This window comes from Schistocerca serialis, chromosome 5, assembly GCF_023864345.2.
Source record: "Schistocerca serialis cubense isolate TAMUIC-IGC-003099 chromosome 5, iqSchSeri2.2, whole genome shotgun sequence".
Taxonomy (NCBI): Eukaryota; Metazoa; Arthropoda; class Insecta; order Orthoptera; family Acrididae; genus Schistocerca; species Schistocerca serialis.
Genome location: NC_064642.1, coordinates 526064349 through 526208527, shown reverse-complemented (window position 1 = coordinate 526208527; position 144179 = coordinate 526064349).

Genomic DNA, 144179 nt, shown 5'->3' with positions numbered 1-144179 from the left:
ATGGAGACTGCAGTGATGTAGAAGATGTTCCAGTGGGTCACGTCATTGAATATGAATGTCAGTCTGACTCAAAAGTCGAAGGTGATGGTCCTAAACCTCAACCATTGAAGAAGAGAACAACATTAGGACTCTGATGGAGGATTCATCTTCTGATGATGATGTTCCACTGGGAAGATACTGCATCTATTTCATTAGTCTTCCCAGCCTCCTGTCTCAAGATCAAGGGCTGTGCAGCATAACATCATAGGGCTCCCACCTGGACACAAAAGTAATTTTCAGGATGTTCTGCATGAACACACGTAGCCTCTAAATTTATGAAGCTTATTTTTCTCTGAAAGTATGTCAGACAGAATAGTAAAGCATACTAATGAAAAAAATCAGAAAAATTAGATCTAATTACCAAGGGGAAACAACTATTCATCATATAGATGTAACTGAATTGAAAGCCTAACATCACTTAGAGCTCCCTGCCTTCCAAATTACTAACAATCATAACATAACAATACATATGTCTTATTACTCTATTCAGTTTCTTGCATCCCCTTAACCATCTCAGAGACTAACTGTTAAGCAGTCCAGTTTTACCTCTATCGAAGATAGACAGTGGCAACACAAAACGGAGTGAACATAAATACTGTGCCCATGGCTGTGACACTCATAGTGATGATCATATGCTGCTGTCACTCATGAAACTGTTGTACGTATGAGAGCATTTGCTCTACTGAAATCTGACCTTCTTGCATGTCTGTTAACCATTTTAAGGACAGGATTAGATTAGGATCCAATATTTCAGTTAGGTAAGACAAATTTCTTACCAGAAATATCCCTTGTGGCTTCTCTGGCCAATAATATTGCAATTGCATAAGGCTCAGTTTGGTTTCCCCTGTAACAGAGGCACAGAGGTGAAAGATTGGCCCTGTTGTACTACAGTCTGTCCCATTATTAATTATTCCACTACTGTGCAGTTTCAACCAATTAGTTCCCATGAGCCTGCCCTGCTCATAGAAGTTTGCTGTTACTGTAGAATGTAGTTTATTCATCTCATAACATACAGTTACAAATCAAAGATTTTTGTACTGGAGACATGTCAAATTATTTTAAAAAATAAGGTTATAGTAATTAATATATTTATACAGACATTTCTGAATTTTTAGACATGGGCAATTTAACAAGAACATACATAACACTAATGGTCATTTTGCAGCTTTCAGTACAATTTGAACAATATATTAACAATTTGTTACACAATACATAATGTTTGTTGTTTCCTTTCTTTTCAAATTTCCAAACTATCCTGCATGAATTCTTCGATTGAATCATATCTTTTTTCCATTAGTGTATTAAAAAACAATATTTTTAGTGGGTTGAACTCCATATTTAACAGATTTGTTTTATTTAATTTATTATAATTTTTAATCCCATGTACAGTGGTGTTTGAGTGCAAAGTTTAAAATTATGAGTGGGAAGTTGAAACTGTGTCTGTGGCGAGTACTGTAATTGTGGTTGAAATGAAAATTGTCAGGTGAGTTTTGATTTTTATATAAAAAAATAAAAAATTCATAGATGTACAGAGAAGGAATGGTTAGTATTCTTAATTTTTTAAACAATGGGTAACATGATGTTCTTTTTTGGATTAAACACATGTTTCTTGTGATTATCTTTTGAAGTGTACGTAATCTCTGACTATTCATAGAGTTTCCTCAGAAAATGATTCTATATCAAATTACATTTTCAAAGTATCTGTGGTATCCATAAGGGTGGAACCATATAAGACATTCATCACTTAAGCTAGGCTGTTTAGTTTGTTCGCTAAGAAGTCTGTATGTGCCTTCCAATTTAAATTTTTGCTAAGATTTAGACCTAAGAAGTTTACATAACTTGCTTCAGTCATTTCCTGATCACTGTGCACTATTTCCAGAGGTCATGTGGATGATGTTTTAGCACTGAACTGCACTAATTGTGTTTTTATGATATTGAGTTTTAATCAATTTTTCTGAAACCATAATTCTAGGTTTCTCATTATATTTTCCACAGTATCATGAATTTGTTCTAAATTCTCATTTTCAATTAAAGTCAAGGTGTTATCTGTGAATAAAATGGAGTGAACATCAATGCTTAAAGGCACATCATTTATGTACAGCAGAAAAATATAAGGCCCTAAAATTGAACCCTGCAATACCCCTGTACAAATCTTTTTCCAGTCTGAGAACTATTTTTTTCCATTTGAATTTACAATAACTCTCTGTTTTCTTTCAGACAAATAAGATTTGAACCAATGTAATGCCCTGTCCATGGCCCCTTATCTCTCTAACTTGTATGGAAGTGGTAAGTGATTGAGTGAGTCAAAAGCTTTGGTCAAATCATGAAAAAGACCTACAACCTTTTTACCCTTGTCTAAAGCAAGACTTAGCTTTTCAGTGAATTCCCTGTGAGCGTTTATTGTATTTTCCCCTTTTTTAAATCCAAATTGATTTTTAACTATAATATTGTTTTTTATAAGAAAGTTTTCAAGATGTTTTGCAACAACCCTTTCTATCACTTTAGCAAAAATTGGTTGTAAGGAAATAGGGCAGTAATTTCCCATATCATTTGGTGAGCTTTTCTTGAACAATTGTCTTATTTCACCGTATTTTAACAAATCTGGGAAATGTCCTTCCTCAAATGACTGATTAATAATTTTGGCCAGTGGATGAGAAACGATGCCATAAACAGTCTTGGCTACAGTGGTTGGAATTTCATCCCACCCAACTGTTTTCTTGTTTTTTAAAGACACTACTGCATCTTCTACATCTTTTTGGATAATTCGTTTGAATGTTTTATGGCTTGCATTTTGTTTGATTTTTACAAAGTTGACATCTACGTTGTCCTGGTGGGCTGTGACATGTACTTCTGATTTTGCCACATTTATGAAAAAATCATTGAAACAGTTTGACATTTGAAAAGGATCTATAATTATATCATTTTTATTTTTATTTGGATGATTCCTTGGCACTTGTTCTTTACTCCCAATTCAGATTTGATGACACCACACATTGCCTTTGATTTATTTTCATGTTTACTAATATACATGTTGTAAGCCTTTTTTCTTTTCTTGAATGTATTCTTATTCCCTGTTTATATACCACAACAATTTAGGAAGGTTTTGAATTTTTTTTCAATTGCCACACTGCTATCTAGAGACCAGTTTATAAGTCTTAGTTTGTTAGAAAATATATCTACATTTTTTTGCTAAAGTTCCTTTTGAAACATGTTTTCACATATTTTGGTTTCCCTATTTTGGGAAGCTCTAAGAGCAATGAGCTGAATGTTCTGACATGCCTAAATCTACACAGAAGTTATTTCCATCCCCAGGTCGATAATTCATCAGAATATTGTCAATATATTTGTCATAATATTGTCAATACATGTTTCAGAGTGGCTATTTCTTCTAGAAATAGCCACTCTAGAATTATAGGCATATTTCTGAATTCAGTCACAAAAATTTACAGTGTCATTATTATTATTTAATACATTTATATTAAAGTCTGCTGCAGCTATAATTTTTTCTTCCTATCTTTCTGAAGTCTTTCTAATAAACATTTAAATTTGGATAAAAAGAATTTTTTGTTACAGCTCTTCCAGGAATTCTGTACAGAGATACAATTACAATATTTAAATCAATTAGTTCCACAGCATAACTTTCAAAATTACCTTCTTCATTCAAACAATTGAATCCAATTCTTTCTTTAAAATTTATTGAGTCAGTTAGAAGCATGCAGCAGCCTCCACGAGATCTGTTACCTCTACAAAAACTGCTGGCAACTGTAAAATGTTCAATTTTGTTTAGAATCCCTATACTGTCTTTTGTCAGTCAACATTCTCTAAAACATTGCCATTTTTAAATTTGAACATTCTGAAAGTAAAACTTAAAGTTCATCAATTTTGGAATAACATGGGTTACAAAAATCTGAGGCTATACCACTACTACTTTGGCACTGTTCACAGAATAAACTCAGTACAGACCATGTTGCTGAAAATAGGGTTTTGGCTCCAGGATGTCCCTTGGGCAACCCTTATTTTTGATCCTACCAAATTACAACTGAATTTTGCACCTGGGTTGGGCAGTTGTAACCCTCTCCCCTTGACAGTGTTGGAGTTTGGTTCCTGACAACAACGCATGACCATCACTCTCATCTGAGATCCACAACACTTCTTTTGTTGTAACTTTGACAAACTTCTAAAAGGTTTACCAACTAAATGTTCATGGGTGTAAGATGAAACACCTATACATGGGCATAAGGTGTAACATCTGGACTGGGCTCATTAACTGTTAACTGGAAACTGAAGCAGTGCAAACACTCATCCTACACCCATTTTAATCTCAACTGTTGGTATGTGTACTGTGGAAGTACTCTTTAGTTTCAAAAAAAATTGGAGGTGTGTTTTGCTGCGGGGATGTACTTATTGTGAGGGTACTATTTATTATGGCACTGTTTGATTTAACAATTTTTATGTGCTAACTACGCATATTTTGTTTAACTGCGGGATGATAAATTATGAGACACAGACTATAGACAGAAAAAGTTGTTGCTCAACAAAGTGCAACTACTGTAATTTATGTGACACATCTAAATCTGTTTAATTTCAGTAACAACCTGAAATGTCAAAGTGGTTTTATTACACATAAGTTATTTTAGTTTGTAGGGTTATTTACTCATTGAAATTTGATTATGTTCTAGTACATTGTTGCATGCAGTTTTGTTTAATATTTTTTTCATTCTTTTCCATTAAGTTTGTAGCAAAGTAATAAGATACAGCAGTCAAATTTCAGCTTTGTTTAAATGAAGAATTAGTTTGGTTGGTGATTCTTGTTCTAGACACCAGCCATCTGTTTAACATTCTGAGCATTGTTTACATCACATCTTGAACTCATTTGATTGGAGAACGATTTGAAGTGGAATGATCATATAAAATTAATTGTTGGTAAGGCTGGTACCAGGTTGAGATTCATTGGGAGAGTCCTTAGAAAATGTAGTCCATCAACAAAGGAGGTGGCTTACAAAACACTCATTCGACCTATACTTGAGTATTGCTCATCAGTGTGGGATCCGTACCAGATCGGGTTGACAGAGGAGATAGAGAAGATCCAAAGAAGAGCAGCGTGTTTTGTCACAGGGTTATTTGGTAAGTGTGTTAGCATTACGGAGATGTTTAGCAAACTCAAGTGGCAGACTCTGCAAGAGAGGCGCTTTGCATCGCGGTGTAACTTGCTGTCCAGGTTTCGAGAGGGTGCGTTTCTGGATTAGGTATCGAATGTTTTGCTTCCCCCTACTTATACCTCCTGAGGAGATCACGGATGTAAAATTAGAGAGATTCGAGCACACACAGAGGCTTTCCAGCAGCCGTTCTTCCCGTGAACCATACGCGACTGGAACAGGAAAGGGAGGTAATGACAGTGGCACGTAAAGTGCCCTCTACCACACACCGTTGGTTGGCTTGCAGAGTATAAATGTAGATGTAGATGTAGACAAGTGGGACATTTCTTTGCTTTGGAATTCACTCTTGTCCAAGAAGGTAATTTTTCAACATTTACTTCTGGTTTAATGAAAAAACTGTTTACCACATCATAAACTGTGACAGATTCCAGAATAATCTTCATGAGAATATGACACAATGCCCAGTTCTCTTCACCCGTTAATTTGTCAACTTGTTGTTTTTCTTCAGTCAAGATGTTTCTTCTTGTCCACATTTTTCAACTGAAGTATGCATCTCCGCATTAATATAGTATAACATTACAAGCCATCTGCTTGAATTCCTTCACAATTTTGAACTTGTAACTATGTGACATTTGAACTCCAGTTCCGTCCAACATTTTGGCCACCACACCTACAATAGCCTTTCCTTGCCCTCCCAATCTCCACAATATCCTTGCCAAACCCTACGCTCCTTCGGCCTGCCCTATCATTCCTACGCCAATGACCATCCTCGCAGTAAGACTTGCCCTAGGAATCACTCTATCACCACTGTAACTGACAAAGCAGGTTTCGAGAGGGTGCGTTTCTGGATGAGGTATCGAATATATTGCTTCCCCCTACTTATACCTACCGAGGAGATCATGAATGTAAAATTAGAGAGATTAGAGCACGCACGGAGGCTTTCAGACAGTCGTTCTTCCCGCGAACCATACGCGACTGGAACAGGAAAGGGAGGTAATGACAGTGGCACGTAAGGTGCCCTCCGCCACACACCGTTGGGTGGCTTGCGGAGTATAAATGTAGATGTAGATGTAGGTGTAGAAACTTTGTCTCATGTGTGTACAGTTGCTATAGCTTAGGCTATTCTGACCTCAAATGAGAAAAGTTGTTGACATTAAATGAAAAGTTGCATTCTTGAGAATACTACTATCTGTTTGTTTGTGTCAGGTTTTGTTCCAGAATTTAGTTTTGATTGTATTTAGTGTGTGTAACAAAGGGGTTGGGTTTTGATACAACTGGTCCTTGGTATTCAGATGTATGTAAATAACAGGTGACTCAATGGGTAACTGTTTTGTTTCTTCACAACGTCATGGCTACTAGCTGGCAGAAGATTGGGGAGCAGTGCCAAATAACCTGAGCTGCAACACTGCAGTGAGCTTGGGATGCACTTAACAAGACAGCAAAGGTGTTGTACACAAAAATGTGAGACTGCAAATGATCAAATAAATAAGCCATTACAAAATGAAAAAAATTGACTTGGGGCAAGTAAAACTCTCGCTCTGTGGGTTCCACATAAACTTCATTATGTAGGCTATACAGACAGTTCTTTTATCCTTGTAACTGAGAATCTTGATGATTTTTGTGAGTTATCAATAATGTTACTAGCAATACATCAATACTGGAAACTCCAAAACTTCTGAGAATTTATTTATTTTTTATTTATTTATTTTTTAGGTTGCTAGACAATTATTTGTGTGTGTGTGTCTGTGTGTGTGTGTGTGTGTGTGTGTGTGTGTGTGTGGGATACAAGTGACATAAATTTCAAGCTGACACATCTATCCATTATTGGGAAAAAATGGTCCTAAGATGTAGATGGACAGACAGTCAGAGAGCAAATTACTTTTTTTCATGTGATGTAAATACAGGTTAACAGTTTTCAGATTTTTCCCTTTAGTTGTAGTTGCTTCTTGCCAAATTTCATGATTACATGTCAGTTGTAAACACCCTATAGGTTTTGATGAGTGAGTTTGCAAGTATAGAAATATATGAAATTAATTGCCATGTCTTCTGTTGAATTGACTTATAAGCTTTATTTTTTTGCGCTTCCAAGTGTCCATAGGCTTATGGCATAAGGATCAACTTTATATGGCTGCCCGTCCCTGACAAAAAGGGTTTTCAACAGTCTGACAGATGGACAACAAAGTGATCCTGTTAAGGGTTCCATTTTTACTGACTAATGTACAGTATCCCAAAAAGACAATACACGTATAGAACTCTAAAAAACTGATTGTGGTACTTTCACAACAGAAGTTTAATTTTTCATTTTCATTTATTTATTGTGTTTGCCAGACAAATTGTACTCATGCATAAACACAAAAACATTGGTTTCCATAAGCATAAGTTTACTAGGACCTATGAGATTGTTTATGTTTTTATTTACAGGTATGTACTGACTTTCTTGGTATGCAAAGGAATACAAATGGTTAAGTATGATTAGGAGGACTTTTAGGTTAGAAGATTCTGCTGCATAAGTAAGCTGATAGGGCTGATAGGTTGTTCTTAAATTTTTGCATTTAAAGAGATTGGAAAATGAATTTTTGTACACATGTCACAGGGCTTGGTGCTACTTGTGATACCATCCACTACATGTATGGTGAGGGTATTTATACATTACCCCCCATGAAATTGAGACTAGAAACTTTAAATCATACATGGTCATGCACACACATTCTCTTTGTAACATGAGAGAGGCATAGCCAAACCAGCATGAGTATTTTGACAGCCTAAGGGGGCATGTGAACTGAGACAGGTAGCCCAGAGTAGCCGCACATCTGGCCATTGGCCTGAAATATCAAGGTGTAGCCACTATGGTTGAACTGAGTGACCAGAATAAACAGCAAATAAACGTAAATCAAAAAATCTGAACCCAGCTAGTGACAGAGAAGCCAGTAACATGGTTACAAAGAAAAACTTAAGATGAGTGCATGGGTGAAAATGTGCCGCTGATCTGAAGAGCAGTTTTTAAATTATTTCATTTTAAATGTTTTATGTATAAAATGAGCTTCATAAGTCGTCTCAATAATGCCTCAAGTGATTTTCACAAACAAAATGTCTGCAGATAGGTCTCATTGAACACACTATCAGTCGATCACGGTAGATTTTCCGTAAGCACTACTTATTGGAGATTATTGGTTGAAATGTGCATTATGCATGGAAAAATTTGAATGAATGAAACATTAAAAGTAGTGGTAGCATTACAAAGTAGACATAGGAAGGAAAGTATGAATGTACTTTATTAATCATTTATATAGGTACCAGAAAAATGCAAAGTAGTGTTTACCTGCGCAGAATCATTATTTATGAATGAATTATTTCAGTTAGAGTAAAACTAAGAACAACACTAGAAAAATGAGGAAATTTATATGTAAGATTATGTCTGATACATGTACATAACATTAAATTTATATTTTTTAAATAGGTTGTCGAAGTTAGAAGTGTGTGCACTTGACGTACATCAAGATGAGGGCTTATACATCAGCAGTCATCTTGGTGTGAAGCTCTCTTGTTGGCATTAGTTCGTAAGTAGAGTTTGAGATCTAGAACAGGTATTATGTATGCGTGTTAGTAGGATGCCTCTTGAATGTGTCGAAATTATTCAGTGTGTGGACTCAAGGATTTGAGATATTCTTATGAGTTGCTAGTGAAAATTCTGAAATATTTTGAACTTGCTCTCATACAGATATTAATTAATTCAATATTAAACTATTTTTAACTTTGTAAATGAGAAAGTGATCAAATAAACTTAGTTTTATTAAAATTTAAAACACTATGAGTAGTGAACATTATTTGCCGCAAATTCCTGCCTGCATTTATTTGAACTTTGTGACTCGATATTTTAGGATTAATGTAACAGAGTCATTGCTTTTCCTGTAGCATAGCCAAAATTTAAAAATCCAATCACGTATCTGGAGGCTCTGTAAAGGGGGCTTTCTAATTTACGATTTGTTATTTGTGCAGCTGCATGTGGGAGCTCACGAGCTAAAAGTTTATTGAACAATATTTTGTGGAATCAACAAGAAAACCACAGCTTTAATCTCATTTATAATCCATTTAATTGCCCAGGTAGCTCTTAAGTGGTTGTTTAGACTTAAAGAAACTTCTAGCCAGTACGCCAATCAGAAGGGCAGTAGGAATGAACAAGCTTTTGTATGAAGTTGTACATAGCCTCAAAGAAACACACAAATAGAGATGCTTTAAACAGAAAGGTAGCAGTGAAACAAACACTGGGTCATGTCCTTGTGCAATGGCAATCAGTGCAGCGTGCTAATGCGGAATGTAAATTATCTGTGTATGATAGGTTTTTGTGTTAGACAACAAGGTTTGGGCCACTGGGCGTAGTGCCTGTGGAGCTAAAAGAAGTAGTTCTGAAAGTAGTGCATTATCATGTACTGTCAAGACATTGGGGTTGTAGAATAAAGAATACAAGGGTAGTGAAGTGCCACTGGAGGAAGTCTAGGAAAACAGATGTGTAGCAGTACTTGAGAGGTTGTAGACAACGTGCACAGAGGACATACAGAGATGTAAGTGAACATATTTGTAAAGATTATCAGAAGTGATGCAACATTTTCCAATGATTATGTTGAACATCCTTGGATAGTTTAACTGGAGCCCAGCAGGAAACTGATATATGTTGACTGTTACTGATCATTTTTCTTGGTATGAGTAAATAATTCCAAACCCTAATCAACAGGCTTAGTGATAGTGCAAGCACTGGTCAACAGGTATGTGCTCAAATTTGGAGTGCCTGAAGTGATAATCGTGGATCAGGGAACATATTTAATGTCAGACTTGTTAAAGCAGCTGTGTAACTTGCTAATCGTTAAAAGTTAAGAACTAGTCTGCTGCTCCCTTAGGCTAATATACAGACAGTGTATAACATTACTAGGAGGATGCTGAGTTGATGTTTGAACTCTTGGTTGAGCACTTATCTATCATTTGTTGTGGTCACGTACAATTCATATCTCCATTCCAGAAAAGGGCTGTTGCCATGTGAGGTAGTGTACAGGGGCACGTAACACGCTTTTTTACAAGATAAGACCAAAGGATGTCAAGGACAGGGAGTCTATCAAGAATTTTCTTAAAATGTCAAGGGAAATGCAGATGTCAGTGAAATATTAAGCACATTTAGGGAGCAAACACCAGACCCCTGGAATGCCAAGAGCAGTTAGAAAACAGTGAGAGAAGATTACTACAATATAGAGACAGCTGATGGGTAATGTTATCAACTTCTTACATCCCAAAGGGTAGGTCCGAAAAGTTTGTAACTAGATGTCAAGGGACAGTGATGATGACTGAAACAACATCACTGGTTACTATCAAACTCCAGTTATTGGCCATTCAATGATTGTTCATGTTGAGTGCCTGAAGTCACTTCGTGGCACTCCAGATGTGTTGATGCAAATGTTGTCTTTAGATGAGGATAAAGCTGTGTGTAGAAGGAAGAAGGGGAATCACAAAAACCTAGAACAACCTGAGCATGAGATTCCATATGGATTAAGACCAAAAAAGTAGAAGAGAATGGTTTACATTTGGGTTAGCATGTATATTGTTGAAAAGTTAATTTAAGTTTATATAGAGTGTTATTTAGGGATTAATATGGATGAATAAGTGACTAACGAATAGAGCAGAAATAGGGGGTATGACTTGTGCATTGTTATACTTCTGTGCTCATTTTGTGATGAAGCAAGCTGGGGTCTTTTTAGTTCCTCTCTTATTTTGCCATCTACCTCTTTAAATTCATTTTATCATTTTCGACTAATTACCATTAACATACACGAGTATAATCAGCATTTTCATAAAAGAGAAAGGTTGGCCCTCAGTTTTAAGGAATATAACAACAGATCTAATTTTATGTTTAGTTTTATGTATGCAATTGATTTTCTAATTTATTTTGGCTATTCCTAGTTAACTTTTCTTATAGGGTAAAGTCAGTAATTGTTTCATGAGTTATATTCTATTGCTGACTTACAAACAAATATAAATTTTGTACTAATTATAAACATTTGGAGGAACAACCACTATCATTCTTTAAGTATTTATTTGGCTCAATTCGAAAACATGTTAGCAAAGCCAGCCCTTATTTAATTCCAAAGTAATTACCAGTTTTGTTGAAAGTATTGTTTCTATAACTATATTTGTAAATTTCATCAGTTAAACAAGTAATTCAGCCTAACCCTTGTAGTAGAAGAAACTGTTAAAAAGATGGAATTTTCCTATGTATTCAGTTAATTGAATGAATTATGTTTTAATTGTAATTTTTATAACTTAAACATTGGACAACTTATAGTTTCGGTCCCTATTATTGTGATAATATATAAAGGCCCAATTTTTGGCCCAAGACAGTCAGTCCATGGCTGATTTTCAGACAAGGAAACTTTATTACTTAGGTCAACAACAATGCATCAACTTAACCATGAATTAAGTGCAGCACAAATAGGCCGTGTGTTAAAACAAAGATTCAATATGTACTGTATTATTCTGCAAGAACTGTGAACTGTGTGGTTAGGTTTTTGCTGCTCATAGATATTCAACAGTAAACTATTTTAGCAGTATGCTGATGTTTGCCTGCAACCTATTAATGAGGCTTATCAAAATTTAGCAACAGTTAACTGACCATATTCACTTCATAATATTGGGGAGTTGTAAACAGAAAATGTAAAGAACTGTGAAATGCAACTGTGCAACTGTCAGCTACATCGATTACAGTAGTCAGTGTTGAACTTCCAACTTCCATTTTTTCAGCCAGTATAACAACACAGTACATAAACACCAAAGACTATCAATGAAGAACTAAAGTAGACAAACGTCACAATTTGTACATGAGTTAGGTGTTTCAGACTTGTGTTTTCTTTTGTATTTCTATGAGATGGTAGACTGGAGGGAAAAGATGGGAATTTTCTATTCCCAGGTCGCTGCTAGCTGAGGCAGAAATGAGGGGAGTCCTCATCTTAGCAGTGATCCATCTTCTCATCAGGGGTAGAATGGCTATGCTCAGGTACTACCAGTTGAAAATGGGGTATTTTTCATGAGACAGAAGGCTGTGGTACTCAGAAGCCATTGTCAGGTATTGGTGCAGTGACATAAAAGAGAATGGTTGGACGCAGGGAGAAGAATATTAAAAACAGTTTTTGGGAATGTAGGTGCTGGTGGCATCTGGAAACTGTATGGACAGTAAAGAGAGAGAGAATGCTATGAGGAAGAGGAATAAAGCCACATGGAATATCACACTTCACAGTACACCAGTTTGGAACTAGAGGTGTTGAATAACACATCCACACTACAGAGATTAACAATGGAGGTAACACAGTTGATGAAGACAATTGTAAACACTGTAAACGAGGACCTGGAAGCTATAGAGGCCTGGGTGGATACTTTATATAAGGCCTTGATATAGTCTTTAGCTGATAGCTTGAGGGATGCTCAGGCAGTAGTAGCAGAGTAGCTGGAAGCAGTTTTACATGCTACACCATGGGCAACTGAGGCCAGCTCTGTTAAAACCAGATTTCTTGTTAGGGCTCCAGAAAGTGCATAAGGAACTGCAGCCAGAATTATAACTTATCACCAAACCAGGTGAATCAAACCTACCACTTTATTACCACACAGAAACAGGTCAGAATAAAATGGATCTAATGGGATAGTATGTATTAGTTCAGTTTCCAGTTAACAATTAGTACAAGTGCTTCACCATACACTCATACCCATTAAGATGGGGAACCTTGGAGAAGTTTGTGCATGTTAAAACAAAGACATATTGTTGATCTCAAAGGGTAGTGGCAGTCATGCAGTGATGTCACTCCCCATCACTGTCGAAGGGAAGGGTTACAGTCTGCCCAACCCAGGTGCTTCATACAGGCATCAACATATGCAACATTCAGTTGTATTTCAGTAAGACAGAAGGTCAGGATTGCTCAAGTGACATCCTGGAGTCACAACCCTATTTTCAGCACGTTTGTCCACACTGGGTTTAGTCTGTAAACAATACCAAAATTTTAGCATCAAACTGCTATAAGCATGGCAGGCTCATGGGAACTAACTGGTTAAAACTGCAGGGGAGTGGAATAATTAACAATGTGACTGAATGAGGAATAACAGGGACAATCTTCCACCTGTCAGCCTCTGTTATAGGGGAAACCAAATTGAGTGTTATGCAGCCACAGTTATATTGGTCAGAGAAGCCATTAGAAATTTCAGTTACCCAATTGGAACATTGAATTCATATCCCATGGCCACACCCATTTTCTGAATTGTCTGAAATCTGTGCCAATACATGCACCTTGTAAACAGTCATAACTATGACGTTTGTCTTGTTGTTAGGTGGTCTGCTGCTGGCTATTACTTTGACCAAAACCTAAACAACATCATCATGCTTTCACTATACAAAGAATGATCAATTAGATTTCAGGTGTGAAGCCACAGAAACCCTGTTTTTTTCACCTGACATTTTGGCTGCATACTCAGAAAATGGTTGAATGGTATACACTCAAAAAATCATATGAAGAAGTTGATAAGCTGATGAATTATAAATGTTTAGCATGAAGCACAATAAGCAGATGCCATTTCTGTTCTTAGTAGCATGATGTGAGCAAAATGGAACCTGCAACCTCTACTTCCAGATGTAGTGGGAAAGTGTGTGGAAGTTTTATTCTCTGTTCACCCCACTGATCACTGAAAGCAGCAAACATGAAATAGTAGGAAATGTATAGCAAAGCAGATGATCTCAGGACATGGTTTCATCTACTCTGTTTTAACCTTGGCGTGCTCTGCTTAGAGAATGTTCTCCCTGGTTCTGGCTGAGCAATGTGGCACAGTCATTAACACACTGGACTCAAATTTTGGAGAATGATGGTTCAAACCCATGTCCACCTATCCTGATTTAGGTTTTCCATAATTTACCTAAATTGCTTCAGTCAAATACCCCTGGGATGGTTCCTCTGAAAGGGCACAGCTGACTTCCTTTCCCAACCTTCCCTAATCCAATGGGACCAATGACCTTGATGTTTGGTCCCCTCCTGAATCAACCAACCAACCTTGGTACTGGGGTCCATCATGTATCAATTTTCTAGATTAACCCTTTTCATCATTTTGACCACCATTGTGGACTAACTGAAAACTTATTGCTTAAAAAGCCTAATTCACTTCCTCAAATATAAATCACCTTAATAATCTGACAGCATTTTAACCAGAGTGTCAACTACCAAGTTATCTTTTCACTTTGGTATTAATTTAAATTGTCCAACTACCAAATGAATTTCTCAGATACTGTGTGAGTATAAATTTTATAAGATGGAATTACAGTTTTATGATCAAAAAGACATATTATAGAAACCTATAACTAGTTTCATAGCTTTACAGCTCTTCAGCATGTCACAAATAATAAAACAATACTGAAAATTTGTTTTGTTTCTGATTTGTGTTGTTGAGAAATGTGAAATAATCATTTAAATGCAGTGCATCCAGTTTCCCCCTCTTCCCCTTGCTCCTGCTCTGACAGCATGGCCAGATGTTGGGGAAAATGAGCAGTGGAGCTGAGTGCTACAGCACTCGTGCCAGGCATGGCCTGTAAGCCAAAATTTTGGCCCCACCTGAATTAGAGTATGCACAGCATAATAGCAACTTCCAAAAATTCTCAAAAATGTTTGTTCATTTGCACTGAAATTCCAGGTTGTCTATTCCTTGGCAGTAAAATTGACTCTCAAAAGCTGGTTTATTATGAGATAAGTTATCCACAACACTTGTACAAATAACTTACAAATATTTTCAAAAATAGATCTGTAGTTTTGTAAACATTCAAAAATTCTCAAAAATATCCTGTTTCTTGCTTAATTATACACTAAAATCAGAGAATAGTGCTGTATCATGGTACTCACAAATGTCCAGAATTTCACAGTATAAAAGAGTATTGATGCAATCAGTGAAAGATTAAGTGGAAGCAATGCAAATAATATAATATATGAAACTAGAATTTCAAATCAGCACACAAACCTGTCACACGTGATCTCACACACAAGCAAATTCTGAATTCAGCTTTTACATATAAACAAGATTATTGCATGGATTCTTTACAGAGATGATTTTGTGACAATTTCTACACTGGTGTGTCGGCTTTTACATATTTAAAAAAAAAAAAAAAAAAAAAAAAAAAAAAAAAAAAAAAAAAAAAAAAGTTGCATGGATTCTTTCCAGAGATGATTTTGTGACAATTTCTGCACTGGTGTGTCAAACATGACCATTGCAGCACAGGTTGATCTCAGCTGAAATTGCAAGTATGTGCAGCACCGACAAAACACATCTTCCACCTGGAACAGCTAACAAAGTCTTCAATCATGTAGCTGGTCTGATATAATCTATGCTCGTATTTTGTTCATTAGGCTGCAACACAGAACTGCTTGGATTGCCTTTTGGAAGTCATGGAACAAGGCATCAATGTGGGTACTGGTACCTACAGCTTTATCAGTTCTTTATGCAGATGATACTGCTTTTATAATTGCAGTAAAGGAATTGTTGTTTGTTGTTGTGGTCTTCAGTCCAGAGACTGGTTTGATGCAGCTCTCCATGCTACTCTATCCTGTGCAAGCTTCTTCATCTCCCCGTACCTACTGCAAACTACGTCCTTCTGAATCTGTTTAGTGTATTCATCTCTTGATCTCCCTCTGTGACTTTTACCCTCTGTGCTGCCTCCAATACTAAACTGATGATCCCTTGATGCCTCAGAATATGCCCTACCAACTGATCCCTTCTTCTAGTCATGTTGTGCCACAAATTTCTCTTCTCCCCAAATTTTATTCAATACCTCCTCATTAGTTATGTGATCTACCCATCTAATCTTCAGCATTCTTCTGTAGCACCACATTTCGAAAGCTTCTATTCTCTTTTTGTCTAAACTATTTATCGTCCAGGTTTCACTTCCATACATGGCTACATTCCATACAAATACTTTCAGAAATGACTTCCTAACACTTAAATCTATACTTGATGTTAAAAAATTTCTCTTCTTCAGAAATGCTTTCCTTGCCATTGCCAGCCTACATTTTATATCCTCTCTACTTCGACCATCATCAGTTATTTTGCTGCCCAAATAGCAAAACTCATCTACTACTTTAACTCTCTCATTTCCTAATCTAATACCCTCAGCATCGCGCGATTTAATTTGACTACATTACATCATCCTCGTTTTGCTTTTGTTGATGTTCATCTTATATCCTCCTTTCAAGACGCTGTCCATTCCGTTCAGCTGCTCTTCCAGGTCCTTTGCTGTCTCTGACAGAATTACAATGCTCCTTTCAAGATGCTGTCCATTCCGTTCAGCTGCCCTTCCAGGTCCTTTGCTGTCTCTGACAGAATTACAATGTTATCGGCAAACCTCAAAGTTTTTATTTCTTCTCCATGGATTTTAATTCCTACTCCAAATTTTTCTTTTGTTTCCTTTACTGCTTGCTCAATATACAGATTGAATAACATTGGGGATAGGCTACAACCCTGTCTCACTCCCTTCCCAACCCCTGCTTCCCATTCATGCCCCTCGACTCTTATAACTGCCATCTGGTTTCTGTACAAATTGTAAATAGACTTCTGCTCCCTGTATTTTACCCCTGCCACCTACAGAATTTGAGAGAGAGTATTCCAGTCAACACTGTAAAAAGCTTTCTCTAAGTCTACAAATGCTAGAAGCGTAGGTTTGTCTTTCCTTAATCTATTTTCTAAGATAAGTCGTAGGGTCAGTATTGCCTCATGTGTTCCAAAATTTCTACGGAATCCAAACTGATCTTCCCTGAGGTCAGCTTCTACCAGTTTTTCCATTCGTCTGTAAAGAATTCGTGTTAGTGTTTTGCAGCTGTGGCTTATTAAACTGATAGTTCGGTAATTTTCACATCTGCCAACACCTGCTTTCTTTGGGATTGGAATTATTATATTCTTCTTGAAGTCTGAGGATATTCCACCTGTCTCATACATCTTGCTCACCAGATGGTAGAGTTTTGTCAGGGCTGGCTCTCCCAAGGCTATCAGTAGTTCTAATGGAATGTTGTCTACTCCCGGGGCCTTGTTTCGACATAGGTCTTTCAGTACTCTGTCAAACTCTTCACACAGTATCATATCTTCCATTTCATCTTCATCTACATCTTCTTCCATTTTCATGTTATTGTCCTCAAGAACATTGCTCTTGATTAGACCCTCTATATACTCCTTCCGTCTTTCTGCTTTCCCTTCTTTGCTTAGAACTGGGTTTCCATCTGAGCTCTTGATATTCATACAAGTGGTTCTCGTTTCTCCAAAGGTCTCTTTAATTTTCCTGTAGGCAGTATCTATCTCACCCCTAGTGATATACACCTCTACATCTTTACATTTTTCCTCTAGCTACCCCTGCTTAGCCATTTTCCACTTCCTGTCGATCTCATTTTTGAGACGTTTGTATTCCTTTTTGCTTGCTTCATTTACTGCATAGCCTTCATTATTTCATGTCTCAAAGCTACCCATTCTTCTTCTACTGTATTTCTTTCCCCCATTCTTGTCAATAGTTCCATAATGCTCTCCCTGAAACTCTTTACAATCTCTGGATCTGTCAGTTTATCCAGGTCCCATCTCCTGAAATTTTCAAATGTCTGCTTGTGTCTGTGTCTGTGTATGTGCGGATGGATATGTGTGTGTGCGAGTGTATACCTGTCCTTTTCTCCCCCTAAGGTAAGTCTTTCTGCTCCCTCTCCCTTAAAACCCACATCCTTTCGTCTTTCCCTCTCCTTCCCTCTTTCCTGATGAAGCAACCGTTTGTTGCGAAAGCTTGAATTTTGTGTGTATGTTTGTGTTTGTTTGTGTGTCTATCGACCTGCGAGCACTTTTGTTTGGTAAGTCACATCGTCTTTGTTTTTGTTGTTAACTACAAATAAAAGAAAATCAACACAAATGCACCTTATGAAAACTGATTCACCTAAATGACACATGAAAAGATGAGAATCAACAGCTATGAGTGTTTAGGAGATATGTCTTTGAAGTCATTGCCTTCACAGGCATATGATGTTCTTTTACCTTTTTTTTTTTTTTTAATGTAACAAAGAAATGGCTAAAAATAAAGTTTTATATGCACTATAAGAGTTTTATACATGCTGTGAAGATTACCTCATTTACTGACTCTCATATTTGTGAGATCATTGAAGTCCTGTAGTTCTGATCAGTAAATATTTTAATCAAAATATTGCAGTTGATATTCTTTCTACTAATTTCTATGTATTTTCTATGTGCTTGTTTTACGCATTCTGTTTCACATATTTCTGTATGATGACAATTGTTACACAGTAAAATGTTTAAAGATGGAATAAAATGATTTGATTTCCGGGTCTCACAGTCAAACAGGCTGAGCTGGGTTTCACATACCACTGTTTTAGGAAACCATGTTGATTGCTGCAGAGGAGATTCAGAGTATCCAGTAATGTCATAATACGCAAGCATAAAACATGTTCCAAAATTGTACAACAGGCTAACATCATGGATGTAGGCCTATTGTTATGTGCATCTGTCTAATGACCCTTCTTGCAAATAGGAATGACTTGCACTTTTTCCAATCATCAGAAATGCTTTGCTCCTCCAGCAACCTATGGAACACTGTTGCTAGAAGAGCAGCAGTCTTCCATGTGTTATATCTTAAATCATATTGATACAACATCAGGGCCAGTGTCCTTTCCTCTGCTGAGCAATTTCAATTGCCTTTTTGTACTATGGTCACCTAATCTGCTACCTGTCACTTTGACATTTGTTTGATGATTTAAAGGAGGCACTACTGAATGATCATCCTCAGTGAAACAATTTTGGAAAAAGACATTTAGTGATTTGGCCTTCTATCTGCCATTCTCCATTTTGATGCCATTATGGACACAGAATGTCTGAATAGATAGCTTTTTAGCATGTTCTGAGTTAACATAACATCAAAACTTTCTTAGGATTTTCTGTAAAATCAAGAGAATTTTACTTCTGAATTCACTGAACACTTCACCCATTGCTTTTCGTAGAGTAAATTTGGTTTTATTCAATTTTTTGTTTTTCCATCAGGCTCTGGTTCCTTTTAAAATTGCTTGAAGCACTCTTTGATATCATAGTAACTTTCTGACATGACTCATGAATAATTGTAGATCTTACCCATACCTCACAATTTTGCTCAGCACATACCTGTTTTAGGCATACTGTACAGTACTCTTGAACTCCAACAATTGATGCCCATCTTCTCCAATGCTGGAGATGAATTTTTCATGTTGGCTACTCAGGTAAAGTGAATTACGTTTCTTGTCACTCTTCCTAAACAGAAATATCTTCCTATCTTTCTTTATGTTCTTATTTGCACCTATTTTCAGTGATGCTGTAACAGCCATATGATAACTGGTTTCCTGTTCTATGCTGAGTCAAAAAAGTTGGTGCCTCCTGAAGACAAGGAGATCTAATATGTTATTCTCACAAGTGGCTTTACCATTAGCTGCTCAAGATAATTTTTAGATAAGACATTCAAAACAATTTCACAATTCCCTGTCCCTACTACCCATCATAATCACTCAAGTCTCTCAGTCTATAGCTGGTAATTTGATATCACCTAATAATATAATATGAGCAGGATATTAACACATAATCTTTTCCAACTTTTACCTCAAATGTTCCACCATGCATTCCTGCGGTAGTGGGTATATAAAAGCATCTGATGACTGAGGCTGATCCACCTTTAACACATGTATTCACGTCATTAGATATTAGTGAATTTTATACGTCTATAAACACACATTTTCCGCCATTGGTGTTTAACCTATCTCTCTGCTCTACTTTCCAATAGGAAGTCAGAATTTTGCTGATATTAACATCTGGCTTCAGCCAGCTATATATCTGCAGTGCCATTTGGGCACTGTATGTGTTTATAAGCAAGACTAGTTTTACAACCTCTCCGAAGATGCTACCCAAATTAATGGGGAATGTTGAATCTTGCCTACTCATCACTTACAGAGTGCATAAAGGATGTTGTGTTCTTGGAATGCTATACACAACAATTCAAACAAATAACATTATAGTAGTTTTCTTTCAAATAAGTAGACTGACAATATTTAACTTTGAGAGTTACAAGTAGCAGTCGCAAATGAGGGGCAACCCGCAATATAATTTAGAGTCCTTGGCTACGTGCAATGTTCCTGGAAGTTGACACGGATCACTAATATTTCTCAGCAAATCCTGTCCATTATTGTCTGTATATGGAGCCAATCTGAGCAACTGAGGCTGGTAGGAGCAGTGCTTATATTCACTTCTTGCAGAGGGCACTCCTGGTGCGGCTCCCTTATTGGACCTGTGAAGAGATTCCTGTATCCTAAAAAATCAACATGTCTACACCACACATGCTCTGCTACTCTCAAAGCCACATATATGTTCCAATACCCTAGAAGCCACCCCTGTGTGTGGGGCATGTGTAGCCTATTAAGGGGTGTGAAAGGGGTTACACAACTCACCACCCAATAGCAGGTTGACAAATCTACGTCCTAGCTCATCACAGAATTGTCTGAGCCTCTGGATTCACACTTCCACTTAGCTCCAAAACAAAGGACTGCAATCAGCTCTAGGAATGATGCTGTAAAACACTAGTTCATCTTCTACCCCACAAATGAGACTAGGTGTCTGCATTGAAACAGCCAGCTGCCCGTAGGAACTGTGGAAAGCCTCTGACCCATACAGCCTCATTCGTACTGATATAAGTCATATTCACCCAACAGTGTTCAGTTCCCGGCAACAGAGCCTCCTCCACATATTACCTATCTGGCAAGCAACCACAGTGGACACTGGCTTTCCTTCCTGGCCTGCCTGATTTTTCCCCAAGCGCTGGAGTTCCCAACGATAAGCAGTCCCACCCTCTGTGCTTGTCCAGACCTCTCAAAAAGATCAGTCATAATCCCATCAGACAAGGCATCCTGTGATGGTATACATGTATTTTCAGCAGCACGTTTATGAGATGTAAGCAGCAGCTGAGTGTCCAGTACTCCATTTTTCTTCTTCTCAGAGATTCACTATCCTCCCACTGTTCACTATTAGCCATCAGATAATTCTGGACTGGGCAGGGTGAATGACAGCAAAACATTCATCTCAGATGCTCTAATGGCACAGCAGCTCTAGGCAGCAGCATGATGCCTGCTGACTGTAGCCAACAGCACATAAAGCAAAGGCACAAAGTTTATGAAAAGACTTAGAGTAAGTTAGTATAAACTGTAAAAGAATAAGAACAGAAAATTCCACTTGTTCTTGTACCACTTATTTAAGGAAGATTTAAAAATTCTTTATTCACTGTGTAATTTCCTAATTAGTGATGATGATAGTATAGTTAGCTTAACTGGAAATATTTTATTTAAAGAAATAGTTATGATTTACTGTACATGCAAATCACACGAAGGTGAAATTTTCAATGAATTGAAAGTTGTCTGATTCTAAATTGGTATAGTTCATTTGAAAGCCCTCTTTATCCTCTTTTCAACAGTCATTTAACTTTCTCCAAAAACAAAAATATTTTAAGTTAGTTGTATTCAAAATTTGCTTCTTCTAGAATGTTCTGGCCTTGAAATACAATTATTTCTAAGATTCAGTTGTATATTGCTGATTTTACTATTTCCAAAAATGCTTAATTTCACTAAAATAACTTGGTAGTCTCTAAATTATTCCAATTCAAAAATTTAAATTTCTTGATAAATGCTAATGAACTTTGGGAATTTCCTTTCACAGTGAACTGCTCTCTGATAAAACAGTACTGATAACTGTGCCAGTTTTTTAATTTTAAAGCTATTGTTTAAACAAATGCATCACAACCTGTTGTGTCTTTGTATGAATATATGAAGATGGTGATCTTGCAGCGCTTGAAGAATGAAATTACAAGGACTTCAGACCATTAGCTGCTTACAAGCATTGATAAATATCAAGGGGGATGCTTAAAAATGTGTGCCCCAACCAGGACTCAAACCTGGGATCTCCTGCTCATATGGCAAACACTCTATTCGACTGAGCCATCAAGGACACAGAGACAATGCAACTGCAGGGACTTATCTCTGGCATGCTCCCCATGAGACCCACATTTCCAGTTTACTGTCCACACACTACATTTGTAGTGCCCCTGCCCACTATACTCATTACCCATGGCAGTCAATCTACTGATTCCCGTAAGTGTTTGAGCAATGTGAGTGCATCCACACTGAAGAAGATCATTGGCCAATAAGCCTTATTTATATGAAGATGGTATCAGTTCTTTTGGACATGTCCAAAAGAACTGGCGCTTCAGTCTGGAGCCACGCGACCACTACAGTCGCAGGTTCGAATCCTGCTTCAGGCATGGATGTGTGTGATGTCCTTAGGTTAGTTAGGTTTAAGTAGTTCTAAGGGATTGATGACCTCAGATGCTAAGTCCCATAGTGCTCAGAGCCATTTGGACCATTTAATAATTAGTGTGTCACAATACGGTTAGGAAAAACGTGTCAGTGTAGTCAAATATGTTGTTAGAGTGTCTGAGGACAAAGGCTTTGCTGAAGTCATTTTTTGTGACTTAAAGTCCTTTCTTGTTCCTTATAATGATAAATGACCTGCAATCATTTATTAAATACAGTACTGTGCTATATGCCGATAATACTACTTTTCTTCAAAGTAGTAATGATTTTAGTAGTCTTAAAACTTGTGTTACAAAGACAATTGGTCAAGCATCCTATTGATTTCAAGCAAATGGATTTCTGCTGATTGAAAACAAAACAAGGAAGATCATTTTTAGTCTAAAAGAAAAGCTTCCATCAGATGAACCAGCTTATGTTAAATTTTTGGCTATATATTTAGATGATAAATTATCTTAGGGTCAACATGTACAGTATATTAGTGGTAAGTTGTCAAGAACAATTCATTTGTGAAGGCAATTTAGGGATTGTGTACCTGAAATATATGTCAGAACATCATATTTTTCATTTTTCCAAAGCATAATATTATATGTTATTATCTTATGGGATTACTCTAGCTGCATGCAAGACATCTTAATGAATCAGAAGAAAGTTATTAGGGTAATTACTGTTTCTTCATATAAGAGGCATTGTAAACTTTTGTTTTGTGAACAAACAACCTTGGTAGTAGTAAACTTATACATACACTATGTTTTAATTCATATGAAGAAGAAATTACCAGAAGTGCAATGCAGAGAAAATAGACATTGTTACAGCACAAAGAGCAATAGATGTATTTATATTCCATACCACAGACTGTCAAAATCACTTAACAGATATGAACTTAAGGGGCACAAATTATTCAGTAAGCTTCCATGAACTGTACCTGATTTGCCAGAACAAGGATTCAAACAAACACTGCATGACTGGTTAGTAGCCAATGAATTCTACGATATAAAGGAATTTACCAACTGTAACATAAAACTGTAATGTTAATCACTAGGCTGTTGTTTCTATTAAATTATCAACTGTATTACTATGTGTGTGACATTTTCTATTGCTATAATGGCCTAATGACAATAACATTATTATTATCATTATTATTTCTTTCCTTTCTCAGACTTTATGTCTGGTTAAAAATGGAAAGTGACGCGGACCTTGATCAAGCGTGACTTCCTTTTAACTGTACTGTATATGTTACATTGCATTTAGGAACTTTCGGGTAATTGAACATGTATCAATAATTACAGATTTCTGTAGTTGTATATATACATTTGGATGTAGCTGTATTGCATTGATGTACTGGTGGATATTGTGTGGTATGACTCCTGTAGTTCACAGTATAATTGGTATAATGTCAACTTTATCCTGATGCCACATGTCCTTCACTTCCTCAGCCAGTTGGATGTATTTTTTAATTTTTTCTCCTGTTTTCTTCTGTATATTTGTTGTATTGGGTATGGATATTTCAATTAGTTGTGTTAATTTCTTCTTTTTATTGGTGAGTATGATGTCAGGTTTGTTATGTGGTGTTGTTTTATCTGTTATAATGGTTCTGTTCTAGTATAATTTGTATCCATCATTCTCCAGTACATTTTGTGGTGCATACTTGTATGTGGGAACATGTTGTTTTATTAGTTTATGTTGTATGGTAAGTTGTTCATGTATTATTTTTGCTACATTGTCATGTCTTCTGGGGTATTCTGTATTTGCTAGTATTGTACATCCGCTTGTGATGTGATCTACTGTTTCTATTTGTTGTTTGCAATGTCTGCATGTATCTGTTGTGGTATTGGGATCTCTAATAACGTACTTGCTGTAATATCTGGTGTTTATTGTTTGATCCTGTATTGCAATCATGAATCCTTCCATCTCACTGTATATATTGCCTTTTCTTAGCCATGTGTTGGATGCGTCTTGATCGATGTGTGGCTGTGTTAGATGATACGGGTGCTTGCCATGTAGTGTTTTCTTTTTCCAATTTACTTTCTTTGTATCTGCTGATGTTATGTAATCTAAAGGGTTGTAGAAGTGGTTATGAAATTGCAATGGTGTAGCCGATGTATTTATATGAGTGATTGCTTTGTGTATTTTGCTAGTTTCTGCTCGTTCTATAAAGAATTTTCTTACATTGTCTACCTGTCCATAATATAGGTTTTTTATGTCGATAAATCCCCTTCCTCCTTCCTTTCTGCTTAATGTGAATCTTTCTCTTGCTGAATGTATGTGATGTATTCTATATTTGTGGCATTGTGATCGTGTAAGTGTATTGAGTTTTTCTAGGTCTGTGTTACTCCATTTCACTACTCCAAATGAGTTGGTCAATATTGGTATAGCATAAGTATTTATAGCTTTTGTCTTGTTTCTTGCTGTCAATTCTGTTTTCAGTATTTTTGTTAGTCTTTGTCTATATTTTTCTTTCAGTTCTTCTTTAATGTTTGTATTATCTATTCCTATTTTTTGTCTTTATCCTAGATGTTTATAGGCATCTGTTTTTTCCATCGCTTCTATGCAGTCTCTGTGGTTATCCAATATGTAATCTTCTTGTTTAGTGTGTTTTCCCTTGACTATGCTATTTTTCTTACATTCGTCTGTTCCAAAAGCCATATTTATATCATTACTGAATACTTCTGTTATCTTTAGTAATTGATTGAGTTGTTGATTTGTTGCTGCCAGTAGTTTTAGATCATCGATGTATAGCAAATGTGTAATTTTGTGTTGGTATGTTCCAGTAATATTGTATCCATAATTTGTATTATTTAGCATGTTGGATAGTGGGTTCAGAGCAAGGCAGAACCAGAAAGGACTTAATGAGTCTCCTTGATATATTCCACGCTTAATCTGTATTGGCTGTGATGTGATATTGTTTGAATTTGTTTGGATATTAAGTGTGGTTTTCCAATTTTTCATTACTACTTTAGGAACTGTAACAATTTAGGATCTACTTTGTATATTTCCAATATTTGTAGTAACCATGAGTGGGGCACACTATCAAAAGCTTTTTGGTAATCAATGTATGCATAGTGTAGTGACCTTTGTTTAGTTTTAGCTTGATATGTCACCTCTGCATCTATTATCAGTTGCTCTTTACATCCTTGTGCTCCTTTGCAACAGCCTTTTTGTTCTTCATTTATACTTTTGTTCTGTGTTGTATGTGTCATTAATTTCTGTGTAATGACTGAAATTAATATTTTGTATATTGTTGGTAGGCATGTTATGGGGCGATATTTAGCTGGGTTTGCTGTGTCTGCTTGATCTTTAGGTTTCAGATAAGTTATTCCATGTGTAAGTGTATCAGGGAATGTGTATGGGTCTGCAATGTAACTGTTAAATAATTTAGTTAGATGTGAATGTGTTGGGGTGAATTTCTTTAGCCAGAAATTTGCTATTTTATCTTTTCCAGGGTCTTTCCAATTGTGAGTAGAATTAATTGCTTGGGTGACTTCATGTTGCAAAATTATCACTTCAGGCGTTTGTGGTATCATCTTGTACGTATCTGTTTCTGCTTGTATCCACCGTGCATGCCTGTTATGTTGTACCGGGTTTGACCATGTGTTGCTCCAGAAGTGTTCCATGTCTTCTATGTTTGGTGGATTGTCTATTTAAATGTGTGTGTTATCTATTGTCTGGTAAAATTTCTTTTGGCTTGTGTTGAATGTTTGGTTTTGTTTCCTTCTATTTTCACTTTTTTGTATCTTCTAAGTCGTTTGGCCAATGCTTGTAATTTCTGCTTCTTTTCATCTAGTTGCTCTATCACTTCTTGTTGTGAGATTTTACCTAACCTTTTTCGTTTTTTTTCTGACATTTCATTTCTTATAAATTGTGTTAGCTGTTCGATGTCTTTTCTCAGTTTTTCTATTCTGATCTGTAGCCTGTGTTGCCATGCTGGTTTTGTGGGTTTCTTCTGTGTGTTGGTTGGTTCTGATCTCTGCCTAGTGTGTATATTTAGTGTAGTGAGTGCTCCTATATAAACCAGTAGTTGTAACTCTTCCATAGTTGTGTTTTCATTTATTTTGTTGTGTATGATTGCGTTGATAGTTTTTATTGTTGTTTCAACTTGTGGGTTATTTGGCAGTCTATGCAAGAATGGTCTAATGTCTGTATTTGTGTCTTTGTATTCTACATATGTCAGCTGAAATTTTTCTTCTATATCTAACATGTGTGTCATTTCGTGTTCTATTTGTGCTTGTTCTGGTGGCTGTCTTAAGATTTCGTTTTCCTCTGACTGTTTCATTGATGCGTGTTGTCCTTTGTTGTTTGCTCTGGGATGTTTGAGTCCATTACTGTATTTTCTTCTTCTTCTGATTGCACATTATTTTGTTCCAGTATTTGTTGTACTTGTTGTTTGATGTTTTCTAATTCTGACTGGGGTATCCTGTTATTTTTTATTATTACACGGATCTGATCAGCTGGTCGATGTTCTGTTAAAAATTTTAATTCTGGGTATCTGGTAATAAATGTTGTGTATACTTGTGATCTGTATCCAGTTGTGTTGGTTCCTAGGTTTGTTGCTTGGTAATAACAGAACATGAGGTGTCGATTAACTTCATCTGACCATCTCATCCTCTGTCTTTGTTTTCCTTCTAGGGTGGTTGCAGGAAGCATATCCTGCAAAACACCTCTATTTGGATTTGAATCATTTTCCAGTTGGCTAGTAGTGTCGTTACCATTGTGGGCGGGCATAGGGTTCAAGTGTCGTCCCCGACAATGATGGCGCTTGTCCGAGGCTTCTTTAGTTCTGTCCTGAACCAACTAATCACACTAAAAGGGGGGTTAGCCCTATTAGTGGTTTGTTCTTTTCATCGCCTTTTACAACTGGCAGAACATACCGGAGGCCTATTCTTTTCCCGGGCCTCCACGGGAATTATTATTATTATTATTATTGCAACACACATCACACACTGATATAATTATCAGATATCTCCGACAAAGACTTTCCTGGAATTTCTTTAGTAGTAGATAACATTGCAGAATCAGAATGATTGCATTGCATTGCAGAATCACCTTGGCTAGCACAGTTCCTGAATAGATGACATTTACCATTGCATTTGAAGCACATTATCCTGTTATGTAGTCTTTCAAAATATGTCCACTTTTACCACAGGAAAAACACTTGTTCATATTGTGTTGACTTGAATTTTCCCTTTTTGTATAATAACCATTCTATTTTTGCCTCATTGCTGTATTGATATTCTTCCCTTGGAGCATGGAAATAGTGCAGTTGCTACATTTGTTTCATGTTTTTTTTTTTACATTTGTAACTCTTTAATTTAGACATTTTTCTATAATTTAAGCCATATTTTGCCTTCATGTGGTGTATGCTGAGGAGTAACACAAATCTGATCAAATTATTTTGGCAATGTGTAAAGTAAATATGCACACAAACTATCTTCTCTTATTGATTTGTTTAGCATAGATACCTTTGAACTTTACCAAATTTTGCTATGTGGCCTGGTGCACCACCTGAGCACTCACACTCAGTAGCATAAAACTTACATTGCAACAGTCAAACTTTTCTGTAGATTGACTACAATAGATTTGGTGCACCTTCCCAATACATCCTTTGCAGTTTCACATGCAGCAACTCAGAGAAACGGTTTCATATCCAATGACAGCGGATGATGCTGTATTATACAGATAAGTTGCAGCATTAGAACATTGCAGCGAAATGCAGGAAGATCTGCGGCGGATAGGTACTAGGTGCAGGGAGTGGCAACTGACCCTTAACATAGACAAATGTAATGTATTGCGAATACATAGAAAGAAGGATTCTTTATTGTATGATTATATGATAGCGGAACAAACAGTGGTAGTAGTTACTTCTGTAAAACATCTGGGAGTATGCATGCGGAACGATTTGAAGTGGAATGATCATATAAAATTAATTATTGGTAAGGTGGGTGCCAGGTTGAGATTCATTCGGAGAGTCCTTAGAAAATGTAGTCCATCAACAAAGGAGGAGGCTTACAAAACACTCATTCGACCTATACTTGAGTATTGCTCATTAGTGTGGGATCCGTACCAGATCGGGTTGACAGAGGAGATAGAGAAGATCCAAAGAAGAGCAGCGTGTTTTGTCACAGGGTTATTTGGTAAGTGTGTTAGCATTACGGAGATGTTTAGCAAACTCAAGTGGCAGACTCTGCAAGAGAGGCGCTTTGCATCGCGGTGTAACTTGCTGTCCAGGTTTCGAGAGGGTGCGTTTCTGGATTAGGTATCGAATGTTTTGCTTCCCCCTACTTATACCTCCTGAGGAGATCACGGATGTAAAATTAGAGAGATTCGAGCACACACAGAGGCTTTCCAGCAGCCGTTCTTCCCGTGAACCATACGCGACTGGAACAGGAAAGGGAGGTAATGACAGTGGCACGTAAAGTGCCCTCTGCCACACACCGTTGGTTGGCTTGCAGAGTATAAATGTAGATGTAGATGTAGACAAGTGGGACATTTCTTTGCTTTGGAATTCACTCTTGTCCAAGAAGGTAATTTTTCAACATTTACTTCTGGTTTAATGAAAAAACTGTTTACCACATCATAAACTGTGACAGATTCCAGAATAATCTTCATGAGAATATGACACAATGCCCAGTTCTCTTCACCCGTTAATTTGTCAACTTGTTGTTTTTCTTCAGTCAAGATGTTTCTTCTTGTCCACATTTTTCAACTGAAGTATGCATCTCCGCATTAATATAGTATAACATTACAAGCCATCTGCTTGAATTCCTTCACAATTTTGAACTTGTAACTATGTGACATTTGAACTCCAGTTCCGTCCAACATTTTGGCCACCACACCTACAATAGCCTTTCCTTGCCCTCCCAATCTCCACAATATCCTTGCCAAACCCTACGCTCCTTCGGCCTGCCCTATCATTCCTACGCCAATGACCATCCTCGCAGTAAGACTTGCCCTAGGAATCACTCTATCACCACTGTAACTGACAAAGCACAAACTATACAATGAAGAGACACCTGTGAAACAACATGTCATGTACGAGCTGTTATGTAAATGCCATTCGGCCTTTTACATTGGCATAACTACCATCAAGTTATCAGTGAGGATGGACAGATGTAGGCAGAGGGTATATACTAGCAACACACAATATTCTGTTGCAAAATATGCTCTACAATATGACAATCAAGACCTCGGTGTTTTACCACATGTGTCATCTGAATCCTTCCCCCAGACACCAGTTTCTCAGAACTCCACAGGTGGGAATTAGCATCACAGGAAGTCCTTGGTTCTTGCCACACACCTGGACTCAACTTACATTAATATCTTTGATCTCAGTGTTTCTTCTCAGTTACTATATCTATCTTCACTGCCTTTTAATTTCTATATCTTCTATTGTCTGATCTGCATAGTTTTTCCCTGCCCCTCACCTCTACCACTTATGCTTAGCTTTCCCCTCCTATTAACTTCTGCACATTGTTTTATCAGTAATCTCTGTCCTGTGTATTACCATATCTTCCACCTTTAAGCTCTCTGATTTTCAAATCTCATCCAGTGGAGTTCCTATCAGTCTTTCCTTCTCATACCATCCAGTAAGTCTCCATTGATCTTAGGTTACGTTCAACTTTTCCCCACCAATCATTTTCCTCCACCCCTCTTTCTTCCCCTTCAACACTTTAGCCATAAGAAGCAGTCATTGGCTCCAAAAGCTTGCAAATTTCCATATCTTTATACATGCATTCTCCTGTCACCTCTTAATGAGTAGACTTTTTAATCTCTCAAGTTATGTATTTGGCTTTTATGTATTTTCTTCATAGTTTAATTCTTAAATCCCATCTACATTTTTCTAGTTAAGTGATGTATCCTTGCGGTTTTATAACTGAATTTCTTTTGAATAGCCAGCTATGCAGCTCAGTATGGCATCAGTCTCCACCGGTGACATGTCAGGAGGGTAGCAAGTCCGATATTTAGGTTTCTCTATGGGCTTTCTTAAGCTTCTTGTGCTGGGACAGATTAGATGTGTTATTTTGCTTGCAGAGGCAGGAGGAAGTATAGCAGTGGTGGTGGAGAAATTGGCAAATTTCATAGACATCTTAGGTACTGCTTGTTTCACCCACAGGCTCTGCTGCTGAGGCACCTTCCAATTTACCAAATGTGGTCGATCCATCCTTCACAAGGTGAATCAGAGGTGGTAACATGTTTGCATTGCTTGAGACACAAAGTCAGTGCGGAGGCTGGCTGTCCTGTCACAACCATTCACCATGTGTGTGAACAGGTGGCCACTCCTTCAGCCTAGTCCAAGCAGGATCATGGGGAAAGGGGCTTGATAGTTATTGAGAGCTCCAATGTTAGCTACATTATAGAGCGACTTAGGGAAATAGTATCTAGAGCTGCAAATAGGTCCAATGTGTGCTCATTATGTCTACTGTGGAACCGCATACAAGATTCGAAGGAGGTCCTGCCTGTGGCTGTTGGGGTACAGGGTGCCTGTGGCTGTTGGGGTACAGGGTGCAGTGTCTAAAAGTTGTGGCCCATGTTGGCACAAATGATGCCTTTTGCTTGTGTTCTGAGGCCATTCTCAGTTCCTATGGGTGGCTGGCAGAAGCAGTGAAGACTGCTGGCCTTGCTTGTGAGATGCAAGCATATCTTACAGTTTGCAGCACCACACCCAATGTGACAAGAGTGCTTTGGTTTGGAGTTGAATGGAGCATCTCAGTCAAAGCCTCCATAAACCCTGTAATGGAATTATGGCTCTGCATTATGAGGAGGAGACTTGTAGGACTCTCCTTGATAAGTCAGGAGTGCATTACACAAAGCAAGCAGGCAGCAGAGTAGTTGCAGAGTGCACATGGTTTTTTTTCTTTTTTCTTTTTTTTCTCCTGATGAACCTCACCAGCTGATATGCAGAGATCAATATCAGAAAGTGTATATAGTAAAATAATTTGACTGTGAGAATTTTAACAGTATATTGTTGAAGTATTCATAACAGAGTTCCTACATTTACTACCCTCCAGGAAAATTATCACACTCAAATAATTCTTGGAACAGAGAGATGGATGCAACCCAAATCAAAAAGCTCTGAAATATTTAGCAACCCATGATACATGTATCAAAAAGATGGATTAATCAGGAGGCAAGTGCCAGAGTACTCACTGCAGTCAAAAAAACTATTGTGTCCATCAAGGTCAAAACTGAGTCTGACTGAGTTATCTGGATACAAGCAACCAGACTAGGTGAACTCAACTTAATCATTCCGTGTTTCTACTGACCACCTGATTCCACCTATACTTAGTTGTATGCAATGAATGGACCCTATTTACTTCCAATATAATGGACAAACAGGAATTATGGGCAAACTTTAAACAGATTGTAAATTGCAATCAAGAGAAGTACAAGCTGAGTGTTAAGGACGAAAAAGACCCACCATGGTTTAATAAAAAAAATCAGAAAATGCTGAAGAAGTAGAGGTTGTTGCACTCTCAGACCAGAAAAGCATTTGCAAATGATGGCAGGCAAAAGTTAGTAGAAATTCATGTGTCTGTAAAAAGACTGATTTGTGAAGCATACAAAAACTTCCACTGTCATACCTTAGCAAAAGATCTTTCTGAGAAACCAGAACAATTTTGGTACTACATAAAATCAATAAGTGGGGCAAGGGATTCTATCCATTCAGTTATTGACCAGTCTGGTGTCACAATAGAAGACATCAAAATGAAAGATGAAGTTTTAAATTTTTGGTTTTAGAAATTGTTCATGCTGAAGGATCATCTGAATTTACCATCCTTTGGCCATCACACAGACTCCCTTATGGAGGACATAGCAATAGGCATCTGAGGCATAGAGATGAAACTCAAAAGGATGAAAACAAATACATCATTACATCTGGATGGAATCCTGATTTGGTTTTACAGAGAGTGCTCTATGGTATTGACCTCTTACTTAAATTGCATTTAACATGACCCTGTCACACAATGGAAAGTCCCAAGTGACCGAGAAGTGCAGGTGACTCCTGTATATAATAAGGGTAAACAAATTGACCTACAACCTTACAGACCAGTATCCTTACTGCTTTACTGCACAATTTGTGCTCGTGTTCATTTTCTGAGTTCAAATATAATAAATTTTCTTGAGTAGGAAAAGCTTCTGCTCATAAAGCAACACAGATTTAGAGAACAGTGTTTGTACGAATGATAGCTTGCCCTTTTCTCACACAATATTCTGTAAATCATGGATGAAGAACAACTACCAGATTCCATACTCCTAGATATTCGGAAAGCATTTGATGTGGTGCTCCACTGCAGACTGTTTTGGAAGGTCTGAGGAAGCAGAATAGGTTCCCAGATACGTGGGTGGCTCAAAGACTTCTTAAATAATGCAACCCAATGCATTGTCCTCAATGGAATGTCTTCATCAGGGGCAAGGCTGTCATCATGAGCGTCCAGACAAGTGTGTCAGGACCACTTTAGTTCCCTATATACTTAAATGAACTGACAGACAAAGTGAGCAGCAAGCTGCAGCTGTTTGCTGATGATGTTATGGTGTCATTGTTGAGTGGCTGTATGAGGATACAAGATAACTTTAACAAAATTTCTAGTTGGTGTAATGAATGAAAGATAGTTCTAAATGCAGAAAAATATAAGTTAATATGGATGAGTAGGAAAAACAATCCTGTATTGCTTGAATAGAGCACTAGTAGTTGCTTGACACAGTCACGTCTATTGAATAGCTAGGAATAATGTTGCAAACTAATATGAAATGGAACAAGTACATTAGGAGAATAGCACGGAAGGTGAACAGTCAACTTTGCTTTATTGGGAGAATTTTAAGAAAGTGTGGTGCACCTATAAAGGAGACTGTGTATACTGCACTAGTGCAGCCCAGCTTTGAGCACTGCTTAAGTGTTTGGGTTCATCACCAGGTTAGCTTAAATGAAAATACTGAAACAGTTCAGTTTCATCGCACTAGATTTCTTACTTATATGTTCAGTCAGCATGTAGTAATTGCAGAGATTCTTCATAAACTCCAATAAGAATCCATGGGGGGAAGCTGAAGTTCTATTTGCAAAATCCTATCGAGAAAATTTAGAGCACTAGCATTAGAAACAGACTGCAGAATGATTCTGTAGCTGCCCACACACATTTCATGTATCAACCATGAAGATAAGAGAAGAGAAATTAGGGCTCTTACGAAGGCATATAGACGTTCATTTTCCCCTCATTCTATTCGCAAGTGAAACAGAGAAGGAAATTATTATTAATGGTATAAGCTAACGTCTGCCCTGCTTGTGGAGTATGTAGCTGTAGAAGTAGAGGCAGATGGTAAATAAAAGAAAAGCTAACTGAAAAGTACTAAAGAAGGACACAAATATTATTTTTCTTAAAAAAAAGAAAAAAAATGTGTCATACTGAATAGTGACACCACAAGATTTGCTGATCCCCTTCACACTTTTCTGACAGTACTACATAGATATTACAGGTAATGTATTAATCAGTAATAAAGGAGGTAGCCAAAATAACAATCAGAGTGAAGTAAATTCTCATCTTCCTACAATCTGCATCTATGAGACTAATCCAAACGAAATAATTCACACCATTCAACTTTAAAAATGTTCACAGCAATGAATTTTAAACGTTATAGTAGCCCTCATAAACTATTTTAACACATCCATTTTGACAAGTGCATGACCCTTATCTATAAGGAAGGAGAGAAATTCAGAAAACTAGAGACCAGTTAACTTTTTATCATGCTTAGCTAAACCTCAAAAATTCTGAAGCAAAACCACAGTATTCACTAACGGAAAGGAGGACATATGGAGAAATAATAGCATGACTTGTGATTTATAAAAAATTGCGGACAAAAACCTGAATATGTCATCTACAGTTTTTAGAGTTGGGCAAGGGAAGCTTTCGAGTTATTACATGACAAAATTCTAATGGGAAATTTTTAAATGTGCTTCATTAGGGGCACTAAAACAGAACACTTAATAGTTTTCATATCAGAAACAGGAAGAGGAAATAAAAATATGGGCTTAATGATGACACCAAATCATATTTCTCATGTGAAGAAAGGATAAACTAATGCACTCTTCCAAGGGCACATTCTTCAGATGCATTCTTTTCCATTTGTGTATAAATGATCCAAATCTGGGCACTGAGTTGCAAATAAAGTGTATCTGATGTAACAATTAAAAATTTTTTGCAGCACCCAGACTAAAAACAGTTTCCTGCTTTTTACAACTAGTTTCCTTATCATTCAACTATCCTCATATGCCTCTCAGTCTCATGCAGATTCTTATAAAGGGGAAAAATACTTTTCTTTCTATTAATTCATTGAAGTATGCATTCAGACCTGACCCAATTTTCAGTGCCATGTAGATACCTCATTTACAGATGACATCAGCATCATTATCACAAAATATCACCTAGTTAAGTATGGTGGCTGTAAATAAAGCAATAGATCTGTTACATAACTTTCTAAAGAAAAATAAATTATTAATTATCAAAATACGAAAAAAATCCATAAAATTTTGCTTAAAATATGAAGCTTGCTACACTAGAAACAACACCAGACTCACAACCTTATAGGTGACACAAAATTTCAGCCACTTAGCTTTGAATTTATTTTAATTGTCAGACATAGTTGAAAAAAAGATGCAACATCAAATAAAATACCATAGGGTACAAATTAAATTTACTTTCCCATAAAAGAATCTTCCACATAGTCTGGAGTGCTTACTGTATTCAGTGTCATGTATGAAATTGTATTGTGACATAACTAGTCCAATCTTCTTAACTCAAGTGCACAAAAGAGCTGTGCAACGCACTCAAATTTAAATAATCACTGAGTGTTCTTTCCAAATTATATGACCTCCTCATTCCGATATATAGGAATTAATTACATGATGTGTTCCTCAAGGTTCCATTTATGGTCCATTGGTCTTCCTTGTGTACATTAATGACCATTCATCTGTCACATTGCCAGAAGGTAAGTTTGTTTTGTTTGTAGATCATACAAATATTACACTAAATAGCAAGTCAATTACAGATTTAGAAATGGCTTAAATCAAATTTTCACTGGCATTAATGAATAGTTTAAAGCTAATTCACTGTCATTAAACTTTGAAAGGATACACTATATACACTTCATAACATGTCAAAGATTTCCTTCCAGCACATGTACAGGGCTATTACAAATGATTGAAGCGATTTCATAAATTCACTGTAGCTCCATTCATTGACATATGGTCATGACACACTACAGATACGTAGAAAAACTCATAAAGTTTTGTTCGGCTGAAGCCACACTTCAGGTTTCTGCTGCCAGAGTGCTCGAGAGCGCAGTGAGACAAAATGGCGACAGGAGCCGGGAAAGCGTACGTCATGCTTGAAATGCACTCACATCAGTCAGTCATAACAGTGCAATGACACTTCAGGACGAAGTTAACAAAGATCCACCAACTGCTAACTCCATTCAGCGATGGTATGCGCAGTTTAAAGCTTCTGGATGCCTCTGTAAGGGGAAATCAACGGGTCGGCCTGCAGTGAGCGAAGAAACGGATGAATGCGTGCTGGCAAGTTTCATGCATAACCCGCGGAAGTCGATGAATAAAGCAAGCAGGGAGCTAAACGTACCACAGCCGACGGTTTGGAAAATCTTACGGAAAAGGCTAAAGCAGAAGCCTTGCTGTTTACAATTGCTACAAGCCCTGACACCCGATGACAAAGTCAAACGCTTTGAATTTTCAGCACGGTTGCAACAGCTCATGGAAGAGGATGCGTTCAGTGCGAAACATGTTTTCAGTGATGAAGCAATATTTTTTCTTAATGGTGAAGTAAACAGACACAATATGCGAATCTGGGTGGTAGAGAATCCTCACGCATTCGTGCAGCAAATTCGCAATTCACCAAAAGTTTTTTGTGCAATCTCATGGTTTAAAGTTTACGGCCCCTTTTTCTTCTGCGAAGAAAACGTTACAGGACACGTGTATTTGGACATGCTGGAAAATTGGCTCATGCCACAACTGGAGACCGACAGCGCCGACTTGATCTTTCAACAGGATGGTGCTCCACCGCACTTCCATCATGACGTTCGGCGTGTCTTAAACAGGAGACTGGAAAACCGATGAATCGTTCGTGGTGGAGATCATGATCAGCAATTCATGTCATGGCCTTCATGCTCTCCCGACTTAACCCCATGTGATTTCTTTCTGTGGGGTTATGTGAAAGATTTAGTGTTTAAACCTCCTCTACCAAGAAACATGCCAGAACTGCGAGCTCGCATCAACGATGCTTTCGAACTCATTGATGGGGACATGCTGCGCCGAGTGTGGGAGGAACTTGATTATCAGCTTGATGTCTGCCGAATCACTAAAGGGGCACATATCGAACATTTGTGAATGCTTAAAAAAACTTTTTGAGTTTTTGTATGTGTGTGCAAAGCATTGTGAAAATATCTCAAATAATAAAGTTATTGTAGAGCTGTGAAATCGCTTCAATCATTTGTAATAACCCTGTATAACATATGAAAAGATGTAGATAGCAGAGGTTGACAGTGTTAAATTCAGTTGGGAAGGGCATACCACAGAAATGCTGAAGCACTCAAACAAGTTTTTATTTGCAATGCAACTGATGTCCGATGTAGGAAACATAATTACAAAAAATCCTTACATACTTTGCTTACTTTCATTCTATTATGACATACAGGACCATATTCTGGAGCAACTCAACAAAAGTTTTTAGAGCATAAAACCATTTACCAAGACTCATTCGAGGTGTAAATTCAAGAAAACCATGTAGAAACCTGTTGAAGAAACTGGATATTCTTACCACTGAAACTCAATATATTGATTCCTTAATGAAATTTGTTGCAAATAATATGTCTCTATTTTGAGCCAATAGCCCAATATATAGTATCAATACTAAGAACAAGAACAATCTACACAAAGACCTAAAATCACTTAGCTTGGTCCAAAAAGGTGTCCAATATTCAGGCATGAACATTTTCAATAAATTGCCAGCAACCATTAAAAACTTGTTTTCTGGTAATGCATAGTTGAAACAGTGGCTGAAAGACTTTTTGATTGGCAACTCCTTCTACATTGTATGTGAGTATCTTAATAGGGACTGTTAGACCAGTTGAAGTGAAAATGTATGTTTGAAAAGAATTGGTCACAACAGTCAAGTTGGATACTTTGTGTATGATAAATTTATTAAAAGTGGATAACTATATTTCAATCTGGCAGAGTATTAATTTTGTATATTAGCAGTTCCAGTTTACTGTAATGTATTCATATATCTTGATGATCTCCTTGCAAATTATCAGGGAAATGAGTACTGCATTCAGATGGCTCGTGTTTTTACACTATACTTCCTGACATTTTCCACACCAAAGAGAATCATCTCATTTTTGGATCTGTGGAACGAAAACTGTATCTAATCTAATGTAACATAACTAATAATAGAGAAGCAGCTTATAAAAACTTGCTGGAAGCTTAAAACGGTGTTTTAGACTGGGAGACAAATCCTGAATGTTTTCCATTTTTGGGCTAATGCTCTATGATCTGAACTATCCAGGTACAACTCACAAGCTACACTCACAGCTTTACTACTGTCAGTACATGTTTCCTGCCTTCCAAGCTTCACAGTCCTTCACGTACCTGACAGGACCAGCACTATTTTCTCCCAAGAGTGCAGGTCACACCGGGTATGCAGGAGAGGTTGTGTCAAGTCTGGAAGGTAGGAGATAGCTGCTGATAAAAATAAAGTTGTGAGGGTGGATCATGAATTATATGTGGATAGTTGAGCCGGTGAAACAGAAAATTTCCAGTTTCAAGTTTCTGTCTGGCACAGTTTTCATCTGCTAGGAATTTCAAATAAGCACACACTCCACTGCAGATTGAAAATTCATTCTGGCAACTTACAGATACATAAACTACATACTGCATTAATAGAATGCTAACAATTTTTGTGTATTATTGTTTGTGATTATGAGAGGTAAATTTAACCTAATATGTTAGAAAGAAACCCACTACTTTAAAAATGTGCTGCTTCCTTAGTTTTAGTAATTAACTGCTGTTTATATTTTACTGGTAGCATATACATATACAGTACTGGCCATTAAATCTGTACACCAAGAAGAAATGCAGATGATAAAAAGGTATTCATTGTACAAATATATTATACTAGGATTGACATGTGATTACATTTTCACGCAATTTGCGTGCATAGATCCTGAGAAGTCAGTGCTCAGAACAACCACCTCTGGCCGTAATAACAGCCTTCATATGCCTGGGCATTGAGTCAAACAGAGCTTGGATGGCGTGTACAGGTACAGCTGCCCCCAGCTTCAACACGATACCACAGTTCATCAAGATTAGTGACTGGTGTATTGTGACAAGCCAGTTTCTCGGCCACCATTGACCAGACATTTTCAGTTGGTGAGAGATCTGGAGAATGTGCTGGCCAGGGCAGCAGTCGAACATTTTCTGTACCCAGAAAGGCCCGTACAGGACCTGCAACATGTCGTCGTGCATTATCCTGCTGAAGTGTAGGGTTTTGCAGGGATCAAATGAAGGGTAGAGCCACGGGTTGTAACACATCTGAAATGTAACTTCCACTGTTCAAAGTACCGTCAACGCGAACAAGAGGTGACCGAGACGTGTAACCAATGGCATCCCATACCATCACGCTGGGGGATACGCCAGTATGGCGATGACGAATACACACTTCCAATGTGCGTTCACCGCGATGTCGCCAAACACGGATGCTACCATCATGATACTGTAAACAGAACCTGGATTCATCCGAAAAAATGACGTTATGCCATTACTGCACTCAGGTTCATCGTTGAGTACACCATCCCAGGCGCGCCTATCTGTGATGCAGCGTCAAGGGTAACCGCAGCCATGGCCTACAAGCTGATAGTCCATGCTGCTGCAGACTTCGTCGAACTGTTCGTGCAGATGGTTGTTGTCTTCGAAACATCCCCATCTGTTGATTCAGGGATCGAGACGTAGCTGCACGATACATTACAGCCATGCAGATAAGATACCTGTCATCTTGACTGCTAGTGATACGAGGCTATTGGGATTCAGCACGGCGTTCCGTATCACCCTCCTGAACCCACCGATTCCATATTCTGCTAATAGTCATTGGATCTCAACCAACGCGAGTAGCAATGTCGCGATACGATAAACCGCAATCGCGATAGGCTACAATCTGACCTTTATCAAAGTCGGAAACGTGATGGTACGCATTTCTTCTCCTTACACGAGGCATCACAACAACGTTACACCAGGCAACGCTGGTCAACTGCTGTTTGTGTATGAGAAATTGGTTGGAAACTTTCCTCATGTCAGCATGTTGTAGGTGTCGCCACTGGTGCCAACCTTGTGTGAATGTTCTGAAAAGCTAATCATTGGCATATCACAGCATCCTCTTTCTGTCGGTTAAATTTCACGTCTGAGGCACGTCATCTTCGTGGTGTAGCAATTTTAATGGCCAGAAGTGTAGTATACCTGATTACATTGCTACTTTAAAAATAAAATATTACCTATGTCTGTAAAAGCAAAGACCTGTTACAAAACACTATCATACGTCATTCTGTTTTGTAGTGAACACTATTGCTTGCCATGTAGCTAATATGAAATTTCAGTCCTTTAATTTAGGTATACAGTTAATTTGTAGGAGTGGTCAATGATGTAGGTTTCCAGTTTTAGCATTTCATGTCTAGTGAGTATGAACATCACATTAAAATCTCTACTACAAATTGTTGCTTCAGCTGCCAGAGACTGTGGTCATGTGTGTGATATATATATATATGCTTGTGTCTGTATATGTGCAGATGGATATGTGTGTGTGTGTGTGTGTGTGTGTGTGTGTGTGTGTGTGTGTGTGTGTGTGTGCGAGTGTATACCTGTCCCTTGTTCCCCCTAAGGTAAGTCTTTCTGCTCCCGGGATTGGAAGGACTCCTTACCCTCTCCCTTAAAACCCACATCCTTTCGTCTTTCCCTCTCCTTCCATCTTTCCTGATGAGGCAACAGTTTGTTGCGAAAGCTTGAATTTTGTGTGTATGTTTGTGTGTCTATCGACGTGCCAGCGCTTTCATTTGGTAAGTCACATCATCTTTGTTTTTAGATATATTTTGTTTTTCCCCACGTGGAATGTTTTTGCTGACAGTTTTTTTATTGTGCCTTTCTATGAGTCAGCATCTCCACTATATGGTGAGTAGCAACTATCCTTTTCATAATATGGTTACATTCCATCCATAAATTTGTTATTCAATGATTTCTACATTGTCACTGTTTAGTAAAATCTTATACATCTCTATCTATATTCTGCAAACCACTGTGAAATGTGTGTCAGTGGGTACTTGCCACTGTACTATGTATTAGGATTTCTTCCCACACCATTCTCACATGGAGCTTTGGAAAAATGATTGCTTAATGCCTCTATGCATGCAGCATTTAGTGTCATCTTGTCTTTTTGGTTCCTATGGGAGCAATGAATAGCAGGTAGTAGTATATACCTAGATTCATCACTTTGCACTGGGTCTGGAATCTTTGAAAGTAGGCTTTCACAGCTTGCTTGGTGTCTACCTTCAAAGGTCGGCCACTTCAGATTTTTCAGCATTTCTATTAGACTCTCCCATACGTCAGTCAAATCTGTGACCATTTGTACTGCTCTTCTTTTATATGTTCAGTATCCACTGTTAAAGTTATTTGTGGGGTCCACACACTTTAACAATATTACAGATGGGAAGCATGAGTGTCTTTTTAGCAATTGCTTTTATAGACTGATTGCACTTTCCCAAAGCTATACCAATGAACTGAAAATTACCACTTGCCTTACCTATAATTGAGCCTATGTTATCATTCAATTTCATTTTCCAACAACCTGTAACAGCCAGCAATGTGTATGTGTTGTCTGATACAAACTGTGACTCAAGTTCATCATAGTCATGGGATACCATGTTTCTGCACTTTGTGAAGTGCACAGTTTTATATTTCTGAATGTTTGAAGGTAGTTGCCTAACTTTGCACCATTTTATATTTTATCAAATTTATATCAATATTGGTGCAGTACTTCATTATAGATAATTGCAACTTATTCAAGGAGTCTCAATTTTCAATTAATAATATCTCTCAATGCATCAATATACAAAATGAACAGCAATGGTCATAATACACTATCATTGCTCGCTGTCTAAAGTTACTTCTATGTATATCATTGTTTCTGCATCCAGGGACATAGTGTGTCCTCTTTAAGAAGAAATTCACATACAAGTCACAAATTTAATTTGATATTTATATCATTGTACTTTTGATAATAATAATTGGTGTGGTCCTGAGTTAAATGACTTATCAATGAAAGAATCAGTTTTTGGAAATGTAATGTAATTGGATAAGTAAAAATCTACTCACCAAGCAGCAGGAAAACATACATATAAAGGTACTGATATCTGCAAGCTTCCAGAACCAGTGGCTCCTTCATCTGCCAGAAGCTCTGAAAGCTTGCAATCTGCGATACCTTAATGTGTATATCCTCCTGTCACTGCTCAGTGAGTAGATTTTTTATTTATCCAATTAAATCATGAGTAAAATGATTCGTGGATATGAAGAAATATTTAATGTACTCGATTGCTGTTATAGCCATGAGCAACCGGCGAGCAGTGCACGGCAGAGAATGGAGACATGAAGCCAGCAGGCAGGGGAGATGCTGGAGGTGTCACTAACAACGAACAGAGAGGAAAGACAAACAAGTAAGAGATGACACACACTACGACCAAACAGGACACAATATAAGGCAAGCAAACAAGAACTGAGGTGATTATCATGGTGAGACAACAACAACACAGGAACATTACAAACAATGACAGTATGTGTCTCAACACACAGAACTGGGACGCAGTATGGCTGAGATGCACACGTGAACTATGGCAAGTACCAGACAGCCAGGGTGGCGCCGAATGGCTGCCTAGATACATGAGGGCGGAAAATGCGATTGGTCACAGACTTCACATGATATGGAGAGTGGTGCACTCATACAGCGAGGCTCATGGCGCACCCATAGTGGGTATCCAGGCCCATACTCTCAGGTGCAAATTCAACTTCCGCCCCATCCGACACCAGAATTACCTTAATCAGTAGCTTTCAAGATGTTATGCACTAAAAGCGTAAGATGGTTTTTACATGAGCGGTATTTTTGGGATCCGTGCTGACAGGCTGAGAGTAGAATAGAATTGCTTTATTGTCACATAAGATGTTAAAAGAAAGTTTGCACATGCAGACACACACACACACCCACACACACACACACACACACACACACACACACACACACACGCACACAGATAGAAAGAGAGAGAGAGAGAGCTGGAGAGAGAAATTACAACGCAAAAAATTTTAATATTTGCTGCTTGTTTTAATCATTTATAAAATCTTCCACTTTGTAAAAACATTTGCTTTTTAAGCATTTTTCAGTGTTTGCTTCTGTATTTCTAGCTTGCAGTTCTTGAAGATCTAATTTTATTGCTAAGCTTCAATGCCATGCAATATGGGGTGTTTACAAACAAGCGAGGCTGTGGCAAGACAACATGTAGTGTGATGTATGCCTTGTTTCATAAGCATAGGTAAAATAATTTCCTTTGAACAATTGTGGATTTCTTTCACTGAAAGGAGAGTATAAGGGACTGTCAGGCTTTTGAATAAAAGTTTGCGTGACTGCCTATTGTTTGTTTCCATTACACCTTTGATGATTTTTTACGTAGCTTGAACTTTTTGAGGTTTGTTTTTCAACACTCCAAGAAATATGCCATATCTAAAAGGTGCTATAAAATATGCATGACACACAATTTTCATTACAGCTAAGTTGGTTACTTTATTCAGAACTTTCATTGATTAAAAAATACTGTCCAATTGTTTCACTGTTCAGGCTGTTCCACTATGTATGAGCACAGAAATAATTCTGTGATTCCACAGTGGATGGGTGTCTATGATATTGGATTGTATTCTGTGGATCACTTCTGCTAAATTCTTGTAGATGTACTTTACCTGTGCAGTCCTCAAACTACTGGGCACAGTTTCTGCTCAAGGGCTTTATGATATATAATAATTAAAAGAGCCTCTAGCTTGGCTGCAAATTTTATAATTTGGAAGGTTGCAGTCTACTCAGTCAATATCAAAAACTTCCTTTCACTTTTTTTGTTTCATGTCAGTCTTCCTACCATTCTTATTGACCTTCTAATTGTACTACTTGATGGTTGAAAATATTTACATCAAAGATTTATTGTAGCTAGGAGAATAAGAATCCTTAAATGTAGGAGATGGAGTGTGGGAACACGTTTCGACACAGTTGTATTTTTATCTTTTTCATGTGATAAGAAAGTATGCAAAAAGCTGACAGCTGATCATTGCAGCAGTGACAAGAAGCAACCAATGCCAGATACGTAAGACAGACAGATGAGAGCCATGAATTTTAAAATGCCACTGACAGTTACTTAATCTTTGTACAAAAGAATCTGTGTAAGGTTTTTATATATCAGAGTTTTGGTATCTCACTCTCTCCATCTGCAAGGCGTCATTAGGGTAAGGTGTACCTGATACAACTACATCAACTGTAATTATTTTTTAAAACTGAACTTGATGAGTATAATGCTGTATAAAATACCACTGCAAGAGGAAAAAAGAGTCATGGATTTGGAAAACTAGTTTTCTGTGTAATGAGAAATTTTATTATACTTAACAGGTTACAATTTAAAAATTTTTGTCATTCTTACTTGGAGAAGAAATTCATTTATGTTTAAAACATTAACCCTGCTGCAATCAGTCATTAGTGAATTAACTTGAATAGAAGTGATGACTTACACTTATAGTTTCAAGTGATGTAAGGACAGACAAGAAGAACTGTTCTAAGATTTTTTGATCAAAAATCACTGTGGCCACTGTGATGAAAGCCTGGTCTACTGGACTTTCCTTTTGACTTTAGTAACACTTCAGCAAAAACTAAACTGACTGAACACCACCTCAAGACAAGAGGTAAGCTGAGGATCCTACTGCCCCACTCTTTTTCCACTGTGATCTATCAATGTTCACCACAATGCAGTGAATGGTGTTGGAATGTCTCATGTACAACAGACTAATCACTACTTTGTTATTTTGAGGCCATTACAAATATCTTCATCACAAAAAATTGGCACATTAACAAATTAGTTGCTACAACATTGACTATCAGTACAGATATTTCTCTCACTCACTTTACACAGTTAAACATATGACCTCTGGACCACAAATTATTATTTTAGTTCATTACTATAGACACTGTGTAAGGATTATCAAATAATCTTACAATGTATTTACATTAAATATACCCTGTTAGTCCTATTTGATATTGTTAGAAGGAATGAACAAGTAATTATTTAATATTGTTAGAAGGAATGCACAAGTAATTATAAGAAGTTTCCTTTGTGAGCTAACTGTACTTTGCCAATATTGTGCCAATGAACTAAAGTCTGTCACCTACCTCACCAAAAATTGTATTTTTATAAGCCAAGTGATTCAAACTGTGAATCATTGATATTGTAATCATAGGACACTATGTTTTTTAGTTAAATGAAATGCATTTTTTTACATTTATGTACAAGCTGCCAGTCTCTGGAGCACTTGGAAATCTTATCAAGTTCTGACTGAACATTTGTGCAGCTTTTTTCAGATAGCTCTTCATTACAGCTTAGTGCATCATCTATAAGAAATTTGAGGTTGATGTTAAAATTGCATGCCAAGTCCTAAATATTCAGCATGAACAGCAAGAGTCTCAACACACTTTCTTGATATGTCCCTGAACTTCCTTCAACATCTTTCGATGACTCTCCATCTGAGATAATATGCTGCATCATCCCTATCAAGAAATAAACTGACTCACAAATTTTATTTGATTCCTCACATAATCTTACTTTTGCTAATAAATGCTCTTGAGGTACAAAATCAGTCTGTTGGAAGTCAAATGGTATTGCATGCACCTGATTTCCTTCATTCATGGCTTTCAGTATATCATGAGAGAGAAGTGAAAGTAGGGTTTCGCATGATCAACATTTTCAGGATCTGTGCTGGTTAGCATGGTGGAGTATTACTTCTGCATATATGGCAATGAAGTTACTTTAACTATGAGCTGTACATTGTTTAAATTGCATTTTAATGAGCAGCCTTTTAGGCAAGTACATTTTTTAGTAAAGGTCTTCAAGTTCTTCCAGAAAACCAAATTTTATTTTCATGATATTTCATCAACTAACAAATTTTTATATTAATAGTTTCATCAACTAACATATTTTTATATTAATAGTTAAGAAGGATATAAGATACAAAACTTGATTTTTGAAATACTTGTATTCTAAAATTTGAATAATCAATCCAAAAATCTTGGAACAGGTTAATGATAGTATCCAAATTACAAAATTTAGAGAGAAGTACAAGATGTTCTTTACGCAGAAGGAAATCAAAGCTTTAAAATGAGGTATGTCAATTCAAAAAACAAACAATTATTAGTGATGTTGATTATCAAATATCCTGGCTGTTTTGAATCTCAAATTATGAATATTTCCTTAAATAAAATGTTTATAAACGCAAGACTTGCACTATAATCATCAACCATGTTTCAGGTGCATCCTGAGCAATAAATGTGAAAATACAGTGTATAATACAATATTTTAGCATTACATACATTATTGCACATATTTTATGAGAGGAAGATTAGCTTATTTCAGTCTTAAAATGGAAAAACCATAGTTAACATAGAATGATCAAATCACAGATGCTATAAAAAAATATACAGATTTCTATATTTGTTACTTACTAAACTTTCAATAGCATTATCATAACAACTCTATCTTTTAGTAATCAGTACAATCAGTGTTAGTGCCTGATAGCAGGCATCAGCGTGAAGAAGTACAATTAATATAGAGAAACAGTACATAATATGAAAAAACAAAAGAAATCAATAGTTTTTGTCACAGGGTATGAAGGTGAATATATGCTTCAAACTGTTTCCTGAGTTAGTCTCTCTTATCAGGGGTTTGCCAAGAGCTACAATCTTGCTAGTGTATTATAAATTGTTTAGTAACTGTTTCTTGAGCACAGAAAATGTGTGTCACAATACAGTTATCTCTTGTGTGGCATTTTCTATCTTTGTGGCAGTGTATGTACTTATTTAAATAGTTCACGGTTATCATCTTGTGACACTCTTCCTCACATAAGGTATAAATTAAAATTTCATTTCAGACATTTCATTGTACTCTGAATGTAGAACGGTTAACTTGAAATGACAGAACATCTAGCGTTTTGATCAGGAAATGATACAATATTGTGCCATTTCTTAGGTTAACGTATTGAAGATGTCAATGAGTGTTGGTCAAGTCGTCACACCAATCTGTTCATTGCAGAAGTCCAGTATTTGTATCTTTTCCAAATTTTTGGTTAATTGCACAAAATTAAAATTTTTATTCTTTGAAACAAATTAATTTTCTTCATTTATTCATGTCAAACAGATTTAAACTTCTTATATCCACCACTCACCACAAAAACTCAACAATTCCCATTACTTCTCAGGAGGTCACAGCTGTTGTCACGAATATAAGCTCCCAACTATGCATTGAATTTCAAATATTATTATGATCAATACTCTATGTAATTTAAAATTAATAGAAATTGTACAAATGAATGTAATGTGACAAAGTGGTCAACAGAAAACAAAGACATGTTATGCATAAATAGTTTCATAAAATAAAGAGATTTCCAATGATAAATTCTGGAAGATGTATATCTTTGACAATTAGTAATACAATATGTAACTTTTCATTTAAAATATATTTGCTACAATAGGGGAGACTCCAAAACTAAAGCCTTATCATTTTATACAAAATACACTATTCCAGTCCACCTTGGAGACTAATAAATAAAGATTGTTTACATTGTTTTGTTCTGAGTAATCAATCTTCTGACTGATTTGATGTGACCCACCATCAATTCCTCTCTTATGCCAACCAATTCATCTCAGAGTATCTCTCACCCTAAATTTTCAATAATTTGTTGAATGTATTCTAATCTTTATCTTCCCCTATAGTTTTTACCATCCAATGCCCCATGTAGTACCATCGAAGTTATTACCTGATACACGTCTACATCAGTACTCCATACGCCACCTAACATGTACCATATGTCTTAATATCATTTTTGCACACATATCCTATCATTTTGTTTCTTCTTGTAGCCAGTGTTTCCCATATGTTCCTTTCATTGCCCAATCTATGGAGAACTTCCTCATTTCCTGATTTTACCAAACCTGCCCAATTTTCAAGGTCCTCATCTCAGTCACTTTGATTGTTTTCTTTTCTAATTTTCTCACAGGCCAAGACCCACTACCATATAATGTTGTGCTCCAAATGTATATTCTCAGATGCTTCTTCCGCAGATTAATGTCAATGATTGATACTTGCAGACTTTTCTTGGCTTGGCTAGGAATGACCTCCTTACTTGTGCTAATCTGCTGTTTATGCCTTCCTTGCTTTATGCATTATGTGTTATTTTGCTTTCAAGGTAGCAAAATTCATCCATTTTGTGGTCCTCAGTTTTGATGTTAAATTCATTTCTAATCTTATTTCATTTTTCGTCAATTTACTCTCAATCCATGTTCTGTATTCACTAGACTGTTCATTCCATTAACTTCACTTTCTCTGATTATAGGAATGTCTTCAGCAAATCTTTTCATTCATGTCCTTTTAATGCTAAATTTTAATCCGATTCTTGAAACTTCCTTTTATATACACCACTGCTTCTTCAACATGTAAATGGAATAGTAGGGGCAAAATATTACAACCTTGATTTTCAACATATTTAATCTGAGCACTTCATTCTCGGTCTTCTATTCTTACTGTTTCCTCTTGTGTTTCCTATTTTTTTTAGTATGTTCTATGTTATCTATTGTCTCTCTCTGTACCTTGCTCCTATTTTCCTCAGTATTTTAAACCTCTTTTACCAATTTGCATTGTCAAATGCTTTTTCCAGTCATGGAAGGATGCTTCCAAGATGTTTTAAAGCAGGCAGTAGGACAGCCAATATCTGAGAAAAGCTCAAAGTGAGATTCCAATATTTTCAAAATTATTTGAAAAAGTTATTGCAGTCCAGATCCAAAATTTCATGGCAAAAATCTAATATCATCACATTAAATCAGCTTGGCTTCTAAAGAGGCATGAGTACAATATGTGCCATCAATAAAATTGTACAGAAAAATTGCTTCTCTCTGGGCTAATCCCAAAAAGTGACCAGAATTTTCTGTAAACTTCCAAAAGTTTTAGACTTTGTAAACCACTCTCTTCTGCTACATAACTTAGGAAAGTGCAGAAGAGATCGTAGTGCTCTGAAATGGTTAAAACTATATTTAACAAATAGAAAGCAAAGGGTAGGTGTAATGTCAAGTACAGGAAATAGTTTCTCAGAATGGAAAATTATTTTACAGGGTTCCATCTTAGGTCAGTAACTGATTTACCTCTAAACATAACATCCCATTCAGTTTTATTTGCAGACAACAGATCTCTACTCACTGAAAGTGAGACCATGGAATAAATTTTTAAAAGATTCACTGACATCACAAATAGTTTAGAACAATGGACGTAAATGCGTGAAAACTAAACATAAGAAAAAAACTTACACAACTTAAAACTGAACAATCAGAATCGAGTGACTTCCAGATTGCCCATAAAAATCAGAAATGTAGGGAAGCAGAATATGTCTAACTGCTGAGGATATTTTTAGAGAAAACTAACCAGATTTTCTCATGAAAGCTCCTTGGCGAACAAGCTAAAGTCCTGCATTTGCAATGACAATATTGTCCCACAAAAGTGACACTGACATTGGTACGTTGTTTACCATAGCTATTTTGAAGCTTTTGTAGGATATGAAATAATCTGTTTGGTGATGCAAGCAGTGTAAATAGAATGTTATTACTTGAGAACAACTACAGAATCTGCCAAAAAAATGTATACACACTTTAAGGAACAAAAAGTATTGCTTATGTGCTTATTTTACATTTAATAATTGATCGCACATGTTGTACAACATTCAGTTTAGCATATGGTTACTTTAAACCTTCAAAATATTCACATTTGGTAGCTATAGACATAACTGAACAATGAGCTTATGGCGTAGCTACGTCAGTCAATGTTACAATGGAGATTGCTGCACATGTCACTGTAATCTCCTGGTGAATTTCCTCCAGCATACACAACTTATATTAATAGACGTTGTCTATCACAGTTCACCACAAATAAAAGTGCATAGGTTTTAGATCTGGCGACTGTGGAGGGAACTCTATGGGCCCTCTTCATCCAATCTAATGCCCTGGAAAATTATCATCCAGGAAAGCTCGTACAGCTAGGTGGTAGTGTGGTGGCCCTTCTGTCCTGTTGGTCGAAGACCTCTTCATCAGCTCCATTAAGCATACGTTTGCCCGGCAAAATTGATGTGTGTAACAATTCCAGGTACACTTCTACATTGACAGTAGCATCAAAGAAAAAGGGTCCTACTAAGCCCCTGGATGATAGTCCACATCATACATAAACCCCTGGTAGATTGACCACTTTATCCACATAAACATGTGGATTTTCTGGGGCCCAGACGACACTGTTATGTCGATTCATGGTTCCATTAAGTTTAAATTGTGCCTCATCACTCCAAAGTACCTTCATCACAAATTTTTCCTCATCAGCTACCATTTGTTAATACCATTCACAAAATTACATTTAGCGATCAGGATCGTCATCATTAATTGCGTGCAGTAACTGTGGAATGTAAACTTTCCAATTTGCAGCTTTCAGAACTCTTTGTACACTTGTACTGTTAACCCTTACTTCATGTGCACATTGTGTACCAGACTTCTGTGGAGAATTAACACGTGTTTCCAATGTGAATATCTCAAATTGTTCTGTGCAGTTCGAACTTGCCAATGATGTGTTTAATTGTTAGGTGGTTGGTGGTTCTGTTTCAAACTCCCACCTCTACTGATGTTGCATTTCTAAGGCATTATCAAACTTGAAAAACCACTTCACGATACATTTCCATTGCTTGAATGTCAAGCATGCTCTAGCCATCTTGTTTTCTCAATACCAACATGAAAGTACTAACATCTGTTGAGCCAAAGACCACACTACAACACACTCGTAACTCAAACTGAATGACAATATCAGTATCTCAGTATAGCCTGACAAAGAATGTGTACATTTTTCTGGACCACTTTGTATCATTAGATATGTGTAACACTAAGCCTACAGAGAGTCATGCCAACCTTTGTTCAAGGATACAAAAATTTTAATTGTTTCATGTATTTACATTTATGAATTATTTATAGAGAACCATTTTCAACAAATGTATGACACAGGAAGGAAAAGTAATTTCATGTTGTCACCCCATAGGCTAAAACTCTGTTCTCAGACTCCTCATTACAAGACTATAAAAATTTATAATAAATTAAAAATGAAAAACTCCCACAATATGGAAACTCAGTTATCTGAAGATAAAAATACTCACCATCCTAGAGCAAAAATGTTGCTATTAGGCTTTTCATCTTGAATAACACATTTTGTGGATTATTTATAAATAAGTTATACACTATAATAAGAATGTTTCATATATGAATCACTGAGTGTAAAGATACTTAACTCACATAATACAAGGCACCATGCAAGTTATCAATTTTTTTAGAAGATTATGTTGCTTTGTTTATTAAAATGGAGCTGGAAGCTTAAGATATGTGCATGAAAGTGACTAAATGTTGAAACTGGCCAATTGTACAGACAATAGAAATAATAAAACCTACTTGGACCCTGTTTTCATTCTCAAAACACCTTGAGGTTGTGGACCACTCAAAAATAAAATATTATTTATTTAATTTGTGTCTTGTAGTTGATAATAATGGTCTGGCTGATATATTAAAAAATCTTTTCTACTACATAACAATTTTAGCCACCGGATGACGTGACAATACAAGCAATAAGTTTCATATGTATAAATTTGATAATGGAGAGTGAAGGCTGAGTTGAGCAACATATAGCTGATAAGTGAGGTGGCTGTATAATGTAAGTGGAATGTATGCTGTGTATCTGCTTCCAGGTAATCCATGTTGTTGAGTATGCCGCACAGCCAAGAGCTAGCAAGCAGTACACTAACACAGCAGGATTCTGATTGTATCTGACACAGATTATATGTCCATCAAAGAGGCCTAGAAGAAACTGCAAAAAAATGATGAGTCCAAAAAAGTCTTTACCAACTGTTTAACACAAAAATCAGTAATTTTATTAACATATTGTTATTATAAGAAATACTCATGACTACACCCTTTTCACAAATAAATGACATGCCACATAAAATACCATGAAGAATGCTATCTAAAGAGCTTATATGACAAACTGTTACATCAAAAGAGGAATTAATTATAAACAAAAAGGCATCATAGTATGATACTTGTTTGCCAAAACAGGAAGTCTGCTACAGTTATACATCAAAAGCATAGTTTTTGCACAAGTAGTATATATTGTTGTCTTTTATTGATGTATTGGTAAGAAATTGTGGTAATATGATGCTGTCAGTGAGTCATTTGACTAAATTAGTAACACAGGGCAGGAAGAATTGAGTTGTGAGCTTGTCTATAATCCAGCAATTCTAATTCATAGTGTAAAATTATTATACAAAAGACAAAATTTTTGCTATATAGAAAATTAATCTGTGTAATATTATAATACCGAACTAATCATCTGACTGCACTGCTACACTAAAATCATTTTTAATTATTATGAATATTAGACCTGTCAGCTAGGCTGTTCATTCCATTCTGCAGGTCCTATAATTCTTCTTCACTTTCACTGATAATAGCAACTACTGACTGTACTAAAACTAAAGTTGAGTCAAATCAACCCTGTACCGGGATACATCGTTGTCGACATGGACCATTTATAATTTCTTAGTTTCTGTTTCATTTTTGTGCTTTAACTTGTTCATGCTACGATAGATCATTATTACTGAATTTATACAGGACACAATGCAATTGCACAAGCCAGTCCCTAGAACAGTAGCTGAGCTACTAAAAGTGTTAAATGGTTGTGTGCCTGTCCAGTGATAGTCACACCAGAGACATCACTCATCATGCAGTAGTCAGCAGTAGGATGTTAAGTTGCAACACAAGTAACAAATAACATTGTCAGGCATTCTAAAATAATTTAATCCTGTTTCTTCCAAGTGTCAACTCATGATATAGACAACAAAATGTTTTCGGAAACTAGTAACTTTTACAACAGGTTTTTGTGTTGCCTCAATTGAAATCTCATTTTGTGTATCTGCTTAAATTCTTAAGGGGAATTACCAGCATTCTGGTTTAACAGATTAAAAGATACTCAAAAGATTTAATTTAAAATTATTTGTTCACTGTCTTGTAATACATTGCACCAGCCACAATGCAGCTCCACTGTGAATGCTGTTCTCAAACATGGGATGAGTGGGCTGACATTTGTAAGCAGCTGGAAATCATGCTGACTACTGTTAATTGATTGGCAGCTGCTGCAAATTGGTATGCTGGAAGAACGCCTGATAGTTGTGTGCATATGATACCTTTACTAGGGGTACGTCAAGTATTGTACTCTCCTGTGGATTCTGTCTTCTCTGCAGGAAGTACAGGATATGTCATTATCCACCCATCTGACTCAGAGTGGTGTGTCAAGTGCAAATCTAAGCATCCTGTACAGGATGGACGGGGACCATGGAGGTGTTAAACTGATCCTCCTAACCAACAAGTTTGAGGTGCTGTCTCTCACTGAAACTGAAACTCAGCCAGTGGGATCGCTTCACCTGTGTTGGAGACACCTGTTTTGTCCAGTGTCAGGAGGAGGCAAACACAAAAGGGAAGGGGTCTATTAATCATTGGCAGTTCAAACATAATGCGAATGATGGGACCCCTTAGGGAAATGGCAGCAAGGGGCAGGAAAGGACACCTGGTGCACTCAGTGAGCATGGCTAGGGGCCTCATTGAACATGTTGAATAGGCTATTTCAGCACCCGCTGAGGAAACAGAGCGCAACCAACTGCAGATTTTGGTGCACATTGGAACAAATGATGGTTGTTGTCTGGGATCTGAGGTCATTCTTGGGTCATTCCAGCGCCTGTCAGAGAAGATTGTGAAGACCAGCCTTATGTTTGGAGTTTCAACGAAGCTCATAATTTGCAGAATTGTCCCCAGAGCTGGCCGTGGTCCTTTGGTTTTGAGAGAAGTGAAAGAACTGAACCAGTGACCCTGAAGGTTATGTGACAAGCTAGGCTGTGATTTCCTCGACTTGAGTCATAGGGTTGAGAACTTTAGGGTCCTATTGAATAGGTCAGGTGTGCACTAAACATCAGAGGCTGCTACTCAGGTAACTGACTGCGTGAGGGGTGCACACAAGGGTTTTGTATGTTAGGCAACTCTCCATCCAGTCCAGCTAATAACAGCTGTAGGAAACCCAGAAGTATCAGTATAAGACTGAGAGGAATCCTAAAGGTAAACGGTAAAAGCATTTGCAACAAAGAACCAGAGTTTGAAGCACTCATGAAAAGCAGTGAAGCTCACATAATTCTAGGTACAAAAATCTGGTGGGAACCTGAAATTGACAGTAGTGCGATGTTTGAAGAAAATTTAAGTGTGCATCAAAATAATAGGCAAATGGGAAACGGAGGTGGTAATTTGTCAATAGTAGACAAGAAATTCAAATCCAACGAAATAAAAATTGAAGCTGCATGCGAGATTGTTTGTGCAAGAGTCAATATCAGGGGTGGACATAAAGTGACAATAGGATCCTTCTATCACCCACAAGACTCATCTCCTGATGTAACCAAAAACTTCAGAGAAAACCTCATTTCACTTGTATGTAAGTCCCTCAGTCATACTGTAATCATCAGTGGAGATTTTAATCATCTAACAATTAATTGTGAAAATTACAGTTTTGTTAGTGGTGGGCATGATAAGACATTCTGTGAAACTTTACTAAATGCCTTCTCTGAAAACTACCTAGACCACAAAGTTAGGGACCCCACTCAGGGTGGAATAATCTAATGGCAACGAATAGACCTCATCTATTTGAGGATTTCCACATTGTTACTGGTATCAGTGACCATAACATGGCTGTGGGCAGAAAGATATACATGTTCAGTACACTAGATAAAAAAATCAGTAGCATCATATTTCAGTGAGAAACTTGAAATATAGCGGAGATGCTGAGTCACAATTAGGTACAACAAAAAGACAGTGACAAATAATAGCTTTCAGCCAGTAAGGTCTTTGTCAGGATTAGACAGCAAACACACACATATACACATGCAAATGCAGCTCACACAAACACATGACAGCAGTCTCAGTCAACTGAGGCCACACACATTGTTACATTCTATCCTGGATTTTTTGTTGGTTGAGGAAGTTGAAACTTTCGGCACAGGTCAGGAGCAAGTAGAGGCACTCTGGCCCAAGTTTAAAACAATAGTTGAACTTGCACTGGAGACATACGTACCCAATAAAACAGTTCATAATGGTAGAGAACCTCCATGGTATACAATTACTGTAAAGAAACTTCTATAAAAACAGAAATTATTGCATAATAGGTGCAAAACAAAGATAGAGAGATGCTGGATGAAACATGTTTGGCTGTCAAGAGAGCAATACATGGTGCCTTCAATGACTACTGTAGGAGAACATTGTTGAGTGATCTTCCACAGAACACAAAGAAATTCTGATCGTATGTAAAGGCCGTTAGTGATACCAAAGTTAGTGTCCACTCTGTAGCATATGAGACAGGAAATGAAACTGAGGGTAGCAAAGCCAAAGCTGGAATGCTTAACTCAGTTTTCAAATCTTCCTTTACAAAGGAAAATCCAGGAGAATTGACCCAATTTAATCCTCGTAGCATTGAAAAGATGAATGAAATAAGTATTAATGTCAGTGGTGTTGAAAAACAGCTGAAATTGCTAAAATTGAACAATGCTCCCAGCCCTAATGGAATCCCTGTCAGATTCTATACTGAATCTGAGTTGGCCCCTCTTCTAATTATAATCTACTGCAGCTTCTACGAACAAAAAACTGTGCCCAGTTCTTGAAAAAAGGCACAGGTCACATCTGTCTGCAAGAAGGATAGCAGAAGTGATTCACAAACCCATATCCATTATCCTTGATATTGATTTGTTGTTAAATCCTAGAACATATTCTGAGCTCAAACATAATGAGGTATCTTGAACAGAATGACTGCCTCAGTGCCAACCAGCATGGCTTTCTAAAACATCGATCATGTGAAACCAAACTCACATTTTTCTCACGTGACATACTGAAAGTTTCGGATCAAGGCAACCTGGTTGATGCAGAGTTTCTTGATTTCTGAAAAGCATTTCAGTTGAAAGCACACCTACAGTTATTGTCAAAAGTATGAACATATGGGGTATCAAGTAAAATTTGTGACTGGACTCAGGACTTTTTGGTAGGGAGGTCACAGTATGTTATCTTGGATGCAGAGTCATCATCATATGTAGAGGTAACTTCAAGTATGCTCCAGGGACGTGCGTTGGGACCCTTGCTGTTCATGTGGTATATTAATGACCTTGCAGACAATATTAATAGTAAAATCACGCCTCTTGCACCTAATGCAGTTATCTATAATGAAGCACTACCTGAGAGTCAGATCTAAATAACCTATAATGTAGCACTACCTGAGAGTCAGATCTAAATAAGATTTCAAAGTGTTGCAGAGATTGGCAACTTGCTCTGCAAGTTCAAAAATGTAAAATTTTGCACTTGATAAAGCAAAAAAATGTAATATCCTATGACTATAATATCAGTGAGTCACAGTTGGAATTGACCAACTCCTACACATACCCGGGTGTAACATTTTGTAGGGATATGAAATGGTATACTCACATAGGTTCAGTCATGGTTAAAGCAGGTGGTAGGCTTCAGTTTCGTGGTAGAGCACTGGGGAAGTGCAATGAGTCTACAAAAGAGATTGCTTACAAATCACGCATGTGACCCATTCTAGAATATTGCTCAAGTATGTGGAACCTGTACCAGATAGGACTAACAGGGGATATTGAATGTATGCAGAGAAAGGCAGTGTGAATGGTCCCAGGTTTGTTTAATCAAGGAGAGAGTGTCACAGAGATTCTGAAGGAACTGAATTGGCAGGTTCTTGATGACAGATGTAAACTATCCCAAGACAGCCTATTAATGTAGTTGCAAGAAGTGGCTTTAAATGACTACTGTCAGGAAATACTACAATCCCCTACATATTGCTCACATAGGGATTGTCATGATAAGAGCAGAATAATTACCTTACACACAGAGGCATTCAAACAATCATTCTTCCAGCACTTCATTCATGAATGGAACAGGAAGAAACACTAAGAACTGGCACAATGGGACATACCCTTTGCCATGCACCTCACTGTGGTTTGCAGAGTATAGATGCAGATGTAGATGCAGAAGGAAATTGTACCCTAATGGCATCTCTTTTGTGCCCCTGTATATTGTAACATGAGATTTTTCTGGAATAACATGTTCTGCTATCATCCTCTTAAGACAATGAAAATGTATTTTACTAGCTGTTAAGTAGTGGATTGCATACTGTGTGCACATTTTGTGGTTTTATGTGCAAATATGAAGAGAGAAATGTGAGCACAGTGAATTAACAAGATGCAACAATGAGCGAGGGGTTTTACTTGGAATGGAGAAGTTGTTTACATTTTCCTGTGAAGGCTTCAGGATGCTGTGGACTCGAGAGAAGTAGTAGTATGAGTGATAATGGTTTTCTATGGAACAAAAGAAGCTTTTTCAAATAAAATTGGACTTACTATCTCCTTTATATGTCATGCAATGAAGTATCATGTACAGACAGACATTGTAATAATCGTTATATTCACTCTATATTGTAATGAGTTGTGAGAATAGTTAAATACAGAAGAGTTCTTAAAACTGCAGTTACATTATTTTGTAGAGAGTTGCCAGACTGTATGAGTTCTCTTACAGCCCTTGACTATTTGCAGATGAAGACAAAATTCAGCAGCCAAAATCAGTGGCATTGCTTAGCAGGCCCACAGTATCAAGAAAATACATGAAGGCAACTGTCCAGATTGAATAAGATAACTTTTATTAGTATCATGGTGACACATCCATGTATGATGTTGTTTGGAGTATTTACATTGCAAGAACCCTTTTTAAAAACACTTCACTTAGTGACAAAAAGGATGCTTTACACAGTGACAGTGATAATGAAGAAATGGGAGGACATAATTCAAACAGCAGTGATATACAGCTCAATGAATTACAGCTTATTTAATCTTTGCTGGTTGTGGATAGAGATGCTTTACCAGAAGAAGAAATTTATGTCCACAACATTCTTGGTCAAAGAAATTTTATTGAAATGTCTTGTGAAAGATTGCATGTTTTCCTGCTGGATCTGAAGTTAAAGAAGCAAGTGATCCAGATGTCAGTCTGCAGATGCAACTAAAAGTGTGTGTAGTTATTAAGTGAATCCATAACTCTGTTCCAGGGTACCTTCACAGAATAGTACAGCCAACTAAACTTAGCACAGCAAATAAATCCACTTTAAAGAAGGAAACTAGAAGTGTCACTGTCAGGAAAACTAATTTAAACATCCCTGACTAGCAAAAGCTGTACCTTGATTACACTGATATTCGTGGATCTTCGAAATAACTTGACAGCTCATTTGAGATTTTCAAGTGGTTTTCTTTTTTGGCAAATAACTTAGTATAGAAAATTATCTTGAGTCATATCTTCACAGGCTATTTCAAAGAATTACAAGCAATTTTTTGAATATAACATAAAATTATCTACACAAGTTCCTTTGAATTTATATTTTTCCACCAGTGATCAGTTATTGTAACATCAGACTTTATTGGGAGAAGCAAATTGGTGTGGAAATAATGAAGAATACTTTGATGCTGAATGTGTTTGAAAAGAAAAAAGGAGCTAATCCGCATTTTACTGGTAATACAAAACAAGTCCCAGAGAAAAGGCATTACACATGAGATAATAACATCCAGTACTTATAAAGTGAGAAGGAAATTTCATCCGTTGATGAAAAGATATTTATTACTAAGGCTAGACATTACCCAAAGCAGCATATCTTACAGATGTGTTAAAAATGGGGCTATAAGTATTTGTCCTCTCTGGTGTTCTGCTTTGCCTACAATTTTGAAATATGTACAGGATCTGAAAATCAATAGAAAAAAAATTGACCTGATCATAAACCAGGCTATGGAGCAAGTGGAGATGCAGTTGATATTCTGTAAAGGGGCATCTTTCAGAAGTTGGTTTTGATAAGTTCTATACAAACATGTCTCTGGTTTTAAATGTGGCTGAACAGCCTAGGCACTGTTAGGAGAGACAAAACATCTCAGTGCAAACTTCCATATGATAATACAGTGAAAAAAGACAAAAGAGCGTTTTCTGTTGAGTACTGCACTACATACGAAAATACCAAAGTCAACAATTTGTTGTGGAGAGATAATTATGTCTCTGTTCTATCCATATTCACAGAATCTGAATGAAAAAGGAATCATTGAAAGGTTCAAATGGAAAGTGAAGACAAAAAAAATCTGAAACACTCAGCAATAATACATGAATACAATCCTTTACTTGACAGCTTATTGGTAACTTCATTCTGTTTCCATGAATTCTGGTTTACTTGACACAACTGTTGTCAACTCCTGCTGTCACACTACCAAAGAATCAGTGAAACTGTCGAGTTCAGAACTGAACTAGTAACTACTCTGTATACTATTGGACAGTCTTCAGTTCCAAAATTAAAGAGATGTTCCTCTAAAGTGCAGAATAAATACACCACAAACAGACATAAGCTCCAACTCCACCAACAAAAATGTACTGGTTGAATCATTTTCATACAGGGAAACCCAGATAAGTATGATTCCATTTTCTGATGTGTTCAAAGCAGAGCATCAGAGTGTGCACTAAATGCAGCAATACACTTTGCTTAAAGAAAGGCACAAACGGATTTGTAATTTCACACTATTTAGGTAGTCAGTCTTCCCATGCTCCAAATGTTAATCATGAAGAAGCCTTGCAATAGGAAATATTTTTATCTTTGTAAATCATTTTAATCATTTGTTGCACAAAACCTCTACCATGCACTTCATAATGGTTTGCACAGTGTGCCTGTGGACGTATTTATGAATACTAGAAAAATAAGTATTATCAAAACTGTTAAATCTTGAAGTTAATTTTCTTAAATTTATTCATGTCTAGAAATTGATTTTCTGTGTGACAGATTTAGTATACTTCTGTTTGTGGTATCACTACTTCTGAATAACTTTTTAAAGTCTCTATGAAATCATTTCCTAATGTAATATAGAACTGTGGAAAAGGCTCCAGAGTAATGAGAATTGGTTAACAGAATTAAGATTGTCTATACTTCTTTTTCATATTGGTTGATGTGAATCAGAATGTTGTGCTATAATAGTTGTGCTTACCAGTGTACAATTACATAGAAAGAACAACTGATTTTAAACTTCAAAGCTGCTCTGGCAGTAGCATAAACAGAATCAGAACAGCTAAGAACTGCAGTGGGCAGTAGTAAGACTGATAATTGGGTAGACCCCAGTACTGTAATCAGACCTGCACATCAGCTAGATGATCGAGAGACGCAGCAGGTCTGCTCACTTCCATTAAGATATCTCCTACATGTGGAAGCAACAACCACAGTAGTTTGACCCAAAAAATAGTTGCAAGGCCAGTAAGCAGCCAAGGATTATATGTGAAAATCAGCTTGGATGGAGAGAAGATAGAAAATGTCTACCACTTTCAGGAACTGGTAGTACTGGTACACAAGTCTTTCATGGAAATCACTAACAGAATTCAGTTTTACCAACAAGTTATGACTCTCCAGCCAATGATTCAAGAATACCCCTTTACAGGCTTTTTTACCAACATATATATATACCAGAGCCACTTCCTCGTCCCCTCAAACCCAGAATCCAACACAGAAGAACCACAAAAGTGCCCCACTTGTGACAGGATACTTTCCGGGACTGGACCAGACTCTGAATGTGGCTCTCCAGCAGGGATACGACTTCCTCAAATCCTGCCCTGAAATGAGATCCATCCTTCATGAAATCCTCCCCACTCCGCCAAGAGTGTCTTTCCGCCGTCCACCTAACCTTCGTAACCTGTTAGTTCATTCCTATGAAATCCCCAAACCACCTTCCCTACCCTCTGGCTCCTATCCTTGTAACCGCCCCCGATGCAAAACCTGTCCCATGCACCCTCCCACCACCACCTACTCCAGTCCTGTAACCCGGAAGGTGTACACGATCAAAGGCAGAGCCACGTGTGAAAGCACCCACGTGATTTACCAACTGACCTGCCTACACTGTGATGCATTCTATGTGGGAATGACCAGCAACAAACTGTCCATTCGCATGAATGGACACAGGCAGACAGTGTTTGTTGGTAATGAGGATCACCCTGTGGCTAAACATGCCTTGGTGCACAGCCAGCACATCTTGGCACAGTGTTACACCGTCCGGGTTATCTGGATACTTCACACCAACACCAACCTATCCGAACTCCGGAGATGGGAACTTGCCCTTCAGTATATCCTCTCTTCTCGTCATCCGCCAGGCCTCAATCTCCGCTAATTTCAAGTTGCCGCCACTTATACCTCACCTGTCTTTCAACAACTTCTTTGCCTCTACACTTCTGCCTAGGGATATGTGCGTGTGTGCGAGTGTATACCTGTCCTTTTTTCCCCCTAAGGTAAGTCTTTCCGCTCCCGGGATTGGAAAGACTCCTTACCCTCTCCCTTAAAACCCACTTCCTTTCGTCTTCCCCTCTCCTTCCCTCTTTCCTGATGAGGCAACAGTTTGTTGCAAAAGCTTGAATTTTGTGTGTATGTTTGTGTTTGTTTGTGTGTCTATCGACCTGCCAGCGCTTTCGTTCGGTAAGTCACCTCATCTTTGTTTTTTATATATATATATATATATATATATATATATATATATATATATATATATATATATATATATATATATATATATATATATATATATATATATATATATATATATATATATATATATATATCTTTCCGCTCCCGGGATTGGAATGACTCCTTACCCTCTCTCTTAAAACCCACATCCTTTCGTCTTTCCCTCTCCTTCCCTCTTTCCTGATGAAGCAACCATTGGTTGCGAAAGCTAGAATTTTGTGTGTATGTATGTGTCTGTTTGTGTGTCTATCGACGTGCCAGCGCTTTCGATTGGTAAGTCACATCATCTTTGTTTTTTTACAAAGATGATGTGACTTTGTGACTTACCATACGGAAGTGCTGGCAGGTTGATAGAAACACAAACAGACACATACATACACACAAAATTCAAGCTTTTGCAACAAACTGTTGCCTCATCAGGAAAGAGGGAAGGAGAGGGAAAGACGAAAGGAAGTGGGTTTTAAGGGAGAGGGTAAGGAGTCATTCCAATCCCGGGAGTGGAAAGACTTACCTTAGGGGGAAAAAAGGACGGGTATACACTCGCACACACACACATATCCATCCACACATATACAGACACAAGCAGACATATTTATATATATGCCTTTGAAACCTGTACCATCAGCAACAGAGAAACAGAGTTAAGGCTGCAGCAATGAAAGTCTTGAGGTCAAAGCTCTTTAAAAAAGTGAAAAAGATTAGATCTAGCATGAAAGTATCCATCAAAACCACAGGCGACATAACCGATGAGCAAAAAGATAAGTGCATCAAGGCTGAAATGTTTTAAACATGTGAAACGGATGGATCAAACTAGAACAGTGAGACAATGACTTGGAAAGGAACTTTAAGAGAAAATATGACCTAGAGGCCAACCCAGAAAATGGTGGATCAGTCACGTGAAACAGTGTGTAGTAGGAAGGGAAGTGGGATGCCACCAAGTTGAAAGGGAAGAAGAGTTCATCAACAGACAAAGATGTAAAGCCCTTTCATGCACATTTGGCACATACGGATCATTAATAGATGATGATTATCTCCAACTCTTCAGTGCTATGTGGACAAAAGTGTGCAGACAGCCCAAGGAGCTCAGGACCTCTCTGACGGGATAGGTAAAAGATTTCAAGTTAAGGCTACTAGTAGCGGAAGGATTAAAAACACCAAGAAGGTCCTTCTGCTAGAGAGAAGTCATGGGAGGGGAATGTCTGAACTAGTTCAGAACTCTCTGTTTAGTGAATACCAGATAACTAGTATTTTTAAGCCAAGTGTAGGGTTCAGTGATGTTATGTGTGATTTAGGCTCTCTGAGGAGAGATCTTGGTAAAGACGATGATGTAGTGAATGTTGGAGGTGAAGGGAACAATCTACCATAACCACAATGGCTCAACAAAATAAATGAGAATGATACCAAGCACACTGTTCTGAGGCCACTCACACAAATGTGAAGAATGTTTACTCCTGGAGTAATATAACAAGTCCTGGATGAACTGTCCTGTCGAAAATGTAAAGAACCATGTAAAGGCTGAGCTTTAAGACTCAGTAAATCATACTTGGGTGTGACTGATGCTTTGCCCCTCAAATTATCACTCCTCACACAGCATACTCTACATCTGAATGTTTCCTATAGGAGATTACATAGAAGTTTGGTAAATACGAAGGTTGGGATTATCATGTCACTGCAGGAATTGAAAAATGTGAAGATATTTCTTCAGAAGTGCTATTCCAAATAGAAAATCATTTGGAAGCCATAGAAATTGAACAGATGAACGGAACATAAGCTCCTCTCCTGGAGCAGCTGTCCTCCCTCCCTCAACTCTTTCCTGAGTACGCACTCATGGATGCACAGAGGCATCTAGATGGATACAAATTGGTATCACATTACTGTAGGCATGTTATGAGGAAATTAGGACTGGCTGTACATACAAATGTGGAATTAAGTCTCAGGCCATGGACTTCAATAAGTATTGCATTGAACACCTATTAAAATGCTCTGTTTCGGTAATAGATTTGTAAACACACAAGATAGCAGTTGTTTAGCAACACAATAGAAATGTTTTAAAGTTCATTAAACAGTTTGAGCGGGTACTAACAGGTCTTAATTGAAATAACTGGGAAGAGACTGTATGTGGAAATTTCAATACTGTTTTCATCTCAGACAGTTCTCACTGAGAGCACTGTGGTGTCACATATCACTCTCAGAGAGTGATGTGCAGACCTACTCTACCAACCTGACAAATGATGGTCATGACCTTCAAGTCATACATCAACTAATAGTTATGAGCATGAAACTGTTTGGTGATTTTGTTTTATATTTTTACATGAAATAACTGTTCAAAGGGATGCTGCATGTCTTCATGGTGGGATGGTAATCATTGTAACTCCATGAGATGAAGCACCTGATGCCAGCCATCTAACAATACTGTGGAAGATGCCTGCAAAAACAGAATAACCTTATATGATATTCATTCATGTAATGAACTGTCAAACTGTCATATACAGTCTTAGGTGACAGTCTCTATGTCATAAATTCTTGTCTAGAAGATATTGTATTTAATGGAACAACATACAGAGAATGTAACTGAAGAAACCTTATGTATTTATTTATAAAATTTCCATATATATTGAAGAATTTCAGTTCCAGCATTACTCAAAACTGCATCATCTATAAAACCTGATCAATATGCATCACCATTTCTGTAAGATGTATATTTCAAGCACAGAAAGCCAAATCCACGAGAAATCAAGAACCTGAAATTTGAAAGTAAATACAGGGAACATTGCAGCCTTAAGAGTTGCTGATGTCTAATGCTGGTTCGATCCTCAACAAGAATAGGATGACACAGCACAACAGTGATTGATAATTTATTTTTAAATTCTACTGATTTTCACAAAGTAATCTTATGTCAAACGGCAGTGATTAAGAATCTACATCTGCCAGGCTTCACTAAGATAAATAAAACATCACCAATTTTAAATTCTGACCCAGTTATGCTATTCAGTAAGAATTTGCGGGCTTAATAATAGAAAGAGATTTGCCAAAGATATACAGTACATGAGAAATTTTATTCTTTCACATAAATATTCTTCGGACAATATCAACTCACTTTTTCTCTCGATCAGGTAAGGGATAATTACAATGGAAATGAGGAGAAAAGGTGAATAAGAGCTGGGCTCAAAATATATTATGCTAGAGAACTAGCTCTAATCAAGGCTTAAAAATGTACTACAAGCAGTACTGCAAAATTTTTTTACTGTATCTTCAGAAAGAAAAAACTGTGTACTATGCACAAATAATTAAAACCTCCAAGGACAAGGTAGTGGCAATTTAGAGCATAATTAGGCATGAAACTAATAAATCTAACAATGCACATGATGTTCAGCTATCCAATGACAGCAGCAGTGGCCAGACAATATTAAATTCAAATCAACACATACTAAATCCTAACAGTAGATGAAAAACTGGGACATAATGGTCCACCAGAGATAGCTATATTAGGTTTATTTACAAATACATTGCATACTCCACTTCATAATCTGTTAGAAAGATCAAAAACATCATAATGTCACTAAAAAGTGGTAACTTTTCTGGCTGTGATGATGTTTGAGCCAAAGTGCTAACATCTTGTGGTGAGCTGGTAGTGTCCTCCTTGAGTTATCTATGTAATCACTAATTGAATAAACATATGAAGCACGTGGCATAACAACCATTTATAAAAAGTGGCGATACAGAACTAACCTCTAATTATGGGCCTATCTCCCTCCTTCCTGTGTTTTCAAAACTTTTAGAGAAAGTGTCTCAGAATAAAATACTGAACCACCTGTCTGAGAATAACTTTTTAACACCTCAGTTTGGCTTCTGTAAATGCTTCTCTTCTGAGAAGGCAATGTATAATTTCACAAAGTCAATTGTACTTGAACTTAACAAAAGACTTACCTTGTTGGCATTTTCTATTATCTTACCAAGCCCTTTTATTGTGATGATTACTAAACTCTCACTAGGGAAACTAAAAGGGTGTGACATTAAAGTTATCCCACTTGGATGGGCTGAATCTTATTTTAACAATAGAATACAGAAAGATCATGTTAGCAAAGGATATGACAGACCTGAGACTAAAGTCATGGTGGGGAAACATTACATATGGTTTCCCACAAGGATCAGAACTTGAGCCACTCCTATTCCAACATAAATGATTTATCTGGGACATTGGTTAATTCTTCAAAAACTGTAGTTGTTGCTGATGATGCAAATGTACTGACAAAGGGCTCAAACACATCAGTACCAGAAACAGCCAGGAAAATATTTATATAGGCTTACAAATGGTTTACAAATGACAACTTTGCCCTTATCCCAATGAAGATCAGTGCATTTCATCAGGGGAGCATTTATTCAGCAGGAGAGTGTTATGGAGATGCTCAAAAAATTATAGTGGCCGATGTTTCAAGAGAGATGGTGTGCACCACCAAGATTTTTACCTCTGAAATTTTGAGAATTTACTTTCCAAGAAGAGTCTAGCGACACTTTTTTTTTCCTGCCACATACAGCTGCAAAATACTAACACGAATTCTTTACAGACGAATGGAAAAACTAGTAGAAGCCAACCTTGGGGAAGATCAGTTTGGATTCCGTAGAAACACTGGAACACGTGAGGCAATACTGACCTTACGACTTATCTTAGAAGAAAGATTAAGGAAAGGCAAACCTACGTTTCTAGCATTTGTAGACTTAGAGAAAGCTTTTGACAACGTTGACTGGAATACTCTCTTTCAAATTCTAAAGGTGGCAGGGGTAAAATACAGGGAGCAAAAGGCTATTTACAATTTGTACAGAAAGCAGATGGCAGTTATAAGAGTCGAGGGACATGAAAGGGAAGCAGTGGTTGGGAAGGGAGTAAGACAGGGTTGTAGCCTCTCCCCGATGTTGTTCAATCTGTATATTGAGCAAGCAGTAAAGGAAACAAAAGAAAAATTCGGAGTAGGTATTAAAATTCATGGAGAAGAAATAAAAACTTTGAGGTTCGCCGATGACATTGTAATTCTGTCAGAGACAGCAAAGGACTTGGAAGAGCAGTTGAATGGAATGGACAGTGTCTTGAAAGGAGGATATAAGATGAACATCAACAAAAGCAAAACAAGGATAATGGAATGTAGTCTAATTAAGTCGGGTGATGCTGAGGGAATTAGATTAGGAAATGAGGCACTTAAAGTAGTAAAGGAGTTTTGCTATTTGGGGAGCAAAATAACTGATGATGGTCGAAGTAGAGAGGACATAAAATGTAGGCTGGCAATGGCAAGGAAAGCGTTTCTGAAGAAGAGAAATTTGTTAACATCCAGTATTGATTTAAGTGTCAGGAAGTCATTTCTGAAAGTATTCGTATGGAGTGTAGCGATGTATGGAAGTGAAACATGGACGATAAATAGTTTGGACAAGAAGAGAATAGAAGCTTTCGAAATGTGGTGCTACAGAAGAATGCTGAAGATTAGATGGGTAGATCACATAACTAATGAGGAAGTATTGAATAGGATTGGGGAGAAGAGAAGTTTGTGGCACAACTTGACCAGAAGAAGGGATCGGTTGGTAGGACATGTTCTGAGGCATCAAGGGATTACCAATTTAGTATTGGAGGGCAGCGTGGAGGGTAAAAATCGTAGAGGGAGACCAAGAGATGAATACACTAAGCAGATTCAGAAGGATGTAGGTTGCAGTAGGTACTGGGAGATGAAAAAGCTTGCACAGGATAGAGTAGCATGGAGAGCTGCATCAAACCAGTCTCAGGACTGAAGACCACAACAACAACATACATCTTGCAAAATGATCATGAAATTTAGAGAAATTAGATGTCATGTGGAACTTTACTGGCAATCTTTTTCCCAAACGTCACTCATGAATGGAGCAGGAAAGGGGTGTAAAGATAGTGGTACCAGAATTACCCTCCACCATACGCCATAAGGTGCCTCATTCAGTATAAATGTAGATGAAGATGTAGATACAGATTCTTATGAAAACTCATATAATTCAAAATGAATATAAATGACTTAAAGTACCAAAAGAAGAGATGAACATGCATATACAGAATAAGGTTCCATGAGCAGAATGCTAAGCATTGAGATGGATAACAAAATGAGGCACCAAGAGCACGTGGCTAAGTTAATGAAAAAGCTCCATTCTTCCTGATTTGCACTTAGAAATCTTTCTCTACAGGTTGATCTGCAAATTAGATTCATAACTCGCAATGAATACTTGTATTCAGTACTGTCCTATGACATAAAAATGCTGAGGCAGTGGGCTAAGATAAAAAAAATTGTAACTTTAAAAAAGGACACAATAAAAATATTGTGTAAAATTGATAACCAATCATCTTGCAGAAGGCTCTTCGGGGGCCATTTATGTGGCAATGAATATACTCCTCCTGAATACTTGTGGATAATACGATGAATGAATTTAGGATGTACTCTGGAATTCACAACTCCAATACAAGAACTAAAAATAATTCCCCTCTGGCCTATAGTTCAGAATGGTGTTTCATACTCTGATGCAAAGGACTCTAAGGAATTGCTGGTGAAAATCACATAGGAAGCAGAAATTCTGATATTCAATAATAAAATAAGAGAATGTTTCATTATCCTCCTACAATTTATCAGAATATCTGAACGTATGGAGCTGGAAATTACAGGCAACTCCAGTGTTCATCTTTAAAGAACTTGTCTACACCAGTATATACATAATTGACAGTGGTTTGCATAATGTAATTGCCTTGTTTGAAGTATTAGCTGAAAACAGCAGCTGGCTAGCATTAAGAGAAGGGTCAGCAGTAATCCCCATAACAATCAGTGTGAACAGAATGGATTGGCACTGGTCATGATTTATAATTAGTATGATTTACTGAAGTAGCTAACTGTATGTGGTGTGAGACTGAATGAAAGGATGTTCGAATGAATGAATGATCCTACATGTATCAGTCCTTAAATGGCAGAATTATTTTGACATGTACCCACATTGTAATATTCATGTTAGAATTTGTAAGAATTATCTTTCTGATGAGAAGAAAAATCATGTATAGTGCAGTAGTTTTCTAATTAATGTTCAAATACATCATTACACAGCAACACTAGAATAGTAGAAGCCCAATAATGTGCTTCTTATGCTGGACACCTAACAAGTGTGACAGCATTACAAAGGATAAATACGTGCAAGTAGTTTACTAGTTGACTGGCACTGTCATTACAGTTATGTTGTTATAATTTTCTGTTTTATTACTATTGTTATTCATGTATGGGCCTGCTTCCCGCGCATGGTGTCCCGGGTTTGATTCCCGGGAGGGGGGAATTTTCCCTGCCTGGCCCAACGGGACCACATGAGGTACAATCCATCAATGTTGTTTATAATGGTTGGCCTTCCTTTGTGTCCAAATTGTTTCATCCTTTCAGACTGAAGTCTCTTTCATTCATCAGACCATGGTGTTCCAGCCTGGTTTTTTAACTTCCCCCTGACCAACTTTCCAATCAAATATCTTTTGTCTGAATGTTTTTCTATCTGTAATGTCTCCCTGGGTTATACCGGCTACTTTAAGATCCTCCTTATTTGCAGCGATCCATTTAACTGGCTCGGGTTTGGCCTTACTTCTGTTTTTGTAGAATTCTACTATTTATTTTGTCAATCTAGTGCGTGCCATTCTCTTAATGTGCCCATAAAATTTCTATCTTCATTTTCTCATGTCACCATTTATGTCTGTGTATTCTTCTGTTTCCTTATTACTCTTTAGCTTATAATTTTCTCTGTCAGTAATTTTGGGGCCTAATATTTTCCTAATAATCTTTCTTTCTTTCTTTCTTTCTTTTTAATATCTTCAGTATCCCTCTTTCTATTTAAAATTAAAGTTTCTGCCCCATAAAGACATTCAGGTTTGATTACAGTGCTGTAATGCCTACTTTTGTCGGATTTAGAAGGTTATTTTTTACTACAAATAATTTGTGTTAATCTAATGCAGTTGCTATTTTTTGACAGTGATCTTCATTTGCTGCTTTTTCCAGACCATTTTCTTGGGTTATTTCCCCCATGTGTTTAAACTGAGAAGCCCTTTTTATTTTTTGTGTTCAAAAACTTTGGTGCTTGTTTGTTGCATCTCATATATTATGATTTTTTACCATTCTGTAAATATCTTTTCAAAAAAACAGTTTAACAGTAATGGGGAGAGTCCATGTCCCTGTCTAACACCAGTATTTATATCAAATGGTTCAGAAATTTCTCCCATGAATTTAACTTTAGAGCTAGTGTTAGTTAACATTTCCTTAATCAGTTTTAGAATTTCATTATCTAGCTCTTGTTCCTTTAAAATTTGGGAAGAGATTCATGACTAACTGAGTTGCAGGACTTTTTCAAATCCACAAATGTACATACAGTGTTGTTACCAGAAATCCTTTGGTGCCTAAGGATTAGTCTTTAATTAAGAATTTTTTCTGGACAGCATCCGTTTAGTCTAAAGCCTACTTCGTATTCACCAATTTTAGGTTCTAACTGTTCTTGGGCTTCATCAAGTAAACACTGTGAGAGAATTTTGCATGTTACTCGGAGAAGAGAGATTCCTCAGTAATTATTAACTTTGGTTCTGTCCCCTTTTAAATGCAATGGATGAATTGGGGCATTTTTCCAGTCCTCAGATATTTTCTCAGTTTTCCAGATATGTCCTATTTGTTGAGTGATCTCTTTTATAGTCTTCGGGGCAGCAGATTTTAGTAGTTCTGCAGTTGTATCACCTTCTTCGGATGCTTTATTATTTTAAAGTCTCTTAATTTGTTTAATTATTTTGATTATGTCATGTTCTTTTAGAGTTAGGATTGGTGTTATTAATTTGCTGTGGTTGGAATTTATTTGTTGGGTCTGGACAGTTTAATAGTTTTTCAAAATAATTAGCAAGTACCTTACAATTTTTCTGGTTGTTAAGAGCCAAACAGCCATTTCCATTTTAGTATTCATGATCTATGGAACAAGTACTAATCCAATCTAATCTAATCTGTAGCACAGACTCTGCGGTTGGTAACCAGTTAGTTGTTTTAAAAAATGTTTTATAGAAATTACTTGTATTGTTCTTTTGGAAGTTTTTTTTTTCGATTTATAAAAGTTGGGCATTTATGCAATTTCTTTTAGTCTGTCTGATTAATTTAGATGTTTCTTTTCTTACAGTTAGAAAGGTGTTGCACATATTTTCAGTTTTGTCACTATTCCAATTTTTTACTGCCTCATACCTAGACTTGTTTGCTGTTTCACATCTGTGTTCCACCAGGGGTGTTTTTGTTTCTTTCGAAGCTGAATTAAATTTTGTGCTGTTTTGATGAATTTCTCTTTTAGGCACTCCCAATCGTTGGCTTGTTTATTGTCAAGTTTGCTTGTTAGAGTTGGAGTTATTTTAGCAGTGTCAGATTTTGGGATAACGTTTTTTGTTTTGAACAGTTTTTGAAGTTGAAGTTTTGCTTTTATTCGCATTAAATAATGGCCAGAATGAATATTAGCCCCTTCCTTAACTTGGACATTTAAAGTTTCTTTGTAGTTATGGTATGAAATTGCTACATGATTTATTTGAAATCCCCCAATAAATGTATTGGATGCCCACCAAGTTTTTTGTTTAGTAGGATTCTTTTTAAAATGGGATGACGTGATTTTAAGGTTAAAATTTTTGCAAGTGTCAACAAGTCTGACAATTTTGGTATGTTCATTTATGCACAGTGAATCCACACACTGTTTTCTTATATTTCTTCTCTTTACCTAATCAAGCATTAAAATCTTCCATTAAAATTTTAACATGGTTTGAGGGAATTTTTGGGATGATGCTTTGTAACATTTCCCAAGTTTCATTATCTTCTTCAGGTTTTTATGGTTATCCTCACTGACTGGCGCATGAGCATTAACTAAACTGTATGTTTTATTTGTGCATTGAAGAGAAATTGTCATTAATCTGTTATTAGTGTGTTTTGCCTCCATTATTGAATTTAAAATATTTTTGGAGACTGCAAAAGCAACTCCTAGATGTGGTGTATTACTAAGTTTTTTTTATCAGTTTTACTTTTTTAAAAGACAATAATTGCCAAAATCCATGGTGTTATTTTTCATCGTTAGTGTTTCTTGAAGTGTGAAAATTTGAATCTTCCGTTCTTTTAATGTGTCTCCCAATTTATGAAGTTTACTTGGTTTGCAAAAGTGTTTGTATGTTAAGTGTTGCAAAAAATGTAATTTTTTTGGTTTTAAGTTTGGCCAGGGGACTCTGACTTCATCTGTTGAATCACATTGCATTTTAAACTGGCCACTCCAGATTCTGAAAGAACAGTGGCACCAGTAATACTGGTGGTGGATTGACCACATCCATGATGACTGTACCTGGAATCAGGTGGAGTTGAGTAGACTCATTGAGTGAACCCACCGTATTAGGACTGGAAGGGTTAGTTTCAGAGTATAAATTTCAGCCACACCATTGATGAACAGACACTGACCACTTTGCCACTTGCTACAAGACAGATACAAAGTGGATTTGGTTTTATTATGCCTTGGTCCCAGACTGCTTATACTGTATTCCCAGCTGTCCACTGTATCTGATGGAACATTCACAATTCTCCAGCTGTGAGCTGTCCAATACCCTAGGCAAGGTTGGTTTCTTAGACTTTTGGTTACAATTTAGTTTCTATTTTGTTAATAATACAGTTTGTCATAGCCCCAGAAGATATGGCATTCACATGATCATCATAGTGATCTGTGTAAAGTAATTGCCTTGTTTGAAGTATTAACTAAGAACAGCAGCTGGTTAGTGTAAAATAGGGAAGGTGCAGCAGTAATTGCCATAATTGTCAGTGTGAACAGGATAGATTAGCACTGGTCATAATTTATAATTAGTGTGATTTACAGAAGTAGCCAACTGTGTGTGCTGTGTGAGTCAATAAATAAATGTTTGAATGAATGAATGATCCTTCAGTACATCATGATTTCTACATGAATAAGTCCTATAAAAGCCATTGTTATTATGAAGAGAAGTGGTAGAATTATTTTGACATTTCTCCGCTGTTTAATATTCTTGTTACAATTTATAAGAATTATTTTTCTGGTGAGAAGGAAAATCATGCACAGTGCAGTAGATTTCTAAGTGATGTTCAAATACGTCATTATACTGTAATGTTAGACTAGCAGAATCCAACCTATATCCTGATTACACTGGATACTTTTCTAATGGTCACTTTTTCGTATTCCATTACTCATTATCTAACAATGCAAAATACAGGACGGAATGATGACAATATTATGAGAAGGACAGTTACTGCTCACCATATAGCAAGGACATTGAGTCACAGATAGGCACAACAAAAAGACTGTCAAACAAAGCTTTCAGTCAAACAGGCCTTCATCAGAACTAGGCAACATACACACACATACTCCTGCAAATGCAACTCACACACACGTAACAACCGTCACTGGTTGCCAAGGGTCTGGGCTTGGCAGCAAGATTATAATTTTTGACAAAGATATTTCCAGAGCAAGGCCTGATAGCTTTGTTTGCTACATTCACCTTTCTCCTTTAAACCTAAGAGCTGTTCCATCTTCATGGAACAACCCTTAAGAGGAATGATGCTCTTGTTTCGACAGACTCCCATTTTATTACTTGCACTGTATTGAGGGGCAAATTTAGTCATTTCACTTAATATTTATCAAACTACAGGTGAGATCTGAAGTGAAACAAAGAACTACCATATATCCTGGAAAAAGGAAACAAGATTCATACAAGCTCTGATGTTCGCCAGACTTTTTGTGTGTGTTCTTCAAGTGTCTACTACTTTGGCATTTGCAGTATTTCCATTAAACATCTCAAGACAAACAAGACTGTTCTTAGAACACACTGGGTGTCCTAAATTAGCTGGTCCTAACTGGATTCCACACATTAGAGAATAATTCTATTATCAGCCTTTCACAAACCGTACCTATGTACAACAAAATGGCTTTCCTTAGTAGTCAACCACAGATTTGAGCCTGCCATTTGTTCTACCAATAACCAAGTTTACATGATAATAAAATTCTCTTAAGCGTCCAGCCATGTCATGTGGTTAAATATCCACGAGATTTTGGGCAAGTACACGTTACCTTTTGACAAGTGGCTGGGGGACTGATGACCTTAGCTGTTTAGTCCCCCTTAAACATCCCAACAACCACCACCACCACAAGTGGCAGTAGTCATGACTTGACAGTAGTTGAGGACACATTCATCCAAAGCTCATGGAAGTTTAACCACTTGACATGGCTGGACTTACATGTTAATGCATCAAGGTAACAAGGTTAGTGATCTTTCCACTCCACATACCTAGCAACCATTGCTCATATCCACTGTACAATCAACTCTGTTTCTGGCTCATTAATTCTTTAGTCAAATGCTGCTATATTTTTTACAATCACTGTTCAGAAAAATATATATTGACCATCAACTTACCTTCAGAAATGAAGCCACCCGTGAAAGGAGACTGAATGTAAAGCAACTGAGCTACAACACTAGAAACAAAAGACTTATATTGAAAACAAAGGACACTGCAAAGAGAAACACTGCTGTCTGCCATTAAACCTTTAGATGTGGAAGACACTCATTGTGATGGTGATCATAGATGTTGAGAACCTTCATATCTTGGAACAAGAAGCGGTTATATTAAATTATCAGAATAATAGTTCAGTGGTCACTAATAATAATAATAATGGTTTATAATAATAATAATAATGGTTTACTTGTCCATAATAACTTTTACAGTCGTGGACATAGTCAGTCAGTACATACATGAACAATAATAATAGTTTAGTAGTAGAAATAAAGTACATACAACATTAAAAATCCATGATGGAGTACAAACATTTAGCAACTAACAGCTGCTTTAATTTTATTTTAAATATGTTCCCTGTTAACATTTTTATGGTATCTGCCAACTGCGGACAGAAAATTCAGTTAATGTTGGAATTTTTCCTTGATTACCCAACTTTGATAGAAGAAGTACTTTAATATTTTGTTATATTCCTTCAAAGACAACTCAGTGTGTTAATTTTAAGCATCACTGACAAATGACTTGCACTCTTGTATCTTCGGATTTGTGTGGTTCAATGTTCACCCAGTGGATCAGCTAAGACTTAAGACTGCAGACATGTTTTTCTCATCCTTAACACGTCAGAGAATGTATTTACTTTCATAAATGTTTAGTACTCCCACAAACCACTGACTTTGCCATGGCAGAGTAGAATGTGTGTGTCAAGGATACAGACAGACATACAATAGGGGGAGATCCATCAAACTCATGACATATGATTGATGAAGGGGGTAGCAGCCTTTTCAATAGTTGAAGGGGAAACAATTTGGATAAATGACTTATCTGGACTTGTAACATTAGACCACATTGCCTTGCTATGTTTGTACTACAAACAGATAAAAACAAGGGGAAACTACAGCTGTTATTTTTCCCAACAACATGCAGCTCCACTGTATCATTTGATGATCATGGTATCCTCTTGGGGAAAATAGTGCTGAGCTAAAATGGTTTGCCATTTGGATATACAGGTGGGGACAACTCAGCAGGATGTTGTGATCAGAAAAAACAAAACTACAGGTTGAGTGTGGATTGTTAGATTCCTTAATTGAGTAGGTAGGTTACAAGATTTAAAGAGACTTGTAAATAATATAAAGTTAGGTATGGTGGGGATTAGTGAAGTGCAGTGGCAGGAAGAAAAAATATAAAAAGTAAATACACACACAACATCAAATAGAGGTAAAATAGGAGTAGGTCTCGTAATGAATAAGAAAATAGGAATGGCAATGAGCTACCAAGAACAGCACAGTGAAAGCATTATTGTAGCCAAGGTAGAGACAAAGTAAACACATAGCACAGTAGCACAGCCTTATATGCCTACTACTTGACAGATGATGAGGAGACTGGAAGAATGTATGATGAGGCGAAAGAAATTATTCAGATCTTCATGAGATGGAAAAGTTGATTGTTATAGGGGAATCCACTGCTTTAAAGACCCACAAGACATGTGTCAAGATAATCTCTCCATTGGCAAGAAACTCTGAATTACTCAACCATTTAGACCTCCAGGAGGGGACTGCCAAGGGGAAGGTGACTATGACAAACAGATGAAATAACCAACAAAGGGGTTGTATTGTATAAGTTGGAGCAAGAAATATCAGAAGTTTGAACATGTAGTGAGGTGTTTTTCTTGTTGTAGGTTGATTTTAAGTGATTGACATACTGTGAGATGGCATATCTTCACTCAATCCCTGTACTAACAGTTACCCTCTTTTCCAAATTTCCTGGGCGTAAACTTGTTTTCTCTTATGGTGTGATCGTATTATGCAATGCCACATATGTGACTGCTGACTTCTTTTCCAACTGCAAAGGAGTGAGGTCTATACATTTAAACAACTCATCACAGAATCACACCCTTTCCATAATACTTCAATATTCATATAAGTTTTCAACTCACAACGACCAATAATTATCAAAGCTTCTCAGACAACAAGTTCTTACATGATGCTTCAGTGCTTGATCAAGACAATAAGTTTGAACTTAACTCGAGATAGCATGGCATGGAGCCTATATAACAACACTCATTTCTCTTTAGTGCTTGACTATTGTCATCAGGCCCCTTTCTTCTCTGAAGTCCATAGCACCCCCAAAACATGACTGCAAAGCACTAGTGACCTATTACTGGCCAGTCCAAATGACACATCTGTAGTAACACTGTTCACGTTTACGTCACACTTCACTTAGCGTAGACCGGGACTGTGTCCTTGGCATGCCCGATGTTAACTGACTGGGCACGGCCCGTGATGCCGGAGTTGTTGTTGTTGTTCTTGTTGTTGTTGTTGTCATGCCGGCAGAGGTCGTGTCCGAATTCTTGCGTGCCCTCTGGTGGACGGGACTCTACTTGCGGCAACTATCGTCCGTGATGCGCCGTGCCAATGTGCGCCTCCCGCGATCTTTCTGGTGGCTACTACACTCCTCCTCCTTCGGGGGGTGAAGCCACTGTGATCCACTGCGTCGGAAGGGGGAGCGTCGGGCAGGAGCGATGACCTCCACCTCTTTTGCCACCTGGGAGTAATGGGCCTGCATGGGACTAAGTGTTTTAGACGCAAACGCCAGCGGTTGCTCGGAACCATCTGCGTTGCGATGGGCCAGGACCGCCACCACCCCATACTGCGAAGCATCTGTAGCCAGGACCAACGGCTTATGGGGATCAAAAGTAGCCAAACAAGGGGCTGACGTGAGGAGGCCCTTCAACGAGGTGAACGCTCGCTCCCATGCAGGCGACCAATCAAAAGGAACACCCTTGTGCAGAAGGCAGTACAGGGGGTGGGCTATAGTGGAAGCCCTGGGAATGAACCGGTGGTAATAGGCTATCTTGCCTAAAAAAGCTTGTAACTCTTTCAGCGAAGCGGGCCGAGGAAGGTTGACGATACCTTGGATCAAACTTCCTAGAGGCTGGATACCGTGCCAAGAGATGGTGTAGCCCACATACTCAATGGATGGTTGAAAGAAGGTTGACTTATGCAGGTTGCAACGCAAGCCCTCAGACCTGAATTTGAGAAAGAGGGTGCGAAGGTTGTGCAAGTGTTCCTTCATGCTGCGGCCTGTGACAATTATGTCATCCAGGTAATTAATACAATGAGGAATTGTCGACGTGACATGCTCAAGATAACGCTGGAATATCGCCGGGGCACTGGATATTCCAAAGGCCAACCGCTGGTATTGGTAAAGGCCAAATCGGGTGTTGACGACCGCCAACCGTTTGGAGTCCTCATCAAGTGGTATCTGATGATAAGCCTCCGACAGATCGATTTTTGAAAAATATTGGCCTACCGCCACGGAGGAGAACAATTCATCAGCACGAGGCAAAGGATAGGTGTCCACCACCAATTGGGAATTAATGGTGGCCTTGAAATCGCCACAAAGACGTAATTTTCCCGAGGGCTTCCTTACAATAACGAGGGGCGAAGCCCTCTCACTGGAAGAAATGGGAAGAACGACCCCTAGGGCTGTCAGCCGGTCTAGCTCTTCCTTTACCTGAGGGCGGAGAGCCAAGGGGATCTGCCTCGCGCGTAGAAAACGCGGGCGAGCCGACGCCTTCAACGTTAAGTGAGCTTCAAAATCTGAAACACGCCCCAGGCCCTCCTCAAAAATATCTGGAAAGTCGGAGATCAAAGATTCCAATGATTGATAGAGAACATCTTCGGAGACCAACTGCATGGTGTCAGCGATAGAAAAACCGAAAGCTTGAAAGGCATCCAGGCCAAAAAGGTTAGCTGAGCTCGCATCACTGACAACAATAAAAGTAATAGGCCGAGTGACTGATTTGTAAGTCACGTCGGTAGTGAATTGACCCAGTAGGGGAATGAACTGTTTACCATAACCGCATAGACGCCGGTAAACTGGCGCCAACGGGGGCGATCCAAGGTCGGAATAAGTTTGTGCATTCAACAACGAAACTGCCGCGCCCGTATCAACTTGCAGTTGTAATCGGCGCGACCGAACTGACACCTCGATAAAGAGTTTGCGTGCCGATGCGTCAGGAGCTTGGCCCGATGAAACTTCCTGAATGTCAATGTCCATGTCCTCTGTACCTGCTTCCTTCGACTCTTTTGAGGCTGAGCGGCAAACTTTAGCTATGTGTCCTTTTCTATTACATTTGCGACAAACGGCCCAACGCTGGGGGCACTCTTTCCGATCATGATGTATATAGCACGACACACAGGACGGCAACAGGGGCCGGCGGCCGGAATTCTGTTTACGCGCCGTGCGGATGTGCGCCTCCCACGATCTTTCTGGTGGCTACTACAACATCAGTTGTCACTTTCTGCACTGTGCCTGTAATTTCCTTTCTCATATCTGCACATAAATTTTAACACACCCAGTCATAGTAGGTGCTCTTTACACTACTGCTAATTAAAGTCATGTATTTTACATGCACGTCTGTAATTGGTCTTGTAAAATGAAAATGAGATGTGTAGCTACACTTTACAGCAACATGTACCACTACAAAAGGGAAGATATAAAATCCGAAAAGCAAAATGCAAAGGCACAGTCTAGATATAGTGGGGCTCAGTGAGGTAAAATGGAAAAGAGATAAGGATTTCTGGTCAGACAAATATAGGCTGATATCAACAGCAGCAGAAAATGGTATAATGGGAGCACGATTCATTATGAATGAGAAGGTAGGGCAGAGAGTGAGTTACAGTGAATAGGTCAGTGATAGGGTTTTTCTCATCAGATTCAACAGAAAATCAATGCTGACAACAACAGTCCAGGTATATATGTTGAAATTAGAAGCAGAAGACAAAGAGATAGAGAAAGTATATGAGGATACTGAACTGGCTGTTCAGTGTGTACAAGGGGATGAAAAATTAATAGACATGGATGACTGGAAAGCAGTTGTAGCGGAAGGAACAGAAGAAAGAGAGATGGAAGAATATGGGGCTTGGTACTAAGAATGAGAAGGGAGAAAGAGTAATTGAGCTCAGCAATAAATTTAAATTAGTAATAATGAATACACTATTCAAAAATCACAAGAGGAGGAGATATATTTGGAAAAAGTATGGTGATATGAGAAGATTCCAGTTGGATCACATCATGGTCAGACAGAGATTCTGAAGTCAGGTACTGGATTGTAAGGTATACACAGGAGCAGATACAGCATCAGATCACAATTTAATAGTGGTGAAGAGAAGACCGAAGTTCAAAGGAATCATACAGAAGAATCAGTATGAGAAAGATTGGTATACTAAAGTTTTGGGGAATGATGAGATGCATTTGTACTTCACATAAGATGTGGATGCTGTGAATCAGGAATAGCACAGCGGGCAGTTCAGTTAAAGAGGAATGGCTATTTCTGAAAAGAGCAAGTACAGATGTCAGGCAGACAAACATGTGTAATAGACAGGTAACTGCTGTGAAGAAACCAAAAAAGAAATTATTATAAGAAGTATTGACTCAGCATATAGAAAAGTCAAAACAAGATTCGGTGAAGGGAATTCCACTGTTAAATGCAGATGAAATGGCAAATAGCTGGAAAGAATTTACTGAATACCTCTATGAGGGGAGGAATTGTTTTATGACATGAGGGAAGAAGAAATTGGAGTCAACACTGAAGAGGTAGGGAATCCAGTTTTAGAGTCAGAATTTAAAAGTTTTGGAAGACTTGCGATTAAATAAGCCAAAAGGAATACATAACTTTCCATCAGAAATTTCTAAAATCATTGGGGAGGTGGCACCCCAGTCCCTGTTCAAGTTGGTGTGTAGAATCTATGAGGCTGACAACACCCATCAGACCTTCGAAAAAATAGCACTGATTCAATTGTGAAGATAGCAAGAGCAGGTAAATATGAGAACCACCACACAATCAGTTTAACAGCTCATACATCCAAGTTGCAGACAAGAATAATGAAAACTGAGGAACTGTTAGATTATCAGTTTGGCTTCAGAATTGATAAAGGCAGCAGAAAGACAGTCCTGACTAGATTAGGGAAGTGGGAGCGAAGAAAAATCAAGACATGGTCATAGGATTTTTCAAACTGGAAAAGGCATTTGACAGTGTAAAATGTTGCAAGATGTTTGAAATTCTGAAAAAATAGTATTAAGATATAGAGAAAGTCAGGCAGTATACCTTATGCACAAGAACCAAAAGGAAACTACAAGACTGAAAGACCGACAACGTAGTTCTCAGATTAAAAGGAGGTACGACAGGGACACAGTCTTCTGTTCCTACTGTTCAGTCTATACATCGAACAAGCAATGATGAAAAAAAAAAAAAAAAGAAATGTTCAAGGAGAGGATTAAAAGTCTGGGTTAAAGGATGTCAATGATAAGATCTGCTGATGACATTGCTATCCTCAGTGAAGGTGAAGCAGAGCTTAATAAGTACAAAATACGGACTGAGGGTAAACCAAAGAAAGATGAAAGCAATAGGAAGTAGTCAAAATGAGATAAGCGAAAAACTTTAACATCAAAATTAGTGGTCAGAAAGTAGACAAAGTTAAGGAATTCTGCTACCTTGGAAACAAAATAATCTGTGATGGAAGAAGCACAGATGACATAAAAATGCAGGCTAGCACAAGCCAAGAGGGCATTCATGGCCCAAAGAAGTCTATTAGTATCACAACTGGGCCTTCATCGGGGGCAGGGGGGGGGGGGGGGGGGGGGGAGAAGAACAAGAAGAAGAAGAAGAAGTAGTGCAATATGTTGGGGGTCAGTTGTCACCTCAACTCATTTTAGGCAGATTTACAGCCAAATGTGTGGCTAAAGCTTGGGTATTATAGCTCAGTTTATGATGATGTTATGTTTGTATTGTGTGTACGTTGTTCAAGAGAGAGAGATCCTATGAAGCAAGAAGCTCCCTTTTGGTGGAGCAAGTGATTCCCACCAAACAGGGTTCCGGGTGGCAAAGATGACATATGGGCAGCATAAGGCTGCTTTTCCACATTGTGCCAGCAGAAATCAAGAACTAAACTATTGTTAGAAGTGATCTGTCCCTATTTATTTAGTCAGATCGATGGTTCCAACATGGTTTAAAATTATTTACTCTGTTCGATTCAACTGAGGACTGAATTACCATTGGAACTGGTGATTCTGTTAGTGAATGTTTCCGGGTTTCAATGAGATTCCATAGGATATCATCAGAGAAATAGATATTAAAAGTGGGGAACTTAGTTGCAGATCTTCTGCAGCTTTGGAGCTTAGCTTGTAGAGTCGGTTTAAAACCCAACAGGATTTTAAACGTGAAGCAGTGTTATTATGGATGTTACATGTTTGATTCTGGGTTGAATGGTTGGTATTTAAAGTCAGCAAAGGTTCCGATTCCAACTTTGTGCCAGTTTTCAAAACTAGTGGCCTGTACAGAACAGTCTTGCAGGGAAACATTGTGGGTTGTTGTGTGTGGTAGCCTTGAGATCAAGGGACGACTTGCATGGTAAATTTACTGGACTGGCTCTAGATAAATTGTTATGCAACTTTCAGAATTCGTGGTATAGCATAGGCAGCTATTTCACAAGATCTAACTCAATCATTTTATTGTTAACCAAAGGAACCATTAACGCGAAGCACTGATAGTGATAGTACCCGCCTCAGAGATATCTGTGGTGGGTGTCCATTTAATGGTAACACCTGGGAAAGAATAGATAAGCAGACGTCAATGCCTGAAGAGGCAGAGTTTTGATCAATCGTTACTTTAAGGTTAAAGTGACAGTGGAGATAAGGTTTTTTTTTCCAATGGAAGTCAGTTCCTCAATAGTGTTTGGGGGAACATGGGCACTAGTGCACAGCAACATAGAGCATGTATTTGTTTATGGTAAATAAACTAGGTGTATGGTGGAAATTTAAAAAAGAGAAAAATCCAGACTAATTTACTTGTCTACTCAAGGTAATAATAACAAACTTCAAAATCTGTTTAGAAGTACTAGGTCAGTTAAAGATGAGAAAAAGAAAGAGAAAACTATGACATTTCACTAAAAGAAAGATAGGTTTCAAAATAAAACATAACCAGTGATATTCTTTGAGACTGACAGCCAAGTATAGCAGGTGATAATGTTAGGAAGAATTTAAGTCAAGAATAACAGTGGTAAGTTTGAAATTTCTTATTCTTCTATGTGAAAAGTAAGATAAAAAAGATAAAATATGCTCAATTTCACTAATAGAATATTACAAAAAATCAGTACTTTCTTTTAGTTAAAGAATTTCTGAAAGTCTTAATGCTACATTGTTGGCAGATTTATATTTAGATCTTTGTTCCTAAGAGTTAATTTGCTCAGAAAAAAGGACGGTGTAATGTGTAGACCGTGAATCCTGAATGGTAATAAAAACGAATTAGTACGTAAATGTGCAAGATTCAGTTTGGGTGTGACAGTAAAGTAAATTTTGACCATTCATCCATATTAATTAATGATTGATATTAATGTATTGTTTATTCACTGTTATTGGAAGTTGTTTCAGTCAGATGTGGCATCAAATCAATAATCAGAGGTTATACATGTATGCAGAATGCTCTCTAGTTATTTATGCAAAGAAAACATATTTTACATTATGTACAAAATAACATAGTATTCTGATTTGGAAGTGTAAACTTATTGTGGAATTAGTTTGATGTGAAGCTTTCTTATCAGATATTAAAGTAATTATTCTCCATAACTACCAGGTGCCCATTTGCTGATTTGTACAGATAGCACTAATTTATTAAAATAAAATAAACTTTGGATCACTACTTTATGAAAGTAAGCTGCTTGCTAAACAGAATACATAGAATATTAACATAATAAACTAATACACAACACAGCATAATGCTGCACAGCAGAAGGACTTCGAGAACAGTGGCTGATAGAGTATCAAATAAAAGATTTTTGCCATCCTTGTGAAATAATAAACCAAGGATTTTATACCATGAATCAGTAATCAAAAGTAAAGATCATGAAATCATCTGACAATTAATAAAAATCTGATAATTAATCAAAGTTAGACCAATTTATCAAATAGGTTACTTTTATGTATGGTTAAGTGGTACTGCTCAGAGAAGTGCAGATGGTTACTTGAAATAGTTACAGAGCTTAAAACAACAATATGCAACCACTCTTTCCCAATGGATTTCAGGAAGTGCAGACCACTGACAGGGGGATTTTATCACTGACAATGTGATTCTTAGACTGCCTGGCCTCACCACTATTTGGATAGCCATTCTTCTCTCACCCTACAGGAAGTGGCGACCTATGATTCCTGGATTTATTCATGTACAAATTCATTCTGAAATAAAAATTTAACAGTGACTGCTGGGTACCAACATTAATTTTGCACTGACCTGGGGAGGAGGGAGGGGGACTTTCTTGACACTGTTGAAGTAATATTATTTGTCTGGCTGTGCAAGCAAATATTTGATAAATGAACTGCTCTGTACAGTTAAAATCAGGAATAAGCACTCTTCTGGGTAGAGAATAAAATATTTTTGAGTGGTATATATCTTTATCTTTAGACTGAACTATAGTACCAAGCATCTGCAGGTTTACAAAAGGGAGTAGTGGTGTAGCACTTTATAAGCTGATGTTGCATAGATTGAACTGGGGTGTGGTATCCTGTTCTGCAGCCTGCATCAGCGAACAGTCTGGAATGGCACTTACCAGTAAATTTAAGTATCAGAATCTTTTACAGTATAAGTTTTCTTGGTAGAAGTATTTTGATGTGTGCTTGTCCTGCAGTGCAGCATTTTATGCCCCTGAGTAATTTGTCATAATTATTATATTAACAGATATTTACTGTAGTAATACATGTGTTTTAAGAGGGTTTGTAGTAAAGGAAATCTACTGTGGGGGAGAATTATTATAATACTGATTATTGTAATATTGATTGTGAGCCCAATTCTCACAAATGAATTACAATGTGAGGGTTTACCTGGAAAACCTTATTGGAGGGCTAAGGAAAGGGCAGGAGGATTTAAAGAAGAGTCTGGAGGAGGCTAAAAGGGATAGAGAATTGCTACATTCTGAATTTAATAGAAGGTATGAAGACATAAATAAAAAAGTGTCTACTGTAGAAGTAAAAGTGGATGAACTGGTGAAATGGAAAAAGCCAAAGAGTCACAGAAAATATTGGTCACCTTACTGTTCAAGGATGTCACCGATCAAGTGACAGAAAATAATCAAAGGCTTCAAGTCCAGTTTAATGGCGTAAGAAGTATTAGGGCTCTCAAACAGAGAATAAGTTGAAGAACATCAACTGCAATTTACATGAAGTTATTTTTTTGGATAAGAGAAGTGAATCTAGCAATGAACGTGGACTAAATAATGAAAGTTATGTACCTTCATCCTCTTGCATAAAGAAAAATATTGTTGTCATGACAGTGGTGGAGATAATACATCAGGTACCTTTCTCCTGGGATATCATTAAAAGTGTAATGTTTATTGTAAGTCATTTGGAGGAAGATCCTTCACAATGAGCAGTATTAAATTTGAATTGTTTTACCACTGTCCGGGATTTTCGCAGGAGTAGTCAACCTGGTCCCTACTGCCCACTACTGGGCATTCAACCTTTCATGATGAGCAGCAGGCTGTAGGTGTGTTAAAAACATTTTCATTAGGTGTTCATAAAATGTTGGCAAATTATTTGGTAAGTAGTCATTATTATACACTGTAATTCACTTACGTCTACTCTATAAAATTCAAAGTAATTTTCCTACTTAATAAATCACCATTATGGTACCTATTGAGGAACCAGTGGGTAGCTACAAAACTGTATTCCTAATACAGATAAAAAAAGTGACTGATAGGTAGAAAGGGTGCCCATCCCCGCTGCAGAGCATTTAGGGCCAATTAGCAGTCTGGCAATGCACAAAGAAAACTTGAGATTGCAATTATATGGTCCACACTGATGTAAGGACAACTAAGGTGGTTATGGGAATTTTGTTGAGTACCATTTGAACCAAGTTTTATACTTAGGTGACCCCATAAATGAGTTTCATCTAACTGAATTGTTAATAATATATCTAAAAACAAAGATGATGAGACTTACCAAACAAAAGCGCTGGCAGGTCGATAGACACACAAACAAACACAAACATACACACAAAATTCAAGCTTTTGCAACAAACGGTTGCTTCATCAGGAAAGAGGGAAGGAGAGGGAAAGACGAAAGGATGTGGGTTTTAAGGGAGAGGGTAAGGAGTCATTCCAATCCCGGGAGTGGAAAGACTTACCTTAGGGGGAAAAAAAGGACAGGTATACACTCGCACACACACATATATCCATCCGCACATACACAGACATAAGCAGACATTTGTAAAGGCAAAGAGTTTGGGCAGAGATGTCAGTCGAGGCAGAAGTAAAGAGGCAAAGATATTGTTGAAAGACAGGTGAGGTATGAGCGGCGGCAAATTGAAATTAGCGGAGGTTGAGGCCTGGCGGATAATGAGAAGAGAGGATATACTGAAGGGCAAGTTCCCATCTCCGGAGTTCTGACAGGTTGGTGTTAGTGGGAAGCATCCAGATAACCCGGACGGTGTAACACTGTGCCAAGATGTGCTGGCCGTGCACCAAGGCATGTTTAGCCACAAGGTGATCCTCATTACCAACAAACACTGTCTGCCTGTGTCCATTCATGCGAATGGACAGTTTGTTGCTGGTCATTCCCACATAGAAAGCATCACAGTGTAGGCAGGTCAATTGGTAAATCACATGGGTGCTTTCACACGTGGCTCTGCCTTTGATCGTGTACACCCTCCGGGTTACAGGACTGGAGTAGGTGGTGGTGGGAGAGTGCATGGGACAGGTTTTGCATTGGGGGCGGTTACAAGGGTAGGAGCCAGAGGGTAGGGAAGGTGGTTTGGGGATTTCATAGGGATGAACTAAGAGGTTACGAAGGTTAGGTGTACGGCGGAAAGACACTCTTGGTGGAGTGGGGAGGATTTCATGAAGGATGGATCTCATTTCAGGGCAGGATTTCTCTATTAGAACTACTAACCAGTTGGATTATTTAAATACTGTAAGGCTAAAGATATACCTGAAAGTAGGATATCTAAGTGGGTATAGGTAAATTCGAATGGAAATGTGTTTAGTAAAAGAAGAAGTAAGTGGGAAAAGGAAGAACGAATAAATCACAATGAGTATAGAAGTCCGAGTTACTCAATACAGAGAGAATGGGTTGGAATGATACATGATGTCATAACAATAATAATAGTAATAATAATGGTAACAATAATAATCATCGTCATCACAGTAACAACAGCAGTAATGGCAACAGTAGTAATCAGGAGCGCCCGCAGGTTTTCTTGTCAAGTTGGGGCAATAAGCTTTCCGTTACCGTATAGGAATCTTGAGAACTTTGTTGTCTACGCATCATTTTTTCCTACTGGTTTCAATGGTGCCCTTTCACTACCTCATCAATGATATAAATATAAACAAACTAACACTATAATTATTGTAAAACATATTTTACATTTCCAAATTTTACATTTTCCCACCATTTATGTTATGTTCTGTTGGCCCTCGTAAGCCCTATTCTCTCAAATAGCTAGCTGTTTCTCTGTCGTTACAGATTTTCTATTGATAAAATTTTCAACAATTTACACTTCTCAGCCACTGCCAGTACGGTACCACAAGCTTCAACGTAGATTGTCTAATCGATTTATGTGGAAATTACATCGTGTTCCCCTCAACCACAACATGTACTCATTATGGGGCCAATGAGAAATAAGGCTGTACTCGTAGGCGCAATTTCAAAATTTTTCGTCACTCGACTATACTCTAAACTGCGGTACAAAGTCGAGGACAGCTTTTGAATTTCTTCTTGTTGAAGGAAAGTGATATAATGAACAAAATATGCAAGAAACGATTAATTTGAAATTAGCACAATTAGCTTGAACCAGTACACAATAATTTCGCAAGATTCCTATTGACGACTTCTTCTACATACTTAGTTCAGTTTGTCACAACATTAACAAAATTGCTAGACTTTTCAACTGAAACTCTACGTCATTTATAACTCATACGCATTTTTTCCAGATTCATGAAACTCTTTTGAAATTGGCAAATGAATGCACCATGATGCCTGCCATGCATTGCACGTGGGCAGAAAAGCGCATACAACTTATTAAACATATCCTTAACTGCTTGAGAATAAACCAACCATAGATACATGACAGTTTGCCCAACAGAACTGTTCTCTTTATGTCATCTACATCATTCATGAAACGATAATTTTGTTAGGTTGCAAAGATTCAATAAAATCTTGTACTTTAGGGAATCGTTAGTCTCCTATTCTAACCAACGTAATTTTCACTCACTGATGGAATACGGCATTATTTTTTGGGGCAACCAGCCATTAGCAAGGAAAGTGTTCATTGCACATAAGCGAGTTGTAAGAATTATATGTGGATTACGCCCAAGAGACTCGGGTAGAAACAGCTTTCGAAAACTTAAAATATACACAACTATATGCCAATATATTTTTTCTCTCATGTGTTTTGTTTGTAAAAATATAGAGATATTTCAACCAAACAGTAATTATCATGAGCATAACACATGGAGGAAGAATGACATACACAGCGAGCATAGAAATTTGAGCTTGGTGCAATAGGGTGTCCACTACACCGGAACAAAACTCTTCAATGCTCTTCCTTCTGAAAGAAAGACAGAGATTCATAATAAGAGTAAGTTTAAGAAAGCACTAAAAATATTTCAGCCTGAAAAAGCTTTTCACAGTCTAGATGAATTTTTAACTAAATAAATTGTAAAATTTTAATATTATATAATACATGTTGACATAATATCACTAAGAATGTTATTTAACATGAGCTTTGTATCTGTGTGTGCTCTGTATCAGTTTTCTTTAGTGCTTTAATGTATTTCCTTTTTACTGTATTGTTGCTCAAAGATTTCACTGTATACATTTTTATATAATTAAGTACTCAAATGTCTGTGTATGCTGTAAGATTATCATATTGTATTTGTAAAAACTGAGTCATTCCACATCCTTGTGAACCCAACACAGTTGGATCTATGGAACATGAAATAAATCAAATCAAATCAGTCATCGAAAATACCAACAAACTGCTGTCCTCTTCATCAATGCAAGGACAAATAAATAAATAAAATGAAACCAGTAGAGGTACTGGCTAGGCCCATTGCTTTTTCCACCAGCGTGATACTGGTATTTCTAGCAGAGGAATTTGAATCTGATTCACCCTCTTCTCGCAGTATTTAACCGCAGGTAGAATAGGACTTCGTTCCGATTCGTTCATTTTCGGTTTTCGTTCGTTTATGACTACGGCACAAAAACCTTACTAATATCCGTCAGTTTTTCGTCCTATTCACTATGCTTTTATACCCCACGAAGCCCTAATTGCACAAAATTCTATGTAAACGTAGCACCGCTCCTTACTTACAACTCATTCTTAACTGTAGAAAAATTGAAAAATGCTTTCAGTCACTGCCAACAACTCTTGCGCCGTACCGGTTCCCATCAGCTGGCTTTCGTTGTGACATCAGGTTACAGAGACATTTATGCTCAACTGTGTTCCTTATCTTCGGTAGTGATTATGAAATTAATTAAATGAATGCTACTGTACAATAGTTACTCAGTAACTGCGACCATTGTTAAATCGTATAGGTTTGCGGTAGTTCCAGAGACGATTATTTCGTATTTCTTCCTTCGAGTAGGTACCACACAGCACAAATGAACATCCCTTCAGAAAATGAAAATAAGTACACCGTTATATGCTACTGTACTTTAAGTTTGCAGATGACAGTTTTTAACAATTATTTGGATTTCGGAGGAGCAATTTTTTATAGTGTGTGTTTTTTGTGCAACTGTTTTGCTACACTGATAGTCATTTCAGATTTATGAAGATGTGTGCATCAAGTGAAGTGGGAACTGGTAGCGTGATTTGTTGTTCCCTAGGAAGGCAACATTTGCGTGACGGAACTCTCACAGCGTGTGCCCTTCTTAATGTGACCGTATAAAATAGTTTCGTCGTGCAGACGATCGGCGGGCGCATTTCCTTTTTTTTATTTCATTGTTATTAATGCCCGGAATTTGTTGACATGTAATCTTTCGTTCAATATGAGTTACACATTGTTCACAGAAACTAAAAGCTCAAGTACTCTGGCTATAGAAATGTAAATTTTATTTTCCACTTTTGATCATGTAGGTACTGCACTGTATGTAGTATTTAAAGGATGATGTCTTTTTTAAGATTATACGCATTTTTAAGTGTTGTATTTAACGTCCATTTGTCACACACCTGTTCATTCTTTTTATGTTGACAACAACGAAGTAAAGAACAATGCATGTGCCTCTAGGGAAATTACATCTTTGCTAAATAATGTTTTCATACAACTAGAAAATAAATCGATCGTTCATCTACTCATTGTCGTTGTCGCATCACTTTCTGTTGTTAACAGGTACCAGGTATGGGTCCTGAAACAAAATTACCGATATTACGTGCTGCTTTGTATCTAATGTGATGTCCATTCGTGAGACATCGATACGCATGTGTCGATTTTCTTAGAGTGGTTTCTGAAACTAAAGAAAAATATAAAGGGTAAATGGGGGTATGTCAGTTTGAAACGAAAAATGAAGTAACGCTACCAACATGTACCTTATGGTCAGGAGAGTAGTTTCAGATAATGTCTAACCAAATATAGATAAACGTCACTAAAATATAACAAGTTGCAAAATCCATGTAACACTGATGGGAGGGGAATGTCACCTTTCACATTGCATTACATGAATACTTGTTCCAAACATCAAGAATACGACATTTCGTTATGGTGTGGAATGTGTCAGTTTAATTTAAGTTTTCATTACGCGGTTCCTTATATTTTTATTTATTTACTTATTTATTCTTTTACAGTTACTACTCCATACATAAAAATTCATTTATTGAGTAGAAGGAATTGTTATTCAGAAATTCATTTGTTTTTGCTTATCTGTCTGACTTTTAATGCAATTTGGCAAAGAACCAAAGATTTTTGTGATACAGTCAGATTTCACCCAGAATAGTGAAGATAATCTTTTCTCCTAGTGTTGTAGCTATGCACTTGGTTATTACTTTTGGACTGGGCTAGGTTATTAAGAAAAACTTTCGTAGTGAATATACAGGCTGACAATTACTGAACTGTATGAAAAAAAGTAAATTATTTACAAACTATGGCGTGCACACACTTTATCCAACATGTAAACGTCACTGTAGATTTTCGGATTTAAGTTATGGCATGTTCGATATGCCTGCCGTTATTGGCGATGATGTGGTGCAGACAAATAGCGAACTTCTGCGTGACCCGCTTAAGTGTCGGAACATGGACGCTCTCTATGGCCTCCTGAATGGTTGTTTTCAGCGCAGCAGTGGTTCTCGGTTACTGCTGTACACCTTGTCTTTAATATAGGCCTACAAAAAGCAGTCGCATGTATTCAGTTCTGGAGAATATGGCGGCCAATCGAGGCCCATGTCAGTTGCCTCTGGGTGCCCCAGAGCCAGAATGCAGTCCCCAAAGTGCTCCTCCAGGACATCAGACACGCTCCTGCTTTGGTGGGGTCGAGCTCCATCTTGCATCAACATCTTGTCAATATTAGGGTCACTTTGGCTAATGGGGATGAAATCATCTTCCAAAACCTTTACATACCATTCGGTAGTCACCATGCTGTCATGGAACATCGTACCGATTATTCTGTGACTGGACGTTGCACACTACACAGTCACTTGGGCGAAGAGACTTCTCGATCTCGAAATGTGGATTCTCAGTGCCCCATAAGCGCCAATTTTGCTTATTGACGAACCCATCCAAATGAAAGTGGGATTCGCCACTAAACCAATCCATATTCGCATCAAAGTCTTTTCATCAATACTGTGGACAACAGTTCTGGCGAAACACAACCATTGTTCCATTGGTGGGTTTGAATTCAGTAAAGGAAGAGATGCAGGTCTTCAACAACAATTTGTCACAGGGTCTTCCGGTTGATTCCTAGCTATTGTACATCTCGTCTGATCGATTTCCTGGGGCTGGTTTGTAACACAGCGCTGGTCTTTCCGATGTTTTCAGGTGTCTTTCCCTGTTTTGGACGATCGACATTGCCAACACTCTCATCACAAATACTAACCGTTCTTTCAAACTTGCAAATCAGATTGTTGATTGATAGCACACTTGGACCATTTGTCTTCAGCTCGAACTCGATCGCAAACTTCCTTTGAGCAGCAGTCGGGCTCTTATTGATCCCACAGTGGACCTTCAAAAGGGCCATACACTCAGGCTTGCTGTACTGTGACATTGTCATGTGCAGATAGCTGACAACAACAAGGTGTGTGTGCATGCGCATACTAATTCCCATCATGCCCCATGGCCAACATTGGAGCTTGAACGACCTAACACAAACCGTTGAGAAGTTATGAAGAGTTTTTTTTATATGGTTCAATAATTGACACCCCGTATGTATTATGAAGGTACTGTGAATATCTCGAGTTTCTTAAATAAATGTCTGCAAGGTGATCTTGGATGGGTTCCAGCTATCATTTTGATTACATGCTTTTTTGCAATGAATACTTTTTCTCTTAATGACGAATTAGTCCAAAATATGACGCCTATGAAAGCAGTGCTTCAAATTAGGCGTAGTAGGCTAATTCACTGATATGTTTATCACCATTTCAGCAGATCATTGATGTGTTTCCTCCAGTTCAACTTCTCATTAATGCACACACCAAGAAATTTTGAATATACTGCCTTAGCTACAGACTTCTTTTCAAAGTCTATGTTTGTCAATGGTGTTATGCCATTTACTTGTCAGAACTGTATATACTGTGTTTTCTCTAAATTTAGTGAGAGTCCATTAATAATTTTCTGAAATAAGTTATTTCCTATTTCCTCAACTAATTTTTGTTTGTTAGGTATGTTTACCATATGTGAATCATCAGGAAAAAGAACTAGCTTTGCATCTTCATGAATACAGGGTGACAAGTTAGTAATATACATTAAGAAGAAGAAGGGACCGAAAACTGAACCCTGTGGGACACAATTCTTGACACATCCACAGTTAGAGGACTCTGCTGATTTTTGGAGACTATCTGTACTGTTAATTTCAACATCTTGCATTCTTCCAGTTAAATATGAATTGATCCATTTGTGCACTGTCTCATTCATACCACAGTACTTCAGTTTATTAAGAAGAATTTCATGATTCACACACTCAAAAGCCTTTGAGGCACCACAAAATATCCCAATGGGTGATGTTTAATTATTCAGAGCATTTAATATTTGAACAGTGGAAGTATACATGGCATTTTCTGCTGAAAAGCCTTTCTGAAAATGAAACTGACAATTTGTTAGTAATTCTATTTTGAGTTATGTGTAGCTAATGTTGAGTATATTACTTTTTCTAGAATTTTGGCTAAAGCTGTCACAAGTGAGATTGGGTGGTGATTGTTATCATCAGACATATCCCCTTTTAATGCAGTGGTTTAATAACAGCGTATTTCAGTCTACCTGAAAAAATTCCCTGTTTCAGTGAGCCACTATGTATGTACCTGAGAATCCTACTTACCTGCTGGTAGTATTCTGTTGGAAATGCCATCAATTCGATTCAAACTTTTACTTTTGAGTGAAGTTATTGTTTTCCTAATTTCAACTGTGTGAAACTGCATAGGTAAAGCACATGCTATATATGGCCTAACATTTTCTACTGAATAGCTGGATCCTATTTTCTCTAGAACATTTAAAATGCAGTTATTGAAACTGTTTTCTGTTTCTGACGTTTCATTGTGTTTGATAGAAATATGGTCTTCCTGTGCTCTCAGTTGCCCGGTTTCCCTTTCAAAAATATTCCAAATTGTTTTAATTTTGTTATCAGAGGTGCTAATCTTAGACATAATGCATATACCTCTGGAATTTTTAATAACTTTTCTTAATACAGTGCAGTAGTTTTCATAATATTTGACTGGTTCTAGATCATTACTCCTAGCTATACGATACATTTATCCCTTTAGTAAGCCATGGCTATTTAGGTAGTTCCTTACAATTATGTTTCACTGTTCTCTTAGTGAAATTGATTCAAATATATACAAAAAAGTGTCATGGAATAAATTAAATTTTAAATTAGCATCTGGTTTTCTGTGTACGCCTCACCCCAGTCTAACTGTTGAATTCTTTTCCTAAAATCTGCAGTTGTTAAATCATTAGCTGGATGCACTATTTTCAAGGACAGCTTTGTATTACTGTGTGGAGCTATGTCATATACTGTAACTAGCTATGAATCACATTCAGACAGACTATTCTTGACAGTAAAAGATTTTATTTGGTTAAGTTTATCTTGATCCATAAAACATTATCTATCAGTGTGTTGCTTTCCTGTTCAAACTGAGTAGGAAAATCAATAACTGATGTTAAACTGAAAGAACCAAGTAGTGCTTCAAGGTCAGGCTTTCTATCGGACCCTTTCAGAAAATCTACATTGAAATCCCCTCAAACAATAATTTGCTTTCCTGTTTCTGACAGATAGCACAACAAAGAATCCAAAGCTACGTTGGACATGTTCGGAGGTGCTCCTAGTTGTGCTGAGCCATGCCGACTGTTGGCAAGATTTAGCACAACCAGGAGCACCTCCGAAGATGTCTAACGTAACTTTTTGCGAAACGCCAGGGATAGAAGAGTCCCATGGAACACGGCCATACAACCCAGAAGAATTCTCGGCAGCTGAAACATCTGGTTGTGAAAGCCTTCATTGTATAAAAGAATCCAATTTTTTTTAAAATAGCCGAAAGTTCCCAATGGCTACCTGTACACTGCTACAATTATAAAAGAATCGTTATTTAGTGTAAGCTCACATGCAAATGCGTCTATATATTGCTGTAAACAATATTTTTTAGTTTCTAAATTTTTCACATACATGGCAGTTCCTCCTCTCTTCATAGTGTCTCTACTTACATGTGCTGAAAGCTTATATCCACATCTGTGACTATATGATGCTCAGACAGGCATAGTGCATTTACTCCACCCTAAATTTCTAATCTTCTAAACAAACAAGAAGCTCATCTACTTAGTTTTTAATTGCTTTGATATTCTGATGCAATATCCTGATATTATTTTTCGCTATGCTTTTGCAGGAATCTTGTGTCATACTAACATTAGTTCTCATTGCACTTAAATGAGAATGTTGTGATATTTTAACATCTCTAGTACCAGCTTGTCTGAGCTTCTCATTAAGCTTAATTTCATTCAATATTGAATCATTGGACACTGATCTTAGCCTAAAATAGAGGAACTTCCATGAGTGTGAGTGCATCTTCCCTTAAAGATTTTGCTATCATTCCAGCCAATTTACCTTTCACTTTGCTACTGAGATGCAGGCTATGCCTCATGAAGCCTCGCCTAACAATAGCATCAACGGGAACTAATCTTATGCCAGACAAAGTCGCCACCCAAAGCAGCTGATCTAGCTGCTTATTGACCTACTGACAGAGCTGTTCAGTTGGCGCCGATCATACTGCATGAAAGAAGGAACCAAGCCAACATTTGTATGGTTCATTGCAGATGCTATTTTTACCAGGTCATACTCAATATTGTAGCCCTAATCCCTATCAAGACTGTTCCCCATTCCATCCACTACCACAACATGATCCTGCTTTGTAAAATACCTGCACAAAGATCCTACATCCTCTATCACTTGGCTAAAACATGCTCTGGGCTTGAAGAAACTTGCAACCTGGTACTTGTCACCTAATTTTTCCTGCAAGATCTGGCCCTCACTTTTTCATTGGCTACTACCTAACAACAGAACTTTCCTCCTACTTTCTATTTTTTGAAACAGTTGGTTTCTTGGTGAAAGTCTGTTGAGTATTAACTACACATACATCTATCTGTGCCTTTTCCTTAGTTAACTAAGTAGCAAAGCAAATGTATTGTTTTTGTCTATGATGAAACTGTCATATATTTTTCATTTCCTGTGTCCCCTGTTCCTTGCTATCACTTCTCACCTGTCTTCATCCTTCTACCCCTTAATCTCGTCAGTTCCTCTCAAGCACTACCCAGTTCAGCCTTAAGGATTCTAAACTTCCCTTCCTGTTCAGATATTTACTTATCACTTGAATATACTCTGCAATACCATGGAAGAGACTCATTGATCTCCCCAATTCCCATGCCACTACATTTCCCCCTTTGTAACCATCTGTCACAACAGCTGCATAGAACCCCAGAACTAACTCTTGTATGGCTGGTCAAACACTTCTCGCTCATGATTCTTTACAATATTTTTACAAAATTTATGTAGTCAATAACAATAATATTCTATTAACGATAGATCACAAGAGTCTCTAAAGTTATGTGGAACACTAACATATGTGTACACTATTAGTATAACTATTGAACTAACTATAACTAAACTAACTATAACCGTTAAACTAACTTATGCTGAGGACAACACACCCACCTATGCCTGAGGTAGGACAAGAACATCCGACGAGGGAAGCAGCACGAACTGTGGCAAGGCGCCCTAGACCGTACGGCTACCCCACGCAGCTAAACTTTTAATTCCCGAGTGGATATGGCACTGCTAATTATATGTGTAAAGAAACCAACCTAAGTTCTTCACTTAATACTTACGCAAACGTCTTAATTTTGTATGTAAGCCTGCGTCTAACGTACACGGAAACCAGCCATTAGGTTTTCCTCCTTTCTTTTTCTTTTTTCTTTTCTCTTTTTTTTTGAAGAAATACTTTGAAACGAGTGAATCGTTCAATAGATGATATGAAATAGGCTCTAATTATCTTCTTTACAGTGTAATATTAATTAACAATTATTATAGAAGGAACTACTTATCTTCATGTCCTCAATATCCAAGTGTGTGCAGTCTGCCACCACAGAACAACAAAAAAAGAAAATGTCAGCTTGGTATGTGGCAGCGCTATTTGACATGATGCTGAGTTGTTAGTCAGTTGTTTCATCTTACCTTATGCTAGTTGCTCATGATTGTGGTTTATTGTTAATTTTGCATACAATCAGCATGTCTGAAGACGAGAATGGTACCGCAACTTTGGTGTCAACCAAGAAGACACATAGTCTGGGCAGAATGATTGAGATAACAAAGATAATTGAGGTACAGTCTCATGAACAAGGGGAAGACTGTCATTACAGTAGGTAGCAGTGTTTCAGAAACATTTCTGAGGACAACAGAGAAAGGCTTATTATGACTTTAATCTGCTCAGTACTACAAATACAGTACTTACTCTACTGGTCTAGTAGTTACTCAAAGAAGGTCTAGAAAAAGCGAATTTCAAGCAGAGTTTCGTGATCAGGTTACTGGTGTAAGGTTATAATTCCTATAAACGGGCATATGATTGAAAGAAATATAAGTTACAAAGCAATCCTGTCTAACTTCGATATTTATAAGATAGGGCTAGAGACCTTAAAAAAAGTCTAAAGGCTGATGCACCTCAGGTTGACAGAAGCGGAAAAAAAGCATTCAGAATATTAATACTGCATTCTACTGAGGATCACAGAAACTCATCTGATGGAAGGCAAAGCCATTATATTCTCCATGGTTCACGAAAAGCATACTTGCCAAAATATACATACTGTGTTTATGGATAAGTACCCCAACAGTCTCCTGTCATATGAAACCCACAGGAAAAAAATGCTGTGACAAATATAACATCAGTTTTGGATATCCTCGTACAGATACATGCAGACATGCAACAATTATGGAGCTGAGGTTAAAATTAGAATGATAAAAATAGAATTACATAACAAAGATTGTGCAGAGCATAAGGGAACTGAATTTCAATCACATCAATTATGCATTCAAAACAAATTGCATCTTACGAAAGCTGAACAGTTTTATACGCGCAAACGACTTTTGAGTCTCACTACCAAGAAAGATTTTGATAGGAATGCAATAGTGACGGACTTCCAAAAGAATTTCAAAAAATGGTTCAAATGGCTCTGAGCACTATGGGACTTAACATCTGAGGTCTTCAGTCCCCTAGAACTTAGAACTACGTAAACCTAACTAACCTAAGGACATCACACACATCCATGCCCGAGGCAGGATTCGAACCTGTGACTGTAGCGGTCGCGCAGTTCCAAACTGAAGCGCCTGGAACTGCTCGGCCACCAGCGGCCGGCATAAAAGAATTTACCCGCATCTAATTAATCCAGTAACGACATGTATTACCACAGACAGCTTTCATGGTTACCCTTCAATATACGTGTTTTATCTAGTGGACGTTCGGTATTCTATGGATACCTAGAGACAGCTGCACATAAAGCAGCAGATGAAGTGTGTTCTATGCTACATCATTTTATATTTTGTGAATTGGGCGAAGAGGTATATCACTGACAATGTTCTGTGATTCTGCATGTGACCAGAATAAGAACTGGACTATTTTCAGATTTCTGCACATTGTAGTATACTATGCCAAAGGGCTGGATTCTGTGAAAATAGTATTTCCAAGTAGTGAGCACTCTTACTTCGAATGCAATAGAAACATGGCACTAATTAATCAGAAATCTGCAGCTGAAATACTAGAAGACTAGATGGGTCATTTTAGGAGTACCAGACATGAGCCCTTTCCTTTCCATGTAATCAAAGTCTATCAACCAGTGATTCATCAACGGACCAAGTTTTTGACTCTCATGTGCAGATAAGTCTGACCTTTTAAAACAAAACCTATAAGGGAACTTGTCAGCTCCAATGAGCATCCACAGTTTATGGAACACAATGGCCAGTTATAAATGCTCCAAGATCAGTTCTACACATTCCAGAAACACTAGTTAGTGAGTTTGTTCTTCCAGAGACATTTTATGAACATAAGTACAAGAGTAAGTGTATGTGAAGTTGCTCTACATTTGCAAACACGTTGTGAATATTGAAATTTTAAATTTATAAATCTCTGATGCCAAATTTACTGATCTGCAAGTCCTTAGATCATTTTGTGGGACAGAGGAAATCTCCTTCATTGCTAAACTTCGTGCTATAAAATGAGAATGTATTAGTGTTATTAATTAGGTTTCATTAAAAGACAGTTCTTTTTAATTTCATGCAAATGTGTAGTTACCTCATTTTCCCTTTTTCAGTTATAAATATTAATTCTGCGTTTTTCTTATCGTCTATATACAATGCCAATACATTAGGCTAACTTTGCATAATATAATAATTTACATACATATGTTATTGTAGACAATATTAAAGGTTGTAACTTTCGAACTGTTTTATCTCACTACCTTGAAAATATGACTTTCTCCCATTTTCATGTTTATCCTTGACATCAAAGTACATGCTCCATTTGTTTTGGCAAAGGTTGAAAGATTTTCTAACTATAGTCATGTGTTGTTTTCTTCACTTTCATGAACCTCAACAAGGTGACTGTCATACACAGCAATAGCTCTAAAATGGTTATACAACAATTTTCATGCATCTATACAGAACGTGATTTGTAAACACAGTGATTTAAATTAATTTTTTTTTTTTGTAATTTCAGTTGGAAATTGAGAAATACCTTCAATCATTGTCAACAAGACTTGTTCTATGCCAATCAGCTCAATTTTGTGACAGCATGTTACAGGGACATTCATGCTCACATGTGCTGTTATTAACTTTTCCTTTCCTGTGCTTTGTTTTATAACTCATTTTACACATGTTTCATTTTTAAGTCATTTTGATAGATATTTTCAAGTGATTTTAGAGGTAATTTTCCAGTTGTTTTACATCCTTATAATGCTGGATGAAAGATTAATCAAAGTCCACTACTCTTCCAGACTACAATATTATAGTAAACGGGCTGTATATCTGAGGTTATAAGCTCACTACCCATGCCCGTGTACCCGTCGACAACAAACCCACAATAACTGCTGTCATATCATTGTTTTATCTAATGTTACTCACTATCAATAGACATCTAATAATTATTACAATTAAATCTTATTAAAGTTTTAAATTTAATAATACACACATGATTTTTAACATAAACTACCAGTAGTAAATAAAAAAGCAGTAAATGCAGCAAAATAAAACCTATTCAGTCTCTGACAGTACTGAGGATGTACAAACTGTGACACATTACATCATACACAAATATTAACATAAGAGCTAAATATATATAGATATTTCGAGACAGGTTGATGGGTTTTATTGTGAGGGCAAAGGATGTGATGTCTGATCATGTGACTGGATCCCAGTTGGCTATTCAATGGGCATTACACCCCTACCTTAGTTTCAGACCTACCATTACTTCTGGTACAAGATTCTTGGATGCATACTACATCCGAGTTTATCTTTTCCATCATTTTCCATATCTCTATCATACCTTCAGTGTTTCATATAGCACTGATATGCGCCAATCTTACAGACTTACTGTCGATCATGGTAGCTAACGTAGACATAGCATTTCGGGAACAGAAGATCTGAATTGAAGATAACCCAGTGTGGGGTACCGGTTGAACAGTTTATCGTACCCATAAAATGCTATAGTCTGATATCTGGTGACCTACAGGGAACAGAAGCACCCCATAAGATAATGAAAATTAATTTAAAGGAAGTGATTGTGTAGTCCCAGTCAAGTATGAAAATATTGGTACCACGCACGCACATAGATATATTAATATGAGACGGATTCTTCTATCTATTACAGAAACAAGTCGTCACTATAACAATTACATTTATCATTGTGAAGCATCAACATGTGAAGTGCTCTCTGATACAACTGAATAAACATTTAATAATGGGAGAAGTGATTATAACTGTAAAATCTAGCGAAGTGGGTAAACACGATGAAAGCATTATTATGAGAATAAAACGTGGATACGACCTATGAGTGCAAAAGTGGTTGTTGGTTAAAGACAGAACACGGAAAAGTAAGTGCAAGCACCAGTAAAATCACCAAAGTGCATAATGAAAGCAAGTAGCTGGCGGTGAGATGTTAAAACAGCACAATTGTCTACTGAAGGGATTAACTAATATTGCATACCTACCAAACTGGTGCTCATATCTGTTCGACAGTGTCTCTAGTATCCCTGTCGGTTGCATCACTTCGCTCTTTTCAGTTCTGAGCGCATGGTGACCACACAAAAATGCGTAAAAAATAGTGTCTCGCGCCAAATATGATGTCCTGGTAAGAGATTTCGCGTGAAGTTATGCAGCCTACATTACGGAACTGTCATACGGTTCCTACTTCGTGACAATTCTCGGTCGCAATCTGCAGGGGCAATGAAAATGCTCCTGCAGCTTTTTCGATGGGAAGTGTTTCAGCACCTCCACTACAGTCGGTAATTGGCTTTCTCTGTGTTTCATCACTGCTCACATTAAGTACTGGCTATGAAAACAACATTCTCGCACAGACAACGAGCTATAGATGAGCGTAGAGAATTGGCGGGAAGCACATTCGGCTGCCTTCATGACGAGGATATTGGCAAGTTGGTAGAACGGTGTGACAGATGTTGGAGCGGCGACTATGTAGAGACGTAGCAGGGAGATGGAGCCAACTGTCGCAAACAAAACATTCCTGATTTTCAGTATAGTTTCCATTTTGCGACTTATCGGAACTTACTTTCTGGATAATCTGGTGTTTTTCTTTTATTCGTGTTTGCAAAACCGTTCTTCTTGCCAAATTTGATGATTCAACGTCCACAGGAAGTACCTGATAGCTTTTAATGAGTGAGTTTACGTGTATCAAATGGTTCAAATGGCTGTGAGCACTATGGGACTTAACTTCTGAGGCCATCAGTCCCCTAGAACTTAGAACTACTTAAACCTAACTAACCTAAGGACATGACATACATCCATGCCCGAGGCAGGATTCGAACCTGCGACTGTAGAGGTCGTGCGGTTCCAGACTGTAGCGCCTAGAACCGCTCGTCCACCACAGCCGGCTTATGTGTATCACAACATGACAAAAATGGCCAATTTCTGATTGCATTGACTTATAAGCTAACGTTTATTATGTCGCCAAGGGACCGTAGACCTCAGCGTGTAACATAAATTTCACCATGATACGTCTACTGACTCCTGAGAAAAAAGGGCTTAACAGATGGACGGATAGACAGACAGTCTAATAAAAAATGGCAAAAATTTGTATTCGTGTAATGTAATTGCAAGATAACAATTGTTTGATTTTTTCGTTTGGTTACAGTGTGAAATCTTGCTTCATGTCGAATTTCATGATTCTAGCTCAAAGGCACCTTGTACGTTTTGATTTCTGAGTTTGCAAACATCCAGATATATGACACAAATGGCCGTATCTTTTGACTGCATTTACCTAGAAGCTCAACTTCTTTACACCGTCAAGGTACCATACACCTTACTAGGCATATATGACATAAATTTCAACTTGATGCGTCTACCCGCGTTTTGAACAGTGGGACAGACAGACGGACAACAAACTTATACTGTAAGGGTTCCTTTTATACAGACAGAAGTACAGAACCCTAAAAAGGGAATTAACGAGCTTGCAACGAATAGTATATTCCGTCACACGCCGAATACCGAACATTCTGTGGGGTTTGTAGCCGAATAGCCGAATAATGGGCAAAAATATTCGACTGGCGCAAGGCAGGGAAACGTATATCGACGTATTTGTTTCCCGCTCGTTCACTTACCTTCCTCCCACGCCACGCCGTCCCGAGCGCTAAATTGTTACCACGCTGCGTGTTTTGTTGACAAGTTTAGATACACATCGTCAATACGTAAGCACAGTTTATCGTACTCTCTACGGGCATACTTCTAGAACGACGAAATTAATCCGAAAAATGTTGTGTGTAAATTGTGTGAAATAAGAATTTATCGTGGTGGCGTTGGAAAGAAGGCGACTACATAAGAAATGATAAATCATTTGCAGAGTAGGGCTAAACAAAGCTGCAGCCAACATTTCCTAAGGGGCAAGAAATTAATGATCAAGATAAAGATTTAAGTCAACCTTCGACATCAAAAAAGTAACTGCGTCTTTCCGAATGTGCTGAAATACGTATACCACGGGATATTATTTACAGCGAGGCTAAAAAATACCATCTCTTAATTGCCAAAATGATAGCACTTGACAATGAGGCAGTAAATAGAGCAAAAATTGCTTGTTTTAGAAGACTGATTAATAGCGGTATAAAATACCAAGTTCGCCTTACTTTTCTGACAAAATAATTTCAGAAGTATATAATGAGGTGGTTGAGACAATTAAAAGATTACTTTTGGAGACTGATTATATTTCCACGACATGCGACATGTGGTTTTTCTGCGCATTTTTTGATCGTGAATTCAATGCCAAACATGTGGTATTGAGCATCAAGCATTCTGAAGGACAACACACAGCAGAAGATATAGCGATTAGTTTACAGGAAACTGCAAGTTTCTGGAACAGACAGGTGGCAAAAATTCACGTCGTTATTCATGATAATGGACGAAACATAGTAAAAACAGTAATGCAGAGTTGGACTCAGTGCGTTATTTCATTCGTATTCATCGATCAACTGTTAACGATTGTCTGAAGTCTCAACCAGACAAGGCTCAAACAAATGCGCCTCAAATGATAGCAACAGATAGGAGGTTCGTAAATCATTTTAATCATTCGGGCACAGTACAAGAAAAACTGTGTTCTAACCAAAAAGATTTGTACCTTCCTAAGCATGAATTGCTGCAAGATGTCAGTACGCGCTGGAATTCCACCGATTATATGCTTGCAAGGCTAATGGAATAAAAACGGGCCATTTAACTCTTCCTCACGGACTGTGATGTTCAGTCTGACTGCAGCACAATGGGAGCTTTTAGAGCAACTTTTGAAATTATTACAACCATTTGAGGAAATAAAAAAGTTATATGTTTTGGATACGCTTGCATTTCTGAAACTATTCCGTGTGTTGTTACATTAATGCGATATTGCAATAAAACGAACACATCAGAGGTAATTCTATTTCTATAAGTACCATAAGTACTCTATTTAAAATCAGTCAATTGTTTCACATAAATATTGCTTCTTTATTTGTCTATCATAAATGCTCATGTATATTCATATTGTCAGTCAAACGGGAATTAACAGTCTCCATTAACAGGAATCTCCTTAAAACCGCCTTTCTATATCTGTTATCTTCATCCTCGTCACTACCACTACTACTACTACTACTATTATCTTTTTCGTAACCACTACTGCCAATCTTTCTTTTCGCTCCCTTCTCTGATACCTCCAGCCTGTCTTTCACCTTTAGCCCACAGACGCTTGAGTCAGCCACGACCTTGGGCACACCTGTAAATATGTCTTCCCCCGTGAAATCCAGCTTTTGTCCCTCTTCCGGCCAGCAGGTAAACGGAGCGCGCTCGGTCCTACAGGCGGCCACAATGGGACGGACCGGTTCCGGCGGCAGGCTCTTTGTGGCCCATGTGAACGCGCAGTCGCTAACGGCTCACTTCGACGAGTTCTGTGACCTGTTCTCCCAATCGCTGTTCCATATTATCCTCGTCTCTGAAACTTGGTTGAAACCAAACATTTCTTCCGACACTGTCCGAATCACTGGTTACTCTCTCCTAAGGGCAGATCGTGAAACACGACGCGGGGGTGGTGTGGGTGCCTATATTCGCTCTGATCTGACACCTACTATACTATGCACATCGGATGCAAAGGGCGAACGAGAAGGAGAGTTCTTGTTTTTCGAAATAAATACTTCAAATCAGAAACTGCTAATTGGAGTAATCTATAAACCTCCAAATGTCGGTGCCATGTCCTCCTTTCAGGCTGCCCTGTCCTCGCTCATGACACAGTATGAACACATAATCATTGCGGGTGACACAAACATCGACTAACAGTTAAAATCTCCCTCTGCAGAAAAACTAAGGAGACTGTTCCACTCCGATGATATGAGTTTAACACCGCTGGACCCAACTCATCACACGCCACACAGCCATACGCTCATAGATATAATAGCAACAAAGCCACCAGATAAAATAATTCGCGCCAATCAGACATCCGCTCCGGGACTCTCTGCTCATGACGTGATATTCTTAAATTACTCTATGCATACTACCAAATAAAAATCTGACCTGGTAACCTACAGAAACCTAAAAAATGTTAACCATAACGCTCTTCAAAAGGATTGCTCAGACATCCCTCGGCATGATATAAGCCATGCACCGACCGTAGACGGAAAAATTCGGGAATTATGTTGCAAAATTATTGCACTGGATGATAAACATGCTCCTCAACGCACTGTCAAGGTAAAGAGAGCTCCCGCTCCGTGGCTCACCACTGCATTACGCCAGTTAATGAATAAACGTGATGCTGCACATAAGGGCCTTCAAGCGTAACCCAACTCCCGAGGCGTACGAAGCTTATAGGAAACTCCGAAACAGAACCAAGCAAAGCGTGAGGAATGCCAAAATCAGACATATCCGCTCTGTCATATGCGGCATATCAAAACCTGCTGCACTGTGGAAAAAGCTGCGCAGTTCGGTATAGGGATGCGAAGATCTGACGCTGTTTATCAGGCGTCTGCAGAAGAATTAAACGATTTCTTCTCAACAGCTGTAAACTGCCAGGCAGCAACAAGTTACCAGCCCCAAGATATCAATCTCTCGAGAGACAAGTTGTAACCTCCCCACAAAATAAAATAAATAATATGAATAATATTCACGTTTGGTGTAACCTCAAAACAGCAAAATTGCTAAATCTCTCAACAGTAAAAATTATAATTATGTTGTTCATATTCAGTGTAACGTCCCAACAAAAAAAATAAATTCAGTAACCTGGTAACAATACAATGTAACTAACCTCACAATTAAATTGTCACTCACTTATCACTTTTCAATAATTGACTGTGAATTTAACCTGGTAAATTTTGGACGTCAGCAGTGCTACGTCATGGCCCTGAAAGATCATTCTGAATAAAAAAGAGAAAAATTCTTACCTCAATGAAGTCGCCGGAAAACTCATATATATATGCTCTTAAAATAATGTTTTCTGGCACAACCCTGTGCAATGCTGGCTGATAGATTTGTCATTTATGAAAGGAAGCAACTGATTTTTCTTTTGCAACAATCGGGATGATCATGGATGGGAGAAACTAGTAAATTCTTTAAATTGAAATGAATGGTTGTTAAAAGTTACTTTTTATGAGAAAGATTATTATTACGAGATTTTTAAAACATTTACATGGGACTTGAGATGACATTACTACATATGCGCGAGGCTGCTTTTTACCTTATACAATAATACTCAGGCTCCGACATCGCTGCACTGCGACCGGGCCACCCAACACGATACACCAGACCAGACCAGACTACAGACTAGCAACTAGTGGTGGGCAGGAAATCGCGTATCTGTTAGAAATCACAGTGACTGAGAAGTCGCAGATATCACAATAACAACTTTACAGAATCTAACTGCGATTTCAGTCACAGTTAGCAGTCGCAAGTAGTATTTCACATTCAAAGACGTGAGCCATCTATTGATCGAATTTAGCACTGATTTCTGCGATTTCAGTGACAAGTCGCAACTAAGAGTCGCAAATAGCAACTAAAAAGCGCAGTTAGCAGTGCCACCTGCTGAGCAAAGTTCATACTACGCTATTCGCTACCGAGAAACTGCGATTTCTGTGACAAATCGCAACTAAGAGTCGCAAGTAGCAACTAAAAAGCGCAGTTAACATTCTTTTCCTAGTGCCATCTGTTGACCGACTTACGTACTTCGTTATGAGAGCCTTGTGCCTCACGAGATCGGTGTGCTGTGTGTGCATATGAAGGACTTATTTCATTAGTGGTACATGTCCGTGTTTCTTCATTTTGAGATACAGAGTCGTAAAGTTAAATGAGCGCTGAAAAATCTGCAGTTGAGATACCAGAAATATTCAAGCATATGGTTTCTTGCTAGAGATGAACCTTTATTTATGTTTGTTTGGATCATTAATTTCAGAAGCATTATAGACAGAAAAGTGGAGGTAATGGACTTCTACCACTATTGAAATAAGCCCTTCACATTATATGACGACATGCACATTCAGCATCAGTTATGGTTGGTCAAACACAGCTGTGACTCTGAAAGTATTATATTAATAAGAAGCAACATTGCCTTTTTCTCCCGAAAATATCAAGGAACATTGATTCTGCTTCCAATATGACAGTTTTGCTTAATACTCCACATGCCTACAGGACTTCGCAATGTTAACACAGAGGAACTCAGACATCTGTATAAGTGTAGTGAAATGAAAACAGTATTATTGGGTCATATGAATGCCTCACTTTTGTTCCGACACAGTTCAAGACTCGGGATAAAAGTTTTACACTTGGTGATCTACGTGGCAACTTCACACACAAGAACTTTTTGCCGACACTAATACCACCTACATAAGTAAGCTTTTCCTGTGTTACTTTCAAGTATTGCACTTAAGCTATTCCTGATTTAAATGGAAGATCTGTACTTCCCACTTTCATATCAACAACTTCAAAATGCATATTGTTGACTTTGGGATATGTTACAGGTCAGTGTCACACCAAGATTGTGGAGACAGGGAGGGAGGGGGGGGGGGCGGCATGTCACTCTCCAACTAGTGTTTACTAGTAAATAAGTGGCGGAAAATTACGGGTATTGGACAGCTTAAACAAGTGGAAAATGAGATTTTCATTATTCACTCACTGTATTTAACATTTATTATTCCTTTAAAATCGCACAACAACTTCAATAAAACACAGTTTAATCAGTCATCTGCACACTTATTTCAGAATTATCTCACTTTTAAACTGCAAAATCTTTTAAGAGCTGTCTTGAATCTTCACGAGTCTCTCTCAACAGCCTTGATGTGGATAGATACGTACAGCAACCAGCAATCAGAGTCAGAACTGTGTCTGCAAAATCACAAGGATTATTAAACAATTTTTGCTGTCACTAATTACAAGTAATATAATTGTCAGAGTAGATTGCTAAAATTTGCTCTAATGAAAGCCACACAATGGGGTATATTTCACATTTGCAAGAACGATCTCACTGAAGTAATTAAGTACATTGAAACACTTAGAAACTAACCTCTCGTCTGACGAAAACGGTCTAAAGACGCAGTGGCAATTTCTCCAGATCTGTTGACAATGATATTTTGAGTTATCACTTTACTGAGTGACTAAAATGTAGTTCGCGTACCTGTGAACATAACAATATGTTAGAATTCATTTTATAAACACGAACTATTACGCTATTGTATGGCTACTTACATATTAATTACACTATTAATATTTTCACAGTTGTTTCTTCAATACAAAATTAAAGCCAACAGAAGAACAAACGTAAAACATACTTACCAATGACAGGTTTGTTGATATGCAATTTTCTGTGTGCACAGATGTAACTTTTTTCATACGGTGGTAAGTCGCAGAAATCGCAGGAGTCACAGAAACCGCAGAAGTCGCAGAAATAGCAGTGGCGGAGGGATATACGACCTAGGTTCTTTAACTGCGACTCTTAACTGCGACAAATCACAGTTAAGAATGACAGATACTGAAAAGTAGCATTCACAGAAATCACTGATATCGGAAAATCGCAGTTTAGCCCATCACTACTAGCAACAACTTACTGCTACAGCTACACAGTTCCTACTGCAGTCAACACTGCTCTCTGGTCAGAGATTCTCTTATACCTTGCATATCGTAGGCAGTGCATGAGCAATACATCGAAATTACATCTGCTCGGACCTCTTACATAACCCTCCACTGGGAGCGGGGGGGGGGGGTTGGGGGGGGTGGGGGGGGGGCAAGAATTGGCAGCGATGGTGAGTCAATTGGACTTGTCATGAGCAACAAATTTTTCTATAATCTACTTAATTAACTAAGTCTACAGTCACAGAGTATATACATATATATAAGTGCAGAACATGAAATGAAATAGAGTGCACATGCACTGAGTACAGAACATCAAGAAATGACAAAATGTATACGCAATGAGTACAAAACATATTAACAAATGACATAAATTGCACACGCACTGTATATATTTTTACCATTTTACAAGAATTAGGAAAGGAAAGGGAAGGATTGCATCATGGTTGTAGCACAGTAGGTTGCACATAGCTGCACTGAAAGTCCATATCTTTCTACAGAAGCACAACACCAAGTGAGACGATCTGAAGTTCTCTTCCCTGAAGTATTAATCAGTGTAGCCAAGACACTGAAATGTTGTATTAATATTCAATGTTATCATTTTGGTAGTACATTAGGTACACCAAACAGTGGGACCATAATAACATCTCCATCGTTCAAGGTGATAGACAGCATGATGTGTCAACACCACACCCTTGCAGAATCCATACTCTTTCACCAACGTAGAATTAGTGCAAAATCCAAATATAGTGCTCCATGATCATAAGGATAGACAGGACAAACGGATATTGCAGTAATTTCTGGTAATTAGGTCGGAAGGTGAAGGACATTAAGTCTTATACTAGTCATCATTGAGAATTACACTAGTCTATCAACCGATTTGAGTAATTGTTGGCACTCATTGCCTAGTTACTAAACATTTCTGTACTGTGTGTGGAGTATTACAGAACATTATTCGTAAGTCATATGATTACAGTAAACATTGGCACTCATTGGCCAGTTACAAACCATTTTTGTGCATTATTCAGAAGTGGTCATTCAAAACAAGAGTTAATTAATGGCATAGCATTTACATAATTCATCTAATTATAGTAATCATTGGCACTCATTGTCCAGTTACAAACCATTTTTATGCATTGTTCAGAAGTCATCATTCAAAACAAGAGTTAATGAGTGTAGCATCAAGCTACTGGTATTCATACATAATATCATGTAAGTGACATAAGACAAATTTAAAATATAAGAAATAGTGGCATTCATTGGCCAGTTACAAAGTATTCATATAGTTTTATAAAACATTATTCAGTGTTATTCAGAAGTCATCATTCAAAATGAAAGTTAATTATTGGCATAGCATTTATAGATTATAACAAAAATATTATTTACACAAATTATTGGCATAACATTTATGCATTATTACAAAACATCATTCAGTATTACTCAGAACTCATCATTCAAGTGACATAGGACATATTTAAAATGTAACACACTATAACTATTACTCAAGGTCTGTGGTCCAATAATACATAGATATAATGGATTCAATACATCTGAGAAATTTGCATTATATTTAGAACTAGAAATATCTCTTAAACTAGTAGCATTATTTGGTTGTATACTGGTAGTAGCTGGGACTGGTAATTTTTTTTTTTTTTTTAGTGCTAGCAATGCATTGCGCTGGGATCGATAATTAATTGCTGGGGCATGAAAATATTTGCTTTTGACTTATTGCTGCTAATAAGGATTAATAACATCATTCATCATGAGGCAGCTGTAGCAAGGTTATGAAGAAAGTAGAGTATATGTGATCACATTCATCAATGACATACACAAATGGGTAAAAAAAATGCAAATACTAGAACAGGTTTAATGACTAACTGCTTATAGCACATTAATTTCATGAATAGCTTCTCCTGGAACAAAATACAAAATGGATTATTGAGCTGAAAGAAGAAACACATATTATGCTGAAAAGTAGTGAACTTCGAATTAACAGGTAATGAAATGTGTACTCAATATGTATGTACTCTAGCTGTCCTTTCCAAAACATTCAGTCATTATACTATGCGACATAAGACATACTGTCAAAACGAACTGCAACAAATACTTAAATAACTACATAGCATTTCTTAACTAACAGTAAATATATAAACTTCATCAATATCCTCATCTGCAAAGAAAAAATTCATTATTCATATTACCATAACTTCATCACTATCATCAGCTGCAAAGAAAAACCTCATTATTCATATTAGCATATTCTTCATATAACTATTCATCATCATTCATTATCATCTGCAAAAAAGACACTTCATTATTCATTATTCATATTACCATTTACTTCATACAACTATTCATAGTATAGAGTCTTATTTCTAGCATATTTAATCACTAAAACTAAGATGTGTAGTTCTGTCTGACAGCTTGCACCAATCGCCTCGTATTCTGAAAGAAAAATAACTAGTTAAGACTGCTATCATACGATGTGTATAGTATATTCTTGTTAATGCTTGTTAATTCTGATCCATTTACTCTTTGTCACAAGATATTGCATTTTCTTGCCTTCATTCTGATGGTGAAATTCCCATTTCATAGTAATCCACTGTGGTTTGTTTAAATTATTTCTTTTACACGTTACTGCTTTCTGGAAATGATGAAGAAGGATTAATACCTTGCATTTAAATCATATACTCATTAACTAAAAACTTGTTTCTAGTGATATAATTAAGCATACAGCACAGCATGACAGAAAATATATTATGTCAAAAACATGGACAGTTTTCAAGTGCAAAAAAATGTACACAGAGTATCATAATGTAGTAGCTAAAAAAATGTAAAATAGGCACGATGTTGAGATATCGTAAGGAAAAATGTCAAAGTCAACTGGTGTTTGTTATATCTTAAAGATTTCGTAGTGCATACAAACAAAACAGGAAAACAATCATACATACACGAAAAATGAAAAATGTGCACGGTCTGATATATAACGACAAGAAAAGCGACCTGCTAACCTCACCTACAGAAGAATGCTGAAGATAAGGTGGGTAGATCACGTAACTAATGAGGAGGTATTGAATAGGATTGGGGAGAAGAGAAGTTTGTGGCACAACTTGACTAGAAGAAGGGATCGGTTGGTAGGACATGTTTTGAGGCATCAAGGGATCACAAATTTAGCATTGGAGGGCAGCGTGGAGGGTAAAAATCGTAGAGGGAGACCAAGAGATAAATACACTAAGCAGATTCAGAAGGATGTAGGTTGCAGTAGGTACTGGGAGATGAAGAAGCTTGCACAGGATAGAGTGGCATGGAGAGCTGCATCAAACCAGTCTCAGGACTGAAGACCACAATAACAACAACAACCTCACCTTGCTGGGCACTTGCCAAGAAAAATATGATAATCATCAGTAATTGTTCATATAAATATAATTGCATAAGTGGTCACACAAAAATCAGGAAATGGCATTACAGTGTGATAACTCGTAAAGTATGTTTATTCAATAAAGGGTTTAATATTGGAGACATGGTGATTGCCTTTGCTTTTTCTGGTTCTCAAAGTTTCGACGTGTACTACATTGGGGTGAGGAATGCTGCGAATTCTGTATGGACCTGCATATAGAAGCTCAAATTTACGGCATCTACTCTTTCCTCTGTTGGATAAATAGTGTGTACGTACTAATATTTTCTGTCCTATGTGAAAGTCACGGCGTGTACAAACCTGTTTTTGCTGTCTCCTCCGGCGCTCTGCGGCACGTTTGATGTTGCTGAGTGCAATGTCAATTATTTCATAGTGTCGTAGTTGACGAGGTGTAGGAAAGGATACTAATTCTTTAATTTTGTTGGGTGGTTCAACATTTTTCAGTATAACAGTCGGAGATAGCATAGTAGATTCATTTGGTATGGAGTTAATTACATCCTGGAATGAGAGTATGTGTGTATCCCAATCAATATGTTTTTTATGGCAGTGTATTCTACATAGTTTACCAATTTCTTTCATTAGTCGTTCACAAGGGTTCGAAGAAGCGTGATACTTGGATATATAGATCGGAGAAATGTTTCTAGCTTGTAACATACCTGTCCATATTGCAGATCGAAACTGTGATCCATTGTCGGAAATAACTTTCAATACATGCCCTACATGTAATAGAAAATGTTTTACAAATGCATTCGAAACAGATTTAGCAGTAGCTTTGCGTAACGGAGTGAAGGTAACAAATTTCGAAGTGAGTTCAACAGCGACAAAGATGTAGCAAAAACCTCTATTAGATCTGGGAATCGGACCAAAAATGTCTACAGCGGCCATGTGTCTCAGTTTAATCGGTACAATGGGATGTAACGAAGGAATATGTGAAGTCGTGTCTGATTTAGCTTTCTGGCAGATTTTACATAACGCTAAAACTCGTCGAATACGTTTCTCCATGTTCGCAAAATAACAGTTCTGTCTCAGTATAAGAAAACATTTTCTGGCTCCATAATGTGCTTAACTTAAATGAGTATACCAAATTAATTTGTTAACAAGCTCGTCAGGAATACACAATAACCAATTGTTGCTGTCAGAGTGAGAGCGGCGAAACAGAATGTTATTGCGTACAATGTAATGGTTTCTGATGGTAACATTATTCCTATCTTGCCAAAGGCGTTTAATTTCTTTCCATACGTTGTCTTTGCTCTGCTCCTGTGCTATGTCTCGTAATGATGCCGAAATAAAATTTTCGAATGCAACTTGTTGAATATATATGACTCTAGAATTTGCTTGGCAGAAGTTGGTTGCGATGTCTTGCTGATTGTTGCTGAGAGAACGGGATAGTGCGTCTGCTACAACATTTTGTGTACCGGGAATGTGAATAATTGTAAAATTAAATTCCTGTAAATAAAGTTTCCATCTGCTTAACCTGTCATGTGTAAATTTTGCTGAAAGTAAAAACTGGATAGCTCTATGATCTGTGTAAACGGTCGTATGTCTTCCATAAAGAAAATGCCTAGATCTTGTAAATGCCCATACAACACGTAATGTTTCAAGTTCTGTAACACAATAATTGCGTTCAGTAGGTGACAGAATGCGACTCGCTAAGGCGATGTTTTTAATTACTGTAGAACCATCGTCTTCAATTTCCCGAAAAATGTGTACGCCTAAAGCGGTGTTAGAACTGTTGGTGGCAATGGAAAAATTTCTAGTAAGATCTGGATGTGATAAAAGTGGTGCATTCAACAAAGCTTGTTTCAGATTGACAAATTCAGACTGCGCTTGGCTATCCCAGAACCAAATAGTGTTTTTACCCGTCAACTGACATAATCTAGCGGTGTCTAAAGCAGAGTAATGAATAAATTTACGAAAAAAGTTAATTAAACCCAAAAAGCTGCGTAGTTGTTTCTTCGTCGTAGGAACAGTAATGTCACGTAAAGCCTGAAGTTTTTCCGGGTCAGGCGCAATGTCTTCTGTTGAAATTACATGTCCAAGAAATTTTATAGAAGTTTTGCCAAAGTGTGATTTGCTAAGATTAACTGTGAGTCCTTGTGCACGAAAAGTTTGCAACAGTTGTTCAAGAATCAGATTGTGTTCAGACCAGTTAGCTTCTGCAATAAGAATGTCGTCTACATACGTTGTGATTCTGTCTTTTAGTTCTGTCGGAAGTATAGTATTCAAACCGCGAATAAATGCTGCTGAAGAAATAGTTAAACCGAACGGTAATTTACAAAATTGATAAGTCACCAAAACAGAGAAAAGCTGTGTACTTTCTGCAGTTCGGATGAAGCTGAATTTGCCAAAATCCTGATTTCAAATCTAACGTAGAATAAATAGCAGTACCATGAAATTTCTGTAGAAGTTCTTCTAGTGTCTGTGGGCGATCTGTTTCATTAATAATAATGTCATTGATGTGACGCGAATCAAGTACGAGACGAAGTGAACCATCTTTTATCTTAACAATATGAAGCGGGTTTATGTACGGACTAACTGCCGGTTCAATAATTCCTTGGTCAAGCATAGCTTGTAATCCTTCCTTAACTTGATCTCTGTGAATGTATGGAATAGGATAATGATTGGCTTTAAATGTGTCGTGCTGTTTAACTTGAAATTCATACATAAAACCGGACATAGTACCAGGGATGTTGTCAAAAACTGGAGCTTGCTGTAAAAGAATTTTGCATAGTTGCGTGCGTTCGTCGTCTGTATTTGCACTGCTCTGTTTAACTTTATCAGAAATCATTTGCATAACGTCATAGTCGGCTTCGTCTGGAGTATTATAGTTGGGTACGTACGTATCTGTGAACAATGTGGAATGACAGGCTATGTTACATGACGCAGAAATGACCTCTGTACGATTAATTGTTTGTTCTTCTACAGATAAAGAGTGCTGAAATTCTAATGCCAGTTGTACATTTTCATCCTTTAACATTAAATACGAATTTTGAAAGTCAATAACTGCGTCGTGTTGTACCAAAAAACTCGTACCTAAAATAACGTCTGTTGTCAATAAGGGAACAACCCAAAAATTTGAGTGAAACGTATGACCTGCAATACAAAATGGTAAGTGTGTCTGAAACTTTACATCTACTCCTTTACTAGATACTGCTCCTTTTACTTTAGTTTTGCCTGATGGTAACGTAGGATAGATATTCTCTTTGTTACATTCATTGAAAGTTTCCTCATTTATAACTGACACAGGTGACCCAGAATCGATTACTGTTGAAAGTTTGGATGATCCAATCTTTACTTCAATGACAGGGTGTGAAATGATTTTTTGAATAACTGGTTTTTCATGCAAAAGTGCGTCTCGGATGTCGTCAAAAGTAATAACATTTTCGTGAACATGATTCTCTGTGTCAAAAGTATTGCTTGCGTTGCTGGAAGATGCAACCTGTACTGTAGCTAGTCAAATTCTTTCTGACGTGCTGTTATTCGCGGGAAGATGCTGTGGCATTTCGACTATTTGTACTGTTCTGTTATTTCTTCCTGACGTATTACGTTCGGGATGATACCTACTGTCCGGTTCACTCATGATAATCTGTTGTTGCGGTGATTTTGCTGCTGGTAAGACCGACTGTTATTAAACGTACGCTGAAAATTGTGCTCATTACTTTTACATCTGTCATGATAGTCATTTCTAAACGGCGCGTTGCGATAGGAGTTGAAATGATGTGTTTTCTGTACGTACTGATTTCGTTGTTGCTGTGCGTTACTATTTGGTGGAGTCGACGCTATACGTGTAGGGGGCGAAACGTTAAAGCTTGGTTGACCTTGCAGACTACATTGTTGGTTAGGTATGCTAACCGACTGGTTTTGTTGATGTTACGGGGAATTGTTACCAAAATTTGTTTCCTGTTGCTGATAATTTTACACATACTGATGATTACACTTCTGTCTTTCATTAAAATTACGCTGGTAGTTCTGGAGTGTCTAATGAAAATTGTCACTTTCGGGTAAAACTTGTCGTATCAGGTTTTCTTTACTCATACGTAATCCTAGATAGATCGATAGTTGAAGAGTGTTTTGATAGATATAAAGGATAGTAGAAGAGAAGGCAGCAGTGCAGAAAACTAAAGATGAAATAGCACTACTACGGCTCGGGGCCCTGTGCACGCTACGGCACATATTCATCGAAGTGTAATGAATCCCCTGAGGTCAAATACGCGCTGCAAATAAATTTTAGTTTCTGCGTTACAGGCAATGGCGGTGAAAATTCAAAAACAAATTGGCGTATCCAGTCCAATTCTAGTTTCTGCATTACAGGCAATGGCGGTGAAAATTCAAAAGCAAGTTGTTGTATCCAGTCCAATTCTAGTTTCTGCACTACAGGCCAAGCTGGTGAAAGTACAAAAATAAATTGTCGTATCCAGTCCAAAGCGTGTACCTGTGCTCTGTCATTTTTAAATACCTTAAATTTTCTCACGGATAGAAAGTGCTTGTAATCAAAATTTTCGTCTCTGAATGTCTGAACAGGTTCAGGATTGTATGCTATCTGTCTGTCTGTGACTGTTCGGAATCTAAGTCACGTGCTCTCTGTAAATTACCTAAATTATACAGACTGTGTGAGTGTGAGAAATGTTCGGAATGTGGCGTATGCTGTGCCGTGTTAGAGGCTGAAACATTTTTCATCTCTGTCACTTCTTGCTGCAAAGTTGACAATTTTCTATGTAATGTATTATTGGACGAACCTATCTCACTTATCGTCTGCTGTAAATTTTGGAATTCGGGTGTTTGATTAAGCAAAACTGGTGACGTATCGTCTGATTTGGTGTCATTGTTATTTTCGATAACATCAATACGACTGGCCAATTCATCACATTTTTCAGTCAGTGCTTTTACCTGATCATCGTTTTTAGTATCACAAGCATTAATTTGTTTTTGTATTTTACGTGTGGTTTTGTTCAGTTTTTTAACGTCTGCTTTGATGGCATCGGGATCCTGTATTAGTTCCAACTTTTCAAGTCTGTTGGTCATTGTCTGAAACTCTAATGTGTCTGTTTTTGTTTTAAGATCGGAGATTTCATCATGCAATTCGGTGTTCAACTGTTTGATTTCGTCTGATAATGTAACAATATTGTTGTCTACGTATGTTTTTACTTTCGTAAACAATTTACGCTTATCTTCCTGTCTCTGTGCATTAATTGTTTCCATGACCTGTTGCTTTACTTTATTCTGTTCCTGTATAAATTTATGGTAACGCGTTTCACTGTTTTGTAGGTGGTGATTAAAACGTTCGTCAATTTAGCTGTTCTGTTGGTCAAATTTCGTGTCTACTTTCACATCCAGTGTGCATGAAAGTTCTGCTGACATTAATTTAAACTCGTCACGTAACTGTGTTGAGTTTTCGGAACATTGTTTAGCGACTGCACTAATTTCATCTCTAAGTAATTTAGTTGTGGCTGCATGTGTATTACTTAATTCTTATGCCACAGATCTAATTTCTTCACTACTGTTCCTAGCACAAGCCTTAATTTCCTCACGTAATTGTTCTTTAGTATCATGACATTGCGCGGCAATGGCTGTAATCTGTTCACTAACTTGTTTGAAATTGTTGTCTTGCTTATCATTCGACTGTTTGAGACTTTCATTAAGTTGTTTGTAATTATTGTCTTGTTTTCATTAATTTGTAGCAATAGTGCCATAATTTAAACTAAGCCAAAATTAGCGACTCTTTTCTCTGAGCTGTGTGGTGGTGTGTCTACATTTGTCACGTTTTGTGTAACCATTTGGTCATTCTCTGATTCACAAAAAGGTTTGGCAACGGATGTGCACTGTTGGTCGCTAAATAGGAATCAAATAAATTTGACGTACTTTGATTAGATTGCTCACCTTCGTTAGAAACAATTATCTGTACGTTACGTAAATTTTGCAAATCGGGTGTGTCAAGCTGGGCAGCGTTCATTGTAATGGAACGTGCCGCATCATCAATTGCCATTAAATTAACAGAGGACACAACTGAATTTGTTTGCTCATCATTAGAATTAAAATCATTCCTAGTGGTCAGTACACCCTGATTGTCTGTAAATAGAGGATTATCACTATTACACTGACTGTCGCTAGTATGATCGGTCAAATTATTCGAGTCGGCTATTTCACTCATTGCACATCGCGATGTACTGTTAATAAAAAAATGGTTCAAATGGCTCTGAGCACTATGGGACTCAACTGCTGAGGTCATTAGTCCCCTAGAACTTAGAACTAGTTAAACCTAACCAACCTAAGGACATCACACACATCCATGCCCGAGGCAGGATTCGAACCTGCGACCGTAGTGGCCGGCGTACTGTTAACAGTTTTTCGTGGCATTTTCTCACAAATCAAAATTAAGCACAAAATGAAACAAAGACTAAACAAAAAATGGAACGAACACAATTACAACAAACAGCAATAAATTGCCAATGATCTGTGAAAGAGTGACAAATTATTAAATGCGTTGCGCCAGATGCAAACTACATTTAAGTAAATAAGAGCAGATATATGACTACTCAGAAATTCACAAAGAAATACGATCCTGGCCGGTTGTCGCCAAGTGTAATCTCCCCACAAGATAAAATAAATAATGTGAATAATATTCACGTTTAGTGTAACCTCAAAACAGCAAAATTGCTAAATCTCTCAACAGTAAAAAATTATAATTATGTCGTTCACATTCAGTGTAACGTCCCAACAAAAAAAAAAAAAAATAAATTCAGTAACCTGGTAACAACACAATGTAACTAACCTCACAATTAAATTGTCGCTCACATATCACTTTTCAATAATTGACTGTGAATTTAACCTGGTAAATTTTGGACGTCAGCAGTGCTGCGTCATGGCCCTGAAAGATAATTCTGAATAAAAAAGAGAAAAATTCTTACCTCAATGAAGTCGCCGGAAAACGCATATATATCTGCTCTTAAAATAATGTTTTCTGGCACAACCCTGTGCAATGCTGGCCGATAGATTTGTCATTTATGAAAGGAAGCAACTGATTTTTATTTTGCAACAATCGGGATGACCATGGATGGGAGAAATTAGTAAAATCTTTAAATTGAAATGAATGGTTGTTAAAAGTTACTTTTTATGAGAAAGATTATTATTACGAGATTTTTAAAACATTTACATGGGACTTGAGATGACATTACTACATATGCGCGAGGCTGCTTTTTACCTTATACAATAATACTCAGGCTCCGACATCGCTGCACTGCGACCGGGCCACCCAACACGATACACCAGACCAGACCAGAGCAGACTACAGACTAGCAGCAACTTACTGCTACAGCTACACAGTTCCTACTGCAGTCAACACTGCTCTCTGGTCAGAGATTCTCTTATATCTTGCATATCGTAGGCAGCGCATGAGCAATACATCGAAATTACATCTGCTCGGACCTCTTACAAAGTTTTTCCTAAAACGTATCTCTACCGGCACAGTACACAAGGCAATTACGTGAATCTCTTCCGAGGCAGTAGGAAATGATGGAGTAAGCATTGGGCTGATTAAGAACGTCGTAGACACTATTATTCCAGTTATCACAGACATCTTCAACCTGTCTCTTGTCAGTAGTACATATCCTACTGAGTGGAAGCAAAGTTTAATTCAACCTATACCCAAGACTGACTGCCTGCAATATCTAAAGCCCTAGAATTCATCGTCCATGAACAGCTGACGGATTACCTCAAAACTCATAACATCCATGACAAATATCAGTCAGGCTTTCGAAAGCACCATAGTACAGCAACTGCATTAATCAAAGTAACTGATGACATTAAACATGCTATGGACAGATGTGAAGCTACCATTCTAACATTGCTTGACTTTAGCAAGGCTTTTGATACAGTTGACTTTGATATATTACTAATTAAAATGAAACAGCTGAATTTCTCAAACAGCACAATACACTGGTTCGACAGCTACCTCAAAAACAGAAGTCAACAAATCATTTGTGGGTCGGAAAAGTCATCATGGAGAAACGTGCGCTCTGGAGTTCCCCAAGGCTCCGTCCTTGGTCCATTACTCTTCTCACTGTACATTAATGATATTTCTTCAGTGATTCACTCCTGCAACTACCATCTATATGCAGACGACATCCAACTGTACATTAGTGCAAGCCCCAAGAACATTGCTGACGCAGTAGCGAGTATGAACGCAGATCTTTGCTCTGCTTCTCGATGGGCACAGAACCTAGGTCTGAAACTAAACCCCAAGAAATCCCAGGTCATACTTATATCTCATCCAAAGTTAATCAGCCGGTACTTTCGCGAAACAGACCCTCAAATACTCCTCAATTTTACCCAACTACCATACCAAAAAACAGTAAAAGACCTTGGAATAATCTGGGATGAACACCTAAACTGGGAAGAACAAACAGTCACAGCTTGCCGGAAATCGCTCTCCTCCCTACATGCAATTCAAAAATTTAGAAAAATATTTCCAACCCATGTTAAACAAAAATTAGTCCAAGCACTAGTCTTGCCTAATCTTTACTACTGTGATGTAGTTCAACACGGCACAAATAGCGAAAATTCGAGATGCCTCGAGCCAGTGATGAATGCTTGCGTCAGATACGTGTGCAATATACGGTTGTATGATCATATCAGTCCTTCATACTGCCAGCTAGGTTCGATACGCCCACATAAGGCACGCGATCCCCACACGATGTGCTTACTCCATCGATTTCTTAGCCACTGTAGCCCCCAATACTTATCTTCTCACATTAAACACCTATCATCATTCCACAACCGTAATACCAGATCGGATACGTCTAGCATCTTGGCTGTACCTTTACATAACGCAAAATCTTTCTCCGCGTCATTCTCCATCTCAGCCATACGACTATAGAACGCGCTCCCCTGTGATCTGCCTGCGTCTTATCCAGAACCACTCAACATTCAAGAGGGAACTCAAAACCAACATATTAGGGACGGTATAGCCACCATTGTTGTGCCCCTCTCATCTCTTTCTTTCTCCTCTGCATCATAGCGTCGAATTTTACCATTCTATTTCTCTTCCTCTAAGCTAATCTACCTCTTCTATATCTCTTTCACCCCATTCTATCGTCTTATGTCTCTGCTCGATGAGAATAACTCACAAGCTGCAAGAACATAACGAGAAAATTCCGAACTAACAATAGGACTGACGTTCATAAAAGAAAAATTTGTTTACTTTCATATACATAGTCATTACTATTATTATTATTCTTGATATAATTATTTTTTGATTGTTATAATTATCATTGTACTACTGTTATAATTTCTATTTTTTTCTTTAACATTAATACTTTATAACACTTTATATGTCCTTAATGTTCTGTAGAAACTGTAATTCGTTCGATCTGAGTATGCCTGGTTAGGTGTAAGAGAGTGCCTGAAGGCCCTAATCTTGCCAGGTAAAATAAATGCATAAATAAATAAATAGATAAATAATACCCTAATTAAGCCAGGTGAGGGGATCTGAAGACATCACAAGTAAACATTATTTCGTGGCTACCGCTTTAGACCCACGCTTTAAAATGAATGGTTTCACCAATCAGCTCCAAAGAGAAAAACTGAGACAGTATATTTTGATCTATAGCCTAAAGATGAACTGTGAAATAAGCAGTGACGATAGCGCCAATTCGTCTCCTATTCGGGCCAAGGGGATGAGAACCGAATAGCAGAGTTTAAGGCAGATTATCCACACATGTTTTATGGATTACTTCGAAGAGGTGGTTGCAGAAAAAAAAAAAAAAAAACACAGCTCACATCGCGACACCGAAAGAAAAAAAAATGCAGTGTAGCTGAAATAGACCTCCATTTATCACGTTATGACAATCCATAAGATAAATTTCCGTGTTTAGCAAATCTTGCAGCAAAATATTTGTCGCCGCCAGGAAGTGCGGTTTAGAGTGTCTTTTCTCTGAAGCTGGGATGTCCACGAGAGGAAAAGGAGTAAACTACTGCCTAAAAATGAAGAGAAAGTAGCCTTCCTGCATCATAATCTTACACTTCTAAATTTTAATTACGAGAATTCAAGTGCATAGGCATTTATTTTTTTAAAAATGTACCTGCAGAATACATGAATTTATTTTATTTGATACTTAGCTTACTTCCGTACATAGTCTATAAACCGATGTTTTCATTTTAACAATACCTGACTATTCGGGCCAATAGCAGATATTCGGTATTCGGCCGAATAGGACAAAAGTAACTGAACAGACCCAATACCGAATAATAGACGTGTATCCGTCTCAAGTCTACTAATTAAGTTCAGCGACCTGTTAATTAATGAACAGAGCGGTCTGGGTTTAGTATCGGATAACTCGGAATTTCATCAGGTTTCGAATTTGTGTCAGAAATTAAATAACTAATTTTATTTCTCTCTCTTTCTTTGTGGCAGGGACTGGCCTGGACAGCGGACTCGCCTTGTGTGATATCTGCGCCCCTGTCAATCATGGCGTTACAAGATCTTTCAGAAAATGTTGATTTTACGTCACACGGTCTCCTTGTTTGCTGCCTTTGAAACTTAACTCTTGCATTTTGCTCGACGTGTTCATACCGACGAATCTATTTTGCAGGGAAGGTGTTTGAAAGGAATTCATGACTTTCTGCTGCATTTGTATTTTAATAGTTGCTAGAAACTGTGTGACATTTTCCTCTATGCGATGGTCCTCCACCTGTTTCGAAATTTGTGCGTCACTCCAGTCTGTGTCTGTTGAACAATAGTATTTATTTTTCGCTCATTGGTTTGCGTACGTTCGGTACCGGCCACAATCTGTTCGATCTCTTTCTCTCTGCCTTAACATTTGGTAAGTTAGGCATTTATTTTCCAAGAGTCTTACATGTTTTCCTTCTGGGTGTACATGGGCTGCACTTCGGCGGTTTATCCAATTTCGTGCAGTTTCCCTTTTGGTAAGTGTGCTCACATCAGTGTACTCCCGCTGCTGCTCATTGTCTGCAGTTTCAGATTCGTCCTCAATTTTGTAAATAAGTTTAAACAGCCGGTAAGAATATTTCACTACCACAAGAAGGACCTAAGCTCGACTTCCGTTATCGCTAACAATATTCACTTCATGGGAAGACTGAAGTTGGGCACAATCAGAATTGACAGTACCATTGAAGTACAACTTAAAGAGGTGTCCATTCCGATTAGAGGAAGCTGACATTAACGGTTGCGCTAGCCTCCACACCGACGGTCTACCATTTCCATAGCGAGCGATGGGAGTGCGCGAACTGGAGACCTGTCCTTAGAGCACCCCTTTCATTATTCCCATAACATTCAATGTATGGGAGATTCATGAAGAAGGCAAGTTCTGCAAGTTTCGCAGGAGAGCTTCTGTAAAGTTTGGAAGGTAGGAGACAAGGTACTTGCAGAAGTAAAGCTGTGAGTACCGGGTGTGAGTCGTGCTTCGGTGGCTCAGATGGTAGAGCACCTGCCCGCGAAAGGCAAAGGTCCCGAGTTCGAGTCTCGGTCGGGCGCACAGTTTTAATCTGTCAGGAAGTTTCACAATTTTATTTCAGTTGTAATGTCTCCTATCTCCAAGCTACGGATATCGATACGGTGAGTTCCGCAGGTCCGCGATGAGTGGCAGTAAAGGCATACGAGGTCAGTTAGAAAAGTATCCGACCTTTGTTGAGGGGAAAAAAACTGGATTACCGAGAGTACTGGACACCTAATCACCCTGAAAGTAGTTCCCTTGGGACTGCACACACTTCTCCCAGCGATGCTACCATTGTTGGAAGCGTGCAGAAAAAGCCTATTTTGGAATGGAGTTTAGCTCGGTGGTCGTTGGTGCCTTAATGTCCTTTTTTGTCTGAAGTGACGTTCCTGTCAATGGTTTCTTGAGTTTGGGGAATAGCCAGAAGTCGTAGGGTGCCAAATCCGGAGCGTAAGGAGCCTGTTGAAGTATAGGAATCTGATTTTTCGCCAAAAAGAGTCTGAATAGAGTGCGAGGAATGTACTGAAGCATTGTCGTGATGGAGGCGCCAATTTACTTTTGACCGCAAGCCCGGTCTTTTACGCCACACAGCATCACGTAGGCGATGAAGGACACACTGTAGTATTCTTTGGCGATTGACACTGTGATGCTTACTCATGGTCCACGATACCAAGGGAGTCAGAAAGCAATCAGCATCACTGTGGCATTGATGCATACTTGGTAGGCTTTCTTTGGTCTTTATGACGAGGAATGCTTCCACTGTGACAACTGGAATTTCGTTTCCGGGTCGTACCCCTACACCCAGGACTCGTCATCAGTGATTATGGTGCTGACAAAGTCAGGGTCACGGTTTGTGGAGTCCAGCATGTCCTGTGACACTTCAACAGGAAGTTGCTTTTGCTCCGTCGATAGCAGCTTCGGCACGAATTTCACCGACGCTCACCTTCGGTCACAATAGAGTTGCCGATATAATGCTGACGCCCACCTCTTCCACTGAAAGTCACACTGTGGTTCCGCTCCACCACAGCGTTCACTTTGGCAGTGACTTGGTCTTTCGACATGTTGATAGCCGACCATAGCGTGGCTCACTCTCCACCAACGTGCAGCTGTCTTTAAACCGGTTGTACCACTCCTTAATCTGTGTGATGCCCATAGCATCGTCACTGAAAGCCGTCTGCATCATCCAAATGGTTTCCACCCGGCTGTCGCCCAGTTTCTGGCAAAATTTGATGCAGTAGCGCTGCTCCGATCGTTCCGTCACTTCCCTCGCGATGGAAAACCGACCCGAGCATTACGCAGCACCTCACTCAACTGGTGCTTGCCAGCAACTGATGCTGTCGAAAGATGAAAAGAAATTCACATATGAACATGAAGGTTCAATGTCGGCCCATGCAAGCGCATTAGATTCAGATCCATCACGTGTTCCCCCTCCCCCTCAAAAAATAAATAAATAATAATAATAAAAATAAAGAAATAAAATTAAAAAAATAAAATAAAGTCAAGCACTTTTGTAACAGACTTCGTATCTTTACCACTGGCGACACCAACTGGCTGCAAGGAAAACTATAGAAGGACAATGTAACAATCTGCTGAAATGAGCTAAGAGATTTAATTACGCGCGGTCCCTCCCGCCGGAGGTTCGAGTCCTCCCTCGGCAGTGTGTGTGTGTGTTGTTCTTAGCGTAAGTTAGTTTAAATAGTGTGTAAGTGTAGGGGCCGATGACCTCAGCAGTTTCATCCCTTAGGAATTCCCACACATTTGAACATTTGATTTAGTTACAGCAGCAGGAAGTCAGATTTTATTGTCGTTGGGTGTTCTGTTTTTCCCGTTCTGGACGTACGCTCGGGATACTTCTGGCACTAGGTTTCTGAGGCACATCGTGCACTTAATTTTCAGGTTATACGATGCTGAAATCGGATGTACATGAATCGCACACCAAAATAAATTCCGTGCTTCCGCTGAATGAAGAAACTGTAATTGTTACCGGAACTAATTAAATACGAGTTTTATCAAGACTTGATGCACATTGTGCACTTAATTGTGAGGTTATACGATGGTGACGTACATGAATCGCACACCAAAATAAATTCCGTGCTTCCGCTGAATAAAGAAACTGTAATTGTTACCGGAACTAATTAAATACGAGTATTATCAAGACTAGATGCAAAGGTTGAGAGATAACCTTAAAAACAGCCAAATGTAATGTAAGGCGGACAAAAAGACGAACACAACTATAATTGAAACTTCTTGTCAATGAACACCATGTACCCAAAAAGGAATCCGAATCCATGCCTCTGACTTTGACAATGATCTTTCGGACGAAATATGAGATACGACTTACGATCCATCTTCGGCATTTTAATTCCGGCAATAGGTCTCTCCAATTTACCAAACAGACATTCTACATACTAAATGGTTTAACAATACAAATACCTTAAGTAATTTGCCTAGCACTGCACTGCACTGCAACGTCGGACGAAGCGACAACCTAAACGTCTTTCCACATTACAGGGTACTCATTAGCAGCATTAACGTAAGAGACAAGGGAGAATTAAATACGAGAACACAATTTCGGTGTAACACAGTAAAACAAAGACAATGTGCCAGAAGGAGACGAGATACTGGCAGAAGTAAAGCTGTGAGTACCGGGCGTGAGTCGTGCTTCGGTAGCTCAGATGGTAGAGCACTTGCCCGCGAAAGGCAAAGGTCCCGAGTTCGAGTCTCGGTCGGGCACACAGTTTAAATTTGCCAGGAAGTTTCAAAGACAATGTTCATCAGGCAAAAAGGGCCTGCTCTTAAAATTAGGGGATTCTGAGAGGTGTAAGTGAATCTACCACTCATATACAAAGAATTAAAGGATTACGTCTAAAGCTCTTCACATCATATGAGTCTGGTACTGACATAGGACACGTGCAGCCATATAAGTCGGAAAAATATATTAACGTTGTAAACAGACGAATGACTCTTTACTTGCTTATTATTTTTGACTGACGGACTTGTGAAATAGGGAGGCACAGCCAGTCAACATGTTTCCCAAATGCTTGTTTCAGGCTCACAGTACATTAAATGCTGTTGTCGCAAGTTGAAATCGTTTTACTTCCGTTCCTTGAAAGTGTATGGCGTTGTCATAAAGTTTGAGACGCATTTCGAGACGATAGGTACGTGTATATATTAAAAGTTTTCTTGATTCTTTATTTTAATATTATTATTATTATTAGTAGTATTGTTACAGGGTTAATTATTACAAAGGTCAATTAACAACAACATTCTGCTGTAGTCCCGTTATCTTTATATTTAATTAAGAAACAAAATGCTTTGAAATATAAATTTACTGTACCATCTGATTTCTACATAATTAGCAATGAATATTTTTCAAAAGTCCTCTACAGTGGTACGAATAAATTCAAAATTTTGTCTATAACACTTCGTAAGGAGCTTTCAAAAGTAAAAATATATGCGTAGAAACAGTTTTATACATGTACGGTTAAAATGGGTTCAATCCATTTCTTGATGTTCCCCTATTAACCATTCAGGAATTGAATGACGCTCACTTCCCAGATAAATTTGCTGTGATGATTAAAAGTGTACGAGCCCTTACACAGGTGAAACATGAACTTTTTATTCACTCATTGAAGAATTGTCTTTTACTGTCTTCAGTGTTTGGAAATATCGGGTCGATATAACGAATTGGCTGTGGGAAATTTTTGCTGTAGACGATTGTCAGCTAAGCAGTTTATAGGATGGCAACGCCATTAACAAAATTTTCTGAAGGGAAAGTAAGAACTGGTTTGGGGGCTAACAGTAAGAAACGCATTTATGAGAGCACGATTAAAGCGGCGGTCGGAACTTTAAGCCTATTACATCGGCGAAGCCGAGAGTAAACTCTCTAAGAAAACTGCAAGAAGTTTAGCCCCTCGTGAAAGACGCTGGCAATCTTAAAAAGTAGCTGGAAGGCGGTAGACGAAAGAAAGCTAACACTTTATGTTATGTTTTCTCAAGTTCATTGTAACTCAAGTCGGCAGCAGAAATCCCCGTAACGCAGCAGTCTCTGGCTAAGGGGCTCACACCAGAAAGACACATTTCTAAGAAGAGTAAAATCCTGGATCAGACTAAAGTAAGAAGTGACTAAATGGTAAAGTTTCTTTTTTCAAAAAAAAAAAAAAAAAAAAAAAAAAAAAAAAAAAAGTTGACAGCGCCACTGCGATGTAACGATAGCAATACTTTTTTCTTTGGTCTGTCCAGCTGAGTACCACATGAAATAAGTTATGTCTTCTGTCTCTTCGTCTCTTCTCTTGTCTTTCTTTCCAGTAGTTCTTCATTCTTTCATTTGGTTTTTATCTTCTTTCTTCTGTCCATGCTGTGCCTGTCTCTTTTCTCCTGAAAGCCCTTGAAACTTATGAATTTTGTTCTGAGCTTTTCTCTTTCTGCTATTTCATTTTCCGTTACTTCCATTTCCTAAGGTCTGCTTTAACTTCTTTGATCCACGTCACTGACGTTTCTGGGTATTTGTCAAAAAAAGTTAAAAATGAGTTTTGTTATTCTTCTTTCATCTAGCCTCTTTAAGTATCCACTGAATAGGTCCACAACTCTTCTTTTCATGAATGTGTATAATATTCTCTCTATTATTTCAGAAACTAATTTATTACATCTCTTTTTCCATTTCCCATTGTATTTTAGTCCCAAAGTTTTCCTCATATTTTACTTTATTCCTTTTTCCATATCAAGCAGTTGTTTGGCTGTATTCAACGAAAGGTATTCTGAAGTATTAAGGCAGATCTAACGACAGTGTTGTAGTGCCGAAGATTTAAGTTTATGTAAATAGATTTCTTCTTGCAGAGATCTTTGGCGAAAGACACTACCATTTTCATTTCACTTGCTGAGTAAGCTTGTTTGTCTAAAGAACTTAGTTGTGTAATTTCGGCTTTCTTTATTCTTCCATGGTCAGTTTCCGTCTATTTCGGTGCCTCTCTCGCCTCTATCATGTGCTCTGTTTGTTTTTATTATTTCCAAGATATACAGGGTGAGTCACCTAACGTTACCGCTGGATATATTTCGTAAACCACATCAAATACTGACGAACCGATTCCACAGACCGAACGTGAGGAGAGGGGCTAGTGTAATTGTTTAATACAAACCATACAAAAATGCATGTTCTTTAACACAAACCTAAGTTTCTTTTAAATGGAACCACGTTAGTTTTGTTAGCACATCTGAACATATAAACAAATACCTAATCAGTGCCGTTTGTTGCATTGTAAAATGTTAATTACATCCGGAGATATTGTAACCTAAAGTTGGCGCTTGAAACATTGTCCTCACTTCATTGCAGGGGCCCAAACAGCTGCAACATACATCGCGTTTCTACAGAATGATCTGCCAACGTTGCTCGAAAATGTCCCACTGGAAACGCGTCGACGTATGTGGTATCAGTATGATGGTGCGCCTGCACATTCCGCAATTAACACTAGGCTGACCCTTGACAGGATGTTCGACGGGCGTTTCATAGGACGTGGAAGACGCATAAATTGACCAGCCCGTTCTCCTGATCTTACACCTCTGGACTTCTTTCTGTGGGGTATGTTAAAGGAGAATGTGTACCGTGATGTGCCTACAACCCCAGAGGATATGAAACAACGTATCGTGGCAGCCTGCGGCGACATTACACCAGATGTACTGCAGTGTGTACGACATTCAATACGCCAGAGATTGCAGTTGTGTGCAGCAAATGATGGCCACCACATTGAACATCTATTGGCCTGACATGTCAGGACACACTCTATTCCACTCCGTAATTGAAAACGGAAACCACGTGTGTACGTGTACCTCACCCCTCATGGTAATGTACATGTGCGTCAGTGAAAAAGACCAATAAAAAGGTGTTAGCATGTGGACGTAATGTGCTGTTCCAGTCTCTTCTGTACCTAAGGTCCATCACCGTTCCCTTTGGATCCCTACGTAATTCGGTGCTCTCCGATACACACGATCGAACAGCGGAGGAGTGGTACTCAAGCGTCAACTTTAGGTTACAATATCTCCGGATGTAATTAACGTTTTACAATGCAACAAACGGCACTGATTACGTATTTGTTTATATGTTCAGATGTGCTAACAAAACTAACGGGGTTCCATTTAAAAAAACGTAGGTTTGTGTTAAAAAACATACTTCCGTGCATTTTTTTGTGGTTTGTAGTAACCAATTACACTAGCCCCTATCCTCACGTTCGGTCTGTGGAATCGATTCGTCAGTATTTGATGTGGTTTACGAAATATATCCAGCGGTAATGTTAGGTGACTCACCCTGTATACATACGCCTGTTTTTGAATCTGTCAGTTGGAGAAGATTTATCCGCGTTTTGCGTCTTCTGAAGATTCAGCTAGGATGATAAGATCTTCCGCAAAAGCCAAACAATCATTTCTCAGATTATTCAATTACCTCGCAAAAATGATTTTTAAAAATTACTTCTCTTCCGTTATTTTCCTCCATTCCCTGATTACTTTTTCTAGTACACAATTGAACAGCACTGGTGACAATCCATCACCTTATCTTACAATAGTTTTGATCTCAAAAAAGTTGGAAATTTCAACTAAAAATTTAATTTTGCATTTTGTACTTATTAGAATATTTTATATGATTACCACTGATTTTTTGTCAGTTCCAGACTCTTTTAACGTGTTGAATAACATTTCCCAGCAAGAACTCATAAGCTTTTATGAATTCTACAAATATTATATAAATGCTTTTGCCTCTCATTCTTCTATGTCTGATTATAAATTTCAGATTAAAAAATTGCTCCACGCAGGGTCGTTGTTTTATAAACTATTATTGGTACACTTTCTCAATGCCTTATGTATTGTCATCAGTTATAAAATTGAGGAACACGCAATGAAAAAACAAATAATATTTATCAAAGTGTGAAACACAACTAAACGTCTGACTTTGCAAGAGTGAACATTGTATAGCTCACATAAAATGTTTGGCTACCAATAGCAAACTGCAAAATTTGGTATTGATTAGTGTTTCACACGGTGGTAAGGGTTTTTCATTTTCTTGTCGGGCCTACTCCTATTCTTCGTTTTTTTTTTTTTCTTTCTTTTTTTTTTTTTTTTTTTTTTTTTTTTTTTTTTTTTTTTAGATTTGATGATGGTACACTAGGCACTGAAACCGTGATCGGTGTTATTAAAGCCAGCGGCCTGGCCGCAGTGATAACACCCCTTCCTGTGAGATCACAGAAGTTAGGTGCTGTCGGGCTTGGCTAGCACTTGGATGGGTGACGGTCTGGGTCCGCCAAGTACTATTGGCAAGTGGGGTGCACTCAAACCCTGTGACGCCAATTGAGGAGCTATTTGATTGAGAAGTCACGAAAACTAATAACGGCCGAGGGAGTGGTGTGCTGACCACACGCTCTTCCATAGCTGCATCCAGTTACGCATATCGGCTGAGGTTGACACGGCTGGCGGTCGGTACCGTTGGGCTTTCCGAGGCCTGTTCAGACGGAGAGGAAGAAAGAGATATGTTAAAAATTACTTTAGACTGGAGACTGAAAAAATTACATGGCTAGAAATTTCTTTGATTCGAATAGAAGCGTGCGTGAAATTTTGTACCCGACAACGATGCAAGCAAAAGGTGTAAATCGGTAATACTGAGAAAATATTAAACAGAACAAACTGTGTTCGAAACCACTTTCCGCTAAATACAGTTTTTAAAAATGCTGTTCGTAGTACAGAAATAAATTTTAACGGGGGACCATTTTGTTACTATGATCAGAAAGTACCTGGAAAGAAAATATCTGGGAAGAAAACTCCTGAATTTAAATGCGTTATATCGTTCTTTGGGGCATGATAATTTAGCCAACAGTACATATAACTTCGTTTTCTGCAGGCAATTTTCTACCAACTGCTAGTAGATCTTTTCACTGCAATACAATGTTTCAGTTTCTAGGGCAGAGTTAGTACTAACTTTAAATCTCTAAAGAGGTTTCATAACAGCGTGCTCTCCGCTATAGACTGTAAGTTTAATCCGTATTTCATCGACGTCAAGAAATCTGTGTTTTAGGCCTAATCGAAGTAGCTTTCCTGCCTTCATCTAAGGTTTTCATTTTGTATGTCAAAGAATAATAGTAATACAAAGAAGAAAGCGTTATTACAGCACAAGTCCAATAGGCATTTCGTGGTAGCTGTCACTATGCTCTCAGTATAAATAACTTTGAAAGAACTGTATGTCAACAGTGCAAGTATCCTACAGGTGCGAGTCAGGAACTGGAGATAATCGCTTGAGCAAAAAACCTAAAACAATCGTTTCAAGCATTGAAATACTATTTATGCATATGTTTTTTTAGCCTGGTCACTTTAGAGAACTCAGGACATCTTTTAATGCAAACCGAGGACTTTTGCCTTAAAGTTTGCTTAATTAACTGGTGATCATGAGAGTAATATCATAAATAATAACATCATTACAATAACATTTGTGCAAAGATTGTTTGAACCTTTCTTGACATATCCAAAGCAGAGACAATTCTAATAACTGTCATACTAAAAGCTCAGGGAAGAAATAAGTGTTCACCTTTAATGGGGATCAAGGGTGAGTTCACTGTCAAGGGAAGACTTTATTGTCTTTTTAGGAGATAAGCATCAACTGTCCTTTAAAGCCAATCATGTAACAGTTGCAGAATATTCTGAGGTAAATGGCTTAAAGAAAGTGGCTATATTATGAAATGGTACAGAAAGGGCTCTTCTCTGACAAACGTGTGTTACTGCAGAGCTTTCTAGGTTAGAATGTTGTTTAGCAGATATAGAAGAAGTTGATTATACGACAAAGAAGGCAGATTTTATGGAAATCTCACTGAATGGATGGAAAAACTAGTTCGTAGAACATTGTCACTAACAGAGGTGAACCAAGTTGTTGACGTGCAGTACCAGGTCCACGAATTCATCATCATCTTCGTTGCCCCTCCATCCAACATCTGGTCAGGTTGGGGTATCAATGGTACTTCGCCACTTTTCTCGGTCTTTCCACCATTCTTCTTCCACAATTTGGTTCCATAGCAGGTTCCCGCCAGAGCCAGTCCCAAACCTCGGGCTTCATCTTGTAAGTGGTGAAGAAGGAGGAGGGGGAGGAGTAGCAACCTCGTTAGAAAACCTGGGTCCATCTGGCTACGAATGGTAGTACCCCGTAAGGGCCCCTCGCCTGGGTAACAGGTGAAGACAGACAACGGCTGGAAAGCGAAAGAGGATTTTACAAGTCCTAACGGTGGAAAAGCGGAAGAATTGTCTTGGTATCTTACTTCTCGTAGCGTCTGTACTCCAGAGGGGCGGCTACAAACGGCGTCTGTTCTCCATGTTAGGAGCAGTCTAAACATATACTGGCAGCAGCTCTAAAATGCCTTTGGGAGTGGCGACCCAATCGTAATAATAGCCTATATATGAAATGGTACTTCAAAACCAGGTCCATGAACTGAGCTGAGTTGATTAGCGAGATAATAAACTACCAGTCCCAGTAAAACCGAATACAGATACGTTTAAACTGTCACTCTTCCTACTCTCCGTACACTGTGACGGCTTAGAACACAGCCACAGGTCAGAGTCTTAACCAGTGTGCAGGCAACACCAGCAGCTGCGGTCAGTGAGCTGCCTGCACAACAACCCCAACAGTAGAGAGAAGTTTCCATGCCAAACTTACACGACTTAGCGGCCGGGCCTGGATACTGACCAACTTTCAGGAAGCTTCTATGATTTGACCCACCACCGTGTGGCAACCACTGGACCTCAGTCGCTGGCCCTATTCGAGATGCTCCTGCGTGATATAGAAACCTGACACCTCCCACATAGTCATCACCCTATAGCTGTATCTAAACCCCTAGAGCCAGTCAGTCATCGTTCCAGGCAATTGTAATGTCATGGCGCCCAGTCTGTGCTGGACGCAGCTATGAGGCTGACACCACACTTATGATGCAGCCACTATCGCCGCCACCAGACTCTCAACTTCTGACCGATGCCTGCCCGCACAGGAAGTAAATAGGAATATAGAAAAAGGGAGGAAGGCTTATCTGTTGAGCAAGAGTAATAGGAGGCAGATTTCAGACTACTACCTAACAGATCTAAACGAAAATTACTGTTCCGACACTGACAATGTTGAGTGTTTATGGAAAAAGTTCAAGGCAATCGTAAAATGCGTTTTAGACAGGTACGTGCCGAGTAAAACTGTGAAGGACCGAAAAAGCCCACCGTGGTTCAACAACAAAGTTAGGAAACTACTGCGAAAGCAAAGAGAGCTTCACTGCAAATTTAAACGCAGCCACAACCTCTCAGACAAACAGAAGATGTCAAAGTTAGCGTAAAGAGGGCTATGCGTGAAGCGTTCAGTAAATTCGAAGGTAAAATTCTATGTAGCGACTTGACAGAAAATCCTAGGAAGTTCTGGTCTTACGTTAAATCAGTAAGTGGTTCGAAACAGCATATCCAGACACTCTGTGATGATAATGGCATTGAAACAGAGGATGACACGCGTAAAGCTGAAATACTAAACTCCTTTTTCCAAAGCTGTTTCACAGAGGAAGACCACTCTGCTGTTCCTTCTCTAAATCCTCGCACAAACGAAAAAATGGCTGACATCGAAATGAGTATTCAAGGAGTAGAAAAGCAACTGGAATCACTCAACAGAGGAAAGTCCACTGGATCTGACGGGATACCAGTTCGATTCTACACAGAGTACGCGAAAGAACTTGTCCCCGTTCTAACAGCCGTGTACTGCAAGTCTCTAGAGGAACGGAAGGTTCCAAATGATTGGAAAAGAACACAGGTAGTTCCAGTTTTCAAGAAGGGTCGTCGAGCAGATGCGCAAAACTATACACCTATATCTCTGACATCGATCTGTTGTAGAATTTTAGAACATGTTTTTTGCTCGCGTATCATGTCATTTCAGGAAACCCAGAATCTACTCTGTAGGAATCAACATGGATTCCGAAAACAGCGATCGTGTGAGACCCAACTCGCTTTATTTGTTCATGATACACAGAAAATATTAGATACAGGCTCCCAGGCAGATGCCATTTTCCTTGACTTCCGGAAGGCGTTCGATACATTTCCGCACTGTCGCCTGATAAACAAAGTAAGACGCTACGGAATATCAGACCAGCTCTGTGGCTGGATTGAAGAGTTTTTAGCAAACAGAATACAGCATGTTGTTCTCAATGGAGAGACGTCACAATATATATATAAATGACTTAGTAGATAGTGTCGGAAGTTCCATGCGGCTTTTCACGGATGATGCTGTAGTACACAGAGAAGTTGCAGCATTAGAAAATTGCAGCGAAATGCAGGAAGATCTGCAGCGGATAGGCAGTTGGTGCAGGTAGTGGCAACTGGCCCTTAACATAGACAAATGTAATGTGTTGCGAATACATAGAAAGAAGGATCCTTCATTGTATGATTACATGATAGCGGAACAAACACTGGTAGCAGTTACTTCTGTAAAATGTCTGGGAGTATGCGTACGGAACGATTTGATCAAATAAAATTAATTGTTGGTAAGGCGGGTGCCAGGTTGAGATTCATTGAGAGAGTCCTTAGAAAATGTAGTCCATCAACAAAGGAGGTGGATTACAAAACACTCGTTCGACCTATACTTGAGTATTGCTCATCAGTGTGGGATCCGTACCAGGTCGAGTTGACAGAGGAGATAGAGATCCAAAGAAGAGCGGCGCGTTTCATCACAGGGTTATTTGGTAAGCGTGATAGCGTTATGGAGATGTTTAGCAAACTCAGGTGGCAGTTTCTGCAAGAGAGGCGCTTTGAATTGCGGTGTCGTTTGCAGTCCAGGTTTCGAGAGGGTGCGTTTCTGGATGAGGTATTGAATATATTGCTTCCCTCTACTTATACCTCCCGAGGAGATCACGAATGTAAAATTTGAGAGATTCGAGCGCGCACAGAGGCTTTCCGGCAGTCGTTCTTCCCGCGAACCATACGCGACTGGAACAGGAAAGTGAGGTAATGACAGTGGCACGTGAAGTCCCCTCCGCCACACACCAATGGGTGGCTTGCCGAGTATAAATGTAGATGTAGGCCGTCACTCCACCGCCATCTCTGTGAGACCTATCGCCGATGTCCCTGCCACTGCCTATGGCTTAGACATGAACGGAAGACCGCCCCGCTCTGTGCCACTTGTCCGCCGCTGCTTGATGCAGCGCTGCAGCCAGTGGTCCAGGATTCATCTCAATAGGCGTCTCTGCCTCGTGTCGCGCCACTGGGACCCCCAGCCACAAGTAAGGAGACATCGTCTCCTGCCGCGGACCGCCAGTTCCCGCATGGGGACAGTGCCCGACATGACACAGTGCTCCGTGTCAGTAACAGGGTTGCCAGGTTTTTTTCTGAACAAAAGCGGGATTTTTTACGAAACCTAGACAAAACACACATAGGCATAAAATTCAAAATACAGTGTAACAACGCTCTGTATTTTATCTTGTTGATCTTTGTGATCGCTTTTCAGTCTCTTTACAAGGGAAACTCCTCATCGCACTCGCTTCAGACTCAGTGGTAACAAGTCCCAGTGGACAGCTCGTCAGAAACTGAACACACATGAAGCATGAAAACAGGTAGAATGTGTACTGGACTATGAAAAAAAAGCAAAATAGGAACAGTGAATGGTCATTGGTTGCGGTGTTGGACCGCCAACCGAGAGAGCGCGTTCAAATCTCTCTCATGCCAGTTTTTATTTCTTTCTTTTCTATTCGCTTTATTCAAATTTGTGCCTGCGTCGTGGTGTAACGTCCGTTTGCAACAGCAGGGTGTGAGGCAGAGACCTATAACGTCAATTGATTCTGGAAACTACTCTATTAGAAGCCGAAAGGAAGTGGCTTTCGAATGGAAACCGCAAACGCTTGATGAAAGGCGACAAGTCAACTGAATCCTCCACCGGAAAACACGGAATGCACGGCATTAGTGGCGGTACGTGTATGGTATGATACGAATCTCTTACCGACGCACCTGATTTGTACCACTGATAAGTGAGTGAGATATGCCTCCTTGTCCGATGTAGGTGTTCGCATGAATATGAATGTGATCACTCCCAAGGAAATGATGAAAACATGATAAATTGTCACATAAGCTGCAACAAATGGATGCAACATTTTCGAAACACACAATTTCTCTGTACTCTGTGCTCTGTCAAAACACATGTTTCTAACGTTTCTGAAGTTGCGTTATCTTTTGGATGTCTTAACTTTTGAATTCCTTTGTTGTAACATAGTTCTTCATACACATTTATTGGTAGTTTATATTTCAGTGAGACGTCTATGTGGTATCTCGCCTACTCTCACTATTCGTCACATTTACTTGCGATGGTAACCACATGACTTATAGTCTAGAACTAACGTATACTATGACAAATGCCAAGACTACAGAAACAGAACAAACATTTCAAAATGCTGTGGAAAGAAGCTGTATATGCCACGCCGAAGTTTTGAACACGAGTCGCCCGCCCTGCAGTCCAACACCATGAACACGCATCCTCGACGCCTTGGCTCAGACGGATTGCTCTTCATCGCACTTCTTTTTTCGGACCGTTCGCTGTTTTTATTTTCCTTTTGTTTCACTTTTCAGTATACCTTCTTCCTTTTTTCATGCTTGATCTGTGTTCAGTTTTTGATGGACTATTGACTGGGCCATCTTACCACTAAATCTGAGGGGTTTGCGATGGGGAGTTCCCCTTGTTAGTAGGATCTTCCTTTCTTCCCCGTCAAGAAAACGACAAAACTGCAGCCGTGTAAATGAATAATTCATCTTCATCATTAATGTAGCCATTGACAAATGGTTTCGCTCAGCTCACGATGTTTTCCTCATGAGATTACAAATTCTTTGTTGAGCAATTTTGGATTGAGTTATAGAGAAACACGAAACAGACAACTCTGAAGAGGTTTTCACAGTTTTCATAACGACGAAGATATTTCACCCACTTATCATCAGACTTAAGCTTTATAAAGTTCTCCTCTTCTTCCAGGAGAAAGAAACATGCTCTTCGAAAATGAAATCCTGAGCTACACGAAGTTCATACGGGGAAGTCACTTCTATGAATTCTGAAACAGTGCTATTTCAGAATTCATAGAAGTGACTTCTCCGTATGAATTGAGCACTGTTTCCCTGTTAACGAAAATAGTTTGAACGCTTTGTACACGCTATCTTCAAACTGAAATCGTTTGTCAAGATAGTCGATACCACGCTGCAAGTAACCGGCAGCTTCTCTTTTGTGTGTTTTACATGATCATCATTTCCTGACTTCAAAACGACTGAGGATGCAGCAGAGCCATGAAACTGAATTCCCGTTCTTGGTTTCAGAGAGGTTCTAAAGTAGTTCATGAGGTCAAATAAGACCGTTACTACACTGAAGAGCCAAAGAAACTGGTACACCTGATTAATATCGTGTCGGGCCTCCGCGAGCACAAAGAAGCGCCGCAATACGACGTGGCATGGACTCGATTAATGTGTGAAGTAGTGATGGAGGGAATTGACACCATGAATGCCGCAGACCTGTCCATAAATCCGTAAGAGTATGAGGGGGTGAAGATCTCTTTTGAACAGCATATTGCAAGGCATCCCAGATATGCTCAATAATGTTCATGTCTGGGGAGATCGGTGGCCAGCGGAAGTGTTTAAACTGAGAAGAGTGTTACTGGAGCCACTCTGTAGTAATTCTGGACGTGTGGGGTGTCGCATTGTCCTGCTGGAATTGCCCAAGTCCGTCGGAATGCACAATGGACATAAACGGATGCACGTGCTCAAACAGGGTGCTTACTACGTGTTACCTGTCAGCGTCGTATCTATACATACAAGAGGTCCCGTATCATTCCAACTGCACACGCCTCACACCACTACAGAGCGTCCACCAGGTTGAATAACACTCTGCTGACATGCAGTGTCCACGCTTTCATGAGGTTGTCTACGTACCCGTACACGTCCATCCGCTCGATACAAATTCAAATCAGACTCGTCCTACCAGGCAACGTGTTTCCAGTCATCAATAGTCCAATGTCGGTGTTGACGGGCCCAGGTGAGGCGTAAAGCTTTGTGTCGTACAGTCATCAAGTGTACACGAGTGGGCCTTCGGCTCCAAAGCCCATATCGATGTTGTTTCGCTGAATGGTTCGTTCGCTGACACTTCTGTGATGGCCCAGCAGTGAAATCTGCAACAATTTCCGGAAGGTTTGCACTTCTATCACGTTGAAAGATTCTCTTCAGTCGCCGTTGGTACCGTTTTTGCACGATCTTTTTCCGGGTGCAGCGATGTCGGAGATTACATGTTTCACCGGAATCCTGATATTCACGGTAAACTCGTGAAATCCCCATAGCAACCGATCTAACTACTGCGCCAGACACTTGTCTTATATAGGAGTTGCCTACCGCAGCGCCGTATTCTGCTTCTTTACATTTATCTGTATTTGAAACGCGTTCCTACAGCAGATTCTTTGGCGCTTCAGTGTATATGGGTACACGAGTGGGCCTACGGCTCCGGAAGCCCAAGGCGCTTCAGTGTATAAGAGCATCATCCGATTGAAGTTTTGGATTTAATGATTCAAAATAGCAATCAGTGGTCATTATAAAGCGCAGATATGCCAAAGATAATTCATCTTCGAAGAAGTCTCTGCATGTCTTTGGTGTGTACTTCTGCGAGAGGAGTACGATTTGATTGGTTAAAAGTTCTCACTGATTGCTCTGTGGATGGAGTGAGAGATAGCCAGTGTGTTGGTACGTGTTTTAAAATCTCTTGCCATTCAGCGTCCATCCAAGCAAGAAAATCCTTTAGTCCACTGACTCATTTAGTAGAATAATAGAATTCACTATATCTTAATAACAATGGCTTCTACATCAGTTCGAAGTGAATTTGCTTCGTGCTTTGCTGCGTTAGTTACATGCCATTCCAGTCAAGTTTGGGTTTTCTTTGCGTAGCTCGACGTGTATACTTTTATGCTTTCCAAAATTGACAGAGGCGTTTTTATCAGAAAAACTGGTGATATTTTTTAGCGGTAAAGATACTTTGCTGAGCCCACTTTTGATTCCTGCCGCAATTGAGTGAGACATTTCACTGTCACTACTATATAATATATCAATACTATATAACTTCACTAGAGAAACGATGTACTACTACCAGTAAAAGGTTTTAATCTGTCCTTTGTTGGATGTATGCGAATAAACAGAATAATAGAGTTGTCCGACAGCCTGATTGTTCGCTCTTTTGAATACGGGTCCAGTACTGATGGAATCATTCTCGGTGCCTTTTGAATATATCTCAGGTATTTTGGAATCTGGACCAACTACGGGAAAAAAACTGCCGCAGCAGTCCGCAGATACATAACTATGGCTATGTTTAACTACTGCGGAATGGTTTGTAGCTCTGTAATCCCACCCGGTCGCGGGTTTACACTATGCGAAATAGTGTCATTGAAGCTACTGTTCAGCGTTTTAGTGTTGAACAGAAGTCCTGTGTGTTGCAGTATTTGCATGTTTCTTAACGTCATTTTCGCCTCCATGGGAAACGCTGAAATATGAGGAACACACGGTACAGTGAGAATTATGATCGTCTTTACCTTATGGAAGTCACGAGTAAACTTTAATCCGTTCACTATGAAACTTCGTTTTTCATTTTTGTTTCTTTTTCGGTACTGATACTTATTTAGTTTCTCTGTCTCAAGACGAATCCATATTTTTAAATACGTTTCACGAAGGAAACAGGAAAACACTACTTAGTTGCTCTCACAGACCATGACTAAGCACTGTTACGATCGACTTCTGACTCACTACCCAAAAACAACGGCTGTTGAGTCAGGTTCGCCACCTTAGCTCTCTGACCCTAAACTAAAGGTAGAATTTTAAATTTTAGTAACTTTTATAAGATTGTACCACAGTTGTAAACCCATAATGAACAATTTAAAGTGGAGGCCAAAATATTACATGAAATACTGTCCATTTTTGTGTTATCGATATTTTTGTCTGTCCTGAGAAATTCGGGACAATCCTGCCTAAATCGGGATACCTAGCAACTTTAGATAGTAACACCAAGTCAGCACGCTGCCTTCCGGGCAGCGTCTCTTTATCTCATACTGCGCACTACATCTGCATTGCTCACTGCGGTGAGTGGAAATATTACAAGACAACGCCAAGCTATGCCCAAGATAAGGGTACAAGCATATAATTGTCCAGATCAGACGGAATACTAAAGAACTGTTATCACCACCTGCTACGTACCCCTGTCTCCCCTGTCATCACATGGACCCATGATGACCCAGGTGGGTATCAGCACCACCGGACAAACTGCAAGACGGCTCTCGCCCCCAGCAGTAGTCATTGCTCTCTCAACCCACTGCAACCTGTAGTCAGAAGTGGGACGAGTTCGAAACAAAGAAGAAGGTATGCTTCATTCTGTAACAGAAGCAGTTGGAGACTACAGTGTTTATTCAATTGGAATCGCAACATATGTAAGTTACAGATAGGATTTAGGACTTTCGCTTGTGAGATTGTTGTATCCTGTATTCCTAACGTTCTGATGTCCGGTTTTTCGTTGTCGGGATTGGACATTGTCGTTGTGTTTGGTAAGGTCCTTAGGGCGGCACAATTAACTCCAGTGACATGCGCTCAATATAATTTATCTGGGCAACAAGTCTCGCGTTGTGACTTGCCAGGTATACCAACGAAAAAAGCATTACGTAAGCCAGTGCTGCGAGTGCGATTAGCTCGTACGTGGGAAACCGTGTGTGCCAAGAAAACTTAGGAATAGACCAGTGTAATCATAAGATTTTCCTTGTGAATAGGAATTTTTTAAAGTAGAGTGAGTATTTAAATGGATGATAAATTAAAATAACTTTCAGACGAGACTGTTTCAAGTGCGGTTGCATTGTGAATTGCTGAAATGTAGCGTTTTTTTTAATTTAGTGAAAAACACTGATGTCTTGTAGAGCGAAACTTCGAATATTTAGTAGAGTTTGTACTAGAAAACTGGAAAAACTGATAGTATGACGACCACCAGGGCAATAGTTAGTGAATACTGTTTAGCTCCATGTTTTAAGATGGATGTAAACAGTGGCAGTACAGCGCTGACAAAGTACAACGTGGTCTAAGTGTCGCAACAGTCTTAGATGGTTATGATTTCCTATCCTTCCATAATGCGACGTTGATTAAAGCATCAATGCGCTGAAGCACCACAAGGATGCTAGATGATCACTAGTTGTTAAGTCTTCATTAAACCGCTCCAGATCTGCCTGGATACTGTAAAAATGATAACAGAAAATTTGCCTGCGATATCTGTCCAGGCTACAGATCTGACATTTCGGGAGAACGAGTAATGCATTGGGAAGTATGACGAAGTATAAAATGTGAACTGAGGGCACAGGAGAGGAGCTGAAAAAGCGGCTAGGACCCAGGAAGTGACTCTGTGGTTTCGGAGTACTTCACGGAGTGGGGCCACTGAACTTATCTGTACGTGTAAGAGGAAATTATGTGTGCTGTATTAAATTTTTTTATGAAAAATTGGGGATTGTATTGTGAAGATGATGAGTTAAAGTTACCGTTATGTTGTATTAAGTGAGATGACAAAGTACACTGAGGCGACAAAAGTCATGGATACGTGCTAATGTCGTGTAGGGCTTCCCCCTGTGCGATGGTGTGCGGAAGCTCGACGTGGCATGGATTCAACAAGTCATTGGAAGTCCCCTGCAGAAATATTGAGCCATGCTGCCTCTTCAGCCGCTCATAACTGCAAATATTTTTACACGAAATCTCTCGATTATATCTCAAGCTTGTTCGATGGGTGGGTAAATCATTCGCTCGAATTGTTCAGAATGTTCTTCAAAGATAAAAGTTCCATCGCTGTTTGGGAACACGAAGTCCATAAGTGGCTGCAACTGGTCTCCAAGTAGCCGGACCTAATCATTTCCAGTCAATGATCGGTTTAGTTTGACCAGAAGACTCAATCCATTCCATGTAAACACAGCCACAACACCCTGGAGCCACCACCAGCTTGCACAGTAGCTTTTTGACAACCTGTTGTCTATGGCTTCGTGGTGTCTGAGCCACACTCAAACCTTACCATCAGCTATTATGACTTCAAATAGGGACTCATCCGACTAGGCCACCATTTCCAGTAGTCTGGGGTCCAATCAACATGGTCACGAGCCCTGGAGAGGCGCCGCAGGTGATGTGCTGGTAGCAAAGGCACTCGCGTCGATCGTATGCCGCCATAGCCCACTGACGCCAAATTTCGCCGTGCTGTCCTGTCGTTCGTCCAATATTGATTTCTAAGATTATTTCACGCAGTGTTGCTTGTCCGTTAGCACTAACAACTCTACGCAAACGCCGCAGCTCTTGGTAGTTAAGTGAAGACCGTCGGCCACTACGTTGTCCGTAGTGAGAGGTAATGCCTGAAATGTGGCATTCTCGGTACCCTCTTGACATTGGAATCTCGGAATATTGAATTCCCTAACGATTTCAGAGGCGAACGTCCCACACTTCTATCTGCAACTACCATTCTGCGTTCAAAATCTGTTAATTCTCGTCGTGCTGCCATAATCACTTAGGAAACCATTTCACGTGTATCAATGCATAGCCCTTTTATACCTTGTGTACGCGATACTGCCTCAATCTGTATATGAGCATGTCTATAGCCCATGACTTTTGTCACCTCGGTGTGCTGTGTGCGTTACTGAAGTATTACGAGGATCAAATTGGTGTTATGGGGACGTAATGGACCCATTAAATGATGGAACAATGGTGTTTTTGCAGATCGGTAGGTCTGAGAATGCGACCATAGCAACGCTGTCACTGTTTTTTCTTTTGTAAATTCTTGATTAGTTATGTCATAGCGATAGGGCATTCTGTCGATTAACGAATATGAGTCTGAAAGTTGTATGTGTTTTTGCTCAGATGTAACTTTTCAGCTTTATAATTGTAAATTTTCTAAAGAGACTAATATTCAGTATAAGCTTTATGCATTATAACTTCCTATATGTATTATTTTTCAAAAGAGAATTCTAGCTTTCACATCTCAGTGAAACCTTTAGACTTTAATCTGACTACGTGTATAATATAACTTTATGCTCTCAAGCGGCTGTATGTGACTATTACTTGCACCGTATATGAAACTTCCATGTCGTAAGTACCTAGGTGCTTTGTTATATACACTGTATGCCGCCCTCAAGAACAAAGCGCATCTGACTTGCCTTATGTAACAATCTCACGAAATATTTATATAGCCACTGAATTAAATAACATCAGAAAGTAAATGTAATCCGAATAGACAATCACTACACCCTAAGTGCAAAACAAAGTTTAATGCTGGCCCTAATGATCACGTAGGCTTACCCGTGAGCAAACGGACGAACAGCTTTACCTTAAGATTGCTTGCCTATAATAAATCACCCTGGTTGTTATCAATTAAATAATCTTTCCAACTGCAGTGCCAGATTTGCACCAACTAAACAAACAGTTAACAGCTGGAATGATAATTAAATCATGACCCTACGCTGTCGACAGGCGTTGACATATATCAACGGGGACAGTTGAAAATGTGTGCCCCGACCTGGACTCCAACCCGGGATCTCCTGCTTACATGGCAGACGCTCTATCCATCTGAGCCACCGAGAGCACAGATGATAGTGCGACTGCAGAGATTTATCCCTTGCACGCTCCTCGTGAGACCCACATTCCCAACTTAATGTTCACACACTACATTCGTAGTGTCCCTGCCCACTACACTCATTACTCGTGGCAGACAATCTGGCCGAGTCCTGTAAGAGTTCGGACAATGCGTTAGCATCCGCGCAGAAGAAGGTCATGGCGTGTTAGCCTGAACTATGTATGGAGATGGTATCTGCGTGTATGAGGGAGGTTCTCTGGATTTCAAACTGTACGCCGGCCGTTGTGGCCGAAAGAACAGATACCATCTCATTATATAGTTAACAGCTGGATCTCGTGAACTACAATGCTAGTCCGAAACACTGTTCTTTCACAACTTTTGGATAGCAAGTGGGATGTTGAGCCTCTGTCGAATAATTTGAACACTAATTTCACTTCAGTTTTGTATTGCTCAGTGTAAACCAAATATAAATAGCTCTGCGTCATTGTACATCGTTATTAATAAATAGTTTGAAACGTGGAAATGGTAGATTTACAAAATCAGCTCTTCGACCAAAACTTACATGAAACTTAGTTCTTTAAACAAAATTTATATTTAGCATTAAAAACAGAATGGGGTAAAGAGTGGTGTATTTTCTTTCATAGTTGATATATTCACGAGATAGCTAAACAATGGTAGCGTAATAGACAATTACGAAACTTACAAGCCAAAATTAAAAATGTTTCCTAATACGACATCCCATTTTCTGCAAAGCTACCGCATGCTGCTGGATATTACCTTATTTTATCAATTCCAGTTTACAGTAACAGCATTCCGAAATTAGGCCTTCGCATCAGTATTCATGTCTGCTTCCTAACTACAGCAACAGCATTCCGAAATTGGCTTTCGCATTAGTACTCACATCTACTTTCAACCACGCCTGGTAACAAAGTCTTTCTCTCTCTCGCGGGCAGAGTGAAACGGGTCTATTGAGAGTTAGTTATTTGCATTTCTGGAA